General features: G+C 45.1%; 2 protein-coding genes across 3 annotated transcripts; one reads left to right on the top strand and one right to left on the bottom strand.

Annotated features, from left to right (window-relative positions):
- Window positions 1-34,236: 34,236 nt before the first annotated feature.
- On the bottom strand, window positions 34,237-109,601 carry HID1 (HID1 domain containing). The gene is made up of 20 exons (XM_077251742.1): window positions 109,189-109,601; window positions 82,191-82,340; window positions 81,933-82,103; window positions 81,118-81,234; window positions 80,490-80,596; window positions 73,858-73,977; window positions 65,220-65,442; window positions 65,085-65,141; window positions 60,457-60,597; window positions 59,571-59,661; window positions 59,281-59,432; window positions 59,118-59,196; window positions 57,428-57,592; window positions 54,379-54,606; window positions 53,633-53,766; window positions 43,761-43,832; window positions 40,468-40,559; window positions 40,002-40,160; window positions 35,446-37,872; window positions 34,237-34,737 (listed from the first exon to the last, which is right to left on the bottom strand). The coding sequence occupies exons 1-19, from the start codon at window positions 109,252-109,254 to the stop codon at window positions 37,809-37,811; spliced, it is 2,388 nt and encodes a 795-aa protein (XP_077107857.1). The 5' UTR covers window positions 109,255-109,601; the 3' UTR covers window positions 34,237-34,737; window positions 35,446-37,808.
- Window positions 109,602-109,687: 86 nt separating this feature from the next.
- Window positions 109,688-132,145, top strand: CDR2L (cerebellar degeneration related protein 2 like). 2 transcript variants are annotated; one of them, XM_077251743.1, is made up of 7 exons: window positions 109,688-109,821; window positions 110,070-110,180; window positions 118,946-119,058; window positions 121,616-121,764; window positions 122,762-122,926; window positions 126,589-126,859; window positions 127,383-132,145. In XM_077251743.1, the coding sequence occupies exons 2-7, from the start codon at window positions 110,102-110,104 to the stop codon at window positions 127,962-127,964; spliced, it is 1,359 nt and encodes a 452-aa protein (XP_077107858.1). In that variant the 5' UTR covers window positions 109,688-109,821; window positions 110,070-110,101; the 3' UTR covers window positions 127,965-132,145. The 2 variants fall into 2 exon arrangements, with proteins under 2 accessions (XP_077107858.1, XP_077107859.1); XM_077251744.1 differs by having other exon boundaries at window positions 109,745-109,795.
- Window positions 132,146-144,179: the final 12,034 nt, after the last annotated feature.

Below are 144,179 nucleotides of genomic sequence, written 5' to 3'. Positions count from 1 at the left end.
ACACACAGGCGTTGGTAGGAAGGCTACTGATTTCCACCTGCAAAGGGAACTCTGGATGTGCCTTCGGACCGGCCGGTCTCAGCCAGCCCTGTTAGCAGTGCTCTGGATCGCGGATGCCGAAGCCTTCAGTAAAAAGGTAAAGAGACTGCAACCCTGTGTCCTCGTTATTTACTGCGACCTACACCGTCACCTACATCTTTAATTGGGCGCCCCTTAGCAGGGCCACGGACCGGGTCAGGCCACCGTGACATCCCCAGAACCGAGAGACCCGGTACCGGGTACCCCGCTGCCCTGCGTTTGGGGGCCGCTCCAACATGGCGTCACGAACAGGATCTACTTAAGCCTGAAGAATCGGGTCATGTGTGCCTTGGAACTGTGACTGAATTGTGCTGAATCGTGATTTATTGCAAAGACTGTGTATTGCTGTTTGCTGCCAAAATCTGCCATCGCCGCGCCGTGTGGGGCACAAGTGGAAGAGCTATAGCTTCGTGGGCAGAGTCGGCCAAAAAGAGCACGGAGCAAGAAGACGCGGTGAGGTACCGATTCCGTAAGAGGAACCCCGACTTCCACCAGGTTAGCAGAGGGGAGGAGCGGCCATGTCTGATCCCGGAGGAGCGGAGGCGGCTGTCGAAGCCGCAGACTCAGAGGCACCTCCGAGCCCCACAGTAGGCACAGCGGCAGGCCTTATACCACCGCTGGGTTCCGCAGAGCTTGCCGCCCCCAGCAGCCAGCCGGATACTGTCGCAGCTACAGCAGCCATAATGCCCTTCTCCATGCCGTACCTACCTGGAGCAGCCTGGCTCCCGCGATATTCTGGAGAATCACATACATTAACTGACTTTAAAGAAGGGATCTACAGCCTGCTTGAGTTTTATCCCCTGACAGAGCCTCAGAAAGTTCATATGATAACAGGCCAACTCTTTGGAGCGGCTCTGAGAGAAGTGAAATCCTGGCCCGCCGCGGATAAGAGGACTGCGCAGCAGGTCTTTGCAAAGCTTAAAACCACTTTTTACCCCCGCACCGCTACAGAAATTAAATTGACATTTTATGGGTGCAAGCAGAGGCCACAGGATAGCTTAGGGGACTATGCCCTTAATCTCCAGGAGGCACTGTGGGCCATCAAGCAGAATGACCCAAACGCATGCAAGATGAGGATAAACTCCTGAAGGAGCGGTTCATCGAGGGGCTCCTGTGCAGTCACCAAAGAGCCCAACTGCACTTCCTGGCCATGCAGAATCCAGACCTGACTTTCGCGCAATTCAAAGATAAAGCCATCCAGGTGCTACAGGAGCGACAGCCCAGCCGTGCAGCACTTCCCAGGCTTCAAGCCCGATGCTCCAATTTCCGCTGAGGCCGATGCCCAGATCCTGGAAGATGATTCCCCTGCAGGACTACGCCTCCAGATGCAGGAGCTGACCAAGAGCATTGCTGCCCTAGCCCGGACCGTACAGTCCCTACAGGAGGCCCCCAAGGAGAAGATCCAGCTGGCTTCCAGACCAGAGGATGTCCCCTGGCAGCGACAGAGGAGGATTCCACCGACCAGAGGCAGGGACGACAATCGCTTCCATCGGGACGGACGACCTATCTGCCGCCGCTGCCACCAGGTGGGCCACCTTGCAAGGTACTGTCATTTAAACGAGCAACCCCTGGGGCAGAGGGCCAACCCCCAGGAGTAGGATGATCAGGCCCGCAAAATTGGAGAACCAAATACATTGGAGGGCGACCAGTTCTTCCCATCGTGATCGACGGTATCCCCATGAACGCTTTCCTGGACACCGGTTCTCAGGTGACAACTATGCCTTACATCCTTCAATGAACGTTATTGGGAGGACACCGACATTACTCGTGGCCCCGATGATGATTTCACCATAATAGCCAGTAATGGTCAGCCATTGCCACAAGTGGGGCATAAAGAGGTCACTATTAAAGTGGGGCGGGTGGAATTGGAGGCCCAAGGGATTGTAATTGTTGATATTGACCGACGTGAATGTAATCCCATGATGACCATTGGTACTAATGTCATAGAAAATTGTCTTGCAGAGGTTATTGTCTTGTTACAGCAGGTAGCAGAAACAGCTGGTTACAGTGAACAACGTGCCCTGCAGAAAGAAATCAGAGCTCTGATGCAGAGACAGCAGGTGGAGCTGACTGGTGCTGAAATTGGCTGTGTCACAGTGAGTGATTCAAACCCCATTGCGATACCCCCCAGGAGTGAAATGTTAATATGGTGTCGGGCAGCCATAGGCCTCAGGGGTAAAGACTATCAGGCCCTGGTAGAACCTGTATATTCAGATAATAGGCCTACCCTCCTGACAGCCAGAGGGGTGGTTGACGTCCGCAAGGGGAGGGTGCCAGTACGTGTTCTTAACTGTGGGGAGGAAGAAGTCCACCTAACCAAATATGCCACACTTGCCAAACTGTTTACTGTTAATAATAGTGTGATACAGGTACCCGGACCCTTGGTCCCGTCCAATCCGGCGGAGAACAACGGTTCTGCAGGGCAACTGAAAGATTGGTGTTGGGAATTGCACGTGGGCACTGACTCTACCCCACCTCACCAGAAACAGGGGGCCTACAGGGTGGTTCATGAGTATGAGCGGGTATTCAGCAAGCACCCCCTAGATTTTGGGCAGGTAAAAGGGATTCAACATCATATCCCCACAGGAGATCATCCACCCATAAAAGAGAGATACCATCCTGTACCCCCAGCTCATTATCAGTGTGCCAAAGACATGTTGCGGGAGATGAAAGAGGCTGGGGTAGTGAGAGACAGTTGTAGCCCCTGGGCAGCTCCATTAGTCCTCGGTAGGAAGAAAGATGGCACAATGAGGATGTGTATTGATTATAGGCAGCTAAATCGCATTACACATAAGGATGCATACCCACTGCCCAGGATAGAGGAGTCCTTGGCTGCTTTAAAATCTGCTAACTACTTCTCTACCTTGGATCTCACCAGTGGGTACTGGCAGGTTCCCGTGGCAGAGGCGGACAAGGAAAAGACGGCCTTCACGACGCCGATGGGTCTCTGCGAATTCAACTACATGCCCTTCGGATTGTGCAATGCCCCGGGAACGTTCCAGAGGATGATGGAGTGCTGTCTAGGGCACAAGAACTTCGAAACCGTGTTGCTATACCTGGACGACGTCATCGTCTTCTCCAAGACTTATGAGGACCATCTGAAGTATCTGGCCGAGGTGTTCGAAGCCCTGTCCAACTTTGGCCTAAAGGTAAAGCCGTCCAAATGCCATCTGCTAAAACCCAAGGTGCAGTACCTGGGCCATGTAGTGAGTGCCAAAGGGGTGGCCCCAGACCCTGACAAGGTCTCTGTGATCAAAGACTGGCCGAAGCCCGGCAACCTCCATGAAGTCCGGCAGTTCCTCGGGTTGGTAGGCTACTACAGGAGGTTTATCAAGGACTTCACCAAGAAGGCCGCACCATTGCAAGACCTGTTGGTGGGCCAATCCAGGAAAACCAAGGGTAAGAATACCCCATTTGATTGGAACGATGGACTGGAAGGATCGTTCACTTGCTTAAAGTTAGCGCTGACGGGAGAAGAGGTACTGGCCTACCCTGAATATGACCAACCGTTTGTGCTGTATACGGATGCCAGCAACGTGGGACTGGGAGCCGTGTTGTCCCAGGTCCAGAAAGGCAAGGAGAGGGTGATCACTTACGCCAGCAGGAAACTTCGTCCCACTGAAAGGAACCCTGACAACTACAGTTCCTTTAAGCTGGAATTCCTCGCCATCGTTTGGGCAGTGACGGAGAGGTTCAAGCACTACCTGGCCTCAGCAAAATTCACTGTCTTCATGGATAATAATCCACTAACGCATTTGGACACAGCAAAACTCAGTGCCTTGGAACAGAGGTGGATGGCCCGGTTGTCCAATTACAACTTCACCATCAAGTACCGGGCAGGGCACAAGAATGCGAATGCCGATGCATTGTCCCGGATGCCCAACTTGCCAGAAACGGGGGAAGACCCGGAGGCACTTGAAGAGGTAGAGCTGCCCGCTTTCCATCGCCCCAAGGCCACCCAGTGTTCCCATCATGTGGAGAACAGGTGCAAGAACAAGCAGGGCGCCACGCTGAATCCTCTGCCCCACCATGGATGGGCAGAGACCCAGGATGGTGACCCCGCGGTCCATCGGGTGAAAGAGCTCCTGACGCAGGCAGGTTTGCATCCCGGCCCGGATGATCCACAAGAGACACAACAGCTGTGGAAGGGGAGAAGCAAACTGTTTATTCACGATGGTAAGCTGTGCCGGAGAAGCATCGACCCACGCACCCATGAATTGGTATGGCAGATAGTGGTCCCAAGGCAAGATGCGCCAATGGTTCTGGGAGCGTACCACGATGGGGCAGGTGTTATGACCCCAATGGCGAGGGTCTCAGAGGAACGTGGAAGTCTGCAGAATACAAAAAACCAGCTCATAGGGCAGTGGTAACTGGGTTGACCATATATCTACTCCTAACGCCAACACTAGAAGTAGCCGGGGATCATTCCTACGATGATTCTAGATGACACGCTCCAGCCGGAGAATCTAACTACCCCTAGTAGAGGAAAAACAAAGACCTTTCTTGCCTCCAGAGAAGGGGACCCCAAAGCTGGATAGAAGCCCCCCACAAATAATAACGGTGAGGTAAGAGGAAATGACAAACACAGAAATGAACCAGGTTTAGCACAGAGAGGCCCGCTTACTGATAGCAGAATAAAGAAAGGTAACTTATATGGTCAACAAAAACCCTATCAAAATCCACACTGGAAATTCAAGAACCCCCGAACCGTCTAACGGTCCGGGGGGAGAACACCAGCCCCCCTAGAGCTTCCAGCAAAGATCAGGATATAGATTTGGAACAAGCTGGACAAAAATACAAAACCAAAACAAATAGCAAAAAGCAAAAAGGCAGACTTAGCTGATATAACTGGAACCAGGATCAGTAGACAAGAGCACAGCAGACTAGCTCTGATAACTACGTTGCCAGGCATAGAACTGAAGGTCCAGGGAGCTTATATAGCAACACCCCTAACTAACGACCCAGGTGCGGATAAAAGGAATGACAGAAAAACCAGAGTCAAAAAACTAGTAACCACTAGAGGGAGCAAAAAGCGAATTCACAACAGTACCCCCCCCTTAGTGAGGGGTCACCGAACCCTCACCACGACCACCAGGGCGATCAGGATGAGCGGCATGAAAGGCACGAACTAAATCGGCCGCATGAACATCAGAGGCGACCACCCAGGAATTATCCTCCTGACCATAGCCCTTCCACTTGACCAGGTACTGAAGCCTCCGCCTGGAGAGGCGAGAATCCAAGATCTTCTCCACCACGTACTCCAACTCGCCCTCAACCAACACAGGAGCAGGAGGCTCAGCAGAAGGAACTACAGGCACAATGTACCGCCGCAACAAGGACCTATGAAATACATTGTGAATAGCAAACGACACAGGAAGATCCAGACGAAAAGATACAGGATTAAGGATTTCCAATATCTTGTAAGGCCCAATAAAACGAGGTTTAAATTTGGGAGAGGAGACCTTCATAGGAACAAAGCGGGAAGAAAGCCATACCAAATCCCCAACGCGTAGTCGGGGACCCACACCGCGGCGGCGGTTGGCAAAGCGCTGAGCCCTCTCCTGTGACAACTTCAAGTTGTCCACCACATGATTCCAGATCCGCTGCAACCTATCCACCACAGAATCCACCCCAGGACAGTCAGAAGGCTCCACATGACCTGAAGAAAAGCGAGGATGGAAACCAGAGTTGCAGAAAAAAGGCGAAACCAAGGTGGCGGAACTAGCCCGATTATTAAGGGCAAACTCAGCCAACGGCAAGAATGTCACCCAATCGTCCTGATCAGCAGAGACAAAACACCTCAAATAAGCCTCCAAAGTCTGATTGGTTCGCTCCGTCTGTCCATTAGTCTGAGGATGGAAAGCAGACGAAAACGACAAATCAATGCCCATCCTACTACAAAAGGATCGCCAGAACCTGGAAACGAACTGGGATCCTCTGTCTGACACAATATTCTCAGGGATGCCGTGCAAACGAACCACGTTCTGGAAAAACACAGGAACCAGATCGGAAGAGGAAGGCAGCTTAGGCAAAGGAACCAAATGGACCATCTTGGAGAAGCGATCACATATCACCCAGATAACGGACATGCCCTGAGATAGCGGAAGATCAGAAATGAAATCCATGGAGATATGTGTCCAAGGTCTCTTCGGGACAGGCAAGGGCAAGAGCAAACCGCTGGCACGAGAACAGCAAGGCTTAGCTCGAGCACAAGTCCCACAGGACTGCACAAATGACCGCACATCCCTTGACAAAGAAGGCCACCAAAAGGACCTGGCCACCAGATCTCTGGTGCCAAAAATTCCCGGGTGACCTGCCAACACCGAGGAATGAACCTCGGAAATGACTCTGCTGGTCCACTTATCCGGGACAAACAGTCTGTCAGGTGGACAAGACTCAGGCCTATCCGCCTGAAATCTCTGCAACACACGTCGCAGATCCGGAGAAATAGCTGACAAGATAACTCCATCTTTAAGAATACCAACAGGATCAGCGACTTCAGGAACATCAGGCACAAAGCTCCTAGAAAGAGCATCGGCCTTCACATTCTTTGAACCTGGTAAATACGAGACAACAAAATCAAAGCGGGAGAAAAACAATGACCAGCGGGCCTGTCTCGGATTAAGGCGTTTAGCAGACTCGAGATACATCAGATTTTTGTGATCAGTCAAGACCACCACACGATGCTTAGCACCCTCGAGCCAATGACGCCACTCCTCAAATGCCCATTTCATGGCCAACAACTCCCGATTGCCCACATCATAATTTCGCTCGGCAGGCGAAAACTTCCTAGAGAAAAAGGCACAAGGTTTCATAACAGAGCAATCAGGGCCTCTCTGCGACAAAACGGCCCCCGCTCCAATCTCTGAAGCATCCACCTCAACCTGAAAGGGAAGTGAGACATCGGGCTGGCACAAAACAGGCGCCGAAGTAAACCGGCGTTTCAACTCCTGGAAAGCCTCCACGGCAGCAGGAGCCCAGTTGGCTACATCGGAGCCCTTCTTGGTCATATCCGTCAAAGGTTTCACAATGCTAGAAAAATTAGCGATAAAACGACGGTAGAAGTTAGCGAAACCCAAGAATTTCTGAAGACTCTTAACTGACGAGGGCTGAGTCCAATCAAGAATAGCTCGGACCTTGACTGGGTCCATCTCCACAGCAGAAGGGGAAAAAATGAACCCCAAAAAGGGAACCTTCTGTACACCAAAGAGACACTTTGAGCCCTTGACAAACAAAGAATTTTCACGCAAAATTTTAAAGACCAACCTGACCTGCTCCACATGTGAATCCCAATTATCAGAAAAAACCAAAATATCATCCAGATAAACAATCAAAAATTTATCCAGATACTTCCGGAAGATGTCATGCATAAAGGACTGAAAAACTGAAGGCGCATTGGAGAGCCCAAAAGGCATCACCAAGTACTCAAAATGACCTTCGGGCGTATTGAATGCGGTTTTCCATTCATCACCTTGCTTAATGCGCACAAGGTTGTACGCACCACGAAGGTCTATCTTGGTGAACCACTTGGCACCCTTAATCCGGGCAAACAAGTCAGACAACAGCGGTAAAGGATACTGAAATTTGACAGTGATCTTATTTAAAAGCCGATAATCAATACAAGGCCTCAAAGATCCGTCCTTTTTTGCCACAAAAAAGAATCCCGCACCAAGAGGGGAAGAAGACGGACGAATATGTCCTTTCTCCAGAGACTCCTTGATATATGAACGCATAGCGGTATGTTCGGGTACCGACAGATTAAACAGTCTTCCCTTAGGAAATTTACTGCCAGGGATCAAATCTATAGCACAGTCACAGTCCCTATGAGGAGGCAGAGCACTGGACTCAGACTCACTGAAGACATCCTGATAATCAGACAAATACTCCGGAACTTCCGAAGGCGTAGAAGAAGCAATAGACACAGGCAGGGAATCCCCATGAATACCACGACAGCCCCAACTTGAGACTGACATAGCCTTCCAGTCCAGGACTGGATTATGGGTCTGTAACCATGGCAGCCCTAAAACAACCAAATCATGCATTTTATGTAAAACCAGGAAACGTATCACCTCGCGGTGTTCAGGAGTCATGCACATGGTAACTTGTGTCCAATACTGCGGTTTATTTGCTGCCAATGGCGTAGCATCAATACCCCTAAGAGGAATAGGATTTTCCAATGGTTCAAGAGTAAAACCACAGCGCTTAGCAAATGACAGATCCATAAGACTCAGGGCAGCACCTGAATGTACAAACGCCATGACAGGATAAGACGACAGTGAGCAAATCAAAGTTACAGACAGAATAAATTTAGGTTGCAAATTACCAACGGTGACAGGACTAACAACCTTAGCTATACGTTTAGAGCATGCTGAGATAACATGTGTAGAATCACCACAGTAGTAGCACAAGCCATTCCGGCGTCTATGAATTTTCCGCTCATTTCTAGTCAGGATTCTATCACATTGCATTAAATCAGGTGTCTGTTCAGACAACACCATGAGGGAATTTGCGGTTTTGCGCTCCCGCAACCGCCGGTCAATTTGAATAGCCAGTGCCATAGTATCATTCAGACCTGTGGGAATGGGAAAACCCACCATAACATTCTTAATGGCTTCAGAAAGGCCATTTCTAAAATTAGCGGCCAGAGCACACTCGTTCCAATGTGTCAGCACGGACCATTTCCGAAATTTTTGGCAATACACTTCAGCCTCGTCCTGTCCCTGAGACATAGCCAGCAAGGCCTTTTCTGCCTGAATCTCAAGATTGGGTTCCTCATAGAGTAAACCGAGCGCCAGAAAAAACGCATCAATATCAGCCAATGCCGGATCTCCTGGCGCCAGCGAAAAAGCCCAATCCTGAGGGTCGCCCCGTAAGAACGAAATAATAATTTTTACTTGCTGAGCAGAGTCTCCAGATGAACAGGGTCTCAGGGACAAAAACAATTTACAATTATTCACGAAATTCCTAAACTTAAACCTGTCTCCGGAAAACAGTTCAGGAATCGGTATTTTAGGTTCTGACCTAGGATTTCTGATAACATAGTCTTGTATGCCCTGCACACGAGTAGCCAGCTGGTCCACACTTGTAATCAAGGTCTGGACATTCATGTCTGCAGCAAGCATAGCCACTCTGAGGTAAAGGGGAAGAAGAGAAAAAAAAAAAAACTCAGAATCTTCTTTCTTATAATCCCTCTTCTGCAATGCATTAAACACTTAATACTGTCCTGGCAAACTGTTATGACCCCAATGGCGAGGGTCTCAGAGGAACGTGGAAGTCTGCAGAATACAAAAAACCAGCTCATAGGGCAGTGGTAACTGGGTTGACCATATATCTACTCCTAACGCCAACACTAGAAGTAGCCGGGGATCATTCCTACGATGATTCTAGATGACACGCTCCAGCCGGAGAATCTAACTACCCCTAGTAGAGGAAAAACAAAGACCTTTCTTGCCTCCAGAGAAGGGGACCCCAAAGCTGGATAGAAGCCCCCCACAAATAATAACGGTGAGGTAAGAGGAAATGACAAACACAGAAATGAACCAGGTTTAGCACAGAGAGGCCCGCTTACTGATAGCAGAATAAAGAAAGGTAACTTATATGGTCAACAAAAACCCTATCAAAATCCACACTGGAAATTCAAGAACCCCCGAACCGTCTAACGGTCCGGGGGGAGAACACCAGCCCCCCTAGAGCTTCCAGCAAAGATCAGGATATAGATTTGGAACAAGCTGGACAAAAATACAAAACCAAAACAAATAGCAAAAAGCAAAAAGGCAGACTTAGCTGATATAACTGGAACCAGGATCAGTAGACAAGAGCACAGCAGACTAGCTCTGATAACTACGTTGCCAGGCATAGAACTGAAGGTCCAGGGAGCTTATATAGCAACACCCCTAACTAACGACCCAGGTGCGGATAAAAGGAATGACAGAAAAACCAGAGTCAAAAAACTAGTAACCACTAGAGGGAGCAAAAAGCGAATTCACAACAGGCAGGACACTTCGGATGGAGGAAGTTGGAGAGGCTACTCTGTGGGAGGTTCTACTGGATTGGCATGAAGAAAGCCATCGAGAAGTGGTGTTGAGAGTGTGGCCCATGTAGCCTACGCAGGAAGGACCGTGACAGCCAACGGGCTCCCTTGCAGCCCATCATCACCAAACGGCCGCTCGAACTGGTCGCGTTAGATCACGTGAAGCTAACACCTAGCCGGTCAGGCTATGTCTACGCTCTTACCATCGTGGATCACTACTCTAGATTCCTGGTAGTTGTGCCTGTCAAAGATCTAACAGCCAGGACGGCCGCCAAAACCTTCCAGCAGTACTTCTGTAGACCACATGGCTACCCGGAGAAGGTACTGACCGATCAGGGGCCAGCATTTGAAGCGGAGGTGTTCCAGGAGTTCTGCAATCTGTACGGGTGTAAAAAGATCAGAACCACACCGTACCATCCACAAACCAACGGGATGTGTGAGAAGATGATCCAAGTGGTAATCGACTTACTGAAGACCTTGCCTGTGGAGGAACAGAACTTGTGGCCAACAAAGTTGCCTGACTTGGTTGACATGTACAACCACATCCCAGTGAATTCCACCAACTGCACTCCAGTGTACCTGATGCGAGGAAGATCTAGCAAGTTACCTGTTGATCTAGACATGGGGGTCCTAACCCCCGAAGATACCTCGCCAGATGCCAATTGGGATACAAAAAGGCAGCAAAGGTACCGCAAAATACAGGAATGCGTGGAAAGAAGTCTAGCCCAAGCCAGACAAAAACAAGAAAGGGACTACAACCAGCATGCTCCTGCGATTCCCTTGTCACCCGGTGAGCAAGTACTCAAAGGAAAGAGGAGATTACACAAGCTTGACGACCAATGGGAAGCGGAACCGTATACCATCCTGCCATCCGATTTTGACAATACGAAGGTCTGTCTCATCAGCAAAGATGGAGGGGAAACCTCAACGGCAATATCCAGAGACCACCTTAAAATATGCCCTGATAAGTTGAGAGAGAGGGAAACAGATCCAAGAACCTCTCCACCTTTAGAAGAGGAGAAGATGATACACACTGTTCTTGGCGATTTTCCCCAGTCCTGGACTCAAATAAATCAGGCCATCGTGGTACCTGTCTTAACGTTTCGTCAACTGAAACCGCCAGAACTAAATGTGGTGCCAGATCATCCGGACCCGCAATCACAGCAGACCCCACCAGAGGTTGCCATGCCAACCGTTGAACCGGCAAGTCCTCCCTCTGCTATCGGTGAATCTGCCATACCCACCATTAGTAGCAGCAGCCCTGAGAGCTCCAGCATGCCAGTGCTACCCAGACTCACTAGAAGTGTAGCTAGAAGACAGTGCACTAAACCAGTGATAGCAAGCGCAGCGGGCCCTGTTAGGCCAATAGCAACCCCTGCACTGCGGAGGTCTACATGTAGCACCAAGAATCAAACTCCACTCCGCTACAAAACTTGGAAATATTAACGATAGTTGCTATTTGGTTGAAAATGTTGGTGTAAATATCTTTGTTACAGGTTTAAAAATTGACAATGGGGTAATGGACAGTGAATTGCTCCAAAGCTTTCAAAAGGGATCCCTTTGTTTACCCGGGATCCCTGCTGTTTCAAAGTTGCACCCACTGAACTGGGAGTCATGAACTGTGCATGACCAAGACTTTCGCAACGTTCAAGTGTCCTCACCTCCCATAAAGGGAAGCACTGTTGTATTTACTTGTTTATAACATTTACTTGTTCATAGCATTTCAAAATTTTGTATGTCTTTTGCTAACATGTATTGTTGTTCTTCTTTTCCCAGTCCGGGAGTACTGGATTTAACGGGAAGGAGTGCAGTGCCCCAGAGTCTGGTCATTGTAGTGGCGTCGCTCTTCCACCAGGGGGAGTGATGGTACATCTGATTGTACTAAAAGAGTTCACCTTGCCAGGTATCACAGCACACATTACACTTCACACTCCGGCCGCCAGGGGGAGCAAAAGGTCCTATTTACTAGGCCACTCCTCACACCTGGGTAAAACTGGGGGTTGGATAGGAAGTTAGGAAGAAAGCAGCCCGGGAGAGTTCGGGAGAGGACCTGTCAGGGGTGGGATCCTGACAGCGGCCTAGCACAGACAGATCGTCACGGAGCCGTGCCTGTACCTTATAGCTGCAGTCTCCTAAGAAAGGACACGAAGCAAAGTATATTGTGGAGAAGTGAGAAACGAGATCACAGCACAAAGGCGATAGAACCAGAAGGAGGCGTGCCCCAAGATCGGCAACATCCTTCTGAGGCGCGTAGCCGGTGGCCGGAGCACCGAGGAAGTCATAGGCTTTACGCATTACTTTGAACTACGGCAGAGCAGTTAATTTTAGGTTGGCTGTCTCACCTTTTACACCTAATGAAGACAACGGAGGCAATTGTGGGAGAGGGGCGTCTCTAGGGTCCCTATAAAATAACTCCAGGCCTACCCCGTCATACGGGTGCGTCCTATCCATATCATCTGGGGGACGGAGAGAAAGAACAGAAACAAATACGACAGTTGTGAGGACTATCCCGTGGTGCTCAGCAGGGAGGTACTACAACACACAGGCTCTGGTAGGAAGGCTACTGATTTCCACCTGCAAAGGGAACTCTGGATGTGCCTTCGGACCGGCCGGTTTCAGCCAGCCCTGTTAGCAGTGCTCTGGATCGCGGATGCCGAAGCCTTCAGTAAAAAGGTAAAAAGACTGCAACCCTGTGTCCTCGTTATTTACTGCGACCTACACCGTCACCTACATCTTTAATTGGGCGCCCCTTAGCAGGGCCACGGACCGGGTCAGGCCACCGTGACATCCCCAGAACCGAGAGACCCGGTACCGGGTACTTCGCTGCGCTGCGTTTGGGGGCCGCTCCAACTATGTGTAGTGACTATTTTGATTCCATGGGTATTTTCCAGAAAGAAGCAGCAAGGAATGTTGCAGAGTGAAAACTTCAAAATGCTGTTGTAGTGACCAGTACGATGTAGTGACCAGTACGTTGCAGTCACCAGTATGTTATGCCCAGCCCATGCTTCTGGAAGCATGCACCCGTAAGTTAGGTGGGCTCCCAACGCTTCAGAAATTCCAAACATGTGGATGCTATATGTGGCTTAGGTACACTGTGGGGCTCAGAAGGGAGGGGGCATTTGGATTTGTGGATTGAGATGAAGCTTTTATTGGAAACATTTTACATAACATTTGGAATCACATTGATCTGGCCCTCTAAGCTGAGCACTTACTTTGGGGTTTCCATCTAAATCTCTGAGTGACGTGATTCAGATGAAACCCCCGAGGGATCCATTCACTATAATGAGGCAGCAGAGTTACTCTGGACTCCGTCTGGTCTCTGTTCAGCCTCATTATAGGGGATCTTCTGTCAAGGGTTCTGTCTGAATTACATATTTCAGAGATTTACATGGAAACCCTGGTTTAAGCGCAGAGAGCAGGATAAATGTGAGCTGAGCCTTACTGCGATCTTTGGGAGACTGAATGAAAAAAATCAACAGCAGGTGAAGAATTGACGCTTTTTAGTGCAAAAATTAGTTTTTTGCATCACCATATTTTGAGAGCTACAAGGTTTACATATTTTTGCCCACAGAGTCATGTGAGGGCTTGTTTTTTGCGGGACGAGTTGATGTTTTTATTGGTGCCATTTTCCGACACTTGACAGTTTTTGGTCGCTTTCTATTCCAATTTGTGGGAGGCAGAATGAACAATTCAGGAATTTTTTGGGGGTGTTTTATATCATTCCACATGTGGTAAAATTGATAAGGCAGTTTATTTCTTTGGGTCAGTACAATTACAGCGATACCTCATTCATATCTTTTTTTGTGTTTTGGTACTTTTACACAATAAAAACTATTTTATACAAAAAATTATTATTATTGCATCACTTTATTCTGGAAGCTATAACTTTTTTTCCCGCTGATGGAGCTGTATGGTGGCTTGTTTTTTGCTGGACAAGATGACATTTTCAGTGGTACCATGGTTATTTACCGTATATACTCGAGTATAAGCCGAGATTTTCAGCCCCAAAAAATAGGCTGAAAGTGCCCCTCTCGGCTTATACTCGAGTCATGGTCCACGGGTGAGGGGGAGCGACGACTGTCAAAATACTCACCTGCTCCTGGCGCTCCTGACGTGGTCCCTGCGTGTCCCACGGTCTTCGGGCATGGCAGCTTCTTCCCCTGTTCAGCGGTCACTGGTACCGCTCATTAAAGTAATGAATATGGACTCCACTCCCATAGGGGTGGAGCCGCATATTCATTACTGTAATGAGCGGTACCATGTGACCGCTCACTACAGGAAGAAGCTGCCACGCCCGGAGACCGTGGGACATGCAGGGACCGCGTCAGGAGCAGGTGAGTATTTCATATTTACCTTCCCTTGTTCCACTGCTGCCCCGTCTTCCGCGTCCTCTGCACTGACTGTTCAGGTCAGAGGGCGCGATGACGTATTAGTGTGCGCGCCACCCTCTGCCTGAACAGTCAGTGCGGAGAGACGGGACGCTGATGTGGCACAATGTTATATGGAGCATCTAAGGGGCCATAAAGAACTGCATGGAGCATTATATGGGGCATCTATGGGGCCATAAAGAACTGCATGGAGTATTATATGGGGCATCTATGGGGCCATAAAGAACTACATGGAGCATTATATGGGGCATCTATGGGGCCATAAAGAACTGCATGGAGCATTACTGTATATGGGGCATCTTATGGGGCCATAAAGAACTGTATGGAGCATTATATGGGGCATATTTTAATATGGAGCATCTTATGGGGCCATAATGAACGGCATGGAGCATTAAATGGGGCATCTATAGGGCCATAAAGAACTGCATGGAGAATTATATGGGGCCATAAAGAACTGCATGGAGCATTATATGGGGCCATAAAGAACTGCATGGAGCATTATATGGAGCATCTATGGGGCCATAAAGAACTGCATGGAGCATTATATGGGGCATCTATGGGGCCATAAAGAACTGCATGGAGCATCTATGGGGCCATAAAGAACTGCATGGAGCATTATATGGGGCATATTTGTATATGGAGCATCTTATGGGGCCATAAAGAACTGTATGGAGCATTATATGGGGCTCCTGATTCAATATGGATATTCAAAAACACTTAACCTACTGATGTCTCAATTAATTTTACTTTTATTGGTATTTTTTTTTATTTTTGACATTTACCGGTAGCTGCTGCATTTTCCACCCTAGGCTTATACTCGAGTCAATAAGTTTTCCCAGTTTTTTGTGGCAAAATTAGGGGGGTCGGATTATACTCGAGTATATATGGTATATCCATCTTTTTTATCATGTTTTATTCGACTTTTTGCTCAGCGGTATAATGATAAAGTGTTGTTTTTTGCCTTGTTTATTTTTTATGGTGTTCAGTAAAGGGGATAACTAGTGGGACAATTTTATAGGTCGGGTCTTTCCAGACGCGGTGATAGCAAATATGTGTACTTTTATTGTTTTTTTTCATACATATATTTAGTATCTTTTGATTTTTTTTGTTTGTTTTTTAACCCCTTAATGACCGCGATACATCTTTTAACTGACCTGAGATATAAGAGAATAGCATCCACATACAGGAGACTATCCAGCAGCTGTCAGCTGACAATTTGCTGCATCAGCCACGATCAGTGTTGTCACCGTCCATATCTGTTTAACCCCTTAACGACCGCCGATACGCCTTTTAATGGCGGCCGCTAAGGGTACTTAAACCACAGCGCCGTTAATTAACGGCGCTGTGGAAAAAGTGAATAGCGCCCCCCAGAGTCGGATTTTCTCTGGGGTCTCGGTTGCCGAGGGTAGCCGAGACCCCAGAGAACATGATTCGGGGGGTTTTTACCGACCCCCGAGTTGCGATCGCCGGTAATTAACCGTTTACCGGCGGTCGCAACAAAAAAAAAAAAACGCGATTTGCCGTTTAATTTCTCTGTCCCCCGATGTGATCGCACATCGGAGGACAGAGAAATGTGGTCCCCGATGGCCCCCAATAGCCCCCCAATACTTACCTACCTCCCCCGGTGCTCCTCGTGTCTCCCCATGGGCGCCGCCATCTTTTTTCCGGGAAAAAATGGCGGGCGCACGCGCAGTGCGCCCGCCGCCCGGCACCCGGATGTTCTTTGGGGTCTCGGCTGCCGGGGGTAGCCGAGACCCCAAAGAACATGATCGGGGTCGATTTGCACCGACCCCTGCTTTGCGATCGCCGGTAATTAACAGTTTACCGGCGACCGCAAAAAAAAAAAAAAAAAGCGATCAGTTATTTCTCTGTCCTCTGATGTGATCGCACATCAGAGGACAGAGAAATAGGGGGATTCGGGGACCCTATCATACTCACCCGGGGTCCCTGGGTCCTCTTCTGTCTTCTCCTGCCAGCCGGCTTTTTCATCATGGCGGGCGCATGCGCAGTGCGCCCGCCATCTGCTGCCATCTGCCGGCCGGCAGGAGAAGACAACTTGGGGCTAAAATTAGGGTTAGGGTTAGGGTTAGGGTTAGAGTTAGGGTTAGGGTTAGGGTTAGAGTTAGGGTTAGGGTTGGGGCTAAATTTAGGGTTAGGGCTAGGGTTAGGGTTAGGCTACTTTCACACTAGCGTTTTTTGGCTTCCGTCGCAATGCGTCGTTGGAGAAAAAACGCATCCTGCAAAAGTGCTTGCAGGATGCGTTTTTTCTCCATTGGCTTGCATTAGCGACGCATTGCGACGAAGCACGACGGATGCGTCGTGCTTCGGCGGACCGTCGACACAAAAAAAACTACATGTAACTTTTTTGTGCGACGTGTCCCACATATTTCAGTGCCACGTGCCACGTATTTAAGTGACACGTGCCACGTATCAAAGTGCCACGTGCCACATATTTCAGTGCCACGTATCAAAGTGCCACGTGCCACGTATCAAAGTGCCACGTGCCACGTATCAAAGTGCCACGTGCCACGTATCAAAGTGCCACGTGCCACATCTTTCAGTGCCACGTGCCACGTATTTAAGAGACACGTGCCACGTATCAAAGTGCCACGTGCCACATATTTCAGTGCCACGTGCCACGTATTTAAGTGACACGTGCCACGTGCCACATATTTCAGTGCCACGTATCAAAGTGCCACGTGCCACGTATCAAAGTGCCACGTATCAAAGTGCCACGTGCCACGTATCAAAGTGCCACGTGCCACATATTTCAGTGCCACGTGCCACGTATCAAAGTGCCACGTGCCACATCTTTCAGTGCCACGTGCCACGTATTTAAGAGACACGTGCCACGTATCAAAGTGCCACGTGCCACATATTTCAGTGCCACGTATTTAAGTGACACGTGCCACGTATCAAAGTGCCACGTATCACGTATTTCAGTGCCACGTATTTAAGTGACACGTATCACGTATAAGTGCCACGTGTCACGTATTTAATTGCCACATATTTAAGTGCCACGTATCAAGATTTTCCATGGAGAACAGACACATCCAGAGATATGTCTGCTCTCCACGGCTGCAGCAACACACTGACAGGAGCCATAGTTCCTGTCGGTGTGTCACTGCGCATGCGCGAGCGAGTTTACCGGCGGTCATTGACCCCGGCACTCTCGCTTAACGGCAGTGCTGCGTGGGAAAGTTCAACGCAGCTGTACTGCTGTTAACCGAGACGCCGGAGTCATTGAACTCCGGAACAGTACGCGATACACTGCTAGGAGCTTCGCTCCTGGCAGTGTATCGCCGGAGAGCAGCCGATCGGCGTGGGACACTCGTTTTATGGATTCTGCGGACAGGGAGTATGAATTTGGTTTATTATTTTTGGATTTTTTCCTGGAGGATCGAGGGCTTCGCCTACAAGTGTGCTGTTGGTGAGTATATACTCTGTGTTATATGTTGTATGTACTGTGTGTCATGTATGTGTATTGTGTGTAGGTGTTTTGTGTAACTTTACAATTGTGCTAAGTCGCCGGACACAGGGACAACTCTCCCATCCTAATACCGGATGGGAGTAGTAGTCCCATACGGCGACTTAGCACAATGGTGGCACTAGCGTCGCATGGGGACACACACACGCACACACACGCACACACACACACACAGAAGGACTCCATGCTGCTTCACTGGGGGGCGGGGGCTTCCCTCTTCCTGTCCGACGTCACGTCCGGTCCTGGGTGTCAACCCCTCCGTACAAAGACGCCGACACCCAGGACAAAGGCGCTGTGTGTGGAAGGTAATATGGGGCCCTAGGGGGATACGCAGACACGCCGCTGCGTAAAGAATTGACATGTCAATTCTTTTTACGCCGGCGTGTTTGCAGACAAAAGCGCCGCGTTTTTTTGCGGTGTGTCTGAACGGCAAAGTGAATTTCTCATTCACTTTGCCGGCAGACGAAAATGACATTGCGCATTTTTGAAAAGCGCCCGCAAAATAGCGCTCAAAAATGCGCTATGTCTGAAAGTAGCCTAAGGCTTCTTTCACACTTGCGTCGGTACGGGGCGGTCGCAATGCGTCGGCCCGATGTACCGACGCACGTTGTGAAAATTGTGCACAACGTGGGCAGCGGATGCAGTTTTTCAACGCATCCGCTGCCCAGTCTATGTCCTGGGGAGGAGGGGGCAGAGTTACGGCCACGCATCCGCGGAAATGGCGGACGCGACGTACAAAAAAAAGGTTACATTGAACTTTTTTTGTGACGACGGGGGCTAAAGTTATGGTTAGGGTTGGGGCTAAAGTTAGGGTTGGGGCTAAAGTTAGGGTTAGAGTTGGTATTAGGGTTAGGGTTTGGATTAGGGTTGGGATTAGTGTTACGTTTGGGATTAGGGTTGGGATTAGGGTTAGGGTTGGGATTAGGGTTAGGGGTGTGTTGGATTTAGGGTTTTGATTAGGGTTATGGTTAGGGTTGAGATTAGGGCTGTTTTGGGGTTAGGGTTGTGATTATCGTTAGGGTTGTGATTAGGATTATGGATCGGGTTGAGATTAGGGTTAGGGCTGTGTTGGGGTTAGGGTTGGAGTTAGAATTGGGGGGTTTCCACTGTTTAGGTACATCAGGGGGTCTCCAAACACGACAGCCAATTTTGCGCTAAAAAAGTCAAATGGTACTCCCTCCCTTCTGAGCTCTGCCGTGCGCCCAAACAGTGGTTTACCCCCACATATGGGGCATCAGCGTACTTGGGATAAATTGGACAACAACTTTTGGGGTCCAATTTCTCCTGTTACCCTTGTGAAAATAAAAACTTGGGGGCTAAAAATCTTTTTTGTTGGAAAAAAATATATTTTTTTATTTTCACTACTCTGCATTATAAATTTCTGTGAAGCACTTGAGCTTTCAAAGTTCTCACCACATATCTAGATAAGTTCCTTAGGGGGTCTAGTTTCCAAAATTTGGTCACTTGTGGGGGTTTCTACTGTTTAGGTACATTAGGGGTCTGCAAACGCAACATAACGCCCGCAGACAATTCTATCAAAGTCTGCATTGCAAAATGGCGCTCCTTCCCTTCCGAGCTCTGCCGTGCGCCCAAACAGTGGTTTACCCCCACATATGGGGTACCAGCATACTCAGGACAAATTGGACAACAACTTTTGGGGTCCAATTTCTCTTGTTACCCTTGTGAAAATAAAAATTTGGGGGCTAAAAAAATCTTTTTTGTGGGAAAAAAAATATTTTTTATTTTCACGGCTCTACGTTATAAACTTCTGTGAAGCACTTGGGGGTTCAAAGTGCTCACCACACATCTAGATAAGTTCCTTGGGGGGTCTAGTTTCCAAAATGGTATCACTTGTGGGGGGTTTCCACTGTTTAGGCACATCAGGGACTCTCCAAACGCGACATGGCATCCGATCTCAATTCCAGCCAATTCTGCATTGAAAAAGTCAAACGGTGCTCCTTCACTTCCAAGCTCTGCGGTGCGCCCAAACAGTGGTTTACCTCCACATATGGGGTATCGACGTACTCAGGAGAAATTGCACAACAACTTTTGTGGTCTAATTTCTCCTGTTACCCTTGTGAAAATAAGAATTTGTGGGCGAAAAAATCATTTTTGTGAAAACAAATGCGATTTTTTATTTTCACGGCTCTACGTTATAAACTTCTGTGAAGCACTTGGGGGTTCAAAGTGCTCACCACACATCTAGATAAGTTCCTTGGGGGGTCTAGTTTCCAAAATGGTGTCACTTGTGGGGGGTTTCCACTGTTTAGGCACATTAGGGGCTCTCCAAACGCGACATGGCGTCCGATCTCAATTCCAGCCAATTCTGCATTGAAACAGTCAAACGGTGCTCCTTCACTTCCAAGCTCTGCGGTGCGCCCAAACAGTGGTTTACCTCCACATATGGGGTATCGGCGTACTCAGGAAAAATTGCACAACAAAATTTGTGGTTAAATTTCTGTTTTTACACTTGTGAAAATTAAAAAATATGGTTCTGAAGTAAAATGTTTGCAAAAAAAAGTAAAATGTTAATTTTTTTCTTCCACATTGTTTTAGTTCCTGTGAAGTACGTAAAGGGTTAATAAACTTCTTGAATGTGGTTTTGAGCAGCTTGAGGGGTGCAGTTTTTAGAATGGTGTCACACTTGGTTATTTTCTATCATATAGACCCCTCAAAATCACTTCAAAGGTGATGTGGTCCCTAAAAAAAACATGGTGTTGTAAAAATGAGAAATTGCTGGTCAACTTTTAACCCTTATAACTCCCTAACAAAAAAAAAAATTGTTTCCAAAATTGTGCTGATGTAAAGTAGACATGTGAGAAATGTTATTTATTAACTATTTTTTGTGACATATCTCTCTGATTTAAGGGCATAAAAATACAAATTTTGAAAATTGCAAAATTTTAAAAATTTTCGCCATATTTCCATTTTTTTCATAAATAATCGCAAGTAATATCGAAGAAATGTTACCACTAACTTGAAGTACAACATGTCACGAAAAAACAATCTCAGAATCAGCGGGATCCGATAAAGCGTTCCAGAGTTATAACCTCATAAAGTGACACTGGTCAGAATTGTAAAAATTGGCTCGGTCATTAAGTACCAAATTGGCTCTGTCACTAAGGGGTTAACCCCTTAGATGCTGCAGTCAATAATGACTATATCATATAAATGTTTAAAAGAGTGTGGCTTCTTCCTCTTTATCCCCATTGGCAACCGGAGATCATGATCGTGTGGTCCTGATGTTTGTCATGACAATTCACAAGCAAGTAACGACCTTAGAGTCTGCCTGCTACACTTACCTGTTAAAAAGTGAGCGACATTTAGGTAGTAAAAACCAACTTTTTCATTCCTATCATGCCACTTTGTATTAGTTTCTGAAAAGCACCTGAAGGGTTAATAAACTACCTGACAGCAGTTTTCAATATGTCATGAGGTGTTGTTTTTAAAATGGTATCAGTTTTGGGGTTTTTCCAATATATAGGACCCCCAAAGTCACTTCAAACCTGAATAGGCCCCTAAAAAAAAATAATTTTGTACATTTCCTTGAAAAAATGAAAAATTACTGCTACATTTGTAAATCTAAAATGCTAACAAAATAAAATAACATTTTACAAATGGTGCTGATATAAAGCAGACATGTGGGAAATATTATTTATTAATGTTTTGCTATGGTATGACTATCTGAATTAAAGGAATAATCATTCAAAGTTTGAAAATTGCTATTTTTTTTACATATTTGTCAAATTTCTGATATTTTTTTTTTATAAACAAACACAAATATATCAACCTAAATTTACCATTATCATAAAATATAAAGTGTCACAAAAAAACTTTCTCAAAATCACTGGAATTTGTCAAAGCGTTCCAGAGTTATTAGCACATAAAGTGACACAGGTCAGATTTTTAAAATTTGGCTCTGTCACTAAGGGGTTAAAATATTTTTACAATTATTTTAAAAAAGTTTTACTTTTTTTAAAACGTTTTTACTTTGTCCCATTATGGGACTATCATTTTTTGCAGGCTGATCGCTTTTATAGTATGGGGATGCAGCAGCTGACAAATAAAGTTGCTGATCATACACTGTGCATGATCTAGCAACTTTACTAGCTCTGGTGATCCAGATGTCGTCATGCCTACATCGGGTCACTATTGGTGATGAGCGAATATACTCGTTACTCGAGATTTCCCGAGCACGCTCAGGTGACCTCCGAGAATTTTTTAGTGCTCGGAGATTTAGTTTTCTGCCCCGCAGCTCGAGTAACGAGTATATTCGCTCATCACTAGTCACTATGGCAATGATCGGGACCATGTGTGACACCGTGGGGGTCTCCTATCCAAGGGCAGAGGGGCTGTCATCCCTCTGCCTGCTCCTGAAATGCTGCAATCAAGTTTGATCACGGCATTTACTGGGTTAAAGTGCCGGGAGCAGTGCAGGACCGCTCTTGACACTTAGTGCCGGTTGTCGGCTGTCAGAATCAGCTGACACCCGACAACGATCGCGTGCTCACAGCCTGTGTGCACGCACGTACGCGTGAATGTAATAATCTGTCCCGTGTCAATAAGTACTAGGGCGCAGGAACGTATTATTATGGACCACGTTGGAAAAGGGTAAAAGATGTTGTCCCCTACTTTAACACTCTTAGAATAGGTCATAAATGTCTGCTAGTGGCATGCGACACCCGGCACCCTCACCAATCAGCTGTTTTTGTTACTGGAGGCAGCTGGATGTGCTCAGATACAGAGCTACTACATCTACTGATAGTAACTATAGCTGGGTACTGCACATCTGCCCCCCTTTTGATTTGAATATGAGGCAGATGTTCAGTACCCGGCCACAGCCAATATCAGTAGATGGAACGGCTCGGTAACTGAGCACTTCCAACCACCGCTGGCCCCAAGAATAGCTGATCAGCGAAAGTGCCAGGTATTGCACCCCCACCAGTCGGATATTGATGGCCTATTTTAAGTATAAGTCATCAATGTTAAAGTAAAGGACAACCACTTTAAAGAAAAACTGTCAGGGCAAAATTACTGTTCAAACCAAACACAGGCTCTCTCAGTAAACCCTTAAGATGGCCAAGCAGTTCAGTGCACCTATCTCCTGTTTTCCAGCAATCTATAATTTTCTTTAACCACTTGACACTTTGATACAATGTAAAGTAGTTAATGTATAGATTGCACAGCATTGTACATTTTTGTGCCCTCTAAATAACTCAACACACAGCTATTGGATGTCTAAACTGCTGGAAACAAAAGTGAGGTCACCCCTAAGTGAAAATGGCCAAATTGTGCCCAATTAGCTATTTTCCCTCTCTGGTGTCATGTGACTGATTAGTGTTACAAGGTCTCAGGTGTGAATGGGGAGCAGGTGTGGTAAATTTGGTGTTATCCCTCTCACACTCTCATTCTGGTCACTGGAAGTTCAACATGGCACCTCATGCCAAAAAACACTCGGAGGATCTGAAAAATGAGAATTGTTGCTCCACATAAAGAAGGCCTAGGCTATAAGAAGATTGCCAACACCCTGAAACTGAGCTGCATCATGGTGGCTTAGATAATACAGCGTTTAACAACAAGACAGGTTCCACTCAGAAAAGACCTTGCCATGGTCAACCAAAGAAGTCACCTGCACGTGCTCAGCATCATATACAGAGTTTTTTTTTAAACAAAGATGTATGAGAGCTGCCAGCATTTCTGCATAGATTAATTGGGTCAGGGGTAAACCTGTAAGTGCTCAGACCTCCTTACACTGCACACTGCAACAAATTGCTGTCATTCCAGAAGAAAACGTCTTCTAAAGATGATGCACAAGAAAGTCCGCAAATAGTTTGCTGAAGAGAAGCAAAGGACATGGTTTACTGGAACCATGTCCTGTGGTCTGATGAGTCGAAGATAAACTTATTTGGTACACATGGTGCTAAGCATGTGTGGCAGCAACCATGTGAGGAGTTCAAAGACAAGTGTGTCCTTCCTACAGTGAAGCATGGTGGTGGGAGTGTCATGGTCTGGAGCTGCATGAGTGCTGCTGGCTGTGGGCAGCTACAGTTAATTGAGGGGACCATGAATGCCAACCTTTAATGTGCAAATTGCCTCTTCTGAGAAAAAGAGGACTTAACTCTATAGCACCACCTGTTGGAAGTAGTGATCCTACAAGTCACAATCAAGCCTCTAACGAGTCGTGCAATATGACTTAGGATAAAAGCCAAATCAGTATCTCAATTCGCAGACACGGTGTTTCGGGCTGTTGGCCCTCGTCAGTGCGAAGCATGAGAACTGATTTGGCTAGGTGAGAGGCTCTGGACTGGGGTCTAAGGGGTATCGTTTCTCCTTATGGAGAGTGACATACCATCTCTGGCTTGTCAAGGTAAGGAGGCTTATTTGCCGTACAATGCTCCTCTGGGAAATTAAATATGCAAATTGCCTCTTCTGAGAAAAAGAGGACTAAACTGTATAGCGCCACCTGTTGGAAGTAGCGATCCTACAAGTCACAATCAACCCTCTGGTATGTCACTCTCCATAAGGAGAAACGATACCCCTTAGACCCCAGTCCAGAACCTCTCACCTAGCCAAATCAGTTCTCATGCTTCGCACTGACGAGGGCCAACAGCCCGAAACACAGAGTCTGCGAATTGAGATACTGATTTGGCTTTTATCCAAAGTCATATTGCACGACTCTTTAGAGGGTTGATTGTGACTTGTAGGATCGCTACTTCCAACAGGTGGCGCTATAGAGTTAAGTCCTCTTTTTCTCAGAAGAGGCAATTTGCATATTTAATTTCCCAGAGGAGCATTGTACGGCAAATAAGCCTCCTTACCTTGACAAGCCAGAGATGGTATGTCACTCTCCATAAGGAGAAACAATAACATTTAATGTGACATACTGAAGCAGAGCATGGGCTGCAGGGCAGTATTCCAACATAACAACCCCAAACACACCTCCAAGACGACCACTGTATTGCTAAAGAAACGGAGGGTAAAAGGTGCTGGACTGGCCAAGCATGTCTCCAGACCTAAACCCTATTGAGCATCTTCAAACGGAAGGTGGAGGAGCACGAGATCTGTAACATCCATGAACTTTGTGATGTTGTCATGGAGAAGCAAAAAAGGATTCCAATGGTAACCTGTGAAGCTCTAGTGAACTCCATGCCAAAGAGAATTAAGGCAATGCTTGAAAATAATGGTGGCCACACAAAATATTTTCACTTTGGGCACAATTTGGCCATTTTCACTTAGGGGTGTACTCACTTTTGTTGCCAGAGGTTTAGACATTAATGGCTGTGTGTTGAGTTGTTTAGAGGGTGCACCAAATTTACACTGTTATACAAGCTTTACACTGACTACATGGTATCAAAGTGTCATATCTTGAGTGTTGTCCCATGAACAGAAATAAAATATTTACAAAAATGTGAGGGGTGTACTCACTTTTGTGATACACTGTATATAGACTATTATATCTATACATTGCAAATCATCGACAAAATTAATATTCAAGTATTTTGCAATTTCTCTATTCTGGTAGAGTAAATGAATCATAGACGAATAAACAGAATATACAGATCCAAATATAGGTCAAAATAAATCCTTCCGCCATGGTATTGAAGATCAAAAGGTAGTATAACTTGGTAAGTAGATATAATAGTATATATAAAAAATTCTTAAAGGGGTTATCCACTACAATGACAACACCTTCCCACTATGTTTGCCCTCGTTAAAATAATAATGCTTATACTTGCTTCCTATTCCAGCGGTCTCGGCACTCGCGTTACCAGGGCGCTCGTAAGGTTGTTAGGGCTCACGGGACATATCGGTGGTGACGTCGCTGTCCCTGTACAAGTAATCAACAGGAAGTCAGAGCCATGGCTGGCCACTCACTTCCTCTTGATTACTTGTCTAAATGCGGGGACAGTGGTGACAGCACTGATTCGGTGCAGGGCTCATGTAACATAACAACCTCACATGAGCCCGGACACAAGAGTGCAGACATTGCTGCTCGCATAGGAAGTGAATACATAGGTGTTTTTATTTTAATGGGGGCAAACATTCAGTGTGAGAAGGGGTTGCCCTAGTGGTGGATAACACCTTTAATATCATTCAGACACCCATGGTTTCATATCTAATAGTCTTCTCCAGGCATTCATATCAATTACCAGGAATGTTCCTCATGCATCAGCCATCTATATTGAATAACATTGCCAGGAAGAGTTATCTAAATCTTTATGAACTTCATTATCTTTACCGTATATATTTTTGGACATGTGCTGGCATGAGGAGGCAGATCTGCCGTGCACTGCAGGATTTTAATCCATGACACTGTACTGCAGTGTGTTACTAATGGTAATGTTTGAGACTGTGGTCCCAGCTCTCTTCGGGTCATTAACCAGGTTCTCCAGTGTAGTTTTGGGCTGATACATGACCTTTCTTAGATTCATCCTCACCCCACAAGGCAATATTTTGCATGGAGCCCCAGATCGAGAAAGATTGAGTAATCTTGTGTTTCTTCAATAATAATTGCGCCAACAGTTGTTGCCTTCTCACCAAGTTGCTTGCCTAGTGTCTTGTAGAACATCTCAGCCTTGTGCAGGTCTACAGTTTTGGCCCTGGTGTATTTAGACAGCTCTTTGGTCTTGGCCATGGTGGAGAGGTTGGAGTGTGATTGAGTGTGTGGACAGGTGTCTTTTATACAGGTAACAAGTTCAAACAGGTGCAATTAATACAGGTAACGAGTGCAGAGTAGGAGAACTTCTTCAAGAAAAACAAACAGATCTGTGAGAGCCAGGATTGTTGATGGTTGGTAGGTGATCAAATACTTATTTCATGCAATTTAATTATTTCAAAATCATACAATGTGATTTTCTAGTTTTTATTTTTAGATTCTGTCTCTCACAGTTGAAGTGTACCTACAATAAAAATTACAGACCTCTTCATTCTTTGTAGGTGGGAAAACTTGCAAAATCGGTAGTGTATCAAAAACTTATAATCAAACATGTATACATATACAGTGGGGAAATATTTTCTTTATGCCACACATTGTCTGATGAAGGTCCACATTCTGGGACCGAAATGTCACTATTTTTGTGTATTGGACTGCCAAAATAAAATCTTATCCGCAGATTTTGGAGTGCCAAGTATTCTTCTATCTTTTATGATTCCACAATTGTGGAACCATGGCTACAGGAGACCAGGATATATATTTCTGTAGCAGGACTGCACAAGATCATGCAGGCTTTCATTCACGCTTCCTTCTTTCAAGTATATGATCATATGAACTATCGTATGCTGTGATGGCTGAAAAGTTTGGGCTGTGTTATCCAGTAAGTAGAATTTCAAGGTAAGATTGAATGAAAGGCTGGACGATGCTGTCCAGTGTTCAAGTCCCTGTCTTAACAGGCAAGAGTTGTTTTGGTGGCACAAGGTGGAGCTATGCAGTGAGGCAGGATATTTCACTGTCAAGGACAATCAGTATATATTTGTGTGTCACTTATAGGCCCATAAATGTTTATATATATGGCGACACGCGACAATCATCATGTAAATATTATAGCACGCTAGGTGGAGAGCATAGAATAGGCCACATTGTGCATCAGGATCACCGCACCACAAGACATCAGTATAGTATGTATATAATGCAAAGCCCAGCACCAGAACAGAGCGCACATTTTGATTTTGGCCACGTGGTGCTCCCTCTCTACTATATGTGCTTAATCCTATTCAATTCACTTGAAATTAGGACTTCTATTTCACGATTAAAAAAAAACCTCAGAAACATAAGTGCATATTTATCATTGTATTTGCGCCAAGATTTTTGTGCAAATTCCTGACAGGGGGATGATGGGAGAAGGAGCGTAACACTCCCTTTCTCATCAATGCCGTCAGCTGTATCTGCTAGATGCCGCTACAGTTGAAATTTGTGATGACATGCGGGGGGCCCACTGCTGGCACCGCCCCCCCCCCCCCCCCACATTACATAGTTAGCAAGGCCGAAAAAATACATTTGTCCATCCAGTTCAGCCTATATTCCGTCAGAATAAATGCCCAGATCTACGTCCTTCTAAAGAACCTAATACTGTAGCTGTAAGATACAATATTGTTACGCTCCAGGAAGACATCCAGGAATCTCTTGAACCTCTTGACTGAGTTCGCCATCACCACCTCCTCAGGCAAGAAACTCCAGATTCTCACTGCCCTAACAGTAAAGAATCCTCTTCTATGCAGGTGGAAAAACCTTCTCTCCTCCAAACGCAGAGAATGCCCCTTTGTGACCGTCACCTTCCTTGGTATAAACAGATCCTCGGACAGATATTTGTATTGTCCCCTTATATATTTATACAGGGTTATTAGATCGCCCCTCAGTCGTCTTTTTTCCAGACTAAATAATCCTAATTTAGCTAATCTCTCTGGGTATTGTAGTTTCCCAGCCCCTTTATTAATTTTGTTGCCCTCGCTCTAGTTCTAGTATATCCTTCCTGAGCACCGGTGCCCAAAGCTGTACACAGTGCTCAATGTGCGGTCTAACCAGAGGTTTGCACAAAGGCAGTATAATGCTCTCATCATGTGTATCCAGACCTCTTTTAACCCCTTAAGCCCCGAGGGTGGTTTGCACGTTAATGACCGGGCCAATTTTTACAATTCTGACCACTGTCTGTGATTCTGACACTGTTTTCTCGAGACATATTGTACTTCATGATAGTGGTAAAATTTCTTTGATATTACCTGCGTTTACTTGTGAAAAAAACAGAAATTTGGCGAAAATTTTTAAAATTTCGCAATTTTCCAACGTTGAATTTTTATTCAATTAAATCACAGAGATACATCACACAAAATACTTAATAAGTAACATTTCCCACATGTCTACTTTACATCAGCACAATTTTGGAACCAACATATTTTTTTGTTAGGGAGTTATAAGGGTTAAAAGTTGACCAGCAATTTCTCATTTTTACACCACCATTTTTTTTAGGGACCACATCTCATTTGAAGTCATTTTGAGGGGTCTATATGATAGAAAATACCCAAGTGTGACACCATTCTAAAAAGTGCACCCCTCAAGGTGCTCAAAACCACATTCAAGAAGTTTATTAACCCTTCAGGTGTTTCACAGGAATTTTTGGAATGTTTAAATAAAAATGAACATTTAACTTTTTTTCACACAAAATTTATTTCAGCTCCAATTTGTTTTATTTTACCAAGGGTAACAGGAGAAAATGTATCCCAAAAGTTGTTGTACAATTTGTCCTGAGTACGCCGATACCCCATATGTGGGGGTAAACGACTGTTTGGGCGCATGGCAGAGCTCGGAAGGGAAGGAGCACCGTTTGACTTTTCAATGCAAAATTGACTGGAATTGAGATGGGACGCCATGTTGCGTTTGGGGAGCCCCTGATGTGCCTAAACATTAAAACCCCCCACAAGTGACACCATTTTGGAAAGTAGACCCCTAAGGAACTTATCTAGATGTGTTTTGAGAGCTTTGAACCCCCAAGTGTTTCACTACAGTTTATAACGCAGAGCCGTGAAAATAATTTTTTTTTTTTTTTCACAAAAATGATTTATTAGCCCCCAGTTTTGTATTTTCCCAAGGGTAACAGGAGAAATTGGACCCCAAAAGTTGTTGTCCAATTTGTCCTGAGTACGCCGATACCCCGTATGTGGGGGGGAACCACTGTTTGGGTGCATGGCAGAGCTCAGAAGGGAAGGAGCGCCATTTGGAATGCAGACTTAGATGGATTGGCCTTCAGGCGTCACGTTGCATTTGTAGAGCCCCTGATGTACCCAAACAGTAGAAACCCCCCACAAGTGACCCCATATTGGAAACTAGACCTCCCAAGGAACTTATCTAGATGTGTTGTGAGAACTTTGAACCCCCAAGTGTTTCACTACAGTTTACAACGCAGAGCCGTGAAAATAAAAAATCCTTTTTTTTTTCCCACAAAAATGATTTTTAGCCCCCCAAATTTTTATTTTCCCAAAGATAACAAGAGAACTTGGACCCCAAAAGTTGTTGTCCAATTTGTCCCGAGTACGCTGATACCCCATATGTTGGGGTAAACACCTGTTTGGGCGCACGGATGAGCTCAGAAGGGAAGGAGCACTGTTTTACTTTTTCAATGCAGAATTGGCTGGAATTGAGATCGGACGCCATGTCGCGTTTGGAGAGCCCCTGATGTGCCTCAACAGTGGAAACTCCCCAATTCTACCTGAAACCCTAATCCAAACACACCCCTAACCCTAATCCCAACGGTAACCCTGACACACCCAACCCTAATCCCCACCGTAAATGTAATCCAAACCCTAACCCTAACTTTAGCCCCAACCCTAACCCTAACTTTAGCTCCAACCCTAGCCCCAACCCTAACCCTAGCCCTAACCTAGCCCTAACCCTATCCCTGACCCTAGCCCTAACCGGAAAATGGAAATAAATACATTTTTTAAATTTTATTATTTTTCCCTAACTAAAGGGGTGATGAAGGGGGGTTTGATTTACTTTTATAGCTTTTTTTATATCGGATTTTTATGATTGGAAGCTGTCACACACTAAAAGACGCTTTTTATAGCAAAAAAGTTTTTGCGTCTCCACATTTTGAGACCTATAATTTTTCCATATTTTGGTCCACAGAGTCACGTGAGGTCTTGTTTTTTGCGGGACGAGTTGACGTTTTTATTGGTAACATTTTCGGGCACATAACATTTTTTGATCATTTTTTATTCCGATTTTTGTGAGGCAGAATGACCAAAAACCAGCTATTCATGAATTTCTTTTGGGGGAGGCGTTCATACCGTTCCACGTTTGGTAAAATTGATAAAGCAGTTTTATTCTTCGGGACAGTACGATTACAGCGATATCTCATTTATATCTTTTTTTATGTTTTGGCGCTTTTATATGATAAAAGCTATTTTATAGAAAAAATAATTATTTTGGCATCGCTTTATTCTGAGGACTATAACTTTTTTATTTTTTTGCTTATGATGCTGTGTGGTGGCTCGTTTTTTTGCGGGACAAGATGACGTTTTCAGCAGTACCATGGTTATTTATATCCATCTTTTTGATCGCGTGTTATACCACTTTTTGTTCAGCGGTATGATAATAAAGCGTTTTTTGGCTCTTTTTTTTTTCTTACGGTGTTCACTGAAGGGGTTAACTAGTTTTACAGTTTTATAGGTTGGGTCGTTGCGGACGCGGCGATACTAAATATGTGTACTTTTATTGTTTTTTTTTTTTATTTAGATAAAGAAATGTATTTATGGGAAAAATATTTTTTTAAATTTATTTAGGAATTTTTTTTTTTTTTTTTTTTTTTACACATGTGGAAATTTTTATTTTTACTTTTTTACTTTGTCCCAGGGGGGGACATCACAGATCGCCGATCTGACAGTTTGCACAGCACTTTGTCAGATCGGCGATCTGACTTACAGTGCTGCAGGCTTACCAGAGCCTGGTCTGCACCCGGAAGTAATCCCTGCAGGACCCGGATGCAGCCCCGCGACCATTTTGGATCCGGGGCCTGCAGGGATAGGAGGTAAGAAGAGATCCTCGCAGCAACGCGATCATATCGCGTTGTTCCGAGGGTCTCAGGGAAGCCCGCAGGGAGCCCCCTCCCTGCGCGATGCTTCCCTGTACCGCCGGCACACCGCAATCATGTTTGATCGCGGTGTGCCGGGGGTTAATGTGCCGGGTGCGGTCCGTGACCGCTCCTGGCACATAGTGCCGGATGTCAGCTGCGATAGCCGGATGTCAGCTCGCGGGGGGAGCGCGGCCGTTCGGCTATGACGTACTATCCCGTCACTGGGAATTAAGTCCCAGGTCACCTTGACGGGATAGTACGTCATATGGGATTAAGGGGTTAATGCACCCCATGATCCTGTTTGCGTTGGCAGCCGCTGCCTGGCACTGGCTGCTCCAGGTAAGCTTATCACTAACTAGGATCCCCAAGTCCTTCCCCATGTCAGATTTACCCAGTGGTTTCCCGTTCAGTGTGTAATGGTGATATTGATTCCTTCTTCCCATGTGAATAACCTGCCTGCTCCAGGAAAACCATACCAACAGCCACACATTATGGTGAAAGAGCACAACCTCAAAGCTGCTGACAACTTCACCTTCCTGGGCAGCACACTCTCCCACATAGTGACCATAGACGCTGAGGTCAACAGCAAAATTGCCAAAGCTAGCTCCGCCTTCGAGAGACTGCATAAGAAGAACGTCTGGGAACAAAGAGGTCTCTGCCTTACCACTATGCTGAAGGTTTACCATGCGGTGGGTCCTTACCACAATTCTCTATGCCAGCAAAACCTGGACTATCTACAGCCAGCATGCCAAACAGCAAAAATCACTTTCAGTTGAGCTGTCTCCGCAGACTTCTCCACATCAGGTGTCAAGACACTGTCCCCAACACAGCAATCATGGAACAATCTGAGCTCTGCAACAATTACACTCTCCTGCTGAAACCTCAAACCAGGTGGGCTGGACACGTGATGAGGATGCAGATTGCCTAAACAACTGATGTACGGAGAACTGTGTCAGGGAAACCGAGCAGTTGGGGGGCAGATGAACCGTTATAAAGACTGCCTTAGGCCATGTTCACATTTTGCGGGTTTTACCGCGGATCCGCAGCGTTTCTACAGCTGCGGGTCCGCAGCAGTTTCCATAGCGTTTACATTTACATGTAAACCCTATGGGAACCGCAATCCGCTGTGCACATGCTGCGGGAAAAACCGCGCAGAAACGCAGCGGTTTACATTCTGCAGCATGTCACTTCTTTGTGCAGAATCGCTGCGATTCTGCACACATAGGAGTGCATTGATCCGCTAACTTCCCGCATGGGGCTGTGCCCACGATGTGGGAAGTAAGCGGATCATGTGCAGATGGTACCCGGGGTGGAGGAGAGGAGACTCTCTTCCAGGCCCTGGGAACCATATTTGTGTAAAAAAAAAAGAATTAAAATAAAAAATGATATACTCACCTCTCAGCGCTGGACGCGGCCATCCGGTTCCAAAGATGGTGTGCGAGCAGGGCCTGAGATGACGTCGCGGTCACATGACCGTGACGTCACGAAGGTCCTTCTCGCACAGCATCTTTGGAACCGGACCGCCGCGTGCAGCGCCGAGGAGATTGGGACGTCAGAGGGTGAGTATAAACCATGTTTTATTATTTTTAACATTACTATTGATGCTGCATATTGCTGCATATGCAGCATCATTAGTATAGGAGTAAACCCGCAGCGGAAACCGCGGAACAAACCGCGATAAATCTGCAGGGATAACCGCAGCGGTTTTGCCCTGCAGATTTATCAAATCCGCTGCGGGAGAACCCGCAGAGGACCCCGCAAAGTGTGCACATAGCCTTAAAGAGTCTCTCAAAAACCTGGTAGTTGACACGAACGAATGGGAGAAGCTTGTCTTGGACCTCCAAGCTTGGCGTGGCAGGATCACCGCAGGAACAAGTGCAACTGAAGATAGGAGAATCTTTGAGGCAAAAAGAAAGTGATTTGCCTCATCAGTCACCACCGGACCAACAGCCACTGATCCTCCTCTAAACCCTGAAGTCATGGTCATCTTCGACTACTAAAGATGAACATCAGAACCAAAATTCTATCATTTGGTATCTGAACAAACCTGAGCTTTGTTAGAGAATATAATTGCTTTCAGTGTAAATAGGAAGATCTGTGCTCCCGTGGGAAGATTCATTAAGTAGACATCAGATAATGAAGTGGAGATGGATGCATGTGTCTTAACTAGTTCTAATGCCCAACTCCATAAAAGCTGAACAATATTTCCTACACTATATTCCCACTGAAATTTTGTCAATATTTTCATATATTTCCAAAAGGAACTGAGTTCTAAATAAAGGTGCTTTAATTTAATTTGGAATGCAATTATTTATTAAAGCTGAAAGATATTTGTATCATTGGTATGCAAGTCCAGCCGTCAAAGTGTGCATGAAGTAGCAAAAGAGTATATATGCACAGCACTTGAACAAACATGTCAGTATCAGGCACATATCAGGGTAATGGATTTATAGAGCAGTGAACATAGAGCTCTGCAACCTTTGACTTGTTTTTATGCAGACACTTAGACAAATTTATAATTATAGATAAATTTATTAATATAATTTAATAGATTATATCTGATTTCACATACAGATGTAGTGCTATTCAACAAGGGGTGTAAAGAGCAAATCCTCCTTGATCCTAGTGAATCATGACGTCAAGTACAAGCAGCCATATTTGTTATGACAGTAGGTTCTATTTAAAAAAAAAAAATAATAGCCTTAAATATAATTTTCCTGGTCGAGAAATATCAGACCATAAGGTTTCATTTTCAAATTGATATTTCAAACATCACTGGCGGAGGTGAAAAGAGACAGCTTTTGGCTTAAATCACTGGTTCTCTGAGCAATTCACTCTTTCTAGACTTTATATTCACCTTTCTACATGTGCTTAACTTTTTCCGTAGATCATTCTACATTTTTTGAACGCATTTGATTAATTATCTTTTTAAAGATTGGGAATTGCAGTCCATTTTATAGTCCAGAGCTGCATTAAAAAAAAATTTCAGGGTTCAGAGCTGAAATCTCCCAGCAATCTTTGTAGAATCAGAGCTTTCTCTAGTGATTTACATTGTGGGAAGTGCAAATATTACATTGGCACTGTACAATAATCTGTTGTAGGAGGGAATTTATTTAACTATTTACACCAGTTTCTGGTGTCAAAAATGTTGAAAACTTTGGCACACTCCATATTTGCACTAAGATTTGTAACCTTAAGGTACCGTCACACTAAGCAACGTCGCCAGCGATCTGTGACGTTGCAGCGTCCTAGGGAGCGATATCGCTGTATTTGACACGCAGCAGCGATCAGAATCCCGCTGTGAAATTGCTGGTCGCTGCTAGAAGGTCTGCACATTATTTGGTCGCTAGGTCGCCGTGTATCGCCGTGTTTGACAGCAAAAGCAACCATACCAGCGATATTTTACACTGGTAACCAGGGTAAACATCGGGTTACTAAGCGCAGGGCCGCGCTTAGTAACCCGATGTTTACCCTGGTTACCAGCATAAAAGTTAAAAAAACAAACAGCACATACTCACCAGCGCGTCCCACAGCCTCTGCTTCCTGACACTGACTGAGCGCCGGCCCTAAACTGAAAGTGAAAGCACAGCGGTGACGTCACCGCTGTGCTGTTAGGGCCAGAGCTGAGTCAGTGTCAGGAAGCAGAGGCTGGGGGAATCGCTGGTGAGTATGTGCTGTTTGTTTTTTTAACTTTTACGCTGGTAACCAGGGTAAACATCGGGTTACTAAGCGCGGCCCTGCGCTTAGCAACCCGATGCTTACCCTGGTTACCCGGGGACCTCGGCATCGTTGGTCGCTGGAGAGCGGTCTGTGTGACAGCTCTCCAGCGACCAAACAGCGACGCTGCAGCGATCGGCATCGCTGTCGCTATCGCTGCAGCGTCGCTTAATGTGACGGTACCTTTACACTTTTCTCGCTCCTGTATAAATAGCAGAAGTGGGCAGAATTAGGCTGAGTAAATTACCATATGTAAACTTCCTCAAAGCCGGAGCAGATTTTGGCCTCTGGCAGCAGACACTCAAAAATACACCACATTTATCAGGAACTGTTCGGCCTCTTAATATTTGGCGTATTTGACGCCAATGTTCTCTAATGAAATGCCAGTCTTACAACATGTTCTCCTATGTGGGCTGCTATACTATAGGAACACAGCTGAGCAACATGGGATGCGTCTGGACATCCGCAACTTTCACATGGACAATGTCAACCAGCAAAAATGTGAACGCAGCTGTAGACAGTGGGGTCAATTCATTAAGACAAGCGTTGCGCCCACCAGTCCTAATGAAGGGCTTACTGGTGTATGATACGCCAAGTTCATTAAGTGGCATGTGCCGTGACTGAAATGCAACTCCAATTTTGTCAAGTTTGACAGGCGGGCTTAGCCACGTCTCTGTGCCGGTTCCACTCAAGCTCCATCCATTTTAACAGAGCAGCTTCAAACTGGCGCCAAATGTTGCAGATTTATGCACAACCTCGTGTTATGCAAAAATTTTGTAAACTTTTCAAAAGTGATTTCGATCAGTTTTCTGGTGAAAATACTTTGATAAATTGCTCCCCATATTCCAGGCTGTAACTCTGTACAAAACAAACTGTATGTAGAAAGTCACCAGACTGTAGAGCATGTGAATATATAAATTGTAACAATTGGTTAATAATGGACATCCTCTAAGGCTGACCATTATCTTGCCCAGAAAATATTCACATTCCAATCTGACCCGTTGTGTGGCACGTATTTCTTAGCAGGAGGAATTGCCCTTTAACATAGGCTCAACATCCACCCATAGAGAGGACCGTGTGGGCAAACCATACAGATGTAGTGAGAACATAGTGTAAACCTGGCCCAGGTGACATGTGGCCCATTATGATGCCGGCATTAGACATCGGGGATCAATAACACAGGTCTGCGACTAAAAAGCTGTTTGATTATTATCATCTAATTTCCATGTATTTTGGTGCGTTGAAAATGAAAAAAAATTTTTAAAAAATCCTGGACATCAGGAATTGCCACAAAATGCAAAATTCTCTTCAAATTTAGTATATTTTTCTCAATTTTTGGTGTTTTTTTTAGGGTTTTGAAAGTCAAAATTACTATTATTTAATTCACATCAATGCATTGAAGATATACAATGCCAAAAAAATATAACTTTCAAAGAAAAGAACTTTCAGAGTGAGCTAATGAAACCAGCATCAACATGTTGCAAGCTGAACGAGCAGGCTCGCACTTGATTCAATTGTTTTATCTTGGTTCTCGCCTGTTCACACTTTTTCCATCTCAGTTCGTGTTAGCTCGTAATATTCAACCGTTGTTTCCCAAAATTAGCATTATGGCTCAGCGGAAGTGTATTAATTCGCCTGACAGTTTCTGTTACATTTGTGGTGAATATCCTCAGAAAGAAGGGTGGTTTGCATTTAAAGAGGTTGTAGAGAAATTTTTAGGCAACAAGACCCTGACTACAAAAAAATCGTCGGACGAATGCTGAAAGCATTTCAAGCTTTAGGTTGCCTGATGAGTTTGAAAGTGCATTTCCTCCATTCCCACCTTGACAACTTTCCTGAAAATTTGAGAGCTGTGAGTGAAGAGCAAGGTGAACGATTCCACCAGGACATTAAAGAGATGGAAAGAAGATACCAGGGAAGATGGAGCATTACAATGATGGCAGACTACTGTTGGACGCTTCAGAGAGACATTCCAGATGCTACCCACAAGCGTAAAATGTACCAAGAGAAGCCTCACAGGGAAGAAGAATCGATTTTAGTGTGTGTTAGTCAGCTTATTGCAGTTAAAAAATGATTTTCATGAAACATTTGTATTAAAAAATTAATTTTATGAGTCTGTTTTCATTTATTTTGAGGTATTGTCTTATTTAACATAGGACATCACATTTTCGGACAATTTAAGTAACTATGACAAAACGGAGATCATTTTCAGATTCAGCGCACTTAAAAACATAAAGATTACGTGGAACAACCAAAACAGCTCTTGAAAATTTTTTTTCTGCAGACCTGTGTAATCAAGAGCAGCTGTAAAGTTCTTAACTACAAATCAATACGTAAAACAAAAATATAAAAGTAACAAACGCTTATCAGTAGTACACATGGTATGAGATGATATGCTGTCTTTCCATGAAGCAGATAGTGGTTTGGAATTAAGTAGTCGATAACTTGTGCAAACACTTGAGCGCCTAGGAGTGGGCATCCTATGACAAGACGTGAGGACTTCATGTACGGCAGGTACTTAGTAGGTAATCTTCAATGGTTAATGTCTAAACCCTCTGGATCTCAAACAACTTCACGTCAGTGTCATACCAGATAGGAGGATCCATGTTCCTGCAAAAGAGAACCAGAGTCGTTCAATGCAAGCATATTAACCCTTTCAGGATGAAGACCTTCAGATATCAGAACGCCCACAGCAAAATTCCACATATTAAAATGATAAATATTTTAAAGGGCAACATCTCTTTTGCACTATACTTTACCCAAATAGTCTTTTTTTTGCACCTTTGGCACCAAAATGACACCAGCATAATAATTATTTAATCATTCTAGTTTTATACAGGGAAAAAAATAGTAGGAAATTTAAACAAAATATTTAATTTCCTGTTTGTTATTTGATGTCATTTCTTTACCCAAAGAGAACAATATATTCCTCTAACTCCATCTCTTTAAAACAATATCAAATACATTATTGTATTATATAAAGTTATTGCGCATGTATCTTGCTGAATGTCACCATCTTTAGCTTATGTATGGCATTTGTTATTGGGTACAAACTAGAAAATATATAATATTTTCTAGTTTGCACCCAATAACAAATGCCATACACTGGGTAAGATGGTGACATTCAGCAAGATACCTGTGTAAAAACTTTTATAATTGATAGATTCAGCAGAGCAGTGGAGACAAAAAAAAATCATTTGTGTGAATTTGAGGTCACATATTTTGCATGTTATGGACTCATTATTGGAAGGGTGACAGATGTACATATAACTTATGCACAGGTCATAAAGAATGCCCCTGAAGATAACCCCAATGTAAGAGGATGCACTTTAATTTTGTTTTTTTACATTTGTTTTTTTTTTTCTTTTTAAGGGTTTATTTTATTTTTCATTTTCTTTTTACATTTAATTTTTCATATGTTGTATGTATTTTTCTCTTTTCAGCTATCAGGATTGCTGGAAAAACACAGATCTTGGTCTCCTAACATTTATTTCTTGCCACAATGGGAAGCAGCTGACGCCATGATACAACACTGTACTATAACGGGAGGATTAAGGAGTGCTCTGGTACTACATAATTGCTGGCCTAGCTTTAGGATCGGCACCCACTTAGGCAGTCGCCTAACTGGAGTAGGTGGCCAGGAGAGCCCAAGTTGTAGTCCTGGGAAATCCCTTTAAACCAGTCATAAGCCAGTACATCATCTATGCCCCAAATAATGAGGTGTATGCCATTCACGTTAGAACACCACTAAAAAGAAGTGCTTATATACACTCACCGGCCACTTTATTAGGTACACCATGCTAGTAACGGGTTGGACCCCCTTTTGCCCTCAGAACTGCCTCAATTCTTCGTGGCATAGATTCAACAAGGTGCTGGAAGCATTCCTCAGAGATTTTGGTCCATATTGACATGATGGCATCACACAGTTGCCGCAGATTTGTCGGCTGCACATCCCAAAGATGCTCCATACAAGGCAGGATGGATCCATGCTTTCATGTTGTTTACGCCAAATTCTGACCCTACCATCCGAATGTCGCAGCAGAAATCGAGACTCATCAGACCAAGCAACGTTTTTCCAATCTTCTACTGTCCAATTTCGATGAGCTTGTACAAATTGTAGCCTCAGTTTCCTGTTCTTAGCTGAAAGGAGTGGTACCCGGTGTGGTCTTCTGCTGCTGTAGCCCATCTGCCTCAAAGTTCGACGCACTGTGCGTTCAGAGATGCTCTTAGGCCTACCTTGGTTGTAACGGGTGGCGATTTGAGTCACTGTTGCCTTTCTATCAGCTCGAACCAGTCTGCCCATTCTCCTCTGACCTCTGGCATCAACAAGGCATTTCCGCCCACAGAACTGCCGCTCACTGGATTTTTTTTCTTTTTCGGACCATTCTCTGTAAACCCTAGAGATGGTTGTGCGTGAAAATCCCAGTAGATCAGCAGTTTCTGAAATACTCAGACCAGCCCTTCTGGCACCAACAACCATGCCACGTTCAAAGGCACTCAAATCACCTTTCTTCCCCATACTGATGCTCGGTTTGAACTGCAGGAGATTGTCTTGACCATGTCTACATGCCTAAATGCACTGAGTTGCCGCCATGTGATTGGCTGATTAGAAATTAAGTGTTAACAAGAAGTACCTAATAAAGTGGCCGGTGAGTGTAGATGCTGAACCAAAATGACACTGCTACCTGCTTATCCACTGTGCTAGCCACATTTCTATTTCTTTAGTATGATAATCTCACCTCAAGTAGATGACACCCCACATGTATGTACGAAACCACATAGCGGTTCCAGCATTGGCCTGATATTTGCGAATCAGAATGGGGTGAGGCACAGGTAGTAACCCCACAAGTGTCCCATGCTGTAGAAACTTCAGAATTTCTGACTCGTCAGTTAGTCCCCTGCAAAACATGAAAGGGTCATACCACATTAATATCAAATCCAGAGCTAGAGGATTGATACAAGGGGGGAGAGAGAAGGAAAAATACTTTATGGGAACGTGCAGCTTCCCTTTCATTTATGCCAGAAAAAAAAGAAAAAGCAGAAATCTGTCAATGCAGGGTACAACCGTAGGTTACTTTTCAATTATGCAGATAATAAATAAGATCAAGCTTGCATTCACATTTCAACACCCTCTCCCATCACACTACTAATAGCACCCTACACGTCACTAGTCTGTCATCGCCACCAAGCTCTTTGACCTCTTACTTGTCAATGCAGATCTTCTCTACTTGTGGAACCAAGACCTGTAACAGCCTCATGATTGTCTGCAGGGGCAGCTTCACTTTCCAAGACAAAACCTGTCAATAGTAAATGTGGTACATTTTCATTGCACACATACCACAGAGACTTTCAGATTATTTATGAAACTGAATTTTAACTAGGTTTTTAGTTATTTGGCGCTTACAGTGTTAATACTACTATTACTCTTAGTCACTTATACATGCATAGCAATTAGTGTGTCAATTTTGAAATTAATTGAAGTTATGAACAGAAAAGGGAAAAAAGTGATGACAAATACTGTACTTTATAAGAACAGCAAATTACTCTAAAGGAACGATATAAAGAATGGAGCAAGAGTATACTGTATATACCACTCATTTAGCAGGGTGCACTAAAGGCAATCTTTTACTAGATTTTGGCTATCCAACTAAGATCAGCATACTATAGTGAAAGAGACCCTGATTCCAGAAACTGATTGCTGCAGTTTTGATAAATCATGGTTATATTTGCAGTAGATTTAGGAATTCTCCGAACATTGAGCTCTGTATCACCCCATCCACACCATTGATTGGCAGCTTTCTGTGTACACTGTGCATAGGTAGAATACTGCCAATCAGTGGTGTATATGGAGGACTACATGGCAGCAGGTTTACTAGTCCTGTAGTGATGATCTCCTGCTGATAAAAAACAGTGATTTTAGCAAAACTACAGCAAGCAGCCCAGAAAGTGATACATCGCTGGAATCAGGGACTCTGTCTCTACATTATCCTGCTCTCAGATTAGGTGACAAATATCTGGAGACAAATTCCTTTTGATCAATCAAGTTTTCAAATAAAATAAAGGAATGTTTGCGTTTTGTTTGTTTTTTTATCATTACATTTGGCCAGGAAAGCTCGTGGTGCGTACAGTGAACATACCCACAGGGTCTCTTACTGTATGGAATAACATAGTAGACTACCCTAAGCATGCAGAGCCCTACAAGAAAAAAGGGTATGTGAAATTTACCTAATGAAAGGCAAAAATGCCAGATAAGCAGCGCCTAATCATCACAGATTGCACTGATGAGATTTTATTTCATACTTTCAAGTCTGTCAAAGGTGATAAATTTGTTACACTTCCTCTTTGGCTATTTTGGGAGGCACTGAGCAAAGTCCAGCAGCAAAAAGCAGAGTTACATCTCAATGACTCTGCATGGTACTGTGATGCACAATGTGCTGTTATTTATGACCGCAACATTGTCATATACCTGTCTTCAGAAGTGATGTATAAAGGCTGAGACCTCAGTGTTCACTTTTATCATAGCTGTAAAATATAGAAGATGGGGATACCTGGGAATACTCGCCGTACCAGCTCCTAGCTAACACCTACAGCACACTGTCTTCATATTAGACAGGACAAGACAAGCGGTAGGTGCAACTTGAACATCTGAAAACTACACTGTTACCAAAAATGATGGGTTCAAAGTTCCCAGTCTCAGCTGAAGAGATGGCGGTTTGACCAATCCAGTGCCACCTATCCACAGCTCACCAATGGTCTTTTGTGACATGGTTGTAGCGGTGTCATCACATCTACACCTAGTCACCGCTGTAGCCAATCATTGGACTCCGTGGTCTTATATCGTCTACCCTCACATCATCGCTGCTGCCATGTTAAAGATCAGTGGTGAGCTGCGCTTTATTATTTTCAAGGAAAGCAAACATTAAACAGACAATCCCCTTAAGCTCCTTCAACCAAATGCAAAAAACTGCTTCCTTTTGCAGAGATTTCCAAATTGTTGCAGTTTTGGGATCCTAGAGGAGAGCAGGGGCGTCAGTGCTTGGTGTATAGCGCTGTAACGTTTGTGTAAAGTGATTAATAAAAAATATATATATACAATTCTTGATATCTGCATCTTTCACTAAAGGGAGATCACGGCCCAAAGATTCACAGTTCGCACGGGATACAAATCTGTATGCAAAAGCTCCCTCTAGTGGCAGCCGCAGGTAAACAGTATTGTCAGGGAGAGACTAGGTGAGCGAGAGCTAATAACCCGGGCCCCTGCAGTTTCCCTCAGACTAGGGAAATCCTGACTGACCCTCTACCTGGAGTTTACACTGAAGGTGTGCATGTCCAGGCCTCGACCCTCGCCCTCTCTCCTGAGCTCAGCCCTAGGCTGAAACCTCCGCCCACCACCCAGTGAAGATGTTATTCCCCAATACCCACAGTAAGCACAGACAAGGATAAAGGAAAATATACACCACGCCGCAGTCACTCAGGAATACACTATAAATGTGCAGGGCAAAATAAATACAAATATAGGAAGGAGTAAATAAGACAAAGGAAAATACACCACCAGCAACGAATCTCCAACCACCAGCTCTCCACTCCAGACCGAGATAACAACGCAAGACAAAAGCTATAATCGGCGACGCCCAAAGATCAGGAGAACTATTTAAAGGCAGTGGGCATGGCCCAGCTTCCAATCCAAGGATTAGGTAAATTAACCCCGGAACAGCTAGATAAAATCTAGCAGACGCCAATGAGCAAATAGTGGTCAAAAGCGGAATTACCGCTGTCTGTCGGACGACCTGGTCTGAACAGCGTCCGACATGACAAGTATTTTATCATTTCATTCAAGGACTGTATGAAGAGAGGCAGCAGAAACAATTCACTTCTTGGCCCACTCTCACTATAGAGACCCCCCAGTAGTGACAATGTATTACTGTACGCTCAGACATACATACAGTACAGTTTTTGTACAAACCTCAGAGAAGAGACTCAGTAATTGTAACTATTTCTTAGTGATGTCCACATTACTTCATTTTAATGACTTAAAGGAGTTGTCTCGCAAAACGTTTTGTTGAAAACTAAACAGATTGTGAACACTGTAATTATAAATAGCATGTGGTTTTATGAATAAGTGAGATCTAGAGCATTCCACATTTAATGGTGGCCGCACATGCTCAGTAGCTTCCTTGTCCTGTCCCTTCCCTCCATGCTGCGTAGTGATCGGACAGTGAGATGGCTGACACTGGATGGTAATAGAGGACATTTACCACACATGAAGTAGGTGAGCGGGGATGAGATTAGTAATAGAGATAGAACATGCTGCCCACCCAAACAAAGAGAATAGACTAAAACTGCAAAGCAATAAATAGGTGTGAAAATTACAGTGATATTTTTCAATGATATGATTAAAGTAATGATGTGAGCATCTCCAGAGATTTTTATTTTTCACTTTGTGGGATAACCCTTTCAATGCCCTTAACATTGTGTGCCTCCGCCCCATCTTGACTCACCCAGTCTGTAGATGGGTTCCAATGAGAAGAGGTGCTGGAGTGACGTCTGCTCTGCCGGCCTTGTGCAGCGTCCTGTAGGATGGAATGAAATTACAGAGAAAGTCAGATATCGGAACCAAATACACAGCTATATATGCAAGTCTTTACTTTTCTTCACCCGGGGCAAAGACTCAGTGTGGCGACCCTCTCCATTCAGCAAGCTGAAACATTACTGTAACACTGCGTCACTAGAGCTTGAATTTCCCTTTTGGATCAATTGGGGTGCTGCTTCCATTTCTTTAGAATTAAATTACTACTTATAGAATTGGGGTTCAGTTTCCTGAACTTTTGCAGCGTCATTAACAAATGTAATTTTGAAAATGCTGTTCTACAATCTTGATTATGGAACCGAAAAGCAACCCTCCGCCATAGGACTGAAAACTAACTATACAATTCACATATATTGCGACCCTGCCTGGTGCCGGCCATTTCCAGCTCCCTCCTCTGCTCAGATCGGTGCTCCGCAGCTCCTCATACCAAGATGGCCAACGCAGTGCAAAGGTACATCTCAATCATACCTCCACAGTCTTTCCGATCCCACAGCATAAAAAAAGGAGGTAAAGCATGGTTTAGATTTCCCAATTCACTTCCCCATACCATTGTGGCAGACATATTGAAATCAGGAAGAAAGGAATGACAAGGTGAGCAAGGGTGGCAGCAGGAGGCAAGCAGAGGACACCAGATAGGGTGACTATATATGTGAAACATATTAGAAATCTTTCAGTCCTAGGGTGGACGGTCGCTTCAATTGAATTTGTCCCTTAGCCATAAAATTTAATTAACATGGAGGACATGCCATGCAAATATGTAATACTACAATGCACACATTTTCATACTGTGTTTGTGTGCGTGTGTGTGTGTATATAGATAGATAGATAGATAGGGATTTTTGTGTACTCACCGTAAAATCCTTTTCTCCGAGCCACTCATTGGGGGACACAGGACCATGGGGTGTTATGCTGCTGTCTCTAGGAGGCTGACACTAAGTTGAGACAAAAAGAGTTAGCTCCTCCCCTGCAGTATACACCCTCATGCTGGCTTTCAGAGACCCAGTACAGTGCAAAAGCAGTAGGAGATTAATAACAAAACAATATATAACTTTAGAGTATAACATGTCAGAGAAAGTCAAGAACTGCTGTGTCCCCCAATGAGTGGCTCGGAGAAAAGGATTTTACGGTGAGTACACAAAAATCCCTATTTCTCCTTCACCACATTGGGGGACACAGGACCATGGAACGTCCCAAAGCAGTCCCTGGGTGGGAAACAATACAACCAAGTAAACTCCGTGTACCAACTGACTATAAATGTGCAACGGCCGCTTGCAGAATATGTCTGCCAAGGGCCGCATCCGCAGAAGATTGAATGTGAACATTGTAGTGTCTTGTGAAAGTATGCAGGCTCGACCATGTTGCGGCCTTGCAAACCTGCTCCGCCGTTGCCTGGTGCCGGATGGCCCAGGAAGCACCCATCGACCGAGTGGAGTGTGCTCTAATCCTTGCCGGGATAGGACTGCCCCTGACTCGATAGGATTCTTGAATCGCAGACCGGATCCATCAGGCTATCGTGGCCTTAGACGCGGCTAAACCCTTTCTGTGACCCTCCGGGAACACAAAGAGGGAGTCCGATTTGCGGAAATGAGCAGTTCTGGAAATGTACCTCCTAAGGGCCAGTACCACATCCAGGGTGTGAAGGGCCTTTCCAACCCTATGTTTTGGCTGCGGGCAGAAGGAGGGAAGAACGATATCTTCATTAAGGTGAAAAGATGAAACCACCTTAGGGAGAAAAGCCGGAGATGGGCGTAGGACTACCTTGTCCTGGTGGAAGGCAAGGAAAGGGGCCCGGCAAGATAGAGCGGCCAACTCTGAGACCCTTCTGATAGATGTAACTGCCACAAGGAAGGCCACCTTCCAGGAGAGGACAGTTAGAGGGACGTCCTGCAGAGGTTCAAACGGAGATTCCTGAAGAACGCTCAGAACCAAATTAAGGTCCCAGGTCTCTAACGGCATTCTGTAGGGAGGTACCATGTGGGAGACCCCTTGAATGAAAGTCCTGACTTGCGAGTTGGCAGCGATCCTACGTTGGAACAACACAGATAACGCTGAGATCTGACCCTTGAGGGAGCTGAGCGCCAGGCCGGAATCCAGGCCGGACTGTAGAAAATCCAAAATGGTAGGGATTGAGAAAACAAGCGGAGAGTGACCTTGGAGCCTGCACTATGAGAAGAATGTTTTCCAGGTGCAGTGATAGATGCAAGCGGAAGAAGCTTTGTGAGCGCTTATCATGGTGGGAATGACCTGCTGGGAGAAACCCGCTTGAGTCAGAATCCAGGTTTCAACAGCCACGCCGTTAAACGTAGGGCCCCTGAGCTCTGGTGGTAGATCGGCCCTTGGCGAAGCAGATCTGGACGGTCTGGTAACCGCCAGGGAACGTCAGATACGAGTTGAACGAGCTCCGCGAACCACGCGCGACGTGGCCAAACCGGGGCGACAAGAATCACCGGAACCCCCTCCGTCTTGATTTTTCGGATCACCTTCGGCAGTAAGGGAAGCGGAGGAAACACGTACGGGAGTTGGAACCGATGCCACGGGGATACCAGTGCGTCCACTCCGATGGCCTGGGGATCCCGAGAACGTGCTATGAAGTTGGGAACTTTGGCGTTCATTCTGGATGCCATCAGATCCACGTCCGGAGTCCCCCAGCGAAGGCAAATCTGCTGGAAAACCTCCGGATGGAGTTCCCACTCCCCCGAGGCGAGACCCTGACGGCTGAGAAAATCCGCCGCCCAGTTCTCGACGCCTGGAATGTGTACCGCGGAAATGGTGGAGTGGTTGACCTCGGCCCAACGGAGAATGTGGGAAACCTCCTGCAAGGCCGCCCTGCTGCGGGTACCCCCCTGATAGTTTATGTACGCCACCGCTGTGACGTTGTCCGATTGGATACGAACTGGGTGATCCGCGAGCAGGAGGTGAAAACGTCTCAGAGCAAGTCTGATCGCTCGAATCTACAAAATATTTATGGGAAGCCTCGACTCCCGGAGTGACCAAATCCCCTGGGCAGTGTGGTGGTGAAACAATGCTCCCCAACCGAGGAGACTGGCGTCGGTAGTTACCACCAGCCAGCGGATCGGGAGAAAAGACTTCCCCTGGAGGAGAGATGATCTTAGAGCCCACCATGTGAGGGCTTGCCTGATCCGTGGGGACAGAGGACATGGCCGATCGAGAGATAAGGGACTCCTGTCCCAATGTCCAGCAGAGCCTGTTGTAAAGGGCGGAGATGGAGCTGAGCGAAAGGAACCGCTTCTATTGCGGCCACCATTTTCCCCAGGATCCTCATTTCAAACCGAATGGACCACGGGTACGGATGATAGAGCATCCGAACTCCCTGCTGAAGCTCCTGGGCCTTGGACCGAGGTAGCAAGACCAGCCCCCTTTGACGTGTCCAGGATCATGCCTAGGAAGGAGGTCCAAGTTGATTAACCAGCCCAGGCACGAAAGAGAATCCAAGGTAATGTGGACGCTTGCTTCGCAGGCCTGATAAGACGGAGCCTTTATCAGGAGATCGTCCAAGTATGGCAACACGACCACTCCTCGGGAGTGAAGAATGGCCATGACCGCCGCCATGACCTTCGTGAATACCCTGGGTGCCGTGGCAAGGCCAAAGGGTAAGGCCGTGAATTGAAAGTGGTGCTCTTGGATGGCAAAACGGAGGAACTTTTGATGTGGCGGGAAGATTGGGATATGGAGATAAGCATCTTTGATGTCTACCGATGCTAGGAATTCGCCTGTCTCCAATGAAGAGATGACTGGCCGGAGTGACTCCATCCTGAAGTGCCGAACCCTTACGTGCTTGTTTAGGAGCTTTAGGTCCAAGATAGGGCGCACTGTTCCGTCCTTTTTCGGAATGACTAAGAGGTTTGAGTAAAAACCTCTGAATCTCTGGTGTTCTGGGACTGGAACAATGACCCCGTTTTGGCGGAGGGATTTGATGGCGCGATGAAGTGCGCGAGATTGAGCCCCCGAACTTGGGAGATGAGAGGGAAAAAACCTTGCTGGAGGTGTGGCGGAGAATTCTATTTTGTAACCAGAAGACACCAAACCTCTGACCCATTGGCCGTAGACGACGGAAAGTCAGACTTGTTGAAAGAGAAGCAGACGTCTGCCTACTTTGGAGGTGTCGACTGGAAGAGTCCCCGAGTCATTGTGAGGGGAATCTGGCAGGCCTGGACCCTCTGGTTCTGGGTTGCCTAGGTTTTCCTCGCCAGGACTGATTCGGCCGGTATGAAGGCCAGGAGTCTCTGTCTGTGCGTGGAGATCGTTCTGATCTGGACGAGGCTGCGGAGTTGGACCAGAATGGGCTGCTGTGAAAGGGCCGAAAGCGAAAATATTGTTGGTGCTGAAAAGCGGTTTTTGGCCTGTGTTGTGGGAGGAACTTGCTCTTCCCACCTGTAGCGTCGGAAATAAGCTGGTCTAATTTTTCTCCAAAGAGGCGACCGCTCTGAAAAGGAAGAAAAATCAGAGACTTCTTTGAGGAAGAATCTGCGCGCCACTCTCTAAGTCAAATAGCTCTCCTTATGGTGATGGCGTTTGAAGCCGCAGTTGCCGCACAGTCCGCTGCGTCTAAAGACGCGTACATCACATAATCTCCAGCCATGGCAATTTGTTTCGCAAGATCCGCCGCCTCAGATGGGAGATCCTGTTCCTGAATGGATTTTGCAAGGGCATCTGCCCAGAAAACCATTCCTTTGGCAACCCAAGCCGCAGCGAAGGAAGGAGATAAAGAGGAACCTGAGGCCTCGTACACTGAGCTAGGGAGTCTAGCTGGCGTTCTGTGGGATTTTTAATTGAAGCACCGTCAGGTACCGATAAGAGCGTCTTGGTAGCCAAGCGCGACACCGGAGGATCAACCAGTGGAGATTCCGTCCAATCTTTAACAAGATCTACGGAAAAGGGATACTTCGATTCCAGGTTCTTTTTGCCCGTAAAACGCTTATCCGGACGGTCCCTGTGTCGCCGGACTATATCCAGGAAATCTGGGTGAGAGGAGAACACCTTATGGGGATGCTTGGTTCTTGTAAAGGAAACTGAATGGTCCGGCGCAGAATTAGGGTCATCGTCCACTTTTAGCGCATGATTGACTGCCTCGATGAGGGCGTCAACAGTAGATCTAAATTCCGGAGCATCCGGATCTAGGGATGCATCAGACTCATACTCAGAGTCGTGATCGCTACGATCCCCTGGGGAGGTTGAGCGAGAAATGGAGCTACCAGAGGCCGAATGGCGTGGTGAATGCTCAGGAGAGATAGTGCGGATCCGTGTTTTGGATGACCGATAAAGAGGGATCTCTTAACCCATGAAAAAGAGTACCCCGCTCCCCAGAGGGGTCACGGAGGGATTCAATCGCTTTGGCCAATGAAGCCATGGATTGAGACAGTGATGTGGCCCACTCAGGGGGACTAGATGCACTGGGGTCGGTAGTGGCGGAGGGCTCCTGGGCAGATTGGGTATCACAGGCAGGGCAGAGAGGGGAACTCTGAGGGCGAGGATGAGGAGCCTGGCATGTGGTACACGCAGTAAAAAAGGTGGTATGCACCTTAGTGGTCTTTTTACCCCTTGACTGCGACATGTTGTACCCGAAAGTGATAAAGGCAGCTGCTAGTGGAAGCTGAGGGGTAACTGCTGCAGGGAAGCGCTAAGTGTCGTCTCCTTACCCAGGTCCTGTGCCCCGCAAGTCAGAGAGGTGTCGTGGAAAAAAGGGCCTCCGGAGCGGTAATCTCGCCGGGAGCGAGAAGCGCCAGGACCGGGAGGCGGAGCCACGAGAATGACGCGATCTCCAGAAGAAAGGTTTTAAAAATCCAGTGTGCCTCCTACGGACACTAAGCTTGAACTGGGTCTCTGGAAGCCAGCATGAGGGTGTATACTGCAGGGGAGGAGCTAACTCTTTGTCTCAACTTAGTGTCAGCCTCCTAGAGACAGCAGCATAACACCCCATGGTCCTGTGTCCCCCAATGTGGCGAAGGAGAAAATATATATATATATATATATATATATATATATATATATATATATATATACACTCAAACATACACACATACACTACCGTTCAAAAGTTTAGGGTCACTCAGAAATCTACTTATTTTTGAAAGAAAAGCACAGTTTTTTCCAATGAGGCTAACATTAAATGATTCAGACATACACTCTATACATTGTTAATGTGGTAAATGACTATTCTAGCTTCAATCGTCTGGTTTGTAATGAAATATCTTCATAGGCGTATAGAGGCCCATTTCCAACAACCTTCACTCCAGTGTTCTTATGGTACTTTGTGTTTGCTAACTGTGCAAGAAGGCTAATGGATGGTTAGAATACCCTTGAAAACCCTTGTGCAAGTATGTTAGCACAGCTGAAAACAGTTTGGCTGATTAGAGAACCTATAAACCTGACCTTCCTTTGAGCTAGTTGAGAATCTGGAGCATTACATTTGTTGGTTCCATTAAACTCTCAAAATGGCCCAAAAAAAAGAACTTTCAGGTGAAACTCGACAGTCTATTCTTGTTCTTAGAAATGAAGGCTATTCCATGCAAGAAATTGCCAAGAAACTGAAGATTTCCTACAACGGTTTGTACTACTCCCTTCAGGGGAGAGCACAAACAGACTCTATCCAGAGTAGAACGAGAAGTGGGAAGCCCCGCTGCACAACTGTGCAACAAGACAAGTACATTAGAGTCTGTAGTTTGAGAAATCGACGCCTCACAGGTCCTCAACTGCCAGCTTCATTAAATAGTACACGCAAAACGCCAGTGTCACCGTCTACAGTGAAGAGGCGACTCCGGAACGCTGGCCTTCAGGGCAGAGTGGCAAAGAAAAAGCCATATCTGAGACTGGCTAATAAAAGAAAAAGATGAATATGGGCAAAAGAACACAGACACTGGACAGAGGAAGATTGGAAAAAAGTGTTATGGACAGATGAATCCAAGTTTGAGGTGTTTGGATCACACAGAAGAACATTTGTGAGACCCAGAACAACTGAAAAGATGCTGGAAGAGTGCCTGACGCCATCTGTCATACATGGTGGAGGTAATGTGATGGTCTGGGGTTGCTTTGGTGCTGGTAAAGTGGGAGATTTGTACAAGGTAAAAGGGATATTGCATAAGGAAGGCTATCACTCCATTTTGCAACGCCATGCCATACCCTGTGGATAGCGCTTGATTGGAGCCAATTTCATCCTACAACAGGAGAATGACCCAAAGCACACCTCCAAATTAAGCAAGAACTATTTAGGGAAGAAGCAAGCAGCTGGTATCCTATCTGTAATGGAGTGGCCAGCGAAGTCACCAGATCTAAACCCCATTGAGTTGTTGTGGGAGCAGTTTGAACGTATGGTATGCAAAAAGTGCCCATCAAGCCAAACCAACTTGTTGAGGGGCTTCTGGATGCATGGGGTTAAATTTCTCCAGATTACCTCAGCAAATTAACTGCTAGAATGCCAAAGGTCTGCAATGCTGTAATTGCTGCAAAGGGAGCAGTCTTTGACAAAAGCAAAGTTTGAAGGAGAAAATTATTATTTCAAATAAAAATCTTTTTTTCGAACCTTGTCAATGTCTGGACTAGATTTTCAATTCATTTGACAACTCATTTGATTAATAAAAGTATGAGTTTTCATGGAAAACACAAAATTGTCTGGGTGAAACCCTAAACTTTAGAACGGTAGTGTATATTTATTTTGTGACAGGATCACTAGCGCTGTATGTGAGGGGAAATACACTGCTCAAAAAAATAAAGGGAACACTAAAATCCCACATTCTAGATTTCAGTGAATGAAATATTCCAGTTGTAAATCTTTATTCATTACATAATGGAATGTGTTGAGAACAATAAAACCTAAAAATTATCAACGTAAACCACAACTAATATCCCACGGAGGTCTGGAGTTGGAATGATGCTCAAAATCAAAGTGGAAAATAAAGTTACAGGCTGATCCAAATTCAGTGGAAATGCCTCAAGACAAGAAAATGATGCTCAGTAGGGTGTGTGGCCTCTACGTGCCTGTATGACCTCCCTACAATGCCTCGGCATGCTCCTGATGAGGTGGCAAATGGCCTCCTGAGGGATCTCCTTCCAGACCTAGACTTAAGCATCCGCCAATTCCTGGACAGCCTGTGGTGCAACGTGACATTGGTGGATGGTGCGAGACATGATGTCCCACATGTGTTCAATCGGATTCAGGTCTGGGGAATGGGCAGGCCAGTCCACAGCTTCAATGCCTTTATCTTGCAGGAACTGCTGACACGCTCCAGCCACATGAGGTCTGGCATTGTCCTGCATTAGGAGGAATCCAGGGCCAACCGCCCCAGCATATGGTCACACAAGGGGTCTGAGGATCTCATCTCGGTACCTAATGGCAGTAATGCTACCTCTGGCGAGCACATGGAGGGCTGTGCGGCCCTCCAAAGAAATTCCATCCCACACCATTACTGACCCACTGCCAAAACGGTCATGCTGAAGGATGTTGCAGGCAGCAGATCACTCTCCACGGCGACTCCAGACTCTCTCACGTCTGTCACATGTGCTCACTGTGAACCTGCTTTCATCTGTGAATAGCACAGGTCGCCAGTGGCGAACTTGCCAATCCTGGTGTTCTGTGGCAAATGCCAAGCGTCCTGCATGGTGTTGGGCTGTGAGCACAACCCCCATCTGTGGACGTCGGGCACTCCGACCATCCTCATGGAGTCGGCCTCCAGCCTCTGGACACTACGCTGACAGACACAGCAAACCTTCTTGCCATAGCTCGCATTGATGTGCCATCCTGGATGAGCTGCACTACCTGAGCCACTTGTGTGAGTTGTAGAGTCCGTCTCATGCTACCATGAGTGTGAAAGCACAACCAACATTCAAAAGTGACCAAAACATCAGCCAGAAAGCATTGGTACTGAGATGTGGTCTGTGGTCCTGTGATCTGAAACCCATAAGTTTCTCTCCAGCATGCTATGTGCTAAAGGGGTTAACCAGACATGATAAGGGACTGGGTTTTTGTGAGTAGGTAAAGAGATGGGTGGGATGCCTAATCACCATATCTACACCTCAAAGGTGTGGCTAGGGAGTTAAATGTGCAGCCAGTTTTTTATCTTCTCTATATTGGGTGCTGGGAGAGTAAAGTCTCCAGAGGTAGCTCCAGGGGGAGCTGAGGACTTAGATTCATCCGCAGGGAACACTCACACAGGAAAAAGGACTCTATTGGACTTTATGTTATTGCTTTGTCATTAGGCCAGAATTGCAAAAGCAGCCGAGTGAGTCAACCCCTCACAGAGTATATAGATATATCAGCGCAAAGTAAAAATATACACAGTCCTTCTGGCAAAGCAGGAAAGCAAACAAAATGTTATACAGTCTATATATGGCTGTGTGGATCCGCCTGCTTAGGAATACCAAAAACACACGGTTCACTTTACTATAAACACGAGCACCACTAGGAGTTAGCCTCTCCAGGCACACTGAACACTTAATGACTCAGAAGGCTGACTATTTACCTTCTAAACACCACCCTGGGGAGGAGATATGGTGCACAGCGGTCCCACAGTTCTCCAGCTGTTCATTTAAAAACCTAGCCCTTAAATGGCAGATTAACCTCTCTCAGCACTTAGTGTGCTGGAGCAAACTTCCAGGTTTCAAATCACTGAAGCTTATCTCCTCTCCAATACTTTGCCAGTGACTGTGTATATAAGTATTGAACACATCACCAATATGTGAACACAACAGTGCCTGCTGAATAATTCACACAAATGTAAAACTTGCATCAAAGAATGTAAAAAAATAAGGAGACATGTTAAATCCACACACCCCACACTGAGACTCTGTGTCGCTCAATGGACGAGGCGGGTTGCTCTCTCCGGGGGATGAAGGCACTTCAGGATCAACAGCTCGTAGAGTCCCATCTTCTGACACTTGGGATTTCTCAGTCAGCTTCTCTATACCTGTTGAGGTGAATTAATCAATTCATTTTAACTGACACTTTATAGTACAAAATCAAACATAAAAAAGTTATACTATCAGTACAACTGCTTAGACTGTAGCAGCCCCATCGACCAATTGACTGCGCTGGTCTGAGTTTACTAACCCACGTGATTGGTTGTAATGACTGTGGGAGCTCAGTGCCATAACACATCATTGGACAACTTTGTAAATACACCGGCGAGTTCACAATAGTGAAGGATAACAGTGAAGGATAATAGTGAAGTGAAATAACAAGCACTTTTCACCTATTGTGTCCCCCCATTTCCTTGTAGATTGTAAGCTTGCAAGCAGGGACCTCACTCCTAATGTCACTGTTTAAATTGTCTTAACTCGTACCGAATTTATTGTTTGTACATGTCCCCGCTTAATTGTAAAGTGCTGCGGAATATGTTGGCGCTATATAAATAAAAATTATTATTATAAGGATTCCCTTCATATTTAAATGTATTTATGCCCTACAGGGCATTCAGAAAGTGGCTGTCCAACTGGGGGACACATAGGATTAACGAACAGGGACATGACGGGAGACCTAAAAATCATCCTATACATAAGTAACCACAACGCCAACATACCAGGTGTGGCTATCAGGCTGGTCTTTAGGGTGCCAGGTTCTGCTGGGGCAGCAGGGCGGGAGCCTTCCATGGATGCTCCATCTTGAGAATTGGTGCGCGATAGGGGTTCAGCAGTTTTCTTTTTCCTCTGAAGTGCACGTTGGATGGATGGAGTGTCTGATGGGAGATTTGCCAACTGGTGAAATACATTGCGCTTCCGAATGATGGCATAAACTAGGCTAGAGTTACCTGGAAAGTGACAAAAAGAACAAGAGTTTAAGATAAATATATGAAATATAAAGAGAAATAGATGCAGACGAACAGTACACAAATGGGAAACTGTTTCATGGGGACTCCGGACCCTAGTTTCTAGCAAATAGTGAGGATACAGCTTAACCCCTTTCTGCCATCGGACGCAGTATCCCCCGCTTTGATGTGGGCTCCAGCGGTGAGCCCGCATCAAAGCCGAGACATGTCAGCTGTTTTAAACAGCTGACATGTGCCAGCAATATGCGTGGGTGGAATCGCGATCCACCCACGCCTAACTAGTTAAATGCCGCTGTCAAACTAACAGCGGCATTTAACAAGCACTTCCGGCCATCCGGCTTTAAATGCACACACCGGTGACCCCCGTCACATGATCGGGGGTCATCTGTGCGTCGGCATGACAACCAGAGGTCTCGGGACATCTATGGTTGTTGATGCCGGATTGCTGTGAGCGCCACCCTGTGGTCCAGGCTCATAGCAAGTCTGTAATTCTGCTACATAGAGGCGATCTGCTGATCGCTCCTATGTAGCAGAGCCGATCAGGCTATGCCAGCTTCTAGTCTCCCATGGAGGCTATTGAAGCATGCCAAAAGTAAAAAAAAAAAAAAAAGTTTTTAAAAATATGAAAAAAATAAAAAAAATAAAGGTTCAAATCACCCCCATCAAAATAAAACAATGAAGAAAAAAAATCAAACCTACACATATTTGGCTTCGCCGCATTCAAAATCACCCGATCTATCAATAAAAAAAAGGATTAACCTGATCACTAAACGGCATAGCGATATAGTCAAAACGCCAGAATTACGTTTTTTGGTCGCCACGACATTGCATTAAAATGCAATAACGGGCGATCAAAAGTACATATCTGCACCAAAATGGTATCATTAAAAACGTCAGCTCGGTACGCAAAAAAAAAGCCCTCACCCAACTCGAGATCACAAAAAATGGAGACACTACGGGTAACGGAAAATAGCGCAATTTTTTTTTTTTTTAGCAATGTTTGGAATTTTTTTTCACCACTTAGATAAAAAAAGAAACTAGGTATGTTTGGCGTCCATAAACTGGAAATGACCTGGAGAATCATAATGGCAGGTCAGTTTTAGCATATAGTGAACCTAGCAAAAAAAGCCAAACAAAAAACAAGTGTGGGATTGCACTCTTTTTTGCAATTTCACTGCACTTGGAACTTTTTCCTAGTACACGACATGGTAAAACCAATGGAGTCGTTCAAAAGCACAACTCGTCCCGCAAAAAATAAGCCCTCACATGGCCATATTGATGGAAAAATAAAAAAAGTTATGGCTCTGGAAAGGAGGGGAGCGAAAAACGAAAACGCAAAATCGAAAAAAGCTCCAGGGGGTTAAGGGGTTAAAGAGACCACAATATTGTCTTTTCACATGAAACCTCTTTAAAAAGGTACAAATACAGATACCGTATATACTCGAGTATAAGCCGACCCGAGTATAAGCCGACCCCCCTAATTTTGCCACAAAAAACTGGGAAAACTTATTGACTCGAGTATAAGCCTAGGGTGGAAAATGCAGCAGGTACCGGTGAATTTCAAAGTTAAAAATAGATGCTCCATACCGTTCATTATGGCCCCATAGATGCTCCACATAAAGCTGCGCCATATATACAATGCTCTGCACCGTTGCCCCACAGATAGCTGTGCCATATATATAATGCTCTGCACCGTTGCCCCATAGCTGTGCCATATATATAATGCTCTGCACCGTTGCCCCATAGCTGTGCCATATATATATATATAGTGCTCTGCACCGTTGCCCCATAGATAGCTGTGCCATATATATAATGCTCTGCACCGTTGCCCCATAGCTGTGCCATATAGTGCTCTGCACCGTTGCCCCATACCTGTGCCATATAGTGCTCTGCACCGTTGCCCCATAGCTGTGCCATATAGTGCTCTGCACCGTTGCCCCATAGCTGTGCCATATAATGCTCTGCACCGTTGCCCCATAGCTGTGCCATATAATGCTCTGCACCGTTGCCCCATAGCTGTGCCATATAGTGCTCTGCACCGTTGCCCCATAGCTGTGCCATATAATGCTCTGCACCGTTGCCCCATAGCTGTGCCATATAATGCTCTGCACAGTTGCCCCATAGCTGTGCCATATAGTGCTCTGCACTGTTGCCCCATAGATACTCCACATAAATCTGTGCCATTGCTGCTGCTGCAATAAAATAATAAAACACATACTCACCTCTCTTGCTTGCAGCTCCTCGGCGCCATCTTCCCGGCGTCTCTCCGCACTGACTGATCAGGCCGAGGGCGGCGCGCACACTATATGCGTCATCGCGCCCTCTGACCTGAACAGTCAGTGCGGAGAGACGCCGGGAAGATGGCGCGACGCCCGGCGTGTGGAACGCGGACAGGTGAATATGCGATACTTACCTGCTCCCGGCGTGCCGCTCCTTCCCCCGGACAGCTGGTCTCCGGTGCCGCAGCCTCTTCCTCTATCAGCGGTCACCGGCACCGCTGATTAGAGAAATGAATTATGCGGCTCCGCCCCTATGGGAGGTGGAGCAGCCTATTCATTTCTCTAATGAGCGGTCCCACGTGACCTCTCAGGGGAAGAGCTGCGGCACCCGGAGACAGTGGGACGGGCAGGGGGAGCGACAGGAACGCCGGAACTAGGTGAGTATATGACAGTGCTCACCCGCCGACCCCACCACCGATCATGACTCGAGTATAAGCCGAGAGGGGCACTTTCAGCCCAAAAATTTGGGCTGAAAATCTCGGCTTATACTCGAGTATATACGGTATATAATAAGTGAAACTCACCATCAAATTGATACTGGATAATATTATTGAAAACTTCAAGCAGGAAGAAAACAAGATGATGATTCTGTGGGGAGGAGAAGAGGAACCAAGGACTGGAGAAAGCTTCCAGCAGATGTAGCAGCTTGTTGGATGCTACCATGGAAAGGGATTTTAAGTATGGGGACACTGTGAAAAAGAGCAAGGATAAATAAAACCTTACAAAGGTGAGCATGGCAAACAGATGAAGAATAACTTCTAGACGTGAGATTTTATGGCTTTATAAAAGAAAGACGATTCAGCAACTGAGTCCTTTATGTATCATACACAATAAGAGAGGGTTCGCTGAACTCTTTTGGGCAAGCCAACCTAGATTGTACTAGTATTGTACATATGGATGGCTCACAGATTATTACAGCAAAGAGTCGGTTCCAGGTGCCACCTAGTGTACAAAAGAAGACACGTACCTCGATGTAAAGCGCATTGGTGTCCACAACAGGAAAATATTCCACAATTATGTGGATTTTTCCTAACTAGCACTGACAGTTGTGTTTTGGGGTCCCTTAGAATGCTATATTAATGTGCAAAAAGCTGTGTCTAGAAAACAAAGAAATAATTTATGCATTTCATAGTTTTTCCAGGGGTTTTGAGTACAGGAACTCCTCTATATGATTGCTCCTGCCTCCATATAGTTGCAGAATGCATTTACATTCCCTTATTCTGGTGGCCAGAATTTTTTGTTGGCTGATTTATCGCCAGAAAATTCTCCTATGTCTGCTGTTAGAGGAAGTAATGTGAAATGAGAAACACATTTTTACATAGCACATTGTTTCCAATAGAGATAAGAATGTCTAGAATGGTCTGTCGTTCATTTCCATCCATCCTAAAAATTAATTTGGACATCAAAGTAGGCAACAGTTATTTAAAGGAATATTATCAAGATCGGATGTTATTCTATATCCAACAATAGAGGGGATAACTTACCGATTGCTGGGTATCCAGCCCGTTTGAAAACAACAGAGGTCAATCATGCGCACTGCCGCTCCATTCATTCATATGCGACTGCTGAAGACTAAGTCTACGTTCACATTTGCAGTCGGGCACCGCAGCATCGCCGCATGCGTCATGCGCCCCTATATTTAACATGGGGGCGCATGGACATGCGTCGCACTTGCGTTTTGCGCCGCATGCGTCCCTGCGGCGCACGCGTCCGGGCGCATTGGACGCAGCAAGTTGCATTTTTGCTGCGTCCAAAATCAATCAAAAAAAGGACGCATGCGGCGCAAAACGCAGCGTTGTGCATGCGTTTTGCTGCCTTTTTGTTTGCGTTGTGCGTTGCGGCGCCGACGCTGCGGCGCACAACGCAAATGTGAACGTAGCCTAACAGAGTGCTGTACTCTTATCTCCGGTGGTCCCATAACCATGAATGGCAGTGTGCATGATGGACCACAAGTCCGTTCAAACTGGGCTCTTCAGACACACTGTTCTCAGCAGTCAGACCCCCAGCACTCAGGAAGTTATCCCCTAACCTACAAACTTGAGAATTGCCCTTTAATGCCTATGTCCATTAATATGGAAGGGTTTCAGGTTATCCTTGGCAACCATGTGACCATCTTACTTTGTTATATGCAGCTAGATATAGAGAATAAATCTTAATTTAAAAAAAAAAAAACAACCATAAAATCTACTTCTAGTGTGCCTTTCCTCATTTTACCATTCACTACGATGGTCAGCAGGCAGTCATACAAAGGTTGTAAACGCTGGTGTCCACTGGTGATGATCTTGTGAAAAACCTATGAGGGAAAAAGAAGTACTGTTGAGAAAGTAGAATATAAAGTCACATCCTTTCTAACAAGCTGCACACATTTACGACTTACCACAATAAGCAGGTCCGCATGCGTTCCTGTGAACACTGGGATATCCATCGGGACTCTCACAGAGTAGGGTTTGTTGAGACGAACTCCAAAATTCCTCTCACCACTTAGCAACAGAAGAATGAAAACCCCAATGTGCATAAGTCCAACACGGGCTGTAAAAAGAAACGTAGTGAACAACTTTATATGTGGCTAATATGTGACAGAAATGATCACAACAACATGAAGAGAAGAGATGAGTGAAGAAGGGGAAAACTGAGGTGATGGAGGAAAGAACAAGAGTGAAGACTCACACTGGTCTGCTCGGGCATCGTTCAAAAAGAATAGAATGGGAACCAGAACATCCAGGACATCACTGCTCTTAAGAACAAAGAACAGGAACTTCTGTGAAAGCAAAAGAGAAGTATACGGTGAGAGGCCAACCACCCAATCCACTGGGCACAGCAACCAGTGCTCCACGTGTTTATTACTGTCTGGGTGATGTTCTAAAATATCACTGCAAAGTAGAGCAGCTGTAGAAAACACAGCTGGACTCCCCTTAGAGAAGGCAGAGACGGTTTATTGCCATCTCTTTCATCCTGATCACTGTATAAGCAGCGCTGAATGAGGACTGCGCATACAGTATAGGAAGCACTGACAGTGCTTCCTCCTCCAGACTCAGTGGTCATGTGATCACCAGGTGATGAGATGGAACAGGAGCTGCTGGATCACAGCAGGCCCAGCTCCAATATTGCAAATCAGGAGGCTGAATTTGCCCTGTAATGGGGGCTAATATGACAGTGTTACATTTTTATATTGCTGATGTTCACTGTATTTAAAATACTAAAATGCCCCGCAGAAGGTCCTTTATGACATTATGGGGGCATAATGAGTGAAAAAAATGAAAGCATTAAAAACTTAAAAACAAGCTAGAGAAAAGAAATAAGACCAAATATAGAAAACAACTGAAGTACAAAGCGCTGTTCTTAGCCCAGCCCCCATCAAAACAATACAATTGACTAATAAAAAAACCGCAGACTAATTTAACATCCAAACAAGAACATTTTTTGGAGCCATTAAAAGCACATACAGCATGCAAAAATAAACCAAAAATGTGCCTGGTCAGGAAGGGGCAAAATGGCCTGATTCTAAAACTACAGGCACAGACTGAATCTAAAGACACAAAGAATCACTCCTGACCTTGTTAAAGTCACACAGTTTCCAGAAGAGAACCAGTAGTTCCTGGTGAAATTGGATTTTCTTGGTGGAATTTGGTAGATATGTCTGAGTGAGTGGATTAAGGAGTAAACGGGCAAGCCCCTTCAAGATGAACTGGAAGTCCTAGGATTTAGTAATGACGATGCGAGTCAGCATCCATTAAAAAAAAAGAACGATATAACAAGTTAGGGTGTACAATTTTTCTAGTTTGATGGTCAAATTGTTAAACTGATTACAAGTGCCACAGTAATATTTAAAAGGGTATTACACTCACATTTGTTTTCCAGGATAGCACCAATGAGGAGAATGTGGATCTCCTTTTTTTTTTTTTTTTTTTTTTTTTTAATCCAGGGAAAAGCACAAAATGCATACATGTGATTCTCTCCACCTCCTCCACTCATTTCTAGTGTCATACATGAGAGTCAAGGGACCTCCATTCTCCAAATATAGCCACACGAACTGCGAAAGGGTTTCTCCACTACTATTGATAGGCCATCAATATCAGATCGGTGGAGGTCTGAGACTCGGCACCCCCACTGATCAACTGTTCTCAGTGCCAGTCGGACGTTAGCAGATGAAGGGCTGAACAGTACAGCTCCATCATATGTGCAGTAGACGTGGCTGAGTACTGCACATCCACCTGAACTATTCAACTGAATAGGATTGGATCTACAGTACCCTGCAGTGGCCACCACACAGTTGACAGAGCTCTGCAACTGCTAACATTCGACTGCCACCAGCACTAAGAACAGCTGCCTTCCACCACTAGTCTGATATTGATGACCTCCCCATGGGATACGTCATCAATATAAAAGTGGAGAAACCCTTTAACACTTGCCTGTCCATGAAACCCATGCTGTGCGCCACACCTTTTTCCTGGGACTTGGAAACTACATGTGAGCAGCTATATATATATATATATATATATATATATATATATATATATATATATATATATAGTAAAAAAACGGAACAGCACAACACTTACTTATCTTCGGGTGCAAGGCCCCAAGCAACCAGTCCAACGATTGCACCAAGTTCATACGAATTCAAAAAAAGAGGCAGCACTCCATTTCTTCAATGAAAATGTGGAAGGTTTATTCAAACCACTTGTCTGGGCGACGTTTTGGCTCCATCTGAGCCTTTCTCAAGCCTTTTCACTGAAGAAATGGAGTGCTGCCTCTTTTTTTGAATTCGTATATATATACAGCTGGACGAAGCATCCCCTGCGAAATGCGAATTAGGTGCAGTTTCGGTGTGATACAAATTTTGATTTCATGTAAATTTAATCTTATATAGGGGGCTTACTTTGATAATTTATCATCAATTGCCTTAATTCCTATACCATTAATTCATACTTTGTTACCCATATCTTAGATCTATCCTTCTCTGACATATACAGGTCCTTCTCAAAAAATTAGCATATAGTGTTAAATTTCATTATTTACCATAATGTAATGATTACAATTAAACTTTCATATACTATAGATTCATTATCCACCAACTGAAATTTGTCAGGTCTTTTATTGTTTTAATACTGATGATTTTGGCATACAACTCCTGATAACCCAAAAAACCTGTCTCAATAAATTAGCATATCAAGAAAAGGTTCTCTAAATGACCTATTACCCTAATCTTCTGAATCAACTAATTAACTCTAAACACATGCAAAAGATACCTGAGGCTTTTAAAAACTCCCTGCCTGGTTCATTACTCAAAACCCCCATCATGGGTAAGACTAGCGACCTGACAGATGTCAAGAAGGCCATCATTGACACCCTCAAGCAAGAGGGTAAGACCCAGAAAGAAATTTCTCAACAAATAGGCTGTTCCCAGAGTGCTGTATCAAGGCACCTCAATGGTAAGTCTGTTGGAAGGAAACAATGTGGCAGAAAACGCTGTACAACGAGAAGAGGTGACCGGACCCTGAGGAAGATTGTGGAGAAGGACCGATTCCAGACCTTGGGGAACCTGAGGAAGCAGTGGACTGAGTCTGGTGTGGAAACATCCAGAGCCACCGTGCACAGGCGTGTGCAGGAAATGGGCTACAGGTGCCGCATTCCCCAGGTAAAGCCACTTTTGAACCATAAACAGCGGCAGAAGCGCCTGACCTGGGCTACAGAGAAGCAGCACTGGACTAAGTGGTCCCAAGTACTTTTTTCTGATGAAAGCAAATTTTGCATGTCATTCGGAAATCAAGGTGCCAGAGTCTGGAGGAAGACTGGGGAGAAGGAAATGCCAAAATGCCTGAAGTCCAGTGTCAAGTACCCACAGTCAGTGATGGTGTGGGGTGCCATGTCAGCTGCTGGTGTTGGTCCACTGTGTTTCATCAAGGGCAGGGTCAATGCAGCTAGCTATCAGGAGATTTTGGAGCACTTCATGCTTCCATCGGCTGAAATGCTTTATGGAGATGAAGATTTCATTTTTCAGCACGACCTGGCACCTGCTCACAGTGCCAAAACCACTGGTAAATGGTTTACTGACCATGGTATTACTGTGCTCAATTGGCCAGCCAACTCTCCTGACCTGAACCCCATAGAGAATCTGTGGGATATTGTGAAGAGAAAGTTGAGAGACGCAAGACCCAACACTCTGGATGAGCTTAAGGCCGCTATTGAAGCATCCTGGGCCTCCATAACATCTCAGCAGTGTCACAGGCTGATTGCCTCCATGCCACGCCGCATTGAAGCAGTCATTTCTGCCAAAGGATTCCCGACCAAGTATTGAGTGCATAACGGAACATTATTATTTGATGGTTTTTTTGTTTGGTATTAAAAAACACTTTTATTTGATTGGTCGGGTGAAATATGCTAATTTATTGAGACAGGTTTTTTGGGTTATTAGGAGTTGTATGCCAAAATCATCAGTATTAAAACAATAAAAGACCTGACAAATTTCAGTTGGTGGATAATGAATCTATAGTATATGAAAGTTTAATTGTAATCATTACATTATGGTAAATAATGAAATTTAACACTATATGCTAATTTTTTGAGAAGGACCTGTATACTGTAGCAAGGCTTCTACTATAGCTTATCCCCTTCACCACCTTGGGTTTTTCTGGTTTTTGCATCTCCGTTTTTTGCTCCCCGTCTTCCCAGATCCATAACTTTGTTATTTTTTAGTCAATATGGCCATGTGAGGGCTTGCTTTTTTGCGGGACAAGTTGTTCTTTTGAACGATACCATTGGTTTTACAATACTGGAAAATGGGGAAAAAAATTGGTTGTGAAATTGCATTTGTTTGGCAATTTCAATTGTTTTACCATGCTCACTAAATGCTAAACCTGTCCTGCCATTATGATTCCCCAGGTAATTACGAGTTTGCAGATACCAAAACAAGTATAGGCTCTTTTTTTATTTAAGTGGTAAAAAAAATTACAAAAGTTTGCAAAAAAAAAAAAAGTTACCTACCACCATTTTCCGAGACCCATTGCCTCTACATTTTTCGGGATCTGGGGCTGGGTGAGGGCTTATTTTTTGTGCGCCGAGCTGACATTTTTACTGATACCATTTTGGAGTAGATATGATCTTTTTATCGCCTGTTATTGCAATGTTGCAGCGACCAAAAAAACCCACTGGATTCATTCTTTTTGCATATTGATAGATCGGGCGTTTCTGAATACGGCGATACCAAATATGTGTATTTATTTTTTAAAATGTTTTTAAACATTTTTATTTTACTTTTCAAATGCTTCAATAGTCTTCATGGGAGACTAGAAGCTGCGATCATCCGATCACCTGTGCTACACACAGCAGGGCTGAACCTTCTGTGTGTAGCCAAAATGATCACCTGCTATGAATGTCATCCACAGGGCGGTGCACATCGCATTCCGGCAATGACAACCACAGGGGTCTCCTGCAGACCCCGAGTCGTCATGTCAACCCATAGGCAACCCGCGGTCATGTGACAGGGGCGCTGATGGGCGGGATTAGTGACGCGTTTCCGGCGTGGCCATGGTAAATGCTGCTGTCGGAAATTGACAGTGGCATTTAAAATGTTAACATGGATCGCAATTCCACCAGCACCTGACAGCTGATCAGATTAAATGTCATGTGCAGGAAAACACGAGCGCTCAGCGCCGGAGCCCACATGGAAAGCAGGGACACATCCTAGGTCGTACCTATACGTCATAGGTTATGAAGGGGTTAAATTCTGCCATATATATGTCCCCCGGTTTTTGTTTCTGTGGTGTCTCATTTTGTCTATGTATAGACATATTTTTTCATTTGTATATGTATTTATGTCTAATAAAAATGTATAATTATTTTAACGGTTGGCATTAAGTAAACCTATACTACCTAACTATGTGACTGTATGCTTTTAGCCTGGGAGAGATATCACGTTAGGTTAGAGTCCCAGCAGCTTGTCACTGGCAGTTGGGCACACATGAATTGGCCAATTTATGCACCAAGTACCTTAGTTTTTCAACTTATTTTCATGTTTGCATACTATAGCTTTTCAGAGTGCAGCTTTAATTTGTTACTTACATATAGAGTGGCTCTCTTAGCTTGCACCTGTTCACATTTGTCTGTTTGGAAGGGACGGTCAGTCTTGATATTTATAAATCTATACTATGAACACCAATCCAGTATGCAACACCTTCTTACCTCCTCCCTGTGGATCCGCGACAGATAATTCACGAATAGATTGTCAGGTGCTGGGCTCTTGAAGAGAACAGTGAGCAGTATTAGTATGTAAGCAGGAGTCAGGAAATAAAAGCATGGCATAATGAGGTTACATACTTCACCCTCGTCCATGGCAGTGCTAGTGGTAGTCCCATCCATGCTGGGGCTAGTTGTATTGGTGTGGTCCGAGTCCAATGTGACAATGAGCAGTTGGGCCGAGACCTCGACCAATGGTTCTCGCGAATCCCAGAAAAGCAAATGGTTGTAAGGAATCCCATAACCAACAGGGTCATATGCACAAACCACATTCAGGAGGGATGTAAAGAGCGGTAGTGCATGTCTGTGGAGAGAAAAGAAAGCAAAAAAAAAAAAATTTAAAAAGGGATAAAATATTTACTAAAAAGAAATAAACAGATTTCTCTTTTTTTTTTTAAAAAAAAAAAAAAAAACTGTCAAGATCCGTGCGAGACACTTAGCCATAATCGCTCCGGCCCTAAAGAGTGGCGGGCGTCTTGTACCATTTATAATAGTGATGCAGATCTTTACATACTGCCAACATCAATAGTTAATGTATGTGATATGTGCGGATAATAGTACTGGTAGAAAAACTGTAGGGAAACAAAAGAGAACAAGACCATCGGGTGATACCCTTTTGGGCACAAGGAAAGTAAAAGGAAGTTGCTCATCTGAGCAGGCACAACTCCTATGTACACCTGAAGATATCAGCTGCTGCCTCGTGGCTAGGGGTCATCTCCTCCAGGATGGTTGACCAATTAGGATGATAAGACGATATCGGGCTGCGATGCTGTAGTAAAGAATCCTTGGGACCAAGATGAGGTTTTTATTTCCATAACGCGTTTTAGCACTGGACTAGCGTCTTGTTCAGGGGGAAAAAAACAATTGCATCTGATGACATTAGTTCAGCATTGCATGGTGTTATGGAAATAAAAACCGCTGGACTCATCTTGGTCCCAAGGATTCTTCATTACAGCCCGATATCGTGTTATAGTCCTAATTGGTCAGATAATATTATTGCTACATTAACATTACAATGTCAATTCATTATTTTTAATTCATGTAAATTAATATTTCAGAAGACTTCCCATTAAGATATTTTTTACTAAATCTGTGACTACAGTCATGGCCAAAAGTATTCACACCCCTGCAATTCTGTCAGATAATACTCAGTTTCTTCCTGAAAATGATTGCAAACACAAATTCTTTGGTTTTATTATCTTCATTTAATTTGTCTTAAATGAAAAACCACAAAAGAGAATGAAGCAAAAAGCAAAACATTGATCATGTCACACAAAACTCCAAAAATGGGCCAGACAAAAGTATTGGCACCCTCAGCCTAATACTTGGTTGCACAACCTTTAGCCAAAATAACTGCGACCAACCGCTTCCGGTAACCATCAATGAGTTTCTTACAATGCTCTGCTGGAATTTTAGACCATTCTTCTTGGCAAACTGCTCCAGGTCCCTGATATTTGAAGGGTGCCTTCTCCAAACTGCCATTTGTAGATCTCTCCACAGGTGTTCTATGGGATTCAGGTCTGGATTCATTGCTGGCCACCTTAGAAGTCTCCAGTGCTTTCTCTCAAACCATTTTCTAGTGCTTTTTGAAGTGTGTTTTGGGTCATTGTCCTGCTGGAAGACCCATGACCTCTGAGGGAGACCCAGCTTTCTAACACTGGGCCCTACATTATGCTGCAAAATTTGTTGGTAGTCTTCAGACTTCATAATGCCATGCACACGGTCAAGCAGTCCAGTGCCAGAGGCAGCAAAGCAACCCCAAAACATCAGGGAACCTCCGCCATGTTTGACTGTAGGGACCGTGTTCTTTTCTTTGAATGCCTCTTTTTTTCTCCTGTAAACTCTATGTTGATGCCTTTGCCCAAAAAGCTCTACTTTTGTCTCATCTGACCAGAGAACATTCTTCCAAAACGTTTTAGGCTTTTTCAGGTAAATTTTGGCAAACTCCAGCCTGGCTTTTTTATGTCTCGGGGTAAGAAGTGGGGTCTTCCTGGGTCTCCTACCATACAGTCCCTTTTCATTCAGACGCCGACAGATAGTACGGGTTGACACTGTTGTACCCTCGGACTGCAGGGCAGCTTGAACTTGTTTGGATGTTAGTCGAGGTTCTTTATCCAACATCCGCACAATCTTGCGTTGAAATCTCTTGTCAATTTTTCTTTTCTGTCCACATCTAGGGAGGTTAGCCACAGTGCCATGGGCTTTAAACTTCTTGATGACACTGCGCACGGCAGACACAGGAACATTCAGGTCTTTGGAGATGGACTTGTAGCCTTGAGATTGCTCATGCTTCCTCACAATTTGGTTCTTAAGTCCTCAGATAGTTCTTTGGTCTTCTTTCTTTTCTCCATGCTCAATGTGGTACACAAGGACACAGGACAGAGGTTAAGTCAACTTTAATCCATGTCAACTGGCTGCAAGTGTGATTTAGTTATTGCCAACACCTGTTAGGTGCCACAGGTAAGTTACAGGTGCTGTTAATTACACAAATTAGAGAAGCATCACATGATTTTTCGAACAGTGCCAATACTTTTGTCCACCCCCTTTTTTATGTTTGGTGTGGAATTATATCCAATTTGGCTTTAGAACAATTCTTTTTGTGTTTTTTTCATTTAGGACAAATTAAATGAAGATAATAATACCAAAGAATTTGTGTTTGCAATCATTTTCAGGAAGAAACTGAGTATTATCTGACAGAATTGCAGGGGTGTGAATACTTTTGGCCATGACTGTATGTGTATGTAATATAGTGTGTATGTGTTAATTCCCACTATGTGTGCTCACCTACGGCCACTGCCTTCTCAGGGATTCAGAGCCATTCTGCTCCTTTTCTCAGTGACGTCACCACTCTGCAGACTCTCCGGGTCACACTGGGCGACCCCAGAAGTGGCTGTTATAATGTAATTCTATGAAGAGTCAGAACAAGGCTCCATGGGCTTATATTGTAAAAGAGACTTTCGGCTCACACACAGATCATAGAGTAAACCAGGGAGTCCGAAGAGTGGTGATGTCACTGAGAAGAGGAGCAGAATGCCTAACATTTAAGATTGTATCCCGACTTCCACAATGACAGAAAGAGGGATGGGGCTGTTAGAGGTCAGCATGCCTGATCCTTTTATTGCCAATGATTATAAGCTGCTACCAGTCGAATATGGGAACTTTTCACTCCCCTCTCCCCATTCAGAACTCATGTACTCTTGGTTGCTTGAGAATGCACGTGTATGGGGGGGGATAGCTGTTGGCCAAATAAGCGTTCAGTGGATGTCTATCTAAAATGCATGGCCAGTTGGAGAAGAATGATCTTCATCAAAACTCTGACCACACACACACAGACACACACACACACACTCTGGGGAAGATCAAGTCTATGTGTGCATGTGAAACATCAGACTGCACTTGGATGACATGCAAGTGCAGTACGAAGTACTTGCACAGAGTCAATGGCGAATATGAAGAAATTAAAGTTCTCTGTCTTCTCCACGCCTGCAATGCGATTCTCTCATGCAAGAGAATTGCATCAAAGTAAGAGGAGACTCAGCTCAAACTGACACAGTTTGAGCTGAGTGTCACTAGCATGATCAGCTAGATTCTCTTGTATGAGAGAATCGACCGCAGCGTTATTCCGTCCTTACAAACTCAGACAGTCATAGCAAGCTCACTGACGGATTCATAGTTTACTCATTCTGTAGCCAGAAATACATAGTGCAATACGGAGGCTATAGAAAAGCAAATTGAAAGCATGATATTTTGCCCAAAATACATGCATTTAAGTAAGATGTTTTTCCCCGTCAAAACGGCTGAGAGCACTCGTCCAAGTTATATGGTCGTCTGCACAATCCATTATGATAGGTCATCACTAGCATATAGGTGAGGGTTGATCAGCTATCATTAGTTTCCATGACCTAGGAGCTGATCTACACTATACAGTCAGCAGTGTATGGAGTTGTGCTTTTCAGTGTTGACATCCAGTCATCCCCGAAGCTAATAATGGCTGATCGATGGAGATTTAAAGTGTTTTACTTCCACAAATCTGATATTGATAACCTATCCTGATGATAAGTCATCAATAGTGATGAGCGAATATACTCGTTACTCAAGATTTCTCGAGCATGCTCGGTTGTCCTCCGAGTATTTTTTAGTGCTCGGAGATTTAGTTTTTCTTGCCGCAGCTGAATGATTTACAGCTATTAGCCAGCTTGATTACATGTGGGGATTCCATAGCAACTAGGCAACCCCCACATGTACTTATGCTGGCTAACAGATGTAAATCATTCAGCTGCGGCGATGAAAACTAAATCTCTGAGCACTAAAAAATACTCGGAGGACACCCGAGCGTGCTCGAGAAATCTCGAGTAATGAGTACTGTATTTTTCTGACCATAAGACGCACTTTTTTTCCTCCAAATTTGGGAGGAAAGTGTGGGTGCGTCTTATGGTAGGGATGTAGCATGTGGGGAGGGGGACAGCAGCGAGTGGGATCGCACTGTTATCCCACTTCAGGAGGCAGAAAAATGTCCCCGCTGCGCCTGGAATCAGCACTGGGGAAACCATGTGATCCCAATGATTAAGTGCAGTGAATATTCATTAGCTACTCCCCGCCCACCTATCAGCTGAGCGGTGAGCCAGGAGCAGCAAATGAATACTGCACTTAAGCAGCAACACACATGGTTTCCCCAGCGCTGATTCCTGCAGCAGCTGCGGAGATCTGTGTGTCCGTGGGAGGAGGAGGCAGCAGCAGCAGGGTCCGGGGGAGAGGAGATCTCTGCCTACCTTCCTGGGCTGGAGCTGAGTGCTGTGCACAAGGAGGACCTGTGTGATGTCAGAAGTGGGCGGGCTGGAGCATCACATGGCAGCACAGAGCCCTCCCTCTTCTTGACATCACAGGTCCTTCAGACTCCCCACTAGAATCTGCAGGCTTTCTCTTATAACCTGTGCTGTGGTGTGGAAAGGCAACAAGAGGGAGGGCTCTGTGTGTGCAGTCATGGAATGCTTTTACCTCACCACAGTGGCTGGCTGGCTGCCACAATTAAGAGGTTAGTCTTTCCAAAACACAATAAAGCACTCTGCCACTCCTTTAGTGAACTATAACTCTCAGCATGTCATAGGATCTGCAGGACATCCTGGGAGTTATAGTTCTCCCATGGGATTTTAAAGCAGCACTCCAGTGTTATTTTGCAGTGCTGGAGTGGTGCTTTCAATATAAGCCCTGTGCCCCCATTCTTATACTCACCCTCCAGCATCTTCATATAGTACTTCACAGACACCACACTGGTCCCGCAGCTTCCAACATAATAACATACTATGATATATAATAACACCACATATAATAGTATGTTATTAAATATTTTACCACATTTTTTTGCCTCAAATATTTTTTTCCCTATTTTCCACCTCTAAAACCTGGGTGCGCCTTATAGTCTGGTGCGTCTTATAGTCCGAAAAATACGGTATATTCGCTCATAACTAGTCATCAACATTTTCTGCTTGGACAACCTTTTCATCAATCAGTCTAAGAATCTATGTATTTAATATGGGATTCAGGGAGCCTAATAGCTATTAAAAGGATTTAACACTAAAAGAAAAACAAGAAGTAATTGGACTTTGGGGATACCAGCAGTGCCACCTACTCATACATTATTTACCGGTATAAATCTCTTGCCATTTAGATTTTTCCTGTTATGTCATTACAGAAGCCACATGTATGTTAGCTTGTAAATATACAGCGGGTGAAATAAGAATTGAACAAGTCACCAATTTTCTAAGTACGGTAAATATATTTCTAAAGGTGCTATTCACATGAAATACTCACCAGATGTTGGCAACAACCCATTCAATCCACACAGGCAAAGAAATCAAACCATAGATGATCATAAACTAAGTTATGTGTAATAATGAGAATTAAAGCCACCAAAATTGTTCAAAAGAATCTGCATAGGATATTAAATACACCGTTCACAAATTGCCTAAGGCAAATAAACCCCAACTAAAGATTCTTGATGATAAAATATAACCTTTCTTTATTCCATTACTATAGGGCCAATGTGCAATATTAAAATCATAAAGATTTGCATTGGTCAATAATTAGGAATATTTTCCTTTGGTCCAAGAGATACACAATCTCTATTTTATATTGATAGTTATTAAGGCAATCATATAAATAATGAGACCATTCATTTGTAGACTGACACGGGGGTGAGGAGAATAGGTGGTCCCTTTGGGGATACAATTATTTATAAGACGTAGTGTTTGTTATTGTCTCTGTTAAAAGTAATTCCCTGTTAGGATCTCAGAGAGAAAATGTCTATTTTTCACAGTATAATAACTGTCCTTTTCAAGACGGAGTTACTTAGGCATGTCTGAATTCGATGTAATACACTTCCATAGTTCCATGCTGGGGTTCAGTTACAAATAAGGACTGGTTCTCACACCATTTAAGAGGTCTAATTCAGTGTATAATTTCAAGGTTGGCTATGAGCCCACTGAATAATCACATTATTATGTGTCACTCCTGGGATATTTGGATACTGACTGACTACCTCTAATCCTCTAACACCCATTTCTTTTATAATCCTGTCGCTGTGCTAGTATACCCTAGTTGGATACAGGCTAATGCCAATTGCCCCCACTATTCTACATAAATTCCTCACTCAGTGATCCTGTGGAATATTACATACTGTCAATGCATAGGATGGCTGCAGACCAACACTTTATTGCTTAGTGTGACAAACTGGCAAAACAATTGCCTTTAAAATAAGTAACCAGCTGCCTCCCCAACATGTTGTTTCACATTACTGGCGCCTTCAGGGGAAACAAGGCTGCAATCAACACAGGCAAAGAAATCAAACCATAGATGTCCATAATTATGTATAATAATGATAAATGACATATGGAAAAAAGTATTGAACACACTTTCTGAAATGTAATAAATACAAAAGCCTTTGTTGGTGATGACAGCTTCAAGATGCCTCCTGTATGGAGAAACTAGTTGCATGCATTGCTCGGGTGTGATTTTGGCCCAAACACTCGTAAAATTCTGAAGGTTCTGTGGGCTCCTTCTATGAACTCTGAGCTTTAGTTCACTCCATACATTGTCTATTGGATTCAGGTCAGGTGATTGGCTGGGCAATTCTTGCAGCTTTATTTTGTCTGAAACCAGTTGAGAGTTTCCTTGGCTGTGTTTTTGGGATTATCATCTTGCTGAAATGTCAACCCTTGTTTCATCGTCATCATCCTGGTAGACGCCAGCAGATTTCTATCAAGAATGTCTTGATACATTAGTCCATTCATCCTTCTTTTAGTTACATGAAGTTTGACAGTGCCATATGCTGAAAAACAGCCCCACACCATGATGTTTCCACCTCAAAGCTTTGCAGTTGCCATCGTGTTTTTGGGCGATATACAGTGTATTTTGGCCTTCAAACACGGTGTGTATTATGGCATCCAAAGAATTCAATTTTGGTCTCATCTGACCAGACTATATTTTCCAGTATTTCACAGGCATGTCTAAATGTTGTTGGGCAACCTTAAAATGCGCTTGAACATGTTTTTTGTCCAGCAATGGAATCTTGACTGGTAGGCATGCATACAGGCCATGGAGATTTAGTGCATTAGTTAGCGTTCTCTGACAAGTGTATTTGCTGATTCCAGGTCTTTCTGTAGCTCTCAAGTAGACCTTGGCTCTTGGACAACTCTACTGATAATTCTTTTCACTCCTCTATCTGAAATCTTGCGAGGAGTTTAGAAATTCTTCTGTAACCAATGCCATCAGTATGTTTTGCAACAATAATGGTTGTGAAGGTCTTGAGACAGCTCACTGCTTTTACCAATCATGAGATGTTTCTTGTGTGACACCTTTTTTGTAGGCCATCAGTTGAACCAGCTGATATTTTTCACTAAGTAGCAGGATTGCTTTCTAATTACTGATAGATTTCAGTTGCTGTCATGACTTTCCATGGCTTTTTGTACCTCTCTTTCTTCATGTGTTTAATACTTATTTCACCCGCTATACATGATATTCTAGAGTCACATCTGTTTATAACAAAAATCAAAAAGCAGTGCTTCATCTATCATAGAACTGACAGTTGCATAAGGGAGAATCTGTCATTTTCAAGGAAATAGTAGTGCTGCATGCAAACATTTCTGTGGGTTCTTGAGATATCCAAGATAAAACATTGATTTGGGAATAATGGAATTAGGGGCACACCTATAAGTGGTACATCATACTTGGGCCCTTTGAGTCTGCACATTCCCCAAAACTCAATCTAGCCCATACGAGGAGACAAACACCACCAACATGAGTCATAGGTGGGATGCCCTGTTATACATTTTATACTGTCAATCAGAAGCATCAAGTAAAACCTCTGTCCATCAATAAAATCTGCCTGAAAGAGCTGTTAACTATGAACAATAAACTGTAGTTAACTACCCAGTAAATGCCGATTAGATGCAGTTAGACACTGCCTATACTGCTTGGTGTAAGCACTGTAGACTCAAGAACATGTACAAGGCCTGTAAATTTGGTCACTCCACCGCTATCTCCTTCTACCATTAGGTTCTGCTGACAAAAGGAATTAACATTGACTTGTCCAATTTTACAAACGTTCACTATTTACCAAACCACGTACTGAAAGTAGAGCACTGATTTATCACTTTTCACTCTAAGTTGAGCAGTTTCCTGAGAACTTTGTACTATTCTCACAATCCTGTTTTCATTTGCATACCGATTTTCCGTGGAGCAGAAGAACTGCACCCATGGGTTGGTGGTGCCACTGTTCTCTGATGATGGAGGAAGATACATTGCTTCAGAGAAACATGTCAGCAGAAGTTTGAGAAGTTCAGTCCTAATAGAAAAACAAAAAGGAAGAACACTTTAATTTTATAATCTTTTGGGATAAATAATATTTCTCTACTCTCAGCGCAAGAAAACTGCCACCCAAACTTAGAAGACTTGGAGAATTCTCTTCCATGGTGTCACCAGGGCATAATTTTCTGTTGGAAGATACCAACTGGCCCTTCATTATTACAAAACTAGTGGAAGAGCCCGGCATTTTCCCCCTCACATCTCTCATTTTCCAATCACTCCACTATTTTCCCCTCACGCCTCTCATTTTCACCTCAGTATATACCCGCATGTCATCTCCCTCTGTATACAGTATATACCCCATATCCTCTCCCCAGTATATACCTGTATGTCATCTCCTCCTGTATATACCTGTATGTAATCTCCTCCTGTATATAGTATATACCTGTAGGTCATCTTCTTCTGTATATAGTATATATCTGTATGTCATCTCCTCCTGTATATAGTATGTACCTGTATGTCATCTCCTCCTGTATAGAGTACAGGGTGGGCCATTTATATGGATACACCTAAATAAAATGGGAATAGTTGGTGATATCAACTTCTTGTTTGTGACACATTAGTATATGGGAGGGGGAAAACTTTTCAAGATGAGTGGTGACCATGGTGGCCATTTTGAAGTTGGCCATTTTGGATCCAACTTTATTTTTTCCAATGGGAAGAGGTTCATGTGACATCAAACATTGAGAATTTCACAAGAAAAACAATGGTGTGCTTGGTTTTAACGTAACTTTATTCTTTCCTGAGATATTTACAAGTTTATGACACTTCTAAAATGTGTTCAAAGTGCTGCCCATTGTGTTGGATTGTCAATGCAACCCTCTTCTCCCACTCTTGACACTCTGATAGCAACACCGCAGAAGAAATGCTAGCACAGGTTTCCAGTATTCGTTTCAGATACTGCACATCTCGTATCTTCACAGCATAGACAATTGCCTTCAGATGACCCCAAAGATAACAGTCTAAGGGGGTGAGATCGGAAGACCTTGGTGGACATTCAACTGGCCCACAACAACCAATCCACTTTCCAGGAAACTGTTCATGTAGGAACTTTTATCTTTGGGATCATCTGAAGGCAATTGTCTATGCTGTGAAGATACGAGATGTGCAGCATCCGAAACAACGGATACTGGAAGCCTGTGCTAGCATTTCTTCTGTGGTGTTGCTATCAGAGTGTCAAGAGTGGGAGAAGAGGGTTGCATTGACAATCCAACACAATGGGCAGCACTTTGAACACATTTTATACCTGGTCATAAACTTGTAAATAACTCATGAAATAATAAAGTTACGTTAAAACCAAGCACACCATTGTTTTTCTTGTGAAATTCTCAATAAGTTTGATGCGTCACATGACCCTCTTCCCATTGCAAAAAATAAAGTTGGATCCAAAATGGCCAACTTCAAAATGGCCACCATGGTCACCACCCATCTCGAAAAGTTTCCCCCCCCTCATATACTAATGTGCCACAAACAGGAATTTGATATCACCATGTATCACCATGAAGTTGATATGTATCCATGTAAATGGCCCACCCTGTATATCATCTCCCCCTGTATATAGTATATCCTGCTCTGTGGTTTGTGTTGAGCAATTTTGTTGAAGCAAAAGGTTTTTTTTAACACAATATTATCTCCTTAAAGCAGACCTGGGCAAGATGTGGCCAACGGGCCGCATCCGGCCCGCCTGATGATTTTAAACGGCCCGCCAGCTGCCCGCCTGTGAGCAGCAGAGCCGGGTTGATCACCGGTTTATCGGTGGCGGCGGCCATCTTCCCGAGGCCGCGCGTGCGCAGATGGAGTGCTCTGCTTCAAAGGGCTTCAGGAAAATGGCCGCAGGAGGCCGCACGTGCGCAGATGGAGATCGCGGCGGCCATTTTTCTGAAGCCGAGTTTGCAGATTTAGATCTCGGCTTCAGGGAAATGGCCGCCGCGATCTCCATCTGCGCATGCACGGCCTCCCGCGGCCATTTTCCTGAAGCCCCATGAAGCAGAGCACTCCATCTGTGCACGCGCGGCCTCGGGAAGATGGCCAGCGCCACCGATATTCAACCCGGCTCTGCTGCTCACATTGCATTCCGGGCCGCTGCGTCACCTCACCGGTGGAAGGGACCCTGCGCACGCCATACCGCACCTCTGCCGTCGCCACACCACTGCTGCAACCCCCCCATGGACACCAGGCCGTGGCGTCGCCCACCTAAGCAGGAAGGGACCCTGCTCAGGTGCACGCCACACCGCATCACCCCACCTCTGCCGACACCATGCCTCCTGTGACCCTGCTCTGCCACCGCCAGCCCTCAGGTAAGATACTGTAAATTCGGACAATAAGACGGACCCCCATCTTATAAAAAAATCTTTTTTTCTGCAATTTTCACTCCAAATTTGGGGTGCACCTTATGGTCCGGTGCGTCTTATAGTCCGAAAAATACGGTAATTATATTAGTCCGGCCCTCTAAAACCATCCCAATTTCTCATGCGGCCCCATGGCAAAATTAATTGCCCACCCCTGGGTTAAAGACTGCCGATACAACTTTTAATGGCGGCAGTTAAGGGGCCTTATTCCTCCTGCACCTCACGCTCCTCCTTTATACACAGCCTCCTCCTGCACCTCACGCTCTTTCTTTATACACAGCATTTTTCTGCACACCTTTTCTCCTTTATAGTCGCCTCCTCCAGCTGCACCTCACACTCCTCTTCCATATACAATTGGAAACACTTGATGCCGAGAGAAATTGCACTAACTGCAATAAAACGTATCGTATACACAGCCTACTTTTTCCCTCAGCACCACACTTTTCTCCTTTAGACCTCGTTCACACGTTATTTGGTCAGTATTTTTACCTCAGTACTTGCAAGCTAAAAATTGGGAAAAGTATATAAGAAACACGTCACCACTTCTGTATTTTTCTCTCACTCATGGTTTTGGCTTATAAACACTGAGGTAAAATACTGACCAAATACGGAATGTGTGAATGTTGCCTTATACACAGCCTCCACCTGCAGCAGCACCTCACTTCTCTCATTTTCCCCCTCACATCTCTATCCATGAGACGCCTCCCTTTCCCTTGACGTCATGTCTCACAGGAGCAACTCCATTCTAGACACGACAGAGCTAGATGTGGCCTGTGCCTGCTATGCGGAGTGGGCGTGGCTTGATACATACACACATACATACATACCTTCAACTTTATATATAGATGATACAGGGAACCAAACATGTAAGTATCCTCTACAGTTAGTAACAGGTCAGGAACTCTAACAAGGTCCTTTAGAGGGCCAAGGGTTACTAGTTCTAATTGGAGGCACTAGAGAACTCTAGAGAGGTGCAGATTTTAATTCACAGGGGGGCATGGGATGGCCTACAAATCCCTACACCAACTTGGCACTCTCCACGAAGAGAAACATTACCCTTTAGGCCAACAGGGCATTAAAAACATACTTAGCGGATAGGCCAATTGTGTACCTAGGATTATCTAGCCATAAAGCTGACATTTCCCCATCAGAGCAAATTCTTCTTACAGTTTAGGCTTTGTTAACAACGTCGCCAAATTTTTCATTTTATGTCAAAGGACAAAAAAAAAAAAAAAAAAGAACCGAGTGCCAACAAATCCATCATAAGATGGAAATCAATAGCCACTGACTTCCGCCATTGTGCCCATCATTTTGATAGTAAGAATAAGTCTGAGTGTTGCATTATTCTTCTTGTCATACATGACTGGGCCTCTGACAAAAGTGTGAACAGAGCTTATTTCCTACTAGATGGCAGCCCGATTCTAAAGAATCGGGAGTCTAGAATCCATATATACTTTATTTATTCAAATGTAAGAATAATACAATTAATAAATAATAGTAAGAAAGAACAAAAAATGGCTGCACTCACCAGCTCTTGACAATTCTTGTTATTTAAGGTACAGTTACACAGGATCCATGAACATGCTTATGAGGGGAGTGATGAAAGACATCAGACAACAACTTTGCGTGTTGTGGCAAATGCCACAACAACGGTTCTTTGCTTAAGAACAATAATGTAAATAATAAATAATATGTATCAATAACTATGTATATTGGTATGTTCTTTCTTGGCACAAATTGCAGGAAGTAGTATTCTAGGCAATTATATATTAGATGGGCATTTCCTGAAGGAAATACATGGTGCTTGAACAGCGCTACCAGCTTTACAGCAGCACTTTTCACACACGGGACTGGGGGGCGCGCTTACTTTTGCACCCGGGACCGGGGGCGCGCTTACTTTTGCACCCGGGGGCGCGCTTACTTTTGCACCCGGGGGCGCGCTTACTTTTGCACCCGGGGGCGCGCTTACTTTTGCACCCGGGGGCGCGCTTACTTTTGCACCCGGGGGCGCGCTTACTTTTGCACCCGGGGGCGCGCTTACTTTTGCACCCGGGGGCGCGCTTACTTTTGCACCCGGGGGCGCGCTTACTTTTGCACCCGGGGGCGCGCTTACTTTTGCACCCGGGGGCGCGCTTACTTTTGCACCCGGGGGCGCGCTTACTTTTGCACCCGGGGGCGCACTTACTTTTGCACCCGGGGGCGCACTTACTTTTGCACCCGGGGGCGCACTTACTTTTGCACCCGGGGGCGCACTTACTTTTGCACCCGGGGGCGCACTTACTTTTGCACCCGGGGGCGCACTTACTTTTGGTGGGCGGGGCCCCTCGGCCTCCGATTTGGTGGGCGGGGCCCCTCGGCCTCCGATTTGGTGGGCGGGGCCCCTCGGCCTCCGATTTGGTGGGCGGGGCCCCTCGGCCTCCGATTTGGTGGGCGGGGCCCCTCGGCCTCCGATTTGGTGGGCGGGGCCCCTCGGCCTCCGATTTGGTGGGCGGGGCCCCTCGGCCTCCGATTTGGTGGGCGGGGCCCCTCGGCCTCCGATTTGGTGGGCGGGGCCCCTCGGCCTCCGATGTGGTGGGCGGGGCCCCTCGGCCTCCGATGTGGTGGGCGGGGCCCCTCGGCCTCCGATGTGGTGGGCGGGGCCCCTCGGCCTCCGATGTGGTGGGCGGGGCCCCTCGGCCTCCGATGTGGTGGGCGGGGCCCCTCGGCCTCCGATGTGGTGGGCGGGGCCCCTCGGCCTCCGATGTGGTGGGCGGGGGCCCCTCGGCCTCCGATGTGGTGGGCGGGGGCCCCTCGGCCTCCGATGTGGTGGGCGGGGCCGGGCCCCTCGGCCTCCGATGTGGTGGGCGGGGCCGCTCGGCCTTCGATTTGGTGGGCGGGGCTCCTCGGCCTCCGATTTGGTTGGCGGGGCCCCTCGGCCTCCGATTTGGTTGGCGGGGCCCCTCGGCCTCCGATTTGGTGTGTGCTCTGCCTGGGGCCACTGTGCTCTGCCTGGGGCCCCATATGCTGCCTGGGGCCCCTGTGCTCTGCCTGGGGCCCCATATGCTGCCTGGGGCCCCCGTGCTCTGCCTGGGGCCCCCGTGCTCTGCCTGGGGCCCCTGTGCTCTGCCTGGGGCCCCTGTGCTCTGCCTGGGGCCACTGTGCTCTGCCTGGGGCCCCATGTTCTGCCTGGGGCCACTGTGCTCTGCCTGGGGCCCCATAAGCTGCCTGGGGCCCCTGTGCTCTGCCTGGGACCACTGTGCTCTCCCTGGGGCCCCATATGCTGCCTGGGGCCCCTGTGCTCTGCCTGGGGCCACTGTGCTCTGCCTGGGGCCCCATATGCTGCCTGGGGCCACTGTGCTCTGCCTGGGGCCCCATATGCTGCCTGGGGCCCCTGTGCTCTGCCTGGGGCCCCATATGCTGCCTGGGGCCCCTGTGCTCTGCCTGGGGCCCCTGTGCTCTGCCTGGGGCCCCTGTGCTCTGCCTGGGGCCACTGTGCTCTGCCTGGGGCCACTGTGCTCTGCCTGGGGCCACTGTGCTCTGCCTGGGGCCCCTGTGCTCTGCCTGGGCCCCTGTGCTCTGCCTGGGGCCCCATATGCTGCCTGGGGCCCCTGTGCTCTGCCTGGGGCCCCTGTGCTCTGCCTGGGGCCCCTGTGCTCTGCCTGGGGCCACTGTGCTCTGCCTGGGGCCACTGTGCTCTGCCTGGGGCCACTGTGCTCTGCCTGGGGCCCCTGTGCTCTGCCTGGGCCCCTGTGCTCTGCCTGGGGCCCCATATGCTGCCTGGGGCCCCTGTGCTCTGCCTGGGGCCCCTGTGCTCTGCCTGGGGCCCCTGTGCTCTGCCTGGGGCCCCTGTGCTCTGCCTGGGGCCCCATGTTCTGCCTGGGGCCCCTGTGCTCTGCCTGGGGCCACTGTGCTCTGCCTGGGGCCCCATATGCTGCCTGGGGCCCCTGTGCTCTGCCTGGGTGTAGGACAATGGTGACGTCACTTATCTCCGGACATTAGCTCCGGACATTAGCTCCGGACAATAGCTCCGGACAATAGCTCCGGACAATAGCTCCGGACAAAGCCACGGAAGTTGGCACAAATTGCAGGAAGTAGTATTCTAGGCAATTATATATTAGACAAGTCCTGCTCTTGGAGTCTTACCACTGGGCTGGTGATCACCTACCTGTTGAGATCATGTGTGTGGTTGGGTGCTGGAGAGTGAGCAAAGCCAACGCCAGCTTCCCAGATGTACTCACAGCTGTCAAGAGTGTGAATGTCTTCTGATGTATCCTAAAGAGAAGCAATAATCAAATGTGACCGGAAAATGCAAATTCCCCAAAATCTAGTAAAGAAAAACATGTTTGCGCCTAATGGAAGTTCTGTCTACACTTTGGGGTTTTTAATTCTTTCATTCCAGATTCAGTGATTTATGTGGGCATTGAAAGAGAGTATTACCCATTGCAGTAGCTTAGGTATCTATGGTTACAACCACTAAAAGATGTCTAACTGTCACTATGAGTGGTCGTAACCATGGATACCTAAGCTACTGCAATGCCCTGCACATGTGGTAAGCGACACAGCTTATCAGAAGAACTATACTACATTTCTAATTGGAGATATTTGCTAATATTATTATTGAGATAGGATCTTGGAGATGGGAATACCCTTTAATGTGGGGCATGTGCCATCCCAGCTCAGCGCAGACTTTGCTGGTCTTTGACTATCGATGGTACATTTTACACAATTAGATAGACATTTGGATTCGGGAGAACTAGTCTTCCCAGATTATACTAGTCTGAGGTAGCGCTCACCGCTCCACTTTTCTTGTGACTTTGCACTGTAAAATCTGGACAGAAGAGAAGATCGGCAATGGCGAGGAGCAGAGATTCAGCTAGTGGACGTGATCCATCTTCCTCATCATCCTCATCCTGAAAGTTACACAACATTTCTGTTAATGAGGAAGCCAGAAAAATGAGTCATCTTTTATATTAAATGTGACTCGGGAGAAAAAAGAAAAACAATCACCCGCACCACCGCAGAACGTAAGCACTTATAGGTCACAGCTGGTCTTCAGATGTCGGGTGCAGAAAGCCTCAGAGACTTCCAATGTAGCATACGAGTAAAAGAGAAAACGAGGCTGCACTCACCAATCTTCTTATGCAGGAAATTTATTAGGAGAATCTTCACGGCATCGGGGGGTGAGTACATACAGGGGAATGTGCAAGCGGAACAACGGCCGTTTCGCACCTGTCCGATGCTTCAACCCGTTGAGGCGCCGGACAGGTGCGAAACGGCCGTTGTTCCGCTTGCACATTCCCCCGTATGTACTCACCCCCGATGCCGTGAAGATTCTCCTAATAAATTTCCTGCATAAGAAGATTGGTGAGTGCAGCCTCGTTTTCTCTTTTACTCGTATTTTATATTAAATGAATCGAAAATGTACAGTCTCAAAATACAATGCGTTTGGGGGCTCAAAGTCCCTTTTTCAAGCATACAGATAGGTTTGGCAGTACATTTTGTGATGTCAAATGCAAAACCGATCAATATGTTCACAAGGGAAATTTTACAAAAGTAAAAAAAATAAGAATAAATGAATTGTTCCTCTGAGAGGTTTTGATTACATTACCTGGTTACGCCCGGCACCAGGCACTGATGACCAAAAGAATCCCCTCCAGTCTGGGTCCTCAAAGATATATGGCAGTACCCGAGTCAACAGCCGGGCACAGTTCAGCACCATTTGCTTTTCATTGTCTGAGTGACAACCGCTATCGGCACCTGCCACCAGCTTTTCCACTGCCTGCAGGGCACAGATATTAAGTATGTCAAGAAACGCACTTCAAAATGGAAGACCCCCGAATGTTATTAGTGGCTTGTCACCATTTACCTTGTAACATAATGTGGCCAAGTTTGATGGTGACTCCTCTCGGACTGCACGAATCTCAGCAGCTGGGATCAAAGCGAATACATCCTGCACAGAGGTGGCCGAGTCAGACCAAAATTGGTCCCAAAAGGCGTCATCTGTGGCTTCAACCGGCTGCAAGAAGTAAAAATAAAATAGAGAGAATTTAAAGAGTTGTACAAAATAAAAACAATGTTGACCTGGGCAAGTTTAAGAATATAAACACATGAAACAGTTGACAGGTTCCCTTTAAAATTGATGGCCTAGGAGGGCCATCAAGATTAGATCAATAGTGGTCCAAGTTTCGCACTCCCACTGATGATTGCTTGAAGAGGCCCCTTCATTGTGTACATAGCTCTGTACTTCTACTAGTGGCTGTGCCTGGAATTACAGCTCAGATCCAACCAAGCACAGGCACGAGTACAGAGCTGTGCCCCATAGACAGTGAAGGGGAAGGGGCACTAACTGGAGCATTGCAACCACTAAAACAGCAGACCAGCAGTGCCGACAGTCAGAGACCCACCAATCTAATGCTGATAGCCTATAAAAGAGCCAGATAATCCCTTTAACCTCTATATGGTGATTGTCCAGACCAGCTGCAGCCTCGGGCCTTAACAGTGCATCCTGCCCGGAGGAGTGCAGGGGCGCTCAATCTGGCCAGCTTCATACAACAGCTTATAAGAGCTATAGCAAAGAGCTTGCCAACATGTTACATAGTTACATAGTTATTAAGGTTGAAGGAAGACTTTAAGTCCATCTAGTTCAACCCATAGCCTAGCATGCCCTAACATGTTGATCCAGGGGAAGGCAAAAAAAAACCATGTGGTAAGAGTAAGCTCCATCATGGGGAAAGAGCTATAAGAGCTATAGCAAAGAGCTTGCCAACATGTTACATAGTTACATAGTTATTAAGGTTGAAGGAAGACTTTAAGTCCATCTAGTTCAACCCATAGCCTAGCATGCCCTAACATGTTGATCCAGGGGAAGGCAAAAAAAAACCATGTGGTAAGAGTAAGCTCCATCATGGGGAAAAAAATTCCTTCCCGACCCCACATACGGCAATCAGACTAGTTCCCTGGATCAACGCCTTATCAAGGAATCTAATATATATACCCTGTAATATTATACTTTTCCAGAAAGGTATCCAGTCCCCTCTTAAATTGAAGCAATGAGTCACTCATTACAACATCATACGGCAGAGAGTTCCATAGTCTCACTGCTCTTACAGTAAAGAATCCGCGTCTGTTATTATGCTTAAACCTTTTTTCCTCCAGACGTAGAGGATGCCCCCTTGTCCCTGTCACCGGTCTATGATTAAAAAGATCAGCAGAAAGGTCTTTGTACTGTCCCCTCATATATTTATACATTAACATAAGATCACCCCTTAGTCTTCGTTTTTCCAAACTAAATAGCCCCAAGTGTAATAACCTATCTTGGTATTGCAGACCCCCCAGTCCTCTAATAACCTTGGTCGCTCTTCTCTGCACCCGCTCCAGTTCAGCTATGTCTTTCTTATACACCGGAGACCAGAACTGTGCACAGTATTCTAAGTGTGGTCGAACTAGTGACTTGTATAGAGGTAAAATTATGTTCTCCTCATGAGCATCTATGCCTCTTTTAATGCATCCCATTATTTTATTTGCCTTTGTAGCAGCTGCCTGACACTAGCCACTGAAAATGAGTTTGTCATCCACCCATACACCCAGGTCTTTTTCATTGACGGTTTTGCCCAGAGTTTTAGAATTAAGCACATAATTATACATCTTATTACTTCTACCCAAGTGCATGACCTTACATTTATCCCCATTAAAGCTCATTTGCCATTTATTAGCCCAAGCTTCTAGTTTACATAAATCATCCTGTAATATAAAATTGTCCTCCCCTGTATTGATTACCCTGCAGAGTTTAGTGTCATCTGCAAATTTTGAAATTCTACTCTGAATGCCCCATACAAGGTCATTAATAAATATGTTAAAAAGAAGAGGGCCCAATACTGACCCCTGTGGTACCCCACTACTAACCGTGACCCAGTCCGAGTGTGCTCCATTAATAACCACCCTTTGTTTCCTATCCCTGAGCCAGCTCTCAACCCACTTACACATATTTTCCCCTATCCCCATTATTCTCATTTTATGTATCAACCTTTTGTGTGGCACCGTATCAAAAGCTTTTGAAAAGTCCATATACACTACATCTACTGGGTTCCCTTGGTCCAGACCGGAACTTACCTCTTCATAGAAGCTGATCAAATTAGTCTGACATGATCGGTCCCTAGTAAACCCGTGCGATACTGGGTCATGAGGTTATTCCTCTTCAGATACTCCAGTATAGCATCCCTTAGAATGCCCTCCAGGATTTTACCCACAGTAGAGGTTAAACTTACTGGCCTATAATTTCCGAGTTCAGTTTTTGTCCCCTTTTTGAATATTGGCACCACATTTGCTATACGCCAGTCCTGTGGTACAGACCCTGTTATTATGGACTCTTTAAAGATTAAAAATAATGGTCTATCAATGACTGTACTTAATTCCTGCAGTACTCGGGGGTGTATCCCATCCGGGCCCAGAGATTTGTCAATTTTTGTGATTTTTAGACGCCGCCGTACTTCCTGCTGGGTTAAGCAGGTAACATTAAATTGGGAATTATTATCACTAGTCATATTGGCTGCCATGGGATTTTCTTTTGTAAATACTGATGAAAAAAAGTCATTTAGCATATTGGCTTTTTCCTCATCCTCATCCACCATTTCACCCAGACTATTTTTAAGGGGGCCAACACTATCATTTTTTAGTTTCTTACTATTTATGTAGTTAAAGAATATTTTGGGGTTATTTTTGCTCTCTCTAGCAATGAGTCTCTCTGTCTCAATCTTTGCTGCCTTGATTTGCTTTTTACAGAATTTATTTAATTTTTTGTATTTATTTAATGCCTCCTCACTACCTACTTCCTTTAATTCTCTAAATGCTTTCTTTTTGTCCCTTATTGCGCCCCTTACAGCTCTATTTAGCCATATTGGTTTCCTCCTATTTCTAGTATGTTTATTCCCATACGGTATATACTGTGCACAGGTCCTATCCAGGATGCTAATAAACGTCTCCCATTTTCTTTGTGTATTTTTATGTCTCAGGATATCGTCCCAGTTAATTGCACCAAGATCCTCTCTCATCCGTTGGAAATTTGCCCTCCTGAAGTTTAGTGTCCTTGTCACCCCTCTACTACACATCTTATTAAAGGAGACATGAAAACTTATTATTTTGTGATCACTATTCCCCAAGTGACCCCCAACCCTTATATTTGATATGCGGTCTGGCCTGTTGGTTAATATTAGGTCTAGCAGTGCCCCCCTTCTTGTTGGGTCCTGAACCAGTTGTGAAAGGTAATTGTCTCTCATAGTTGTCAAAATCCGATTACCTTTACTGGAACTGCAGGTTTCTGTTCCCCAATCTATTTCAGGGTAGTTGAAGTCCCCCATAATAATGACTTCTCCTTGAGTCGCAGCTTCATCTATTTGCTTTACAAGGATATTCTCCATTGCTTCCATTATTTTGGGAGATTTATAACAAACCCCTATCAGTAATTTATTATTTTTTCCCCCTCCCCTTATCTCCACCCACAGGGACTCTACATTTTCATTAGATTCACCTATATTATCACGCAGGATGGGTTTTAAGGTCGATTTTACATACAGACACACCCCACCCCCTCGCTTATCTGTACGGTCATTTCTGAAAAGGCTATAGCCCTGCAAGTTAACAGCCCAGTCATGGCTCTCATCCAGCCATAATGGATGTGATCCTTAGCTAGGAAACCGACCACCTCTGAGAGAGGACACAGAGTTAAAAATCCCTCCATACTTGAGAACGAGGATTTTAACTAAGAGGTAAACTGCAAAAGTTGCTAGTTTTTACAAGCAGTTTGCAATTTTACCCATATATGACGATGAGACAATCCCTTTAAAGGGTTATGCAAATTATTATACATCGATATTGTTGGATAGTGCTTGCATAAATAAGCCCTTTTGCAATTTACAGTTTATTAAAATTGTTTGGGTTCTTGACATATTAACACTATTCTCTTGTATATAGCTCATTGCCTAGGTGACCAACCACCACTGTAGTTTATCAGCAGTGGACGAGCATGTGAAGTGCTTACAGGATCTTTTCTATTGAGCTGGCTGGGATCGCGGAGTGTGCCGTTTTCTCCTAATCCTGGCCGGCCGCTCTGCACTGTATATAGCTAGCCACATAGACAATTAGCTGTAAATAAACGAAGAAAGTGATTATATATCAAGAACGCCTATGTTTTTAGTAACTGGTCAATGGCAAAAGTGCCACTATCCCACAACACTCATCTATGAAGATGGGAACAATCCTGCAAGCATTTTGTCAGCATTAAAGGGGTTTTCCAGTACGTTAACATGGACGACCTATCCGTAGAATAGATCATCAACACCAGATCGGTGGCGGTTCGACATCTGGACGATCAGCTCTCCCAGTGCCGGCTGGATGTAGTTTGGAACAGCACAGCTGCATCAACTGAATAGTGGTCACAGCGGCGTGCTGCACATCCTCACCTATGCATGTGAATGGCGGCGGATTACAGTCCCGGACCGCAGACACATTTGCACTGACAAAGTTATACTGCTCTGCAACCAAGCACTTCTGGCCGCAGCCAGCACCGAAAACAGGTGACCGGAGGGGTGTACCACTACCAGTCTGGTATTGAGAACGTATTCTAAGGGTAGGCCATCACTATAAATGGACTCTGAATGATTGTAAATGGCTGGCAGCTGTATGGAAATATTTTACATTATATGGTTGTATCCTTTAAGTTGTGTACTATATATACACTGACATTATCTATACACTGCTGCTTCAGCATAATATACTGTATATAATAGTCTGTATATAGACAAAAAAAAACACATTGTGGAGCCCACATACTACAATATACTGTACACAGATTCACTAATACTATAACACATAAAATGTGTATATATTGTATTTATGTCCTCCAATATCAAAATGCAGTCAGCCGGCACCTGCAGTGTATGGAGGAGAATGAGGTACTAAGCATGTATGGAGTAAGATTAGTAGCCGACTGCTGGTGACCTCTTCATGGATGTCATAAATACAGCTGTCTTTTTTGGTTCCCATAAGCTTCTCTACAGGATTTCAAAAACCTCAAGAAAAGATAAATGTATGTGCAAAAAGATAATATGCAAACTGCCTCTTCAGAGAGGAAGCGGGCTTCAACTCTATAGCGCCTCCTGTTGGAAGCAGCAATCCTACAAGTCACCATCAACCCTTTAACAGGCCTTCAAATGTGACAGGATAAAAGCCAAAGGCTCAAAAGGAAAAACACTTATAAAAAATGACATTGTAGTCACTGGAACGGTGTTTTAAAATGATTAAAAAAAAAACAAAAAAACAGGAGCCTCAGGCCACGTTCACACGCTTAGTATTTGGTCAGTATTTTACCTCAGTATCTGTAAGCCAAAACCAGGAGTGGGACAATCAGAGGAAAGGTATAATAGAAACACCATACCTCCCAACTTTCGAGGAAGGGAAAGAGGGACAAAGTCAGCGTCGTCACACCCATTTCACAACTAGTCACGCCCCAACCACACCCATTTAGCACTTCTGATCACAATGTTTCGTAAACAATAATTATAAACAAAAAAAAATATGGCCACACATGACGCTCCATACTGTATAATGGCCACATGATGCTCCATACTGTATAATGGCCCCAAATGATTCTGCGTACAGTGTACTGGCCCCACGTGATGCTCCATACAGTATAATGGGCCCACATGATGCTGCATACTGTATAATGGCCACACATGATGCTCCATACTGTATAATGGCTCCACATGATGCTCCATACTGTATATTGGCCACACAGTGCTCCATACTGTATAATGGCCACACAGTGCTCCATACTGTATAATGGCCACACATGATGCTCCATACTGTATAATGGCCACACATGATGCTCCATACTGTAAAATGGCCACACATGATGCTCCATACTGTATAATGGCCACACATGATGCCCCATACTGTATAATGGCCACATGATGCTCCATACTGTATAATGGCCACATGATGCTCCATACTGTATAATGGCCACACATGATGCTCCATACTGTATAATGGCCATTGGCCACATTATGCTCCATACTGTATAATAGCCCCACATGATGCTTCGTACTGTATAATGGCCACACATTATGCTGCGTACTGTATAATGGCCACACATGATGCTCCATACTGTATAATGGCCACACATGATGCTCCATACTGTATAATGGCTCCACATGATGCTCCATACTGTATAATGGCCACATATGATGCTCCTTACTGTATAATGGCTCCACATGATGCTCCATACTGTATAATGGCCACACAGTGCCCCATACTGTATAATGGCCACACATAATGCTCCATACTGTATAATGGCCACATTATGCTCCATACTGCATAATGGCCCCACATGATGCGGCGTACAGTATCCTTGCCCCACATGATGGTCCATACAGTATAATGGCCCCACATGATGCTTTGTACAGTATAATAACCCCACACAATGCTGGGCACAGTATAATGGCCACACATAATGCCGGGTACAGTATAATGGCCCCTCACGACGCTCCATATAGTATAATGGCCCCACACAATGCTGGGTGCAGTATAATGGCCACACATGGTTACCCCACCCTGTTGTGAACTCTGTGTTCAGGCTCCCTCTTGTGGTCACTGGTGGTATGGTGTGACACTTGCTTTGGGCTCCCCCTGGTGGCTTTGCCTGTTATCCTGCTGGTCTCTGGCTATCAGCTGGTTCGTTATCCTCTGGGAGGTTCCTATATAGCTCTGTTTTACTTCCACTTGTTGCCGGCTGTCGATGTAATCAGTGCTACTCAGATTCCTTCTGACTACCTTGCTCCCAGTCCATCCAGGATAAGCTAAGTTTTGTTTGCTCATTTTTTGATCAGCAGTGTATATCATGTTTTCTGTTCCAGCTTGCTAAAATGTAATTCCCTTGCTTGCTGGTTGCTCTAGTGGGCTGAGTTTCTCCCCACACACCGTTAGTTGGTGTGTGGGTTCTTGAAATCTCAGGATGGATATTTTGTAAGGGTTTTTTATTGATCGCATAGACCCCTGCTCTATTTTCTGCTTTCTAGTACTAGTGGGCCTCTTTTGCTGAATCTGATTTCATCCCTATGTATGTGCCTTCTTCTTACTTCACCGTTAATATTTGTTGGGGGCTTCTATATCTTTGGGGATTATTTCTCTGGAGGCAAGCGAGGTCTTTCTTTCTCTTTAGGGGTAGCTAGTTCCTCAGGCTGGCTCGAGACATCTAGGAATTTTTTAGGCACGTTCACCGGCTACCTCTAGTTGTTTTGGATAGGTTCAGATTTGCGATCAGTCCAGTTACCATCTCCCTAGAGCTCGTCCTTAGTTTAATCACTTGCTGATCTATTTGTGATCCTCAGCCACTAGGGATCATAACAGTACAGCCGGCCCGCAAAGTGTTAATTGCATGGCAGAAGCAGGAGAAAAGAAGCCTTGAGAATTTTTTTTTTTTTTCTTGTTGTTGCCGTGTGTCTAGCTGCTGTGCTAGCTTCTCTCCTCCTCTTAATCTTGGTGTGGCTCTGAGTTCAGCTGCTGACATGGATGTCCAGAGCTTGGCTTCCAGTCTGGATCATCTTGCTGCTAGAGTTCAGAGTATTCAGGATTTTGTTGTTCACAGTCCTATCTCTGAGCCTAGGATACCTATTCCGGAGTTGTTTTCTGGAGATAGATCTAGGTTCCTAAATTTTAAGAACAATTGTAAGTTGTTTCTTTCTTTGAAACCTCGTTCCTCTGGTGATGCCGTTCAGCAAGTTAGGATTATTATTTCCTTTTTGCGTGGTGACCCTCAAGATTGGGCCTTCGCATTGGCGCCAGGGGATCCTGCATTGCTCAGTGTGGATGCGTTTTTTCTGGCCCTTGGATTGCTCTATGAGGAACCTAATCTTGAGAACCAGGCTGAAAAAGCGTTATTGGCCCTCTCGCAGGGGCAAGATGAAGCAGAGGTGTACTGCCAGAAATTTCGGAAATGGTCGGTGTTTACTCAGTGGAATGAGTGTGCCCTGGCTGCAATTTTCAGAGAAGGTCTTTCTGAAGCCATTAAGAATGTCATGGTGGGGTTCCCTACGCCTGCAGGTCTGAATGAGTCAATGACTCTGGCCATTCAGATTGATCGGCGGTTGCGGGAGCGCAAACCTGTGCACCATTTGGCGGTGTCTTCTGAACAGACACCTGAATCTATGCAATGTGACAGAATTCTGACCAGAAGTGAACGGCAAAATTATAGACGGCAAAATGGGTTGTGCTTTTACTGTGGTGACTCAGCTCATGTTATCTCAGCATGCTCTAAGCGCAAAAAAAAAGGTTGATAAATCTGTCACCATTGGTACTTTACAGCCTAAGTTCATTTTGTCTGTTACCCTGATTTGTTCCCTGTCATCTTACCCGGTTAATGCTTTTGTAGATTCAGGTGCTGCCCTGAGTCTGATGGATTGGTCATTTGCCAGGCGCTGTGGTTTTGATTTGGAGCCTTTAAAATTCCCTATTCCACTAAGGGGAATTGACTCTACGCCATTGGCTACGAATAGACCTCAGTACTGGACACAAGTGACCATGTGCATGACTCCTGTTCATCAGGAGGTGATTCGCTTTCTTGTATTGCATAATTTGCATGATGTTGTCATGTTGGGTCTACCATGGTTGCAGACTCATAATCCAGTCCTGAATTGGAAAGCTATGTCTGTGTCAAGTTGGGGTTGTCAGGGAATTCATGGTGACGCTCCTGTGGTGTCAATTGCTTCGTCCACTCCTTCTGAAGTCCCTACGTTTTTGTCAGACTACCAGGATGTATTTGAGGAGCCCAAACTCAATTCTCTACCTCCTCATAGGGACTGTGATTGTGCTATAAATTTGATTCCTGGTAGTAAGTTTCCTAAGGGACGACTTTTCAATTTATCTGTGCCGGAGCATGCTGCCATGCGGAGTTATATAAAGGAGTCTTTGGAGAAGGGACATATTCGCCCGTCCTCTTCCCCTCTTGGTGCAGGATTCTTTTTTGTGGCTAAGAAGGATGGTTCCCTGAGACCTTGTATTGATTATCGCCTTTTGAATAAAATCACGGTCAAATTTCAGTATCCTTTGCCATTGTTAACTGATTTGTTTGCTCGCATTAGGGGGTCTAGTTGGTTCACCAAGATAGATCTTCGTGGTGCGTATAACCTTGTGCGTATAAAACAGGGTGATGAATGGAAAACTGCATTTAATACGCCTGAAGGCCATTTTGAGTACCTGGTGATGCCTTTTGGACTTTCTAATGCTCCTTCAGTCTTTCAGTCCTTTATGCACGACATCTTCCGTGAATATCTGGATAAGTTTATGATTGTGTATCTGGATGATATTCTGGTTTTTTCGGATGATTGGGAGTCTCATGTTAAGCAGGTCAGGATGGTCTTTCAGGTCCTGCGTGACAATGCTTTATTTGTGAAGGGCTCAAAATGTCTTTTTGGAGTCCAGAAGATTTCTTTTTTGGGTTTCATTTTTTCTCCTTCTACTAATGAGATGGACCCAGTCATGGTTCAGGCTATTCATGACTGGACGCAGCCTACATCGGTTAAGAGTCTTCAGAAGTTCTTGGGTTTTGCTAATTTTTACCGTCGCTTCATAGCTAATTTTTCTGGTGTTGTTAAGCCTTTGACGGATTTGACCAAGAAAGGTTCTGATGTGACTAATTGGTCCTCTGCGGCTGTGGAGGCCTTTCGGGAGCTGAAGCGCCGGTTTTCTTCGGCTCCGGTCTTATGTCAGCCAGATGTCTCACTTCCCTTCCAGGTGGAGGTTGATGCTTCCGAGATTGGAGCGGGGGCTGTTTTGTCGCAGAGAAGCTCCGATGACTCTGTGATGAAGCCATGTGCTTTCTTTTCAAGAAAGTTTTCGCCTGCCGAGCGGAATTATGATGTCGGTAATCGGGAGTTGTTGGCTATGAAGTGGGCATTTGAGGAGTGGCGACATTGGCTCGAGGGAGCTAAGCATCGTGTGGTGGTCTTGACTGATCACAAGAATTTGATTTATCTCGAGTCGGCCAAGCGGCTGAATCCCAGACAGGCTCGTTGGTCGTTGTTTTTCTCTCGTTTTGATTTCGTGGTTTCGTACCTGCCTGGTTCGAAGAATGTGAAGGCTGATGCTCTTTCTAGGAGTTTTGTGCCTGACTCTCCTGGAGATTCAGAGCCGGCTGGTATTCTTAGAGAAGGGGTGATTTTGTCTGCCATCTCCCCAGATTTGCGACGTGTGCTGCAAGAGTTTCAGGCGGATAGACCTGATCGCTGTCCACCGGAGAGACTGTTTGTCCCGGATAGATGGACCAACAGAGTCATCTCCGAGGTTCATTCTTCGGTGTTGGCGGGCCATCCTGGAATATTTGGTACCAGAGACTTGGTGGCCAGGTCTTTTTGGTGGCCTTCCTTGTCGCGGGATGTGCGTTCCTTTGTGCAGTCTTGTGGAATTTGTGCTCGGGCTAAGCCTTGCTGTTCTCGAGCCAGTGGTTTGCTGTTACCTTTGCCTGTCCCGAAGAGGCCTTGGACGCACATTTCCATGGATTTTATTTCAGATCTCCCTGTCTCTCAGAGAATGTCTGTCATCTGGGTGGTGTGTGATCGTTTTTCTAAGATGGTCCATTTGGTGCCCTTGCCTAAGTTGCCTTCCTCCTCTGAGTTGGTTCCACTGTTTTTTCAAAATGTGGTTCGTTTGCACGGGATTCCCGAGAACATTGTTTCTGACAGAGGATCCCAGTTTGTGTCTAGATTTTGGCGGACCTTTTGTGCTAAATTGGGCATTGATTTGTCTTTTTCGTCGGCCTTCCATCCTCAGACGAATGGCCAAACCGAGCGAACTAATCAGACCTTGGAGACTTATTTAAGATGTTTTGTTTCTGCTGATCAGGACGACTGGGTTACTTTTTTGCCGTTGGCCGAGTTTGCCCTTAATAATCGGGCTAGTTCTGCTACTTTGGTTTCTCCTTTCTTTTGTAATTCGGGGTTTCATCCTCGTTTTTCCTCGGGTCAGGTGGAGCCTTCTGACTGTCCTGGAGTGGATGTTGTGGTTGATAGGTTGTATCAGATTTGGAATCATGTGGTGGACAATTTGAAGCTGTCTCAAGAGAAGGCTCAGCTCTTTGCCAACCGCCGTCGCTGTGTGGGTCCCCGACTTTGCGTTGGGAACTTGGTGTGGTTGTCTACTCGCTTCGTTCCTATGAAGGTCTCCTCTCCTAAGTTCAAGCCTCGGTTTATCGGTCCTTATAAGATTCTGGAAGTCCTTGGCCCTGTGTCATTTCGTCTGGACCTCCCAGCATCATTTGCTATTCATAATGTGTTCCATCGCTCGTTGTTGCGGAGGTATGTGGTGCCTGTGGTTCCTCCGGTTGAGCCTCCTGCCCCGGTGCTGGTTGAGGGAGAATTGGAATACGTGGTGGTGAAGATCTTGGATTCTCGTATTTCTAGACGAAGGCTCCAGTATTTGGTTAAATGGAAGGGCTATGGTCAGGAGGATAATTCTTGGGTTGTCGCCTCTGATGTTCATGCAGCCGATTTGGTTCGTGCCTTCCATGTGGCTCATCCTGATCGCCCTGGTGGTTTTCATGAGGGTTCGGTGACCCCTCCTCAAGGGGGGGGTACTGTTGTGAACTCTGTGTTCAGGCTCCCTCTTGTGGTCACTGGTGGTATGGTGTGACTTTTGCTTTGGGCTCCCCCTGGTGGCTTTGCCTGTTATCCTGCTGGTCTCTGGCTATCAGCTGGTTCGTTATCCTCTGGGAGGTTCCTATATAGCTCTGTTTTACTTCCACTTGTTGCCGGCTGTCGATGTAATCAGTGCTACTCAGATTCCTTCTGACTACCTTGCTCCCAGTCCATCCAGGATAAGCTAAGTTTTGTTTGCTCATTTTTTGATCAGCAGTGTTTATCATGTTTTCTGTTCCAGCTTGCTAAAATGTAATTCCCTTGCTTGCTGGTTGCTCTAGTGGGCTGAGTTTCTCCCCACACACCGTTAGTTGGTGTGTGGGTTCTTGAAATCTCAGGATGGATATTTTGTAAGGGTTTTTTATTGATCGCATAGACCCCTGCTCTATTTTCTGCTTTCTAGTACTAGTGGGCCTCTTTTGCTGAATCTGATTTCATCCCTATGTATGTGCCTTCTTCTTACTTCACCGTTAATATTTGTTGGGGGCTTCTATATCTTTGGGGATTATTTCTCTGGAGGCAAGCGAGGTCTTTCTTTCTCTTTAGGGGTAGCTAGTTCCTCAGGCTGGCTCGAGACGTCTAGGAATTTTTTAGGCACGTTCACCGGCTACCTCTAGTTGTTTTGGATAGGTTCAGATTTGCGATCAGTCCAGTTACCATCTCCCTAGAGCTCGTCCTTAGTTTAATCACTTGCTGATCTATTTGTGATCCTCAGCCACTAGGGATCATAACACCACCCCCATCATTGCCTTCTCCATCACTACACGCACACACCTTTCACCGCGCTCCCTCGCAGCAGCCGGCAGCTTCCACTCCCACGGCGCTGAATGGTGTCATCCAGCTGCACCGCTGACCGCTCACGTCGCTGCAGCTGTGATACGCCACTGATAAAGACCTCCTGTGTCTCCTGTGCCAGTCAGTGTCAGAGCGAGGAGCAATATCTGCTCCGATCCGACACAGCCAGCGTCCGCTCCGTACACCTTGTACACAAGCGACTCCGCTCCATACACCTCGTACACACACGACTCCGCTCCATACACCTTGCACATGCGGCTCCGCTCCGTACACCTCGTACACACACGGCTCCGCTCCGTACACCTCGTACACACACGACTCCTCCCCATACACCTCGTACACACACGGCTCCACTCCGTACACTTCGTACACACATGGCTCCACTCCATACACCTTATACACACACGGCTCCGCTCCGTACGCCTCATACTCGCACGGCTCCACTCCGTACACCTCGCACACACACGGCTCCACTCCGTACAACTCGTACACACACGGCTCCACTCCGTACACATTGCACACGCTGCTCCGCTCCGTATACCTTGCACACACACGGCTCCACTCCGTACACCTCATACACACACGGCTCCGCTTCATACACATTGCACACGCTGCTCCACTCCGTATACCTTGTACACACATGGCTCTGCTCCGCACACCTCGTACACACGTGGCTCTGCTCTGTACACCTCGTACACATGTGGCTCCGCTCCGTACACGTCTTACACACACGACTCTGCTCCATACACGTTTCACACACTGCTCCGCTCCATACACCTCGTACACACACGGCTCTGCTACATTCACACTGTAAACACCTCCTGACCTCACACATACGCTTACCTTCCTCCAGCGTCATGACAACCAGAAGAGTCCTGTACAAGGAGGTCCTCCAGATCATGTGACCCCCTGACTCCTTCCATCCTGTGACTTCATCACAGGTCCTGTGCGCACAGAGCAGCCAATATGCTGCTCTGTGGGTGCAGGGGCTCAGGGAGCTGACCGGGTGATATACACACCTCCCAACCAGTGCGGGACAACTAATGTCCCGCCCGGGATCGCGGGGCTGACTGTCAAAATCGGGACAGTCCCGCTGGATCCGGGATGGTTGAGAGGTATGGAAACACGTCACCACTTCTGTATTTCTCACCCACTCCTGGTTTTGGCTTACAGATACTGAGGTAAAATACTGACCAAATACTCAACGTGTGAACGTGGCCTTAAGGGGAAATGCACATCTGAAGTATTTCCACGTCACTCATTTTCATGGATTGAATTCACCCTATACATTGGAAATAGTAAAGTCTGCAAAAATTCCTCACAAATAATTAACATTCAACGAATTTTTAAATATGAAATGCAGGTCAGCTGAAATATCCCAGTACTGATAGGTCAAGCATTTTAAAATCTCATCTTTTTATCTGGTACAGTATTGTGGATGTTATGCATTGTGCGCATTTACACTACAGTTCCATTGTACTCATCTCTATCTCGCTTGATAAATATTACACTAAATCAGCAATGTCCAAGCCACTGAATTTAAAAAAAAACACCATGATTTACTCCTCAATAAAACACCACAAAATACTCCACTAGACATCTAACTTGTCCACTGCCACTTGTCATGTGTAATCCATTTCTAGCAGAAGAAACGCTGTCCTAGAATACAGCGAGTGGGATCCGGTCTGTGTCTCTCTGCTCCTTCTACTCTGCCTATCAAACTGCATAAAAGGCACCATACAGGTGGGCAAACATGCTACTGAAAAGGAAAGGAAGTTCCAGAACTAATAGTGCTGACTGAATGATGATTAAGAGGAACCACCCCCTGACAGAGGGAATGGCACATTATAGTGCTGGAACATTGGTATGTATTCGATTAGCATGTATGATAAAGCAGCATTAACATGTTGTGGGGCATGACCGTGCTGTTCTACAGGTTGTGCATGAAAGGACAGGTATGCAGCTTTCATGGCCAGCCATATCAGAGATTTCAGAGGCCGGCCACACACATCAGAGCTGCCAGCCAGAACACATTTATTTACTTATTCATTTAGGACATGACCTTGGTGCTTTTGCTTTCAGGATTCGCTGTTCCAGGCGGGGAATAGATTAAAGAGACGGTCTGAAATACAAATTCATTTTCCTCCTAAATCCCTATCTATTTAATGCCATAATCTAAACTGTTTTCTAATATACTATTCCCACTGCCCCCAAGTATTCGATTTTTTTTTTTAACATCTGACATACAGGTCCAAATATTTATTTTTTTCTTTTTACTAAGGAGACGGTGCTCGCAGTATTCTTTGGGGGCATCGCTAAGCTGCTCTGCATTATTATACATAGACCAGATTAACAAAAAAAAAAAGGAGGAGGAGGAATACCCAGAAGAGCAGCGGGAATAAAACTGGAGAAAAAAAAAAGGACCATTTATGACTTGGAGACAGGTCCTCTAAAGCATCATTACAACATATTTCATTTTTTCTTTATTTCGGCGCTGGAGTGGTGCCATTAACGCAAGTCCCCAGCCCCAAGTATTATTCGCCTGCTGCCGTCTTCAGCTGTTCCAAGTCCCACGACTGTCCCAATCCGCCATCTGGTGACCGCTAGTCAGAGGTGACGGTCACAAGCTCTCAGTGTAAGTCTATGGGAGCCTCGTTCTGGCTCTCGTAGACCTACATCCAGTAGTGATCTACCAGCAAACACTGCAGCGACCTGGCAGGTCACAACCCGCAGAAGACTGGTAACTATAATTCTAGGTGTAGAGGACGTATGTTAGCGGCACCATTCCAGCAGTAAAATAAAAAACATGGGAGTGGTCCTTTAAGGTTACATCCCAGGTAGGTACCAGCCTCCATGATCACACTTTATTTTTTTTAACCGGCTTATAAAAAAGAAACTTTAAGGCATCTGTGAACGTATACAGATTATTTTGACTGTATACAGTTTACAGTGAATGCAGCTGAGGTCTTTATATCAGAATTCTGGGCTGTATCACTTATAGCCATTATCATTTATTATGGTTTTACAATATTTTTCGGAAAGCTGCATGTCATACTTTTGCAATCCTCAGAACGTCCATAGCCCCATGAGTGACAGTAGCAGCTCTTTATATACGTGTGGTCCATTATGGCTAATTAACCAGTGAGCGGGGGAGGGAGGGGGGATGAGAGGCTTGTGCAGCGTCTCCGGTGGCCACTCGGAGCGGTGACGCTGACATGACGCACACACTGCACACATGCTGCATCAGGCGTCTGTGGCTGCCATAAGGCTTCATACTGTAGATGGGTAAACAAAGGTGTGGGTGTAGAGCTGTGTGCAGACAGTAACACTGCCAGGCCGCCCCCAGCCACTTCTGTGCGACCAGGAAAACAAAATCCATGTCGAACAAGACAAATTAACTCATAAAGAGGGGTGGGCTATGGGATGGGAAATCTGCTGTCGTCATGGATGCCCAGCAATGTGCTTACTGTTGGAACTTGTTTTACAGGCCTCCTGTGTGTGGGTAAGGTGTAACAAGAAAGCAAATGCCCTTCCCCCTCCGAAATATTCAGCTAGCCAGGAAAAACAGCTCCTCACATTCAATATATGGTGACAGGACACGTTACAAAAAACAACATTAAAAGTAAATTACTAAATATATTTCATTAGTGAATCTGTCTAAGGAGGTAATAAAATGGCCACGGTCTTGTTACTCTGACAATGTTAGTAGGATGGGTGCCTGTGAGCATGTGCAGTAGGAAGCTCGTGGTGGCATAGGGTATCGCCAGGTCCCAGCAGCAGAGCTTCCTACTGCACATGCTCACAGGCTCCGTCCTACTAACATTATAGATCAAGCAAAGAAATGCAAAAAAAATATCAATTATTGTGTGTGATTGGATGTGCCGCTGATAACGCGTCATTTCAGCAGTCACCCGACTACTGCAGCCAATCATGGGCGCCAGCAGTCACGAGATTGAACAAGGCTTCCTGAAACACTGGGTGCGAGTCAGAGCAGGTAAGTATATAAAATTTAATTGTTTTTTACCTATTTTTGGACAAACACCTTGTATATAGAAATTGAGCAGGCCACAATTTTTGCGCATGGATTCATATATAAAACGGTTTAGGCCGATAGCAGGATGAGGGACACCAGAGCGTGCCTCCAATCCTACCCAACAGGGCTGCCGGAAGAAAACAACTGGAGAGCTCGTCAGCCCAATAGAGAATGAACGGAGCAATGGGTGAGCGCGTGCACTGACGCTCCATCGTAAAGACGATGAAAGTTCCCTGTTTGGCCAATCTGTGTGCCCTAGGGCTATGTTCACACGTGTTTTTCTGTTTTTTTTTAATGCAAATTTTAAGCTGTCTTTTACAGTACCAGGAAAAGGATTTCAGAAATCTCATGCACACTTTTTTTTTCCCTGAATGTATTGGAAAACCGCTGTTTTAAACTGCAGCATGTCACTTCTTTCAGTGTTTATTCACCTATGGAAAGCAATGAGTACAGTGCAAAAATGCACATGTATCAGGTTTTGCTGCGTTTTCCGTACAAACCCCTTAAAGAAGTTGCATCATGATTTTTAGCGGGGGGGGGGGGGGGGATCTAAACTTTTTCAGCAAGCACAAGAGACAACAAAAACTCAGGAAAACCTGCTTTTTGTAAGCTACTTCTTTACTGCCAATTGAGCAGGTTTTGCCTACAGAAAAGAATGCAGCAAAATCGCAAAGTGTGAACATAGCCTAACAGTCAGGTCCCCGCCAATAGGTGATAACCCTGTTGCATGTTGCCATGTAGTGCAGAATCTCTATTCGGGGGTCTGGGTGGGAGACAACATGGTGGCCAGATAGAACCCAATAAATTATAGCATCTGCTGTTTTTACTGCAAAACTCACCATGACAATCCTGAAAACGGACAAAAAAAAGTAATCAATAGAAATATAAATGTTAAAAAAAAAAAAATCTAAAAGACATCGCTACTCTGCGGGACTATATAAAGAACAGGAGTCAGGTGTGTACGAGCCTTTCATGTGTTAAACAGTAACCCATCTATAATAAAAGAATTCAGTGCATTTTATAAAGAACAGAAACTTGGTCAGAAATTAAAGTCAAAGGTTTTCCAGCAAATTTAGACCTTGGGAGTGGGACATGAGCTCGGACTGAGTTTTGTTTATTGAGGAGGTTTTCTCACCCATAGGCCACGTTCACACATTCAGTATTTGGTCAGTATTTTACCTCAGGATTAGGGTTGAACGACCTTGACTTTTTTAGGGTCGAGTCATGTTTCGCGAAACCCGACTTTTGGAAAAGTCGAGTCGGGCGAAATCGGCCGATCACTGCGCAAAGTCGAGGATCGGCCGGAACCCGAAACCCTATGCACGTCTTTTCTTTTCAATGTTCTTTTTATTGAGAAATAATGCAAGTAGACAAAAATAATGACATTTGTAAAGTAACAGATGAACAGTATAACAATTAACTTTTGGAAATTTAACAGTAACAAAGAGGCTCCTTTTTACAACGTTTTCGGTTTGAAAAAGAGCAATAGTAAAATTGGAGCAATCTTCTCCATTAAAAAAAACAAACATACAAAACATAATGATTCTTTGAAGTAAGTATAATAGTCATAGGACAGTAAAGAAAGAAGGGGGGAGGGGTGGAAGGGGGGGGGGTAGCATCATGAAATTTAGTTCTCTGTTTCGATCAATTCTTGGTTACATCGATTCTGGAAGACGACCTGAATATAATCCAAGGGAGCCAGATTCCTTTAAACTTAGGAATGGAATGGTTTACCAAGGCTACAAGTTCAGCCATGAGATATAGTTGATCTATATTTCTCAATACTTGTTGATATGTCGGAATGTTCGTGGTTTTCCAGAAAGTGGGGATTAATAACTTGGCTGCAGCCAGTATGTTTTGAGCTAAAATGGTGAGCCATGTGCATCTAGGCCACACAGAGAAGTTCAAAAGCGCCATCTCTGGTGTCAGTTGCAACTCTTTCCCAGTCACGTCTTTTATCAATTGTTCCATCATTATCCAGAAACCACGAACCTCCGGACACGACCACCAAAGATGGAGGTATCCGCCCTCTTCTAAGTTGCATCTCCAACAGTCAGCATGAGGGCACAATCTCCAGGTCCGAAGCTGCGTTTGAGAGATATACCATCTAGATACTATCTTATAAGAGTTTTCTTGGGTTTTAACGCAACTTGTGGGTCCGTGAGAATATTTATAAATGTGTGACACTTGTGCCTGTGAAAAAGTGTAACCTAAATCTTTTTCCCACCCTAAAATGTACGCTCTCTTAAGGCTTAATTCATCTGTTATAAGTGTTTGATAGATCGTGGAGAGTACCTTAGCGGGTCTGGACGTCTTAGCACACATGGTTTCAAATGGGGTAAGCTTACGCGTAATATTTGAAAAATATTGTAATCTTTTCAGCGTTTCTTTAAGTGTCGAGTATTGTAAGAAATTTAGGATCGTCAGTTCAGGTTTTTCACGAAGTTCTGATAGTGAAAGAAGCGTACCATCATTTAACATTTGGTCTATTGGATATTTTTTAGCTCTATTCCCAATCGAATGGGTTATAATATCTGAGAGGATTAGCAACGGTGAGGAAGGAGGAGTAAGAATGTTATGTGTTTCTGCCCATATTTTTATAAGTGTACGTGTAAGCGGATTGGGGTGAGGGGGAAATGAATGCTTCCCTGCATAGGTCAATAGTAGTGGTCTGAGGGAGGAATATGCACGTCAATGGGGATTTTTTTTTTTTTCTCTCTCTCTCTCTCTCTCCACAGAAAATTTCATATTACACATTCCAAATCACTACTACGCACAAGCGATAAAATGATGATAGGCGTGCACGCCCCTAACCCCTATGTCATCACTCTGCCCACGCTCCTTCATTGGCTGAAAAAATGGCGCTAAACACGTCATACGAAACGCGACTTTGGCGCCAAGTTCGCGTACCGCATGGCCGACCCCACACAGGGATCGGGTCGGGTTTCATGAGACGCCGACTTACCAAAAGTCGTCGACTTATGAAAATGAACGATCCGTTTCGCTCAACCCTACTCAGGATTTGTAAGCCAAAACCAGCAGTAGGTGATAATACAGAAGTGGTGGCGTGTTTCTATTATACTTTTCCTCTGATTGTCCTACTGCTGGTTTTGGCTTACAAATACTGAGCTAAAATACTGACCACATACTGAACATGTGAATGTGGCCTCACTGGTCCACAAAGACTCCCATTCTATGGCTTGATTAGTCTGTTTTCTGGTCACGTCCTTGACACCCAAAACATGGCCATAAATGCCTGAGAAGGTATCTCCGGAGTGTCGAGAAAGGGAACAGGGAGACCAGGTAAATGCTGGAACGCGGCATGCAAGAAATCGAGGAATGCGAGAATTATATTATTATTTATTTTTCAACTGCTCTAACGACTTTAGGGGGGGGGGGGTGAGTCTTAAAATCAAAATATGACCACCTTTTGACCTGTCTAAAGGGGGTTGTCCACTACTAGGATAACCCCATTTTCCCATGGCGCTCGCATTGACATCAGAAAGGTAAGGTGAGTTTGTTGGCTGTGAACTCCCAGGACCTGTCTGACAGCACCGCCAGCAGGAGAACTTTCTCACGCTCGCGGAGCCATCAGCTAGGTAATAGGAGTTCACAGAGAGACACTGAGCACACGGTGCTCAGTGTCTGCTCGATGACAGGCTGTATGGATGCAACCATGCAGCCAGCCATCTGGACGTAGCAGTGCTAGACCCGTTGTGGGACAATTGGATTAGCAGGATCTCTGCAGAAAGGTGAAGAATATCGTTGTTTTGTTTATTTTTCTTTTATTTATTTTTTTACTTTTGCAGATGACGAAGGCATCGGGGGAATGGGGGAGATGGTCCTAAGTATGGTTTAATTAAGATTATTAAAAGGAGTCTGTGTCTTTCAATTAAAGGAATTTCTTCTGGGTGTCTATTTTCACAGAATGTGACTGTGGGGTTAGTAATACCTCTCCATTATTGACCTCGGGGCTTGATGTCACCTGACAATACAAAGGTGACATCAAACCCCCCCCAACTCTCATTCCACTTGCCACCGCTACAGGTCAAGTTGGAAGAGCGAGGCTAAGTGCCAGAATTGGCGCATCTCAGAAATGTGCCTTTTGCGGGGTGGCTGAGAGATGATGTTTTTAGCCTGGGGGGGGGGGCAGTATCCATGGCCCCATCGTAGGCTATTAATATCAGCCCACAGCTGCCTGCATAGCCTTTGCTGGTTATTAATTATAGGGGGACCCTACATCTTTTTTTTTAGGGTCACCCATTTTAATAGCCAGTAAAGGCTAAGTATACAGTTGTGAGCTGATATTAATAGCCTGGGAAGCCCCATGGGTATTACCCCTTTCCCAGGCTATAAATACAGTCCCCCAGGCGTCGGCTTTCCCTCTACAGGTTAAAAAACTTGAGAGGGAGCCCGCCCACGTCATTTATTTCCGAAAATGTAATTTTATTAAATACATGTACAGTAAGCTAGTAAGCTGCATACACACTGTACTAATTGTATTTGTCTCTGACACCTGTATATCTACCTAAACTATTTGTATTTACTGTACGTACTCCATCTCTTCCATGCTGTTGGCCCCTGCAGTGATTTTACAGTACACGGTACATAAATTGATATATATATATATATATATATATATATATATATATATATATATATATATATATATATTATATATGTGTGTGTCACCGACATCTCTATATTCTATGTGTAAATATCCTATCCTGTCGGTGTGATTTTACTGTATGCGCACATGAATTGCCGGCTTTTCAAAGGATGCCAATGCGTAGAAATTGGACAGCACTCGCATGGTCCGAGTGCTGTGCGATTTTTTTCTCTCGCACCCATAGGCTTGCAGTGGCAAGTCTCGGGCGATATACGCATACAATCGCAGCATGCTGCGCTTTTACACGCCCATCAAATACGTCTGAGAAAATAAATACTGATGTGAGCTGCCCCATAGATTAACACTGGTCCGAATGCTATGTGATGTCTTATCGCATAGCACTTGGCCACATTCTACGGTAGTGTGACGCCGGCCTAAGACGTTATATGATGCAGGTGTAATGCCCAGCACAGAGTGTAAGAGGCAGTATGATACAGGTGTAGTGCCCAGTGCAGGGTGTAAGAGGCTGCATGATGCAGGTGTGGTGCCCAGCGCAGGGTGTAAGAGGCTGCATGATGCAGGTGTGGTGCCCACCACACGGTGTAAGAAGTAACATGATGCAGGTGTAATGCCCAGCGCAGGGTGTAAGAGGCAGTATGATACAGGTGTAGTGCCCAGCGCAGGGTGTAAGAGGCTGCATGATGCAGGTGTGGTGCCCACCACACGGTGTAAGAAGTAACATGATGCAGGTGTAATGCCCAGCGCAGGGTGTAAGAGGCAGTATGATACAGGTGTAGTGCCCAGTGCAGGGTGTAAGAGGAGGCTGCATGATGCAGGTGTGGTGCCCAGCGCAGGGTGTAAGAGGCTGCATGATGCAGGTGTGGTGCCCACCACACGGTGTAAGAAGTAACATGATGCAGGTGTAATGCCCAGCACAGAGTGTAAGAGGCAGTATGATACAGGTGTAGTGCCCAGTGCAGGGTGTAAGAGGCTGCATGATGCAGGTGTGGTGCCCAGCGCAGGGTGTAAGAGGCTGCATGATGCAGGTGTGGTGCCCACCACACGGTGTAAGAAGTAACATGATGCAGGTGTAATGCCCAGCGCAGGGTGTAAGAGGCTGCATGATGCAGGTGTAGTGCCCAGCGCAGGGTGTAAGAGGCTGCATGATGCAGGTGTAGTGCCCAGCACAGGGTGTAAGAGGCTACATGATGCAGGTGCGGTGCCCACCACACGGTGTAAGAAGTAACATGATGCAGGTGTAATGCCCAGCGCAGGGTGTAAGAGGCTGCATGATGCAGGTGTAGTGCCCAGCGCAGGGTGTAAGAGGCTGCATGATGCAGGTGTAGTGCCCAGCGCAGGGTGTAAGAGGCTGCATGATGCAGGTGTAATGCCCAGCGCAGGGTGTAAGAGGCTGCATGATGCAGGTGTAATGCCCAGCGCAGGGTGTAAGAGGCTGCATGATGCAGGTGTAATGCCCAGCGCAGGGTGTAAGAGGCTGCATGATGCAGGTGTAATGCCCAGCGCAGGGTGTAAGAGGCTGCATGATGCAGGTGTAATGCCCAGCGCAGGGTGTAAGAGGCTGCATGATGCAGGTGTAATGCCCAGCGCAGGGTGTAAGAGGCTGCATGATGCAGGTGTAATGCCCAGCGCAGGGTGTAAGAGGCTACATGATGCAGGTGTAATGCCCAGCGCAGGGTGTAAGAGGCTACATGATGCAGGTGTAATGCCCAGCGCAGGGTGTAAGAGGCTGCATGATGCAGGTGTAATGCCCAGCGCAGGGTGTAAGAGGCTGCATGATGCAGGTGTAATGCCCAGCGCAGGGTGCAAGAGGCTGCATGATGCAGGTGTAATGCCCAGCGCAGGGTGTAAGAGGCTACATGATGCAGGTGTAGTGCCCAGCGCAGGGTGTAAGAGGCTACATGATGCAGGTGTAGTGCCCAGCGCAGGGTGTAAGAGGCTGCATGATGCAGGTGTAGTGCCCAGCGCAGGGTGTAAGAGGCTGCATGATGCAGGTGTAGTGCCCAGTGCAGGGTGTAAGAGGCTGCATGATGCAGGTGTAGTGCCCCGCGCAGGGTGTAAGAGGCTACATGATGCAGGTGTAGTGCTCAGTGCAGGGTGTAAGAGGCTACATGATGCAGGTGTAATGCCCAGCGCAGGGTGTAAGAGGCTACATGATGCAGGTGTAATGCCCAGCACAGGGTGTAAGAGGTTACATGATGCAGGTGTAGTGCCCAGTGCAGGGTGTAAGAGGCTACATGATGCAGGTGTAATGCCCAGCGCAGGGTGTAAGAGGCTGCATGATGCAGGTGTAATGCCCAGCGCAGGGTGTAAGAGGCTGCATGATGCAGGTGTAGTGCCCCGCGCAGGGTGTAAGAGGCTACATGATGCAGGTGTAGTGCCCAGTGCAGGGTGTAAGAGGCTACATGATGCAGGTGTAATGCCCAGTGCAGGGTGTAAGAGGCTACATGATGCAGGTGTAATGCCCAGCGCAGGGTGTAAGAGGCTACATGATGCAGGTGTAATGCCCAGCACAGGGTGTAAGAGGCTACATGATGCAGGTGTAGTGCCCAGCGCAGGGTGTAAGAAGTAACATAATGCAGGTGTAATGCCCAGCGCAGGGTGTAAGAGGCTGCATGATGCAGGTGTAGTGCCCAGCGCAGGGTGTAAGAGGCTACATGATGCAGGTGTAATGCCCAGCGCAGGGTGTAAGAAGTAACATGATGCAGGTGTAGTGCCCAGCACAGGGTGTAAGAGGCTGCACGATGCAGGTGTAGTGCCCAGCGCAGGGTGTAAGAGGCTACATGATGCAGGTGTAATGCCCAGCGCAGGGTGTAAGAGGCTGCATGATGCAGGTGTAGTGCCCAGCACACGGTGTAAGAGGCTACATGATGCAGGTGTAATGCCCAGCACAGGGTGTAAGAAGTAACATGATGCAGGTGTAATGCCCCGCGCAGGGTGTAAGAGGCTACATGATGCAGGTGTAGTGCCCAGCACAGGGTGTAAGAGGCTACATGATGCAGGTGTAATGCCCAGCACAGGGTGTAAGAGGCTACATGATGCAGGTGTAGTGCCCAGCGCAGGGTGTAAGAGGCTGCATGATGCAGGTGTAGTGTCCAGCGCAGGGTGTAAGAGGCTACATGATGCAGGTGTAATGCCCAGCGCAGGGTGTAAGAGGCTGCATGATGCAGGTGTAGTGCCCAGCACACGGTGTAAGAGGCTACATGATGCAGGTGTAATGCCCAGCACAGGGTGTAAGAAGTAACATGATGCAGGTGTAATGCCCCGCGCAGGGTGTAAGAGGCTACATGATGCAGGTGTAGTGCCCAGCACAGGGTGTAAGAGGCTACATGATGCAGGTGTAATGCCCAGCACAGGGTGTAAGAGGCTACATGATGCAGGTGTAGTGCCCAGCGCAGGGTGTAAGAGGCTGCATGATGCAGGTGTAGTGCCCAGCGCAGGGTGTAAGAGGCTACATGATGCAGGTGTAATGCCCAGCGCAGGGTGTAAAAGGATGCATGATGCAGGTGTAGTGCCCAGCACACGGTGTAAGAGGCTACATGATGCAGGTGTAATGCCCAGCACAGGGTGTAAGAAGTAACATGATGCAGGTGTAATGCCCCGCGCAGGGTGTAAGAGGCTACATGATGCAGGTGTAGTGCCCAGCACAGGGTGTAAGAGGCTACATGATGCAGGTGTAATGCCCAGCGCAGGGTGTAAGAAGTAACATAATGCAGGTGTAATGCCCCGCGCAGGGTGTAAGAGGCTACATGATGCAGGTGTAGTGCCCAGCACAGGGTGTAAGAGGCTACATGATGCAGGTGTAATGCCCAGCACAGGGTGTAAGAGGCTACATGATGCAGGTGTAGTGCCCAGCGCAGGGTGTAAGAGGCTACATGATGCAGGTGTAATGCCCAGCGCAGGGTGTAAGAGGCTACATGATGCAGGTGTAGTGCCCAGCGCAGGGTGTAAGAGGCTGCATGATGCAGGTGTAGTGCCCAGCACAGGGTGTAAGAAGTAACATAATGCAGGTGTAATGCCCCGCGCAGGGTGTAAGAGGCTACATGATGCAGGTGTAGTGCCCAGCACAGGGTGTAAGAGGCTACATGATGCAGGTGTAATGCCCAGCACAGGGTGTAAGAGGCTACATGATGCAGGTGTAGTGCCCAGCGCAGGGTGTAAGAGGCTGCATGATGCAGGTGTAGTGCCCCGCGCAGGGTGTAAGAGGCTACATGATGCAGGTGTAATGCCCAGCGCAGGGTGTAAAAGGCTGCATGATGCAGGTGTAGTGCCCAGCACACGGTGTAAGAGGCTACATGATGCAGGTGTAATGCCCAGCACAGAGTGTAAGAAGTAACATGATGCAGGTGTAATGCCCCGCGCAGGGTGTAAGAGGCTACATGATGCAGGTGTAGTGCCCAGCGCAGGGTGTAAGAGGCTGCATGATGCAGGTGTAGTGCCCAGCGCAGGGTGTAAGAGGCTACATGATGCAGGTGTAATGCCCAGCGCAGGGTGTAAGAGGCTACATGATGCAGGTGTAGTGCCCAGCGCAGGGTGTAAGAGGCTGCATGATGCAGGTGTAGTGCCCAGCGCAGGGTGTAAGAGGCTACATGATGCAGGTGTAATGCCCAGCGCAGGGTGTAAGAGGCTACATGATGCAGGTGTAGTGCCCAGCGCAGGGTGTAAGAGGCTGCATGATGCAGGTGTAATGCCCAGCGCAGGGTGTAAGAAGTAACATAATGCAGGTGTAATGCCCCGCGCAGGGTGTAAGAGGCTACATGATGCAGGTGTAGTGCCCAGCACAGGGTGTAAGAGGCTACATGATGCAGGTGTAATGCCCAGCACAGGGTGTAAGAGGCTACATGATGCAGGTGTAGTGCCCAGCGCAGGGTGTAAGAGGCTACATGATGCAGGTGTAATGCCCAGCGCAGGGTGTAAGAGGCTACATGATGCAGGTGTAGTGCCCAGCGCAGGGTGTAAGAGGCTGCATGATGCAGGTGTAGTGCCCAGCACAGGGTGTAAGAAGTAACATAATGCAGGTGTAATGCCCCGCGCAGGGTGTAAGAGGCTACATGATGCAGGTGTAGTGCCCAGCACAGGGTGTAAGAGGCTACATGATGCAGGTGTAATGCCCAGCACAGGGTGTAAGAGGCTACATGATGCAGGTGTAGTGCCCAGCGCAGGGTGTAAGAGGCTGCATGATGCAGGTGTAGTGCCCAGCGCAGGGTGTAAGAGGCTACATGATGCAGGTGTAATGCCCAGCGCAGGGTGTAAAAGGCTGCATGATGCAGGTGTAGTGCCCAGCACACGGTGTAAGAGGCTACATGATGCAGGTGTAATGCCCAGCACAGGGTGTAAGAAGTAACATGATGCAGGTGTAATGCCCCGCGCAGGGTGTAAGAGGCTACATGATGCAGGTGTAGTGCCCAGCGCAGGGTGTAAGAGGCTGCATGATGCAGGTGTAGTGCCCAGCGCAGGGTGTAAGAGGCTACATGATGCAGGTGTAATGCCCAGCGCAGGGTGTAAGAGGCTGCATGATGCAGGTGTAGTGCCCAGCGCAGGGTGTAAGAGGCTGCATGATGCAGGTGTAGTGCCCAGCGCAGGGTGTAAGAGGCTGCATGATGCAGGTGTGATTGGCAGCACACAGAGGTATGGAGCAGATGGCCCGGTATGACACAGCCCCGCACCATATGTAACATACAGACACCTGTTCCGTGCAGTTCCTGTGGCCCCTCCCCCCAGCGTCCGGTACCTGTGTTTTCGTTGTCAGCTGGATAACCGCCTTCCTAAAGTTCAGCTTCGTGTCCGTGTTCCCCATCCCGGTGCCGGCTATAAGCCCCGCCTGTTCACGGCCCGGTCCGGATCCCTTCCAGATCCGCCTGCAGTAGCCAGGGAACCGGATCAGTCAATCAACGCCCTCTCTGCGTCACCAGGCCCGCCCACTCAGCCGGCGTATGTGTTCCATCACTGACTGGTCACGGTGACCTCGCTAGACTCCGCCTACAGAAGTGGACACGCCCACATTGTATTAGTCTCCGCCCAGATTACATATAATCGCTAGTTTCTAGGCATATATGCTGGGACGTGTACAAGCGGCGCTCTGGTGTGTGCTGGCACTGTGTGCTGCACGGTAATGCTGTGGCCCTTCAGCGGCCATGCACGGGTAAAGGATGCCGGAGCCCCGGATGATGATGTGGGGAGGAGCGGGAAGCGGCCTCCAATCAGCAGCGCTCCAGCCTGGATCTGAGGGGCGGGGCGTTGCCGGTCCAGGCCCAGGGATGTGACGGGATGCTACGGGGAGCCGGGATACAGGACGAGGACCGGGAAGAGCGGGGGTCTGCAGCCTCTCAGGGCGCCGGGTGACGAGCACTGGCCGGGCCAGCAGGTGGGGGCGGCCCCTATAGCACAGTGGTGCGGTCCTGACCCGTCACCATGCCGCACACTGCACGCAGCTGCTGGGCATTGTAGTCGGTGGCCGGCCTCCATCACATACATGGCGCCAGCGCTGGCCTGTGTCTGCCGAGCCCTGATTATTAGCCCTTGGTACAGCTGCCATGGTCCGGTCTCTGGGCGCAGATGTAAGGGGTGGGGTGCAGAAGGGTCACTAATCCTCTGGTCCTATCCCACCCATAGTTACCCACAGATCCAGCTGCCCACCTGGCCTGATGTTGGGGGCAGGAAGAATGGAGGAGTTCCACAGCGAGGAGGACGAGCCTTGGTATGACCACCATGACCTGGAGCAAGGTGAGAGATGGACCCAGGTGCGACCCGTCCGCCTCTGTCCTATGTATGGAGCCCCCCGTGGCTTGTCTGTGGCTAGTTTACACACTGGTCTCACTCCCTGTGTAAGGCTATGTTCACACGTTGCATTTTTGCAGCATTTTTTTATCATCAGAAACCAAAATCTGCTCTCTGGGCAGCAAAAACGCGGCATCCAAACCTGTGGAAACGAGCCGTACGCTGCGGGGCACAATGGCGGCCCATGTGGTGAGCGACACACATCGTACAGTACGCGCCACGTGGCCACTCTGTAATGCTGCAGATCACACCCTGGGAAGGGACCGTCAGTGAGGGAATCGGTCACCAGGTCTTTGCTACCACGTCTGAGAGCAGCGTAACCTAGGGGCAGAGACCCTGATTCCAGTGATGAGTCACTTACTGGGCTGAATGCTGCAGTTTTGATAAAATTACTGTTTTGTCCTCTGCAGTTCTCTGATTGCTGAGCTCTGTATAACCCTGTTCACAGAGAATTCTGTGTTTGCTGTGCATAGGCAGAAAGCCATCAATCAGTGGTGGGGGTGAAGTTATACAGAGCTCATGAATATGGGTGACAACCTGGCAGCAATATTACTAGTCCTCTAGTGATAATCTCCTGCTGATTACAATGTTCTTATCAAAACTACAGCAAGCAGCCCAGTAAGTGAGACATAGCTGGAATGACTACATTACTCTGCAGTCAGATAAATACTGCATTAGAATTGGGGTTTTAGCTACCACCCTCCCCTGCATGAACACACCATACAGGACGCTGCTTTCGGCCGGATGGCTTTTCCGTACATTCCCACTGTAGCTCTTTTGAAGAATTTCCCCATAGGCTCCATTCACACGGGTGTATAAACAAATCCTCTGCATTTACCCCATAGAGATAAACCATCCCCACCTGTACTGGCATTTGGATCAGCAGAAAATAACATTTACAAAACCACAAACCTTTTCCTATGTAATAATTGCACTGTATACCCCTCCTCACATGTAAAGCACCATGGAATAAATGGCGCTATAATACTAAATAATAATATATCTGTAGAATCCAATGCTACACGGATGATTCCTATGGGATACCATTTTTTTCCCACACTTACAAACTTGAACAGTCGAGTCTTGTACTATTTTTTTTTTTTTTCCACATGGAAATTCAAACTAAATACATACACTAGTCCTGTGAATAACATTGGTGCTGGGGTAGTCCATGTGAGGCCGCTTATTTCCATGGAGCGGAATCCTGTTGTGTGAACATGGCCTTTTTTTTATACTTCCTGGTATTTGGCTTTGACAAACTTTATTTGATGTAGTAATTTTCGGATTAAATGCGTTTTAGATGCCATTCTTCCATGGAAACGCACTAAAAACGCATGTGCGCTTTTTAATTTGTGGAATGCACAGAAAACGTACCCGCAAGATAAATAGACTTGTTGCAGGTTTGAAATTCACCCCGCAGGTCAGTGTATGCTGAGTAATTAAAAAAGCGCAGTCGGCACGAGATTTCCATAGATCCCATCCATTTTGGGATTTTTTATGTAGCAAAAATACTCAGCGTCAAAAACTGATTGTGGGCACACGGACTAAATGAGAAATTGTATGACCTTTCTGGGGTTTCTGTGAGCATGAAAATGATTTTTAAAGCTCAGCCGGAGGTTGGTTAGGCAGGCGATTCGTATTCTAGTGGTTAAGGAAGCAGAGGCCAGTGAAGACTAGGTTAGTTTTGGCATGATAGCTGCAGGGGATCACTGAGGGTCAGTATAAGGCCGGCCTCACACTTGGCGTAAGACAATACGCCACGTATTATACGGCCGTAATACGGAGAAATGTTCCCAAAATAGTGATCCGTAGTCAGGGTGTGTCAGCGTATTTTGCGCATGGCATCCTCCGTATGTAATCCGTATGGCATCCGTACTGCGAGATTTTCGCGCAGGCTTGCAAAACCGACATCTAATGGATTTATGTGCTCAAATGTTCGGGAAAACATATATACAGTATATATATATATATATATATATATATGTCATTGAGACACATATATATATATTCTGTATTTAGATTTCATTCAGCGCGATATCTGTGAACAGCCGGTAATTCAATTGCCGGCTTTTCATTTCTCCTGCACAAACCCGACAGGATATGAGACATGGTTTACATACAGTAAACCATCTCATATCCCCTTTTTTTTTGCATATTCCACACTACTGTTAGTAGTGCGTATGTGCAAAATTTGGGCGCTGTAGCTGCTAAAATAAAGGGTTAAATGGCGGGAAAAATTGGCGTGGGCTCCCGCGCAATTTTCTCCGCCAGAATGGTAAAGCCAGTGACTGACGGCAGATATTAATAGCCAGGAGAGGGTCCATGGTTATTGGCCCCCCGTGGCTAAAAACATCTGCCCCCAGCCACCCCAGAAAAGGCACATCTGGAAGATGCGCCTGTTCTGGCACTTGGCCACTCTCTTCCCACTCCCTGTAGCGGTGGGATATGGGGTAATGAAGGGTTAATGCCACCTTGCTATTGTAAGGTGACATTAAGCCAGATTAATAATGGAGAGGCGTCAATTATGTCACCTATCCATTATTAATCCAATTGTTGGAAAGGGTTAAAAAACACACACACACATGATTTAAAAGTAGTTTAATGAAATAAACACAGCGGTTGTTGTAATAATTTATTGTTCTCTCAATCCATCAGGAACACCCTCGCTTGGAAAAATAATAAACGCACAAGATACATACCTTCTGGTGAACCGTCTCGTCCCACGAAGTAATCCATCTGAAGGGGTTAACTAATATTACAGGCAGGAGCCCTGCTAAATGCAGCGGTGCTCCGTGCCTGTAATCCCCGGCGAATGAATGAAATGTAGGTCATTGACCTACATTTCCTTCAGTCGCGGTGATGCGCCCCCTGGTGGATGTCCTCATATGACCTGGAGCGTGGGAAAAAGTTCCCAGGCTGCAGTTCATGAGAACATCCACCAGAGGGCGCCTCACCGCGACTCAATGTAAGTATAGATCACTGCTTTCCTTTCAGCACCCGGGGATTACAGGCACGAGCGAGTGGTTTATCGCAGCTCGTGCCTGTAATATTAGTTAACCCCTTCAGATGGATTACTTCGTGGGATGAGACGGTTCACCAGAAGGTATGTATCTTGTGCGTTTATTATTTTTCCAAGCGAGGGTGTTCCTGATGGATTGAGAGAACAATAAATTATTACAACAACCGCTGTGTTTATTTCATTAAACTACTTTTAAATCGTGTGTGTGTGTTTTTTAACCCTTTCCAACAATTGGATTAATAATGGATATGTGTCATAATTGATGCCTCTCCATTATTAATCTGGCTTAATGTCACCTTACAATAGCAAGGTGGCATTAACCCTTCATTACCCCATATCCCACCGCTACAGGGAGTGGGAAGAGAGTGGCCAAGTGCCAGAATAGGCGCATCTTCCAGATGTGCCTTTTCTGGGGTGGCTGGGGGCAGATGTTTTTAGCCACGGGGGGGCCAATAACCATGGACCCTCTCCTGGCTATTAATATCTGCCCTCAGTCACTGGCTTTACCATTCTGGCGGAGAAAATTGCGCGGGAGCCCACGCCAATTTTTTCCGCCATTTAACCCTTTATTTCAGCAGCTACAGCGCTGAAATTTTGCACATACACACTACTAACATTAGTAGTGTGGAATATGCAAAAAAAAAGGGGGATATGAGATGGTTTACTATATGTAAACCATGTCTCATATCCTGTCGGGTTTGTGCAGGAGAAATGAAAAGCCGGCAATTGAATTACCGACTTTTCACTAACAGCGCTGCGTATTTCTCGCAAGTCACACTGCAGGTCCGTGTGGAATCCGTATTTTTCTCGCCCCCATAGACTTTCATTAGCGATTTTTTTGCGCAATACGCTGACAAACGCAGCATGCTGCGATTTTGTACGGCCGTAGAAAGCCGTATAATACTGAACCGTAATATACGGCTGATCGGAGCAGCCCCATTGAGAATAATTGTGCCGTTTATTTTGCGAGTTTTACGGACGTAATTTCTGCGCTCTTACGTCCGTAAAACTCGCTAGTGTGAGGCCGGCCTAAGGGTTCCCTCACACGAGCGAATAAAACGACCAAGTGTTATCCCACGTTTTATCACATAGCACTCGGCCCAATGTTATTCTATGGGGCAGGGCAGATCTGCAATTTTTTGGAGAAGATGGAGAAATTAAGGTCTCCATCTTTTCCACACCTGTGCTCTGATTCTTTCATGCGAGACAATCTGATCAAAGACCGGGTTCACATTAGCGTTTGAGTCCGCAGCGTGGTGCTGCGGACTTCTTTCCTTAGCTCCGCCTACTTCTGCATGCATCATGTAGGATTTTCTTGCGTTCGGCAGGCATGTCAAAACGGCGGACAAATCTGCATACAAGGCATGTCCCTGCGTACCCAATGTTAAAGATAGGTACGCAGGACACACGCAGAAGTAGGCGGAGCTAAGGAAAGAAGCCCGCAGCACCACGCTGTGGACTCAAACGCTAATGTGAACTTGGCCTAAGATGACACTCAGCTCAAACTCTGAGTTTGTTCTGAGTGTTATTGGCATAACCGGCCCCATTCTCTGTGTTATCCGTCCCCCCCCCCCCCCCCCCCCCAAGCCTTTGTTTTACTTCTTCCATTACTTTTTTGTTTGTTTTTATAGCAGTTTGAGACCTTTGAGAAATGTTCTCCTCTACACAACCCCTTTTGCAGGGCTACTTATACCCAGATATTATCTAGTAATGGATTTATGCCAGGTCTCCATATTAATACATGGCAATATCACAATTATATTACTTATATATTAATTAATTAAATAATTATTACCCAACACTGGCATATTTTGTGCGAGGTATTATATTGATCACTCCTTCCTTTACTTACAGTCAAACAAGATGACACCACAACATATTTTAATTAGGGATGAGCTAATAGTTTTGGATAATTCCTTATCCGAATAGCTATAGCGCGTACCAAAGAGCTACATCGGGAACCCGGATACCTGGAGCGCTCCCGATAATCAGCTGTTCGGCACCGCAGCTGCATGTGTCGCAGCTGTGACAGTCACAATAAACAGGCTGTACATGCATGTGCTGTCACTGGTACACAGCCGCGAAACATGCAGCTGAGGCTCCGAACAGCTGATTATCGGGAGCGCTCCAGGTATCCGGGTTCCTGATGCAGCTATTCGGTAAGCGCTATAGCTAGTCGGATAAGCACTTATCCAAACCTATTTGATCAACCCTAATTTTAATTATATGGTTTATTGCCACCAGCCGTAGACAAAGGCGTAGCTATAGCAATTATAGTAGTTTGCCATAATCAGTACTTCATACTGTGCAAAAGAGCCATCACAGAATCCCATGTGTAACACTTAGAAGAGTCTAGACATTTACTATAAATTCTATAGTGCATTTACTATGGTGGGGGTGGAGGGTCGCTTTAACAATTTCTGCAACCAATTGCTCCCATATTGTAAGGTGAGGTATGAAATCTGCTGTAAATTCCAGAAAAAAAATATCTGCAGCAGATAGGGCATGCTGGTGATTTTGAAAATCCAAGCTGTATGACCTGCAGTTTTGCAAACTGTTCCAGGTCTCTCATATTTGAAGGGTTCCTTCTCCTAGCATCAACTTTAAGATCTCTCTACAGGTGTTCAATAGGATTTAGATCCTGACTCATTGCTACTCACTTCAGAACTCTCTAGTGCTTTGTTTCCATCTATTTCTGGGTGCTCTTCAAGTATTTTGGGGGTAATTGTCCTGCTGGAAGACCTATGACCTAAGACACATAGCTTTCTGACACTGGCCACTACATTGCTACCCCAAATTTTTTGGAAATCTTCAGATTTCATGATGCCTTGCACACAGTCAAGGCACCCAGTGCTAGAGGCAGCAAAACAATCTCAAAACATCTTTGAACCTCCACTATATTTGACTGTAGGCACTGTGTTGTTTTCTTTGTAGGCCTTATTCTGTTTTCGTTAAACAGTAGAATGATTTGCTTTACCAAACAGCTCTATCTTTGTCTCCACTCTCCACAAGATGCTTTCATGGCTTGCTCATGTATATTTTAGCACACTGCAGTGTAGCTGTTTTATGTCTCTGTGTTATCAGTGGGCTCCTCCTGGGTCTCCTGCCATAATGTTTCATTTCAGTCAAATGTCGACCTATAGTTTGCGCTGACTCTGATGCACCCTTTGCTACAGGACAACTTGAGTTTCTTTGGAACTTGATTGAGGCTGCTTATCCACCATCTGGACTATCCTGCGTTGCAACCTTTCATCAATTTTCAATTTTCCTCTGCCGTCCACATCCAGGAAGATTAGCTACAGTGCCATGGGTCGTTAACTTTTTTATTATTTTGTTCACCTTGGACAAAGGAACATCAAGATCTCTGGAGATGGACTTGTAACCTTGAGATTGTTGATATTGTTCAACAATTTTGATTCTCAAGTCCTCAAACAGTTCTGCTGTCCTCTTGTCTGCTCTTCCATTCTTAGTGTGACACTTGCAGAAACACAATGCAAAGATTTAATCAGCATCTCCCCTTTTCATCTGGTTTCAGCTGTAATTTTCATATTGCCCACACCTATTACTTGCTAGGGTATGTGCAGACATTCAGTAATTGGCAGCGCTTTGCACACAGCACATGTCTGCTGCTGTTGTGAACTATACCTTTTGGCTCCCTCTTGTGGTCACTAGTGATTTGGCACTTGGATTGTCTTTTACCAGGTTGGTACTCACCTGCTTCGTTAGTCCATGGGTGTTGCTATTTAATCTTCCTGGAATCTCAGTCCAGTGCCTGGCATCGTTGTAATCAGTTCACTTCTGTTTGCTCCTGTCTTCAGGTCCTGGTTCTTTGCAAGATAAGCTAAGTCCTGCTTTCGTACTTTTGATCATTTGCATTGTTCTTATTTTTTGTCCAGCTTGTACAAAATGTGATTCCTGATATCGGTGGAAGCTCTAGGGGGCTGATATTCTCCCCCCACACCGTCAGTCGGTTTGGGGGTTCTTGGATATTCAGCGTGGATATTTTGCAGGGTTTTTTGCTGACCATATAAGTCTTCTTACTATATTCTGCTATTAGTCAGTGGGCCTCTCTTTGCTAAATCTAGTTCATTCTTACGTTTGTCTTTTCTTCTTACCTCACCGTTATTATTTGTTGGGGGCTTGTATTACTTTGGGGTCTTTTCTCTGGAGGCAAGAGAGGTCTTATTTTCCCTGATAGGGTTAGTTAGTTCTCCGGCTGGCGCGAGACGTCTAGGATCAACGTAGGCACGTTCCCCGGCTGCTGTTAGTGTTTGCGCTAGGATCAGGTATATGGTCAGCCTAGTTACCACTTCCCTAAGAGCGAGTATTTATGTTTTGCAGACTTGCGGTAATCTCTGAGGTCCCCTGCCATTGGGACCATGACATGCTGCGCCCAAAGCGCTGCCGGCTTTTGAACGCAGGTGATTCCGTATGTGTTCATTGAACCATGCGGATTCACCACGTCCAATACATTGTATGGGTGGCGTCTCCGCAAGATAAATAGACATGCTGCGGTCTGGAAAGACGCGCCACATGCGCGTCTCCGCTGGTGAGCCGCGGGCGCCGGTGCATGCATAGTGGACATGGGATTTCTCGAAATCCCATCCACTATGCTATAACATCTGGACGCTGTGGATGTACACAGCGTCCAGCCCACAGCGTTTACTGACCGTGGGAACATATCCCAACAGGTGAGTTTGAAGGAGCATCACATGCTTGAAACAAGGTTGTTTATCCACAGTATGATATGTGTCACAGTTCAGAGCCTAAATTGTGCAGGTCTACAGGTTTGTTATCCACAGCATGTCAATTCTTCTTGTAAATCCTCAGCATTTCCACAAAAAAATATTCAGAATTTAGTTTTGTTGCTTTGGAATTGTGCTCCCGAGAATTCACAGCATGTCTAAATTAGGTACTGTAGATGTACCCTGTTGATGCCAGCAGACAGAGAGAGAAATGCAAGATCCCTGCATCTAATATTATACTCACTGCCCGCCATCTTCAGCTCAACCGGCGCCCCTCAGGTCCCGTGGTGGTATCTTGTGACTGCAACTTCTGACTCATCAGAAATCAGAAGAAACAGTCACACACTCTCAGTGTAAGTGTACGAGTATCATAGACTTGCATTGAGAGCTCGTGACCTCCAGCCTGCTCCATGAAACGCTGGAGTGATTCGGTAGGTTACAAACTGCTTGGGTGTGATCGGAGCAGCGCTGATAAAAGATGAACACTGCGGCAGGCAAGTATGCGAGTAGTGGCAGAGAACTTGCATTAAACGCACCACTCCAGCACTGCAGTACAAAAAAACCTGCTGGAGTGGTGTTTTAAAAAAAAAAATATACCGGTATATATATATCTCCTGTTCTAGTCAACAATGGGGCTTTACTTTATTGCATGTTTATTCTTCAAAATTGAGAATGTTTTCATGACTGTATCTGCTTCGTGCTTGCAGCATTCTCTCATGACTAGAAGCCATCCATTGTTTTCTGAATGAATTATGAATGTGTGTTGCCTGACAGTCTAACACAATGATCCATTTTCTCTTTTAAGAAGCCATGGCGGTGAGATATGAATACTACGTAGCAGAGGAAGTTGAGATTACAAATATGAATAATATATAATGTGTATGTTCTGAAAGGATAGCAACAGAGAAGCTGATTTCATGGATTAATCATCCGTTTCTCTCTATCAGATCTGCATCTGGCAGCAGAACTGGGGAAGACCCTGTTAGAGCGCAACAAGGAGCTGGAAGTATCTCTGCAGCAGATGTACCTGAGCAATGAGGACCAGGTGCAGGAGATTGAGGTAACAGGACATCATTGAAGGGGTTTTCTATCCATATTCCCACTGGGCACTTATTGATGTCATAAAGGTGGGTTCCCTGCTTTGGGTCTTCCTCTGAGTCAGAACAGGAAGATGATGAAAATGATTTCTGCAATTGTGGCCCAGAATGTTCTTGCATTACATGGTTAATCATACATTCTTGAATTTAGTGTAATGCTACATTATCCAAGAAGTGGCTGTTGCATGAGAAACTAATTCTAATTACTGACCTGACTCTAATCTCCACTTCATATCTAAACTCCCGGAATGCTTTATCTAGTCTCTTGACTTTTTACAATCAGGATTCTGATCTTAACATTTTACAAAAACTGCCCTTACTAAAGTCTCTAATGATCTACTAACAACTGCATCTAAAGGCCCCGTCTCACATAGCGATTTACCAACGATCACGACCAGCGATATGACCTGGCCGTGATCGTTGGTAAGTCGTTGTGTGGTCGCTGGGGAGCTGTCACACAGACAGCTCTCTCCAGCGACCAACGATCAGGGGAACGACTTCGGCATCGTTGAAACTCTCTTCAACGATGCCGAAGTCCCCCTGCAGCACCCGGGTAACCAGGGTAAACATCGGGTTACTAAGCGCAGGGCCGCGCTTAGTAACCCGATGTTTACCCTGGTTACCAGCGTTAATGTAAAAAATAACAAACAGTACATACTCACCATCTGATGTCCGTCAGGTCCCTTGCCGTCTGCTTCCTGCTCTGAGTGCCGTACAGTGAGAGCAGAGCGCAGCGGTGACGTCACTGCTGTGCTGCGCTCTCACTGTACGGCACTCAGAGCAGGAAGCAGACGGCAAGGGACCTGACGGACATCAGAAGGCGAGTATGTACTGTTTGTTATTTTTTACATTTACGCAGGTAACCAGGGTAAACATCGGGTTACTAAGCGCGGCCCTGCGCTTAGTAACCCGATGTTTACCCTGGTTACCAGTGAAGACATCGCTGGATCGGTGTCACACACACCAATTCAGCGCTGTCAGCGGGACCTCAACGACCAAAAAAAGGTCCAGGCCATTCCGACACGACCAGCGATCTCACAGCAGGGGCCTGATCGCTGGTACGTGTCACACATAGCGAGATCGCTACTGAGGTCGCTGTTGCGTCACAAAACTTGTGACTCAGCAGCGATCTCGCTATGTGAGACGGGGCCTTAATGGTCACTACTCCCTGCTGATTCTCCTGGTTCTCTCTGCAGCATTCAACACCGTTGATCACCAGCTCCACCTTCCTATGCTCCTATTTATCTGTCTCAAAGAAACCGCGCTCTTATGGTTCTCCTTTTACCTCTCTGACCGCTCCTACAGTCTATTACAACCCCTGGCAAAAATTATGGCCTTGGAGGATGTTCATTCAGTTGTTTAATTTTGTAGTCGGGATCTCAATCCAATTGAAAATCTTTGGAGGAAGTTGAAGAAAATGGTCCATGACAAGGCTCCAACCTGCAAAGCTGATCTGGCAACAGCAATCGGAGAAAGTTGGAGCCAGACTGATTAAGAGTACTGTTTGGCACTCATTAAGTCCATGCCTCAGAGACTGCAAGCTGTTATAAAAGCCAGAGGTAGTGCAACTAAATACTTGTGATGTTTTGGAGTGTGTTTTTTTTTTTTTTTTTTTTTGTTTTTCATGATTCCATAATTTTTTTCCCTATGCTTGGTTAAAAAAAAGTAACCATTACTGACTACCACATTTTTTGCTCTTGATTTCTTTTAGTGTTTCTTAAAGCCAGAAAGTTGCCATTTGAAATGACTTTAGTTTTGTGCCATGTCTGTGATCTGCCTTTTTTTCTACAAAATTAAACAACTGAATGAACATCCTCCAAGGCCGGTGATTCCATAATTTTTTGCCAGGGGTTGTAATTTCCGACTCTTCTTTCTCTCCGCTTCCTGTTGGGGTTCTTCAGCGCCCAGCCCTAGTCTCCTTCTCTTCTTTGTGGGTCATTCCATGGTAACTTACGTTACATTCACAAGCCAAAAACTGGCTACGGACTGTTCTTTGAAGGCAGGCACAAAGGAGTGAATGTATATTGTTCATTAAACTATTGTCAATAGATTTCAATACAGTTTGATTTTTCAACAATAAAATTAAATACAAAATACAGTGTTATTACTTGGTAACTTACGTTACAGAAAAAGGAAAGGCAATTGTCCTTCATGAGTCTGTCAAAGTTTCTGTTCTGGTAAACCGGGGAGAAGCCCTATTTTTATTGTATTAAAACACCATAGTCCCAGCAACTTTAACAAATTTATTTTAACCTCTCAAGTTAAAAGCAACAGTTTTTATTACAAGAAATATAGATAACTTACGTTACTAAGCTGATGGTAACTTACATTACAATATGTAATATTCTCAGCGTCTACAATTTTGAGCGTGCACTAAAAACATGGACATAAGTTGAAACTCAGACACACTGTTAGAATAGCAAATTTTATATATATATATATATATATATATATATATATATATATATATATATATAATTTATTTATTTTTTTTTTTTTTTTGTATTTCTGTCTCCACAGTACCTGAGTAAACAGCTGGAAATGCTCCGCCAGGTGAACGAGCAACACGCTAAGGTATATGAGCAGCTGGACACTGTAGCGCGCGACCTGGAAGCCACCAATGTCCGACTTGTACAGGAAAACAAGGTGGCCCAACAAAAAATAGAAAGGTGAGAAAATAGAAAAGGACACAATGTGGTAGCAGACCCTCAAGATTGGACAGTTGTGAAGAACCAGCCTGCATTATGTTACATAGCAGATCCCAAAGGGGGATTTACACCTCCTAATTGTGAATGAGTGTTGTTAAAACCGCTGTTATCACAATTACGGTATCTTGCCATGGAAACAGGCTGTCGGTGATGAGCTAAACGTTTACTGATCGGCAGTTGTGTTGTGCCACCTGTCAGTCCATGTAATTGGACCTTAGGGCTATGTTCAAACATGGGTGATTTTGGGTAGGGCTACACGGCAATGTGGTACATGACAGCACTTCTCAGAAAAAATGGCAAATGAAAGAAAACCTGTGCAACTTTTCTGCAATTTACTACTATTTTAGAGTTGTAATCTTGCTGTAAAAAAAAAAAAGTGGCCAAACCGCAGAGAAGTTGCATGTGACCTGCATTGAAATGAGTCACGTGCAATCTACAAAAGCGAATCCAGCACATTTGGAAACATTTGTGACTCTGTGCAAAATCGTTAGATCAGATGTCACAATGCAACATTGATAATTAAATTTAATTAAAAACTTTAATACAGATGTCAGCGCTAATTCCATAATCTACATCCCATGCCATACCAAATGTTTTACACTTTTACATTCTGCTATATACATTTCTGCAAAAGGTGAGTTATTTACAATTATACATTTTATTTCTATATATTTTTGACATTTTTTTTCCACTTTGTATTTGCCTGACACAGATCAGATCCATTGATTTGGGCTAGTTTTGATGGAGATCCATGATTCTGCAAACTGCATATCTGCAGCACTACCGCAATTTCTGCCATATATCTTGTAGTTTATTGGGACTTGTGAGAACATATCCTTATGTTCGGGAGCCTTGTCTGCCTAACCACTGATAACTTTTCATGGAACAACTTACCATGGGGGGGAAGAAAATATTGCAATTTAATATAGACATGATTCTGAATATTTTGTATTTCCAGTTTGACAGACACTATAGATGGTCTACAGAAACAGGTAGAAGATCTGCAGAGACAGATTGAGGAATTGCAAGGGCTTGAAAAGGTCCGAACCAGAAGGGAAAAACGAGAGAGACGTCGCACTATCCATACCTTTCCTTGTGTACGTGAACTGTGCCCCAGCAGCTGGTAAGTACTAAGAACAGACTACTACTAAAGGTTTTTTGTTATAATTGTAAATGAAAAAAAAAAAAAAAAATTAAAATAGGCATTCTAGGCAGATTCTCATGTAGATCTGTGTCATGTGAATAACCCCCCCCCCCACAAAAACTTACAAAATATTTTTTATTAAATATGATTAAAAAACATATTATATATTTATAAAGTGGAGTAAAAAATGCAGAGAAAGAATATCCCAAGGCACGGCGTAAATCAAAAACAGTCTAGAGAGGAGTAGATTAGCCCATACAGACCCTGCCTTGCCACTGAGGTTGGCACCCTAAGGATTCGATATGGTGCCCTTGCTCAACGTAGGCTATCCCTATGTGACCCTACTATAACCTCTTAACAAAACCACCACCATCACCCAAATATACAGTGCTGAAATGCTTATAAATTAATTGTCTGGCCATATACCCTTATGTAAGGAGAAATATCATAAATTGCAGAGATATGCAACAAAATTACCTGATTTGTATTCAGGTGGACATAATGGGAGTTTGTCAAACCAATAACATACTCATAAAAAATGGAACTATTGAATGTGCAGAATGTTTATAGATACCGCTCAATGCCTAGATCATCACCCATTCACTACGCTCTAAGCGTCCGTCCAGACCAACATAACACCAGATAGTATTAATATCAGCATTGCCATGGATCCATGCATGGTCAAAATGTGATAAGTGTATCTTCTTCTCTCATTGTAGTTATTCAGAAGCCCATCCCAACATGTTTATTTTGAACATTTATTTTAATCATTTAATAAAAGTTCATTTTAAGAGGTTTTTCTTATTGGTCGCTCACTCTAATATACTCCTTTTGATATGCATAATAGGTTTATAGATCTGTGTCCGGCCCATAGATCTTAACTGCTCATTTGCATATAAGAAAAATGAAGATTTCTTGGGAATAAAACATTGGATCACAGATATCAAGATATAATTTTTTCAAGTTCCTATGACTTAAGTACTCAGACCGATTAGGAGAGCTAGTTCTTACAGAAAGATTCCCTTTAAGATTGGCGTTGCGCACACCACTCGCTCGAGTACAATTTGCGTAATTCATTAAGCAGCGCTCACAAATGAAATGGGTGCATCTGTTAACTGGCGAGCAGTGCTTCCAAAAATTTACTCCAGTCACTGACTGGAGCACATTGTTAGAGTAAGTTGCTCCACTAAAGTGGCGTAACGTATCACAATCTTGATTGGTGGGTGTAGCCAACTTCTGATCGATGCAAAAATGTTGAGACTTCTAAAGGTGTTTTATGTGGGAATTCTGGTTTAAACACCTTAATGATTTGTTCTCGCATACCGTATTTATCGGACTATAAGACGCACCTAGGTTTTAGAGGAGGAAATTAGAAAAAAAAAATTGAAGCAAAAAATGTGGTCAATTCTGTACTTAATATCCCCCATCCTGGTATGCATGGCTGCCTTATCTCTATCCTGGTATGCAGAGCCCCCATCCTTATCGTGGTATGATTGGCCCCCTTCCTTGTATGCAGGAACTCCTCCTTATCCTGGTATACATGGCCCCAATACCTATCCTGGTATGCCGGGACCTCATCTCCGTCCTGGTATGCATGACCCCATCCTTATCCTGGTATGATTGGCCCCCTTCCTTGTATGCAAGAACTCATCCTTATCCTGGTATACATGGCCCCAATACCTATCCTGGTATGCCGGGACCTCATCTCCGTCCTGGTATGCATGACCCCATCCTTATCCTGGTATGATTGGCCCCCTTCCTTGTATGCAAGAACTCATCCTTATCCAGGTATACATGGCCCCAATACCTATCCTGGTATGCCGGGACCTCATCTCCGTCCTGGTATGCATGACCCCATCCTTATCCTGGTATGATTGGCCCCCTTCCTTGTATGCAAGAACTCATCCTTATCCTGGTATACATGGCCCCAATACCTATCCTGGTATGCCGGGACCTCATCTCCGTCCTGGTATGCATGACCCCATCCTTATCCTGGTATGATTGGCCCACTTCCCCATCCTGGTATGCATGGCCCCAGCAGGAAAAAAAAACATTCTTACCTACCCTGCGTGCCCTCGCAGCGTCCTGCTCCAGTGCCAGCACCTGCTTTATGCTTGTAAGCAGCTTATGGCAGTGACATCATGCGCTTTTCTCAAGCCGCTGAGGACAGCTGCCAGAATACTCACTGTTCTCCACGCCAAGACTATGTGCGTGGAGCGCAGTGAGTATTCATTGCTCTTTAGAGAGCACCGTGTCAGCCGCAGGCTTCCGGCAGCTTCCGGGCTTTCACTTGTGCCACTACTAAAGGGAAGGAATGTTCATTGCCTTAAGTAGCCTGCACACTCGAAGGTAGGTAGCTGCCAGGTAGCTGCAAGGAGCCGGCTGCTGCAGATAACACTGTTCTCACTATTAAGGCTATGTGCACACGTTGCGGATTCTCTGCGGATCCGCAGTGTTTTTTGCAGTGCAGAAACGCTGCAGATCCACAATTGATTTACAGTACAATGTAAATCAATGAGAAAAAAAAAATGCTGTGCACACTTTGCGGAAAATCCGCTGCGGAAACGCTGCGGTTTAAAAGAAGGAGCATGTCACTTCTTTTTTGTGAATCTGCAGCGTTTTTGTACCCATTCCATTATAGAAAACCGCAGGGGTAAAAAACGCAGCAAATCCGCAAGAAAACTGCAGCAAAAACGCACAAAAAAAACGCTGCGGAACCGCACAAAAAACCGCAGGTGCGTTTTCTGCCAGGAGAGACAGAATCCGCACCAGAAATTCCTAAGCCTAATCCGCAACGTGTGCACATAGCGTTAAAGAGAAATGAATATTCACTCCTTTCCACAACCATAGGTGTGGAATGGAGTGAATATTAATTTCTCTTTCGCAGCAGGCACAGGAGTTAGCTGCAGCAGCTGGCTCCTGCCTCCGGTGACCCACTGCTCTGCCGCTCCCCCACATCCCCACCACAGCCAGATTAGGGACATCCAGACTATAAGATGCACCCTCCCATTTTCCTCCACATTTTGGAGGAAAAAAGTTCATCTCATAGTCTGAAAAATACTGCAATCTAAAGTTTGACAGATGGGTAAAGACTCATGTCAGAGTCACATGTGATCCTTGATGAGGTCGTGGTTGTCCACACACAAGTCAAGAGTATACAGGAAATAATTAGTGTTTCTTCATGTTGACTGCTGCATTGGGTATAGGGACATGAGCCCATATGCTGATACATTTTAGATTTAATATGCGTTTAGCAAGACGTATTTATTTAATCTTTGGTATCGATATAAAAAGAAGAGGACAGCGTTTCAGCCCTTTAGAGGGTGTTTGTCAATGCCTTTATTGTATGGATAGTGTGTCCTGGAAGGGCCGAAACGTTGGCCTTCACTACATATATGGATCTCAAAGCAAAAATAATGGATATTGAGTGTCGCGGTTAGATACTTCACATATATTGTCTTTATGTCCTACCACGTAACACCAGAAATCCATTCTTCAGTGCTGACCACATTGCTCTCACATTTTAGATTTAAAGGCAATTTGGTTAATCTGAAACCCATGTGCAGCCCGCTACGAGTATGAGAATGACATTGAGGAAATACGTAATCGTGTTACTGACAATGACTAATGCTTGTGCACAGGTACGATGATGCGGTCAGCAAGCATGCTTCTTGCTTGGACCTTTCTCAAAAGCCATTACAAATGGAAAATCAGCGCTTGCAGATGGCAGTTAATGCATTGAGGGCGCAGGTAGCAGAGGAACGGCAGCGGAAGGAGCGAGCAGAACAAGAGTACCAGGCTGTCATCCAGGAGTATGCAGAGCTGGAGCAAAGAGCTTGTGAGATGGAGAGCTGTAAGATGCGTATAAGAGAACTTGAGAACGAACTGCAGGAATTACAGCAAATGAAACAAGTGAGTACATTAAGGAAAATGCATCATGTTAATCTGTAAAGCAGGGGTTACCTTGGGGTGAGTGTGTGGCTGTCACAAAAAAATCCAACATGGTTGGATTTCTTGCATTCTTTAGAGTGTCTTTATAATAGGGTAGCATGCTCTATTTCTGCTTTACCGTTTAAGAAGCCGACAGAAATAAAATACGAGTCCTAAGAAAACCTAAAATGTTGTCAAGTGTCCCTGAGCTTGTTATTCATTCCAAGCGCCATTTGCTAGCTATACAATTATGAGGAAATTGCCTTTGATAACTCTCCCCCAGTGTACGCCTATAAACAAGGGCTGTAATCATGTAAGCAGGAAGACAATTACCCAAAGACAAAAGGCAATCATGGATACAAAGAGGCTTTGTGTCTAAATTCTGTGAATAAATCACACAGACAATGGCTGTAGCCTAGAATAAATGATGTATTCTCAGCCTTCCTTCCATAGCATGTAGTGCCTGCCCTGTATACTTAAATGTCTCATCCCAATGTTCACACAGGTAAAGCGTTACCTCCTAAGCCGTGGAGATAGCCTATCACAGGCACTGCTGGAACCCCTTAACAAGACCCCAGAAACGGATGACCCAGAGCCTATAGACGGGGACGAAGTTTTGGCCAAGAATCCAGCATCTCCAAACTCGGCTGTCAGGAAAAGCTGCAGCGACACCGCACTGAGCGATATTGTAGGGAGAGATGCCGCCAGCCGACATGAAGGAAATTATACCCTGCATGCCAACAATACGAGGCGCCGTGGCATGTCTATTCTGCGAGAAGTGGATGAGCAGTATCACGCACTGCTGGAACGTTACGAGGAGCTGTTGGCCAAATGCAGGAGACACGAGGACAATCTCTGCCACGCTGGGGTGCAGACTTCTCGTCCGGTGTCAAGAGACAATTCCAGCAGAGACCTCCCTACAGAAGAAGTAGAGCCTGAGCGAGCACTAACACTGCAGCTGGAGGCGGCTGACCGTCGGCTGGAACAGAGTCAACCAGAGTACAAGGCTCTGTTTAAAGAGATATTTAATCGTATACAGAGAACCAAGCAAGATGTCAGTGCTGGAAAAGGACCTGGTGGCAAGTGAGACCTTTCAGACCAAACTTCCAGTGTTGCTCGCACTAACCACCCCTGCACTCTTATGTATTCCCCACAGTTGCTAGTGGAGTACTCTTCTCACTGCCCATAGCCAACCCTCCTTTCTGAACACTTATGTACGGTGCCAGTTTTCTGAATAAGCTTTGCTATGCACAGCCAATGCATTATTAATGTAGATGTGTATGATGCTATTACTATAGCAGAGCTATATAAAGAAGAAAAAGGTAAGATCCGGAGCTCAGGTTCTCTTTAGACCTGTCTCATGGGTAACATTCACAGGTCTGACCTTTACCCACCTTAGACCTGAAAAATGGTCCTGGGTATCCCAGTAAGAATTGGATGGTACGAATGTACATCATTACCTATGACTTTTAGAAATTGACATGCATTAGTTCACTTTAAATAGGGGGAACACTAAGTTCTGGGCTACACCGCAACTTTTTTGTAGCGCCACTGCTTGATTTTAACTAGTTGCCTACATCAGCTGTAGTCAAAAGCAGCACATTGAGTTGTATGCAATTGGCTGGACTGTGGCTGCCACTTAATGGTTAGAATCAATCAGTGGCGCTACAGAAAGTGGCATTGTATCCCAGGCCTAATTGGTTATCATGTAGCTCCAGGTAGTATATAACACTAGGATATAAACAGTGGTGTCACTGTCAGCCTATTTATTAACCTTGCAGGTATATACAGCTCGCCTGTTCTGTGACGCACATTTGGTATGAGAAGGATTTTGCAGAGATGATCCGCATCAGTATTGTAAAGCTCTGCAGAGTCTGTCTCTGCGCTCTGCTGCTAAATGTATTGTCCGTTGTGTGTATGTACGCGTCTCCTTTCCAAATCCAGGTTGAACCCTTTTAATATTGCAACTACAAAAAGCAGCGACTAGGACAAAATCTTGGCCATTTATACATTTTTTTTTTTTTTTATAAACTTCAATTTTAAAGGGCAGGGATTGTAACCGTGATCTATCCGGTACGACATATGGAGGGCCTGGCACTGTCTCTTCTAATTCACAGTGTCCTTGGACCTGTCACTGTGACACATTGCTGAGCAGACTACCAGAAATATATGAACATTACCATCATATGATCACTCGATAAAAGCCATGCTTCCAGCACCCCAGCAGTAAAAAGATGCAACAGAGGTGCTGTGTAAGCCTAATATTGTATGCAATACCTTGGCGTTTTTGTTTTTTTTGCAACAGAATTTTTTTCTGCTCTGAACAGCCACCCTAGGACCCTGCGTGCACATGCAAGTGTATCTTTATCTACTGCACGTATTGCCCCTACCAACGACCATACCATAGATTCATTCACTCAAACAACCCCATTTTCATAACTTTTTTGGTGAATTGTGTTCATAGAGGGGCTTTCCAATTCAGAATCTTTGCCATAGAGCAATTAGTTCCAAATAGCGCCTTTTGCTCTGGAGACCCTGCCTGGTCCACACATTCTATTGGATTAAATGGTCTCTGTGTAATGCTCCATTTTCCCCTGTGGGAAAATAGAACACTTTTTGCCAGGTTTTTTTCCTGATTGCTGATGGTACCACACTTTGTGATAAGCGAATTGTCATATGACCCTAATGACATCAATGGATTATCCAAAGTCAGAGACTGAGATTTCAGTTTGACCACAAAACTATGGAGCCATGAACAAGAAATATGTAATGTATTTTCCTTTGCCAGCTGATTGCTTGAAATATCAGATATTTCAGAAATTTGTTTGGTTTTTTTTACCATATTTATTTTGTGGACACATGTTGGGGTGATCCATTTGCCCAAGGTCACATGTAAAAATATGAATACGGTAATTTAATTAACATTTATGTAACAGGTAAATGCTCCGCTTTGGTGCTGAGTTGTCAAATCATACCCATCACTTGTTGTAAAGGGACCAGATATGATCCAGGTTTGTGTTACATGTACTTTTAAACATTTTGGGCAATTTTTTTTCAGATCTCATTCTTTATTAAAATAAAAAACCTAAGTAAGCCTGCAATTTTCACGCTGGCAAACTTCATGACTTAAGAGTTTAGCGCAGGCTCCATATTATCATAGTCAGTACTACAAAGACAAGTAACTTCTTTATACACAGCTGATAACACAGGATCCACCAATTACAGTAGGTGATGTCACAGCTGATCCCGCTCCCCGTTTCCTCATGACATTTGCACAGGATCATTGGACACTTCAATAACAAAAAAAACCACCATTGTGCCTATGTACATGTATTGTTTCCTGAAACAGGAAGTATGAGTCTAAAAACAAAACAGTGGCCAATGTGAAAATTGCAAGATTTCTATGTTTTTTATTTTTCCTAAAGATTGTGATATGTAAAAAAAAAATTCCAAAAATTAATTTAGCACAAAAACCTATTTTTAACAGGTCCTTTTTTGATTACACATTCCCTTGAAGCACCCATTTTGTCATAGACAAATTGATCCATGGTGCCTAGTTTTCTTATACAATACCGCCATGTATGCCAAAAAAATGGCAAAAAAAAATATGCAGGTTTGGTTTTGGCCATCAAAGTCATGTAAAAATCGTGGAGTACATGTGACCCCCACTTTACAAACATATTGTATTAAACATCCATAATGTCTTGTGGCTATAGCTCCTTTTTAGAACTGTGTCGCCATGGTAACCAACTACAAACAATCTGTGGAAGATACCGGAGTCATTTCTCTCCATCTGTCTCACAAAAGTAAGAAAAGAGCTAGCAAGAAGTAATGGAGGGATAGCAAAATAATCGACTGATCCGGCTACACATAGTCTCTTACCATGGAGACGTGTAGGCCTTAGTAGTAGCTGCAGACACAACATGATGGGATATTTAATCAAGATTATTTACAAAATTAATGGAAAAATTGCTATTGCATATAAAATAAGAAAAGAACAGGCATGTACTAAAAAACATTTTAGCTCACAAATGTGTTAATATGATTTTTTAACTACTACAATAGTATATTTTGCTGTTGCTGTAAACAACCAGAAAGGTCAAAATGCACAAAAACGGAAATAAGGGTGACTACAGACCCTGGGTCGTGCTGCATTCATCTGAAACTCAACCCACCGTGATGCCCAGTGGCTGCATCGGTATCCCAATGGATGGGGTTTCAGATGCACGGCGCAGTACCTGCGATTGCACCTGCCAGCTTTGGGGAAATCACGATGCACTGGATAAAAGATGGGTTTGTAGTTAAATTATTTAAAGAGATAGCATAATTGTTAGAAAAGATCATAACGACCTGATGCCCACAAGAGCATTGAGATGTGCCATGTCATCGAAACGCTACAGAAGGTTTCTCTGTCCACATTCGAGGGGGGACTAAAGCATTATTCATGACTGCCAAACTACAATAGTTAGCTCCAGTTTTCTTTGGAGTTCCCCTTTAACGTATTTATAAACCAGGGGTCAAGATGATATACTGCCAGTCACCTAGCTCATCTGGGGGTACCAATAAATATAGCACTGGGCAAATCTTACCTATCCCACCCTACCTCGTAATAAAGAACTTACGGGGGACATTCTGCATGCCCCATTCTACATATGTAGCTATGTATGTAAGGTCTATGGGTGACCAAGAATTTAATCTTGCACCGGGAAGCTGAGGTTGGCAGATGTACCCCGGAGCATTACCAATGTGCTCGTCATCTTTGCACCCCTGATGGAGGATATTATACAGCCATGGAAAATATTACTGGCCGTCAGTCAGCTTATTGCAGTTTTGGTCCAATCTTTTTCATATAAATTATTGTCCAGGCTTGAATATTATTTATTCTGTAATATATAGTTAAGAGTTAGTTTATCTATTGTCACTTTTTTGTCACATGTATTCTTAAAGGTACAGAAAGTCCATCTGACCATTGGCGTCCATAGCATTTATGAGTGATGCTCAGGTATTGGATGCTCTTCTGCTAAGGATAGCATGTGAAGACTATTACATATACATCTATATACGTGCAAAATTCTCAGGTTGGGGCAACAGTCAGTATTAAGTGTACTCCTACTGTAATGATCTAGAATGACCATGACATCTCAGTATTAGCCTCAAACCGGCCATCTCTGTATATGATGGCCATAAAAATGGGAACTTTAATTTACTCTTCTACGTAAAAATTGCTTTATTCTTAAGGTAATAAATATATTAGAATGTAACAAAGAATTGTGTCTGTGTCATTCTCTTATTTAAGTAATAAGTACTAAACAAATATCAGTCTTCAAGCTATGCATTGATTCCACAAGGTCGCTAGGATTTTCAGAGACAAAGTAACATAGTTAGCAAGGCCGAAAAAAGACATTTGTCTATGCAGTTCAGCCTATATTCTGTCAGAATAAATCCCCAGATCTACGTCCTTCAACAGAACCTAATAACTGTAAGATACAATATTGTTACGCTCCAGGAAGACATCCAGGCCTCTCTTGAACCCCTCGACTGAGTTCGCCATCACCACCTCCTCAGGCAAGTAATTCCAGATTCTCACTGCCCTAACGGTAAAGAAACCTCTTCTATGTTGGTGGAAAAACCTTCTCCAGACGCAGAGAATGCCCCCTTGTGACTGTCACCTTCCTGGGTATAAACAGATCCTCGGAGAGATATTTATATTGTCCCCTTATATACTTATACATACATGGTTATTAGATCGTCCCTCAGTTGTCTTTTTTTCTAGATTAAATAATACTAATTTTGCCAATCTCTCTGGGTATTGTAGTTCCCCCAGATCCCTTTATTAATTTTGTTGTCTTCCTTTGTACTCGCTATAGTTTCATTATATTCTTCCTGAGCTTCAGTGCCCAAAACTGTACACAGTACTCCATGTACGGTCTAACCAGGGATTTGTACAGAGGCAGTATAATGGTCTTATCATGTGTATCCAGACCTCTTTTAATGCACCCCATGATCCTGTTTGCCTTGGCAGCTGCTGCCTGGCACTGGCTGCTCCAGGTAAGTTTATCATGAACTAGGATCCCCAAGTCCTTCTCCATGAAAGATTTACCCTGTGGTTTCCCATTCAGTGTGTAATGGTGATATTGATTCCTTCTTCCCATGCGTATAACCTTACATTTGTCATTGCTAAACCGCATCTGCCACCTTTCAGCCCAAGTTTCCAACTTATCCAGATCCATCTGTAGCAGAATACTATCTTCTCTTGTATTAACTGCTTTACATAGTTTTGTATCCTCTGCAAATATCAATATTTTACTGTGTAAACCTTCTACCAGATCGTTAATCAATATGTTGAAGAGACTAGGTCCCAACACCGACCCCTGCGGTACCCCACTGGTCACAGCGACCCAGTTAGAGACTATACCATTTATAACCACCCTCTACTTTCTATCACTAAGCCAGTTACTCATTTACACACATTTTCCCCCAGACCCAGCATTCTCATTTTGTGTACCAACCTCTTGTGTGGCACGGTATCAAACGTTTTGGCAAAATCAAGATATAACATGTCCAATGAATCACCGTGGTCCAGTCTATAGCTTACCTCTTCATAAAAACTGATTAGATTGGTTTGTCAGGAGCAATTCCTCATAAACCCTTGCTGATGTGGAGTTAAACAGTTATTCTCATTGAGATAAACCAGAATAACATCCCTCAGAAACCCTTCAAATATTTTACCAACAGTAGAGGTTAGACTTACTAGCCTATAATTTCCAGGTTCGCTTTTAGAGCCCTTTTTGAATATTGGTACCACATTTGCTATGCGCCAGTCCTGCGGAACAGACCCCGTCGCTATAGAGTCCCTAAAAATAAGAAATAATGGTTTATCTATTACATTACTTAGTTCTCTTAGTACTCGTGGGTATATGCCATCCGGACCCGGAGATTTATCTATTTTAATCTTATTTAGCCGGTTTCGCACTTCTTGGGTTAGATTAGTGACCCTTAATATAGGGTTTTCTTTATCTCTCTGGATTTCACCTAGCATTTTATTTTCCACCATGAATACCATGGAGAAGAAAGTATTTAATATACAGTTATATGAAAAAGTTTGGGCACCCCTATTAATCTTGAGCTTAGTTTTATAAAAATTGGTTTTTTTGCAACAGCTATTTCAGTTTCATATATCTAATAACTGTTGGACACAGTAATGTTTCTGCCTTGAAATGAGGTTTATTGTACTAACAGAAAATGTGCAATCTGCATTCAAACAAAATTTGATAGGTGCATAAGTATGGGCACCCCACCAGAAAAGTGACATTAATATTTAATAGATCCTCCTTTTGCAAAAATAACACCCTCTAGTCCTTCCTGTAGCTTTTTATGAGTTCCTGGATGAAGGTATTTTTGACCATTCCTCTTTACAAAACAATTCCAGTTCAGTTAAGTTTGATGGTCGCCGAGCATGGACAGCCCTCTTCAAATGATCCCACAGATGTTCAATGATATTCAGGTCTGGGGACTGGGATGGCCATTCCAGAACAGTGTAATTGTTCCTCTGCATGAATGTCTGAGTAGATTTGGAGCGGTGTTTTGGATCATTGTCTTGCTGAAAGATCCATCCCCTGTGTAACTTCAACTTTGTCACTGATTCATGAACATTATCGTCAAGAATCTGCTGATACTGAGAGGAATCCATGCGTCCCTCAACTTTAACAAGATTCCCGGTGCTGGCATTGGCCACACAGCCCCAAAGCATGATGGAACCTCCACCAAATTTTACTGTGGGTAGCAAGTGTTTTTCTTGGAATGCTGTGTTTTTTGGCCGCTATGCATAACGCCTTTTTGTATGACCAAACAACTCAATCTTGGTTTCATCAGTCCACAGGACCTTCTTCCAAAAAGAAATTTGCTTCTCCAAATGTGCTTTTGCATACCTCAGCCATGGCTTCTTTCGCATCACTCTCCCATACAGCTTCTCCTTGTGCAAAGTGTGTTGTATAGTTGACCGATGCTCAGTGACACTATCTGCAGCAAGTTGATGCTGCAGCTCTCTGGAGGTGGTCTGAGGATTGTCCTTGACTGATCTCACCATTCTTCTTCTCTGCCTTTCTGATGTTTTTCTTGGCCTGCCACTTCTGGCCTTAACAAGAACTGTACCTGTGTTCTTCCATTTCCTTACTATGTTCCTCATAGTAGAAATTGACAGGTTAAATCTCCGAGACAGCTTTTTGTATCCTTCCCCTGAGCAACTATGTTGAATAATCTTTGTTTTCAGATCATTTGACAGTTGTTTTGAGGAGCCCATGATGCCACTCTTCAGAGGAGATTCAAACAGGAGAACAACTTGCAAGTGGCCACTTTAAGTAGCTTTTCTCATGATTGCATACACCTGGCTATGAAGTTCAAAGCTCAATGAGGTTACAAAACCAAAAAAAGTGCTTTAGTAAGTCAGTAAAAAGTAGGTAGGAGTATTTAAAACAAGAAAATGATAAGGGTGCCCATACTTATGCACCTGCCAAATTTTGTTTGAATGCAGATTGCACATTTTCTGTTAGCACAATAAACCTCATTTCAAGGCAGAAACATTACTGTGTCCAACAGTTATTAGATATATGAAACTGAAATAGCTGTTGCAAAAAAAAACAATTTTTATAAAACATTAAGCTTAAGATTAATAGGGGTGCCCAAACTTTTTCATATAACTGTATTCTCTTTTTCCTCGTCATCTACAACCATTCTTTCTCCACATTTTTTTTAAGGGGCCTACACTTTCACTTCTGATTTTATTGATATAGTTGAAGAACAGTTTGGGATTCGTTTTACTCTCCTTAGCAATGTGCTTCTCTGTTTCCTTTTTGGCAGCTTTACGTTTTTTAGATAAAGTATTTTTCTCCCTATAGTTTTTAGAGTTTCAACGGTGCCATCCTGCTTTAGTAGTTTAAATGCTTTCTTTTTACTGTTAATGGCCCCTCTTACTACCTTGTTTAGCCACACTGGGTTTTTCCTATTTCTTGTCCTTTTATTCCCACAAAGTATAAACCGCTTACAGTGCCTATTTAGGATGTTCTTAAACATCTCCCATTTATTATCCGTATTTTTATTTCTGAGGACATTGTCCCAGTCAACCAGATTAAGGCTATGTGCACACGTAGGAAAAGAGGTGCAGAATTTTCTGCACAAAATCCGCATCTCCTGGCAGAATCCGCAGCTGTGGATTTGCAGCGGTTTTTCTGCGGATTTTGTGCGGAATTGATGCAGATTTTCTGCGTTTTTTGCCACTGCGGAATTTTAACATGGAGGTGTGCAGAAATGCTGCAGATCCGCACAAAAGAAGTGACATGCACTTCTTTGAAATCCGCAGCAATTCCGCACTGATTTTTCCGCACAGCTTTTTTTTTCCCCATTGAATAACATTGTACTGTACATCACAGTGCGGGCCTGCAGCGTTTCTGCGCAGAAAAATCCGCTGTGGATCCGCAGCAAATCCGCATCGTGTGCACAAAGCCTAAGGCTATCTCTAAGCTGGCCAAACTTTGCCTTCCTAAAGTTCAGTGTTTTTGTGACTCCCTGACAAGTCCCCCTAGCGAAAGACAAGTGAAACTGTATAATTTTGTGGTCGCTATTTCCTAGATGCCCGACCACCTGCAGATTTGTTATTCTGTCAGGTCTATTAGATAGTATGAGGTCTAAACATGTGCTCCTCTGGTTGGATTCTGCACCAATTGTGAAAGATAATTTTTCTTGGTTAATAGCAGAAATCTGTTGCCTTTATGGGTTTCGCAGGTCTATGTTTCCCAGTTAATATCCGGGGTGCAGCCACTTTATAAAATCCACAGTCCCTGTCTTTTTGGGGTTCTCAACATCTTCCACTTTGAATGACACATTAGACCTCCTGTTGCCAGGAAGAATTGAACTTTAGTCCTCCCCGTAGTGTTCAGGTCTCAGTCACGTGGTCGGCGCTAGTGTGGCTTTAGTTATGACTTTGTGTACAGAGAGGGGTCGGCTATAACCCTGTACCTGGCACTGACTGACAGCTGGCCCTGATGCTGATCTTTCTGTTAGTCAGTTCTGGGGCCCTGGTGACTGAACACCAAACAGTGCCTGGGAGAATAAAGTTAATTTCCTCCTGGTAGCGGGATACTCAAATGGCATGCCATAAGGGATTAGAGGCTTCGGTCACTGCCGCAGCCTCTGTCTCCACCATGAAACGAAGTGTCATTTTCAGAGGCAGGGCTGGCCTCGGCTTTTTCTGCTAGCCAGGTTATCTTACAATGTGCACTGACAGTGCACTCTCTTGCTGGCTCCACTTCTCAGAGCCAACGAGGGAGCGCACTGTCACTGTGCATTAAAAATAATATTGCACAGTGGCGAGATCCTACAGAGCATCCGTCGGAATTCACATCTGACACATGCTCAGTAGAGCAGGGACTAGTCCAGCACCTGAAAGGGACGTCACAAATGAGGTTTCCTGTTAGGGTGGGGACAGTGGCCGAAGCCTGTGCCCCCTGATGACATCCCATTTGACTATCCCACCATGCACATGGGATTCTCAAATTGAAGCTTCATCAAACAAGAATTTGGTAAAAAATGTATAAAATTGTTAGCGAGGGAATGGTAGGATATTTTTAATTACAATATATTAGAAACGTAGTTAGATTATTATACATTAAATAGAGATTTATGATTAAATCAATGTTCGTTTTGGATCACCCCTTTCAGATTAGAAACTTTAGCTCTAACTGCATTGAACAATACATTTTTCTTCTTATAATTCTAACATTAAAGGGAATCTGTCACCTCATATTTCGTATATAAACTGCGGCCACCGCCATCAGGGGCTTATCTACAGCATTCTGGAATGCTGTAGATAAGCCCCCATGTAACCTGAAAGATAAGAAAAACAAGTTAAGCCCCCGTCACACTAAGCGAGGTCACTAGCGAGATCGCTGCTGAGTCACAAGTTTTGTGACGCAACAGCGACCTCAGTAGCGATCTCGCTATGTTTGACACGTAGCAGCGACCAGGCCCCTGCTGTGAGATCGCTGGTCGTGTCGGAATGGCCTGGACCTTTTTTTGATCGTTGAGGTCCCGCTGACATCGCTGAATCGGTGTGTGTGACACGGATTCAGCGATGTCTTCACTGGTAACCAGGGTAAACATCGGGTTACTAAGCGCAGGGCCGCGCTTAGTAACCCGATGTGTACCCTGGTTACCATCGTAAATGTAAAAAAAACCAAACAGTACATACTCACATTCTGGTGTCCGTCAGGTCCCTTGCCGTCTGCTTCCCGCACTGACTGACTGCCGGCCGTAAAGTGAAAGCACGGCACAGCGGTGACGTCACCGCTCTGCTGTTAGGGCCGGCGCTCAGTCAGTGCAGGAAGCGGACGCCGGGGGACGCGAAGGTGAGTATGTACTGTTTGTTTTTTTACATTTTACACTGGTAACCAGGGTAAACATCGGGTTACTAAGCGCGGCTCTGCGCTTAGCAACCCGATGTTTACCCTGGTTACCCGGGGACCTCGGCATCGTTGGTCGCTGGAGAGCTGTCTGTGTGACAGCTCTCCAGCAACCACACAGCGACTAAACAGCGACGCTGCAGCGATCGGCATCGTCTGTATCGCTGCAGCGTCGCTAAGTGTGACGGGGCCTTTAGATTATACTCACCCAGGGGTGGTCCGGGTCCGATGCCTCCCATCTTCATACGATGACGTCTTCTTCTTTGCTTCCTGCCCCGACTCCTGCGCAGGCGTACCGATTTGCTGCTGAGGGCAGAGCAAAGTACTGCAGTACGCATGCACCGGGAAAGGTCAGAGAGGCCCAGCGCCTGCGCACTGCAGTACTTTACGCTGCCCTCAACAGGGCAAATCGGTACGCCTGTGCAGGAGCGCTGCAGGAAGACAAGAAGAGGACGTCATCGTATGACGATGGGAGGCCCCGGACCGCGACGCCCATCGGACCAAACCGGGACCGCCCCTGGGGGAGTATAATCTAACTTGTTTTTCTTATCTTTCAGGTTACATCAGGGGCTTATCTACAGCATTCTGTAATGCTGTAGATAAGCCCCTGATGGAGGTGGCCGGAGTCTATATACAAAATATGAGGTGACAGATCCCCTTTAAAGGGTTATTCCCGCCTGTAGCAGATATCGACTGTCCACTGGATAGGTGATAAATCTTATATTGCGTAATGAGGGAGCATTTGAACTCACACCCATTGCCAGAAACAGTGGTGATCCGGATTATGGAATTGAGTGAGTAGTGCTAATCTGTTTCAGTAACTTCCATAGAAGTGAATAGAGATCCATGAATAGTTTAGCACAACCTGCTCGACTGGTTCTATAATCCTGATTACTTCTGGCCACCACATATAGACAGGTATTACTATCACAGCCATGAATGGCAGAGATGGGAGTACCTCTTTTTCAAGAAGATTTGTCACCAGATTTAATACAAACTGCATACTGTATATTATTACGGTAAATAGATCTCTTAGACTTGATATAGCTGGTGTTCTCATATCCATGATTTCTTGTACTTAAAAATGTGGACCGTTGTTCCTCAGTGTTTGGTCAGTGTCCGTTTTCACCATTCGTGTTTTATCAGTGATTTTCACAGATGAAAAAACTAAAATAAATAAAATAGGTCTAATATACATTACATTGGTAATCACGGATAGCATACTGATAACACTGATGTCACAGACTTGTATGGGTAATTTTGATTAATCATGTCTCCTTGATTTTTTGCATATGACGCAATTAGACATATGCCCCATAAACTATGGGTCTCTAGCCATGAAAAACACTGATAGAACACACCGTAACTCAAGGACGTCTGAATGAGGCCTAATGACATTACACTAATTAACTTACAACTATAACCTACTTAAGAATAAACCACTCAGACAAATTGACTTTGGTGGAGAAAAATGTGGCTATGGCCTTTTTTTAGCTTTGTAACAGCCCAAAATTATCCATAACTTCATAAATTCAAACTTTAACCTATCACCGCAGCTTAGCCAAAAGCCTAAAGCCTGTTAACCCACAACTTGCTGTCTATTCAGATCCCTGAATGACAAACCCCAACCAGCCATCTTGCCTACCTAGGTAAGTATGGCCCCACCCCACCAAGGGCTACTTCCACCATCGCCTGCAGATTCAGATTGAAAATATCGTTACCAATCTCTGATAGGTATACCAAATCTTTCCGAAAGAGGCCGGGAACTCCACCTTCTAAGTCAATGTGACTGAACGAAAAGCCGCCATTTGACGGTAAAAACTTACAAATCGTTCTGTTCAAACGCTTCCTCATTATTTTAGCAGAACTTCAGCCCCTCCGAACTAACCCATAAGATTCCTTATATAATCTCTGAAAAAAATTATTTTAACACATGGGAACAGCCCACTAATCTTCTGCAGATTCTTCTTCATAATAAAAAGGAGATCCGGATTGACATTCCTGATATCATTACCTCCTAAATATATTATAATGATGTCAGGTGAACGAAAATTGTCACTCATCATTAGCACTTAGCTAACAGATGTAAATCATTCAGCTGCGGCATGAAAAACTAAATCTCCGAGCACTAAAAAATACTCGGAGGACACCCGAGCGTGCTTGGGAAATCTCGAGTAACAAATATATTCACTCATCACTACACTTGATCAATCAAAGCGTCCCATTTCTGCCCTCTGAATCCCTTCCAGCAAACTTTTACTCAATCAGGTGGTAATGAGAAATTTGGTCTGTAGCACCTCTCCTGCGCTCTGTTCTCCGCCCAGTGGATGAAGGAATGTAAAAGTAAAAGCCATATAATAATGGCATTAGGGACAATTACATTCTGATATACAGCTGATAGCAGTTTGATTCCCACCTTCCCAACTTTTTTGTAATTGACTCATTTAATTCTAATCTTGCAGCCTCTGTCGCAGCTCTAATACGAAAAGAATTTGTAGAAAAATATCTATTCCCTAAACCCAAATTAAACAGGCACTTCCTTAGAATGCTTCTAATTTGAAATTGCAACAGCGGCATATCGGAGTGGTGTAACAGCAGAAGCTCACCCCCAATGGGGCGCACGGTCGAATAAACGTTAATTAAACAAACTGGACATATATGAGTATCCGGGAAACACCTTGATTTCAGGCTAATGCCTTTCCCCTCTTGATATGTTTTGGAGCTTACTATGTGTACTACCATATGATTAGCTCTCACCGACACATGTTGCAACTAGTGATGAGTGAGTATAGTCGTTGCTTGGGTTTTCTCGAGCACGCTCGGGTGGTCTCCAAGTATTTGTGACTACTCGGAGATTTAGTTTTTGTTGACGCAGCTGCATAATTTACAGCGTCTGTATATGAGAAAAATAGAGGGCACTCACCGGTCTTCACTAGATTAAGTCCTTTATTGATAAAATATAACACACGAATTCATGGCCGGAGTCGATGGAGCCGAAGCTCGTGTGAGCAGGGGAGATTGCAGACGACGGCCGTTTCGCGCTGTACCTGCGCTTCTACGGGTCAGAGGAGCACCCAAAGTCTAGATTACTGGGATATGTCAAAGGCACCAATATTACAGTCTGGATATTACCTCACATAGTCAGTGCCGCCCTATTTCCATTTTTGTTTGAGCATAATTTACAGCTGCTAGACAGCCTGAATACATGTGGGGGTTGCCTGGTTGTTAGGGAATCCCCACATGTAATCAAGCTGTCTAGTAGACGCAAATCATGCAGCTGCGGCAAGGAAAACTAAATCTCCGAGCAGTCACAAATACTCGGAGACCACCTGAGCGTCCTCGAGAAAACCAGAGCAACGAGTATACTCGCTCAGCACTAATTGCAACCTCAAACCTTCTGACCCTAGCTTACCCATCAAGAGCAGTTCCCCAATCCTCAGTGCACCGAAAAATAGTAAGGAAGCAGCTGCTGAAAAAAAGCACAACCTCAAATTCATCAAAGCAACAAGACATTGAAACTGCACAAACATCCCTCAGAATGGCCGGGGTCATAGGACACCTGTCATCTTGAACACAGTTATTTTTTTCTACAACCCCTTAACACTTGCTTCACTATAAAATAACTATTTAAAGGCCGTGCACCAAATATTTTTAAGAAAACCTATATTCCTGCCAAGTGTTTTACTACCGTGGAGTATGTTAAACCTTTTTAACACAAAAGCATACAAAGGGCCAATTGTTTGTAAACAATTCATAATTTCTAAGAATGCAAAAGGATGTGTATTGCTCCCGCGCTGCTAAATACCCTTTTGATGTTGACGCCACCACTGAACGCTCCAATAGATTCATTATAAGGACCAAATTAAGCCCCATCAATACTCCCGAAAGTCAACACCTATTTTTTTGGCTCCGGCACGAGGTTGAAGAAAATGAAATTGAAGGTTGACAAACTGAAAAGGAGAAAGAGCATCAGATATTACATTAGATCTGCCTTCAATATGCAGAGCCTTCATCTAAATATTCCACTGCAGACACAACAAAACCAAATTAAAATTTGTAACAGCATCCAGTCCAGGTGAAAGATGGGAAAAAACTTTATTCCGCCATCATACAACGTTTCGACCAAATGGTCTTTATCAAGTATACTTGATAAAGACCATTTGGTTGAAACGTTGTATGATGGCGGAATAACGTTTCTTCCAATCTTTCACCTGGACTGGATGCTGTTCCATATTTTACTTTGGAGTTACTACGTCCAATTGGGTCTGTGGACTTGGAGCGTGCATCTTATTTTCTGATGTTCTGTCAGCTGTCTTTTTTTCTTGGAAAACAAAACCAAATGTCTCAGGAACTTTATTACTAAACTACAGTGGGGGATAAACAATTGACTGCAAATCCTTTATTGTCCAATCTAAGGAAAATGCACTAGTTAGCTAAATTGCTACCCCAAAGTACCAGAGAAAAGCTCCTACAACACCATGGTTTTTGTTACTCCGTTAGCCACCCAAGGCTAATGCCATCTAACAACTCCACTTACCATTCTGATAAGGTCCAAACCCAACTGATCCAGACGCATCTGTGAACAAATTCATGTCCTCAGCCACCCAAAAGAGTCTCTCCATATCATTAAAGTCTCTTAAAAACTCTAATCCAAATTCTAAATCTTCTGACATCTGACGTACTATCCCGTCGAGGTGATCTGGCCTCGTATGACCATCAAGGGGATAGTACGTCATATGCGATCAGCCGCGCTCACGGGGGGAGCGTGGCCGATCGCGGCCTTGTGTCAGCTGATTATCACAGCTGACACCCAGCACTATGTGTCAGAAGCAGTCAAGGCACTTTAACCCCTGGTACACTGCGATCAAATAAGATTGCAGCGTTCCAGTGGCATAGGAAAGCATCGCGCAGGGAGGGGGCTCCCTGCGTGCTTCCCTGAGACCCTCCTCACTGCAGGCCCCCGGCTCCAAGATGGCCGCAGGGCCTTTCTGGGTCCTGCAGGGAGGTGTCTTCTCAGTGCCTGCTGAGAGAAGGGCCAGAGAAGCCTTCTTCACTGCCTGTCAGATCACTGATCTGACACAGTGCTGTGCAAAATGTCAGATCAGCAATCTGACTTTATACAGTGATGTTCCACCCTACATGTGTAGAAATTATTATTTTTTTATTCCTAAAAGAAAAAAAAATAAATATTTTTCCAAAAAATACATTTCTTTATGTAAATTAAAAAAAAATAAAATTACACAAATTTAGTATTGCCGTTTCAGTAACGACCCGTCCTATAAAATTGTCCCACTAGTTAACTCCTTTAGTGAACCCGTTAAAAAAAAAGGCAAAAAAACAATGCTTTATCATCATACCGCCAAACAAAAAGTGGAATAACATGTGCAGCACCCCAGAGTCCTGGTCGTTGCAGTACTGTGGCTCCGCCGCTAAGGGGGGCTATGGTACGTCTGATGGCACTGAAGGAGTTCATCTGACCAGGTATCACAGACACCAATACATTTCACAGTCTGGCCTCCAGGGGGAGCTAAGGGTTCTATTCATTAGGCCACTCCTCACAATCTGGTAAAACTGGGGGTTAGGCAGGAAGTTAGAAAGAAAGCTGACTGGGTTGGAACCAGGCAACACCTTGTGGCAGAGGGTGTTGTAGGGGAAGATTCAGAGGGGTCCCTGTCAGGGGTGGGATCCTGACAGAGGCCTAGCAACCAGAGAGAACGTTACGGGACCGCGCCTGCACGATATAGCGGCGGTACCCCAAGAAAGGACAAGAAGCGAGATTTATTGTGCTGAGTGAGAAACGAGATCAACGCAACAAGGAGAATACCAGTAGGAGTCGTGCTGTAAGACCG

The sequence above is a fragment of the Ranitomeya variabilis genome, chromosome 4, assembly GCF_051348905.1.
Source record: "Ranitomeya variabilis isolate aRanVar5 chromosome 4, aRanVar5.hap1, whole genome shotgun sequence".
Taxonomy (NCBI): domain Eukaryota; kingdom Metazoa; phylum Chordata; class Amphibia; order Anura; family Dendrobatidae; genus Ranitomeya; species Ranitomeya variabilis.
This window is presented reverse-complemented; position numbering and strand designations above follow the sequence as displayed.

Coding starts and splice junctions, on each gene's coding strand:
- HID1 (XM_077251742.1), bottom strand. CDS start 109,254: ATGGGGAACACGGACACGAAGCTGAACTTTAGGAAGGCGGTTATCCAG. Junction 80,597..81,117: donor GTCACAAGAAAAGTGGAGCG/GTGAGCGCTACC, acceptor GCTTCTCTTTAG/GATACATCAGAAGACATTCA. Junction 59,197..59,280: donor ATGCGGACCTGCTTATTGTG/GTAAGTCGTAAA, acceptor TTTCCCTCATAG/GTTTTTCACAAGATCATCAC.
- CDR2L (XM_077251743.1), top strand. CDS start 110,102: ATGTTGGGGGCAGGAAGAATGGAGGAGTTCCACAGCGAGGAGGACGAG. Junction 119,059..121,615: donor ACCAGGTGCAGGAGATTGAG/GTAACAGGACAT, acceptor CTGTCTCCACAG/TACCTGAGTAAACAGCTGGA. Junction 122,927..126,588: donor GAACTGTGCCCCAGCAGCTG/GTAAGTACTAAG, acceptor GCTTGTGCACAG/GTACGATGATGCGGTCAGCA.